The following is a 143,011-nucleotide window of genomic DNA, read 5'->3' on the forward strand; positions in this document are numbered from 1 at the left end:
AAAAATAATAGACTTCACAAGTCTTGATTTAGTTAATGATGTCGTCTCTTCTGACGGAGTTTGTGTTGATTAATATCTCGCTTGTAGATTGCAAGAACCCATGAAAATACTGATTTACAAGCAATTTTGGAAATAACCAAAAATTTGGTTCCCATTGCTCAAGAAGAGAGAATTCCTATGAAGGATCTTGAAGAACAACGAAAAACACCCTTCATGGAAGTGAAAAATGGAAAAGTTCTCTAACCATTAGAGAGAGATCTCCCGTGAATGAAAAGGGTAGTCATGTGACTCTATATGATGAAATTCAGTCCAAAGGAGAAGCTCTCTCCGTTATAAAACTCCTTATCAAGTGTCACTAGCTCAACAAGGAGCTTATGAGCCTAGTCAATGAACTTATGGAAAAGGCTGTGATAGGCATCAAAACTATGCTTTTGATGATAATTTTCCTTTTTTGAGTTATTACCTATTAGCAATGGAAATCTCTTTTGCAAAATTAAAGGTGTTTTAGTAATTTATTAAAAAATTAGTGAAATTATTAACATTAAGATTTTCACGAATCTCTCAGTCCAAGCTTCATTTTGGCATTAAACAAATCCTCAAACTTCATGTAATAGCCTAACTATACAATGAACAAAGCCTCAAAATTTTGTTTCTAATCTACAAAAAAAAAATCTGATTATTTGTGGAAAAACCTAGACACTTGAATGTCCAATTGGAGGACTACTGTTGAGCATTATCGTTTTTGTCACTTTTTCTACTCAAGTGTCATTAAGTTTATGATTAAAACATGAACACCCTGACTTATCCTCGCGACCCTATCAAATGGTTCCCTCCTCATGTATGCCAAAATACATATTGTTTTCCATACACAACTTGAGCACTCGTCAAGCCAAATTCTTGAGAAAATAATGGATGGACTTTCTGACTTCAATTCATGCCAAGGGGAGTAGCCTCTCTTCAAATTTCCACAATTTGCCCTATTAAGTTCTCATTGACTCTAGGAACAAAACAAGGCTCATATATCCTCAAATTGAGCACAAACTCGTCCATCTTTCGATGCAAATGGCTTTGAGTAGCCTGTCTTCAAATTTCCACAACTTGCCCTATTAAGTTTTCATTGCCTCTAGGGACAACAAGGCTCATATATTCTCAAATTGAGCACAAACTCATCTATCTTTCAATGCAAATGGCTTTGAGTTTTGTTGCAACACACAAACTGAAGTTCTCATTGCCTCTAGGAACAAAACAACACATATATTCTCAAATTGAGCACAAACTCATCTATCTATCAATGCAAATAGCTTTCAACAAGCAAGTAAATAAAACATGAACCCACTAAAAAATTGAAAAGATGAAATGGACACAACTTAATACCCTACATCAGTACACAACTTAATACTCCACATCAGTACACAAGAGGCTACATACTTTCTTCACCACCATCTTGCAAGGATGCATATGTATACTGATTTTTCCTTTGGCCCTTCATGAATTCCTTTAGTGTTGTGACTGTCTGATGAATATGGCTACTAACATATATACTAGTAAATACAAAAAAAAAAGCATATAACTCTGAATATGGAGGGTCACGAAGTAGTAAACTCTCAGCTATAAATTTGGAATATTTGTTGAACGTATCAGTTCACTCATTGACAACTAGGATCTCTTGCTAGCATCAGCAATGGAGGAATCTCTACCTTTCTCATTGTTGAGCTTGAACTCCAGAGAGGAAAGCTGCCACACACAAACGCAACACACTTTCAGAAAGTTGACTAAACCAAACATAACCAACCTTCTTGAAATTCGAATATACACATGCATGGCCATTGCAACGAGATTCGAGACCTTGGCAACAAAAAATGCATATGCTATCTCATTTTCAACTCTCTGTTGCACTATCCTTTATAACCCCAATTCTACACCACGACCAAGTCATGGCTCAGATGGCTAGGGAGAACATTGTTATGTTTGTAGCTAGGAATATTGGTCTCTTTGTTGGCAAGGTGCAACGCCCGGAAGGGAGGATTAGAGCCAACCTTCCACCCCCACCAAACCTTCATCAAAATAAAGGACCCTCCACAATTAAGAGGGCCCTTTTATGTGGTATTTACATGCCCATAAACCAGTGAATAAGGCAATGGTCTCACAATGCATAGTTATCGTAACTGATGCATGTGTGACCACATCCTAACTAGTAAACCCCTTTTTGACATGGTGACCCCCTATTAGAGGGTGGATGAAGCAATGAAGGAGCCCCCAGAACCTCACAGCCAGAAGTTTGTGTTGGACGGTGTTTAAAAATCTAGAGCTCCTATAAGCTTGCAATTGAACCTATGGAAAGCCCTCCCAAAACACCCTTAGAGCGCCTGAGCGCCTATCGGAGCAGGCAGAGAGAGAGAGAGAGAGAGAGAGAGAGAGAGAGAGAGAGAGAGAGAGAGAGAGAGAGAGAGAGAGAAAAGAAGAAGAAGAAGATTGTTTTAATATCATAGGAAACTATCCTTAAAGATCTATCCGACGAGGAGAGTTGAACTCAAGACCTGTTATTCAAGAAGAGAGAGAGAGAGAGAGAGAGAGAGAGAGAGAGAGAGAGAGAGAGAGAGAGAGAGAGAGAGAGAGAGAGAGAGAGAGAGAGAGAGAGAGAGAGAGAGAGATGAAACAAAATGATATATTAACGTCTTCAAAAGGCCAAATTGACCTATGAGACCAAAGTGGTGAATTTGATAGTGTCTAAGTACCGAAAAGAAAAGACTAAATGGTACGAAAAGAAAGGGTACTAAAAAAGATATTGTAACACCCTTAACTGTTGGAAGTGGTCCCCAAAGGTTGGTCTAACGGTAAGGCTTTGGCCTCTCAACCTACAAGTTGTGGGTTCAAATCCCCCGTTCGGTCACCTCTAGAGGGACACCTTGTGCTCACCTTGTGTTCACTTTGTTAGGGCTCTTGCCCTTGGACACTGGAGTGCATCCTCCTCCTCCTGGGGTGGGTCATCCGAGGAGGAGGTTCCCAACTGGTTGCTATGAGTTCTCTCTGTCGTTCCCAGCACGTGGTGCATCAATTAGGTGGCCATGGTGATGCCTGTGCGTGGCTCTTGCCCGATGATACGCGGCCTTGCCCGATTATGTAACATGGCTAATATTTGGAAGGGATAAGCACCTCCCCCTGTAGGCCCTCTGGTGTGTCGAAAAAAAAAAACAATTGGAAGTGAGATGCGTAGCTAACTAGAACTGTGTAGGGTACAAGTAATAGTTGATACAATGAGTGATACAATCTCAACAAAGGTGACACCATCGGTCGTTGGTAGATCTCATCAATATCCTCCATGGTCAAGACTATGACTAGGCATCTCGCATGCCGAGCTAGATTGGTCTCGATCCTCTGCTACAGCCTCTGTCGATGCTGTGAAGCTCCTCGCAGTCGTGGGTGTTTGGATTTCCTTAGCTCAATCGGTCAATCAATCAGCGTGCCTCTGGTGCTGGTGAGATCTGAGCTCTGCTGTGAGAGCTGCTCCTCAAGCTGCCCCATCTAAACAAATTTATAATCTACCTCTGAGACTGGCTCTCCTCTAATCTCCTCAACAGGCGCTCTCTGTGTCTGCGTAGCTCTGGTAAAAACAGTCCAAGGCATCTCTGGTCCTAGTATCTCATGACTAGAAAGTGGTCCAAAACTCTCTCTGAATAGGTACTGAAGTGGCCACATATCTCATAGTATACCGGGAAATTCCATCTGTAGTGCAGCTCTGTCTCTGGCTCCAAATGGCACAAATAACATATCTTGACCTTCGCTGGTACTCCTCCAAATCTACAAGTCTCAACCTGACGCTGATGTGAAAATGTGCATATCTGACCAAGAGCACACCGTATCCCATGAGACAAGTGTGTATCAATGTATCTGAGTCACGGGGACGTGGCAACTGTTAACTATGTCACGAGGACGTGGCAACTACTAACTTTAGTTGTTGGTTTCTTTCCAATGGGTTTTATTTTATTTTTGAGACCCTCTTCTTGAAGTAGCAAACGGTTGGACATTGCATGGCCAATGTGAATGGTGGTTTCACCCGCAGATGGGTAGTGGTCGACACTGGAATTCGTATGGTAAGAGAATGTCTAGGCTCAGAGCAAGATCATATAGGTTCCCGTTATGTGGGTTCATGCGCGATTGCCGAGGCAAGAGCCTCTTGCACAGGTACTGGATTAGCTAGCAGCTAATCCCCTGCAGGTACAGGTCAATTCGGAGAGGTTTCACATGAGAAATCTCGTCCGATTCAAAGGGCAAGTAGCCCTATAGGTGCGGGAGCTCGAGGTCTTGCTACAGATGTGACCGGCACGCGAAACAGAGCCCAAAACAGGGAATTACAGCCTGCTGTGTATTTTTGCAGGTTTAGGGTTTCGGCCCTAAACGGATCCTAATACCCCTAGGAGGTTCGGGGACGCGAGGGGACCGCTGTACAGGAGAATTGGCGCATTCGGGGCAGAAAACAGAGAATTCAACGTGCTGCAGATTCTCACCAGGTTTTGCAAAGTGTCCGTATGCATCGGGAAAGTCATCTATTGCGTGGGGATACTGACTGTGAAGCGTCCTAGTACAGTTATGCTGCCGAAATCGGGCTAGAATAGGCGTTTCTTAGCCTAGATCGTGCAGGGCAGCTCGTAGGAGATCACAGGTTTTATTCCCTCTGTTAAAGAATAAAGAAATACTGAAAGGGGCGCCAATTTTGGGGCCTACAGGTTGTCGGCGTCTGCTCACAGCATTCTAGCTTCCGAGCCGTGTGTGTACTTAGGTTCTAATCCCCGTTAACAGGTTACCTTTGCAAAGTACTCTGTGTGTGTGTGTGTGTGTGTCTAAAGTAAAGAATTTCAGGTGAAAGTCAACGCCTACCGCCCCACGGGCCGGTTTCATGGTTCCATTGCCGGAACATCAATCACTTTTTTCTTAAAGAGTGAGTCTGGATTGTTTTGGGTAAAGACACAGAGTGCAAGAACGCGGGATTACATTATGGCCGAGAAGGGGAAGGGCATTATGGAAGAGGGTTCCTCTTCAAAGGACAGGCAGGAGATCCCTATTTGTTTCGAGATTGGCGAGAGCTCACGGCCACGTCAGTCTGTACCTCCTGTCAATGTGAATGTCCCTCCAGTAATACAGGGCTTTATGACTGGGCAACTTGAGGATGATGCGTTCTAGACTCAGTTAGTTGCCGAGGTGAATGTCTTTTCGCAGCTGGTGCAGAATCCAAGGTTTATGGAGTTCTTGCAAGCGCCACCAGTGCAACAACAAAATAGGCAACCTACGCCGCGTACGGAGCTTGTTGAGGCTCAAGCCCAGGTACTTCATGCGGTTCAGGAGGATAGGGAACACTCACATGTTGTGGAGTCAGGGGCTCCAAAACAGGTTCCTCCCGTGCTTGAACACGTGGCTAGAACGCCTATTCCACAGGTTATGCCAGTTCAGCCCGCCACCTTTCAGAGCCAGCATGCTGTCTTGAATGGACAGGGAACTGGATACCAAGCAATGCACTCAGTTTTTCCACCACCCACGGTACATCTTGGGTATTTCGGGGGTGAATCAGTGTTCCAAAGTATGGCTGGTTATGCGCTTGGAAGTCAGCCGTACATACCAGGAACAGTGTTTGGGGGTATGCAAGGCATCATACCAAACCCCATGTATGGTAGTATCGGCATGCAGCAGGGTTTTCAGAGCAACGACGGCCAGTTTGGGGTGCCACGGGGTCATTTTGGCATGGCTGGTTTTTCTGGACAGCAGCCAGATATGCACCTCTGACGCAAAATGTGAATGGCCAAGATGTGCCGATCATGCCTACTACAATGCCCATGTTGCAGACCATTCCATATGACAACTTGGGGGCACTGGAAAAGCCGAAGGCTTACAAAGAAGGTGGTGCAGCTGTGAAGTTCAGTACTTTCAGTGGCTTCGAGGATAAGACAAAGGCTCTCACTTTCCTTCAGCAGTTTGGTACAGCTTATGCGGGAGGGAATTTTACAGAGGCCTCGAAGGTCAAGAAAGCTGCCACTTTCTTAAAGGACAATGCGCTTACATGGTGGACGACATTGTTAATGCAAGGACAGGCACCCGCCACTTGGGTTTACTTCAAGCAAATGTTTGCATCTGCTTGGCTGTCAAATGAATTTGAAGCCGACGTCATGACAGATTGGCACCAGCTTACTTCAGCTTCGTGCAAGAGCTTGCTGGAGTATAATAGGAGGTTTTGTAAAGCGTTACTCTCAGTGACCTCCTACAGATTTGTGCCATTGACAGAGCAGATAGAGAAGTACTATTGTGGGTTGCCTAAAGGGCTTCGCGATTACTGTACAAAGAACAGAGTGGCTATCCTCACTTAGCTTATGGAAGTTGTGAACACTGGTCTTGCCTTGTTGAAAGGAGAGGACAGTGGGTTTCCCAGTAATGAGAAAGGAGGGCAACAAAAGAAAAATTCAGCGAAGAAGCCCTTTGTGAAAACGGCTCCTAATGCATCACAGGGGTTAGAAAAGGCCACCAAAGACAAGGATTCAACCGGGACTTCTAGAGCGCAGGCAAAGAAACAAAAAAGGAAGCCTTTGATGCACAAGTCGCTCGAGGAAAAGAAGGTCCTAATGGCTGAGAACAAATGCTTTATATGCGAGCAGTCTGGTCACTTTGCTACTAATTGTCCACAAAGGAAAAGACCAGCTAATTTAGAGGATAAAGAAGACCAGAAAGGCAAGAAGCCTAAACCCACGGCAGGTTTAGTGCCAGACATGGTGGGTGACGGGCCCAACACAGATGCCAGCGAGTTATGTTAAGTCAGGGATCAGACGGCACTCATCTTCTTTGATCTAGGTGCCAAAAAAGTCAACTTTATCTCACCAGAGTTAGCTATAAAGCTGGGCATCAGAGTTGAAGAGATGGGGTACACAGCAGAGGCAGGGTCGGCATGTCTTGGCTACTCAGAGTGTGTTACTCTCATCATTGGAAAACTCCGTCTGCATATTCAGTCGTATGTGGACACAGAAGAGTTCTACATCATGCCGCTGGAAGGTTGTGACGCCTTGTTGGGGATCCTGTGGATGTTCCGAGTGCATGGAGTCTTGGATGCCTACAACAAAAAGATCATTGTACAGCATAGGGACAAAACTCACATCTTGGATGTAAAGCTTAAAGGAGAGTTAGTCCCTATTGTATCTGCTTCTGCTATCACTTCTATAATAAAGAATCATCTTTCTATGTACTTGATTTTTGCACGTGGTGTCTCAGATAGTGATTAGTCAAATTTATCTGTGTTAGATAAAGAAAGGTCAGCATTTTTGCAAATATTTAGTGACTGTTTTTCTGATTCATTACCGTCGCAATTGCCGCCAGAGAGACCTGAGGACCATCGGATAGATTTGGTGCCAGGGTGTAGCCCACCAAATAGACCTCCCTATTAGTGCAGCGCAACAGAAAGAGATTATGGGCCAGATTGAGGAGTTATTAGAGAAGGGGCTGATTCAACCTAGTTCTTCACCCTTTTGCTCCCCAATGCTCCTAGTGCAGAAGAAGGATGGCTCATGGCGCATGTGTATTGATTACCGTGCGTTGAATAAGAATACCATCAAGAATAGGTTTCCTATTCCTAGAATTGATGATATTCTCGATTGTTTAGAGGATGCTGCAATTTTCAGCAGGATAGACCTTAAGAGTGGGTACCATCAGATTCGTATAAGGCTAGAGGATGTGCACAAGAGAACGGCATTTGGTCTTTATGAGTTTCTAGTGATGCCGTTTGGGCTAACAAATGCTCCTGCCATGTTCAACCGAATGATGGACCGGATTTTCCGCTCGCATCAACAGTTTGTTGGGATGTTCTTCGATGAAATGATAGTGTATTCGAAGAATGAAGAGGAGCATAGGCGTCACTTGACCATTGTGTTCGAAGAGCTGCACAGCCATAGGTTACTTGTCAATCCTAAGAAAAGTGAATTCTTCCTCAAAGAGATCTGCTTTCTTGGCTACATAGTCTCAAAGGATGGTGTTAGAATGGATCTCGCAAAGGTCGAAGCTATCAAGACATGGCCAGACTTGCAGACTGTGCACGATGTCATTCCTACTATAGAAGGTTTATCAGAAATTTTGCAGAGATAGCATCACCTCTTCACGCATTGCAAAAGAAAGAGGTCAATTTCAGATGGACCCAAAAAGAGATTTCAGCTTTAAGTCTCTTGAAGGAAAAGTTGACTTCAGATCTAGTAATTGTTTTACCAGATCTCAGGAAGTCATTTGTGGTCCAGTGTGACGCGTGTGGCAGTAGCATCGGAGCAGTGCTAATGAAAGATGGACGGGTAGTAGCTTATGAAAGCCGAATTTTACAAGGGCCAGAGAGGACTATGCAAGTCTATGAGAAAGAGCTCTTGGCCGTGATTCATGCGCTTTCTAGCTGGAAGCACTACCTCTTAGGTGCTGATTTTGTTGTCCAAACAGATCATCAGACCTTGCGATACTTCTTGACACAGTCAAAGTTATCCGAAAAGCATATGCGATGGGCAAACATTCTTTCCATGTTCCACTTCCAGATTATGCATGTGGAAGGCAAGAAGAATGTTGTGGTTGATGCGTTATCAAGAAAGCCACAAATTTCAGCTATGTCAATACCTTATCATCATGAGCTAGATGACATGAAGGAACAGTATACTACTGATGAAGATTTTGCAAGGATCTTTGAACAATTACAAGAAGGGCAACATCACGAGCACTACCTCCTCAGAGATGGGTTTATGATGATGCATGGCAGACTTTGTGTCACTAGGCCACTGCGACATAAAGTCATGGAAGAGAGTCATGTCCCACCGTATGCAGGGCATCGTGGCATTGATGCAATAGTTAAAGCGGTAGAGACATTCTTCTATTGGCCTACCTTGAGGAGAGATGTGGATGCCTTTGTGCGAGAATGCATAGTTTGCCAAAAGGTCAAGTTTTACAGGCAAAAGGCACCAGGGTTGTTACAACCACTGCTGATTCTGGATAAGCCATGGGAAAGCATTGCTATGGACTTTATCTTTGATCTTCATAGAACGCCAACAGGGAATGATGGTATATGGACCATTATCTGTAGGTTCAGCAAGTAGGCCCATTTTATCCCTGTCAGGAAGAAGATAAAATCGATCAGATGGCACGCTTGTTCATGTACAATGTGTTTAAGTACCATGGTATGCCAAAATCGATTATCAGTGATCGTGATCCTCGCATGACCAGTTTATTCTGGAGAGGATTGTTTGAGAACATGGGCACTACGCTCAAGTTCTCATCTTCGTTTCATTCACAAACTGATGGACAGTCAAAAGTGGCTAATTCTACTGTCTTAGATCTGCTGAAATGCTATGTGTCAGATAATAAGGGCAAGTGGGAACAGTATTTGCCTATGCTTGAGTATGCGTAAAATAATACGGTGCATTCGTCTACTGGCAAAGCACCTTTTGAGATTGTTGAAGGCAGCAAAAAGGTTCCTCCCATTTTGCATACAAAGGACAAGATCTTTGAGGCAGATCGATATGTTGAGAACATGGATGAGATGTATAAGAAAATTAAAGTTGCCTTGGAGAAGACTCAGGCAAAGCAGAAAAAGACCGCTGATCGTCACCGTCGTGAATTGCTGTTATCACTTGGTGATTGGGTTCTGTTAAGGTTTGAAAAGGCAAGGTTAAAGAAGATGAAGGGCAAGGAACGAATGTTTCCTAAGCTCAGTATGCGTTACTATGGGCCTTTTCAAGTGCTTGACAAGATCAGCGATGTGGCTTACAGGCTGAAATTGCCTGATGCATGGAAGATTCATAATGCGTTTCACGTGAGTCTTCTAAGACCCTTCGTGGGTGATGTGCCAGAAGATAAGCCAGATGAGGATCAACCAGAAGTTGAGGAACTTGATGAGATTCTGGTACCTGAGCAAGTTTTGGCACATAAGGACAGAAAAGTTAAAGGACAAGTTGCAAGACGCTATTTGGTGAAGTTCAAGAACTATCCGCCTATGGATGCAAAGTGGATGGAAGAGCATGAACTGTCAGAGTCACCAAATGTATTGCAGCTTTACCTTGAAGCCTTTGGGTTACAGCCTACTTATGCCCCAACCCAACGTGTGCAAAGGAGGGGTAATGATAGAGCTAGTACATCAAATGTACATATGAATTCAGTGTAATAGATGGAAATGAAAAAAGTATGAAGGTCTCATTAAGTCATATATATCTATGTGTTATGACCTTTCTTGCGGATACATGCGATGATAAAAGAGTGTTGATAGCACAAGATCATCAGTGGCATGTATTTATGGTATGCAATCGAGGACATTTGCGATTTCAAGAGGGGGGTATGTCACGGGGACGTGGCAACTGTTAACTATGTCACAAGGACGTGGCAACTGCTAACTTTAGTTGTTGGTTTATTTCCAATGGGTTTTGTTTTATTTTTGAGACCCTCTTCTTGAAGTAGCAAACGGTCGGACATTGCATGGCCAATGTGAACGGTAGTTTCACCCGCAGATGGGTAGTGGTCGGCACTGGAATTCGTTTGGTAAGAGGATGTCTAGGCTCAGAGCAAGATCATATAGGTCCCCCTGTCGCACTTAGCAAGTTGGTGGATACTAGGAAGTGAACTCAATAAAGGCCTAAAGTTAAGGTGTGACTACATACAGAAAGTATCCGACAGTTGGGCCACATTGCACTTTTGGATGCGGTCCCAATGAGGATAGATGGTCAGACGACCACAGGGAGCCCAACAAAATCATTTCCTAAAATTTAGGAAACTGCTATTTTGGGCCACGAAATGTGTTCGCGTCATTACCTCCGGTATGACTAGGGGAACACTTTACAACTCTGCCGCGAAGTTAACTGGGCGACCAGTCGGGAGATTTTTAAGCGGCGAACCCGAAACGGGAAAATGCTTGTAAATGCACCAAGTGTCAATTTTTCATGCACTTTCCTCCTACAGAAAAAAGGGCACTGATTTTTAAGCTGGGAAGAGGCCTCATTTGCTCTCTGTCACACAGGTTAAGAGCTATGGAGTGCTTCCTTTCCCTCTTATGTATAGTGCGGTGCCAGGAGTGATGCCTGCACGCTACGCACTGCTCTCTCTCTCCCCTATGAGCAGTATGTTATGCCCCTCTAGTGGGCTTTTCATTTGACCGATGTACAGTTAACTATGTGGGTTCATGCGCGATTGCCGAGGCAAGAGCCTCTTGCACAGGTACTGGATTAGCTAGCGGCTAATCCCCCGCAGGAACAGGTGAATTCGGAGAGGTTTCACGTGAGAAATCTCGTCCGATTCAAAGGGCAAGTAGCCCTACAGGTGCGGGAGCTCGAGATCTTGCTACAGATGCGACCGGCACGCGAAACAGAGCCCAAAACAGGGAATTATAGCCTGTTGTGTATTTTTGCAGGTTTAGGGTTTCTGCCCTAAACGGACCCTAATACCCCCAGGAGGTTCGGGGACGCCAAGGGACCGCTATACAGGTGAACTAGAGCATTCGGGGCAGAAAACAGAGAATTCAGCGTGCTGCAGATTCTCGCCAGGTTTTGCAAAGTGTCCGTATGCGTTGGGAAAGTCATCTATTGCGTGGGGATACTGACTGTGAAACGTCCTAGTACAGTTATGCTGCCAAAATCGGGCCAGAACAGGTGTTTCTTAGCCTAGATTGTGCAGGGCAGCTTGTAGGAGATCACAGGTTTTATTCCCTCTGTTAAAGAATAAAGAAATATGAAAGGGGCGCCAATTTTGGGGCCTACAGGTTATCGGCGTCTGCTCGGAGCATTCTAGCTTCCAAGCCGTGTGTGTACTTAGGTTCTAATCCCCGTTACAGGTTACCTTTGCAAAGTACTCTGTGTGTGTGTCTAAAGTAAAGAATTTCGGGTGAAAGCCAACGCCTACTGCCCCACGGGCCGGTTTCAATCTGAGCCTAATCACAAAGCCATCCTCCGTGAGTTGGAGAAGATGCTCTCTATAGATATTAGAAAGCCATCTTCGTGCCCAACCCCCGTGTCGATTGGATCCATGTCCTCCTAATATCTAATTGAATCAAGTCTTGACGGGTCAGTCTAGTGATCTATGACACTATGAGAGTCAAAGTACTGGAAGGGGGCCAATCTGTCCATGCTGAAACCATGTAAATGAAACCATGATGTCATTTTTTTTCCATACCAGCAGGCTGGATCCCCCTGCTGCGCTAGCTGTCAAGAGGACTCAAGGGCTAGCCAAGCATATCTGTCTTTGGGGAAGTCCCATAAATTGTGTATAAAGGAGACTCATCTAGTAAGTGCCTCGACCATTAGGGGAGGTGCGGCCAACCCAGCTCGAATAATCTTATGTGGAACTGAAGCCTTGGCTCTAATCATCCGAGAGATGATAAAAACCAAAGGCCTCTCTATCCATTAGTGCTATCATATCTTCCATAATCAATTGAGGGTCCCCATATCTGAACTCCATACAATGTAGTTGAAGCCGTCAGAGTGTCAAAAAACCAGAGTTTTGTTCGAGGTTCCTGAAACTGCACCTGCAAATATATCCTCTCCAATGCCCCCAATGTTGCATAAGCTCTGGTCATTCTAGTCTCTGCTGCAAACATTGGCCCATTGAAGATTACCCCAAGGTAGGTGTATGTATCTGTATACTCCACTAGCTCATGACCATAGGTAAATGTGGAGGTTGACCTCGTGACCCACTGCGGTCTGGTGTTAAACACCATAATCTTGGTTTTGCCAAATTCAATAGACGATCCACTATCATGAGCAAAACGCATGTAAAACATCCAAGCGACGCTGCATCCCCTCGGGATTCAGAGATCAACATAATATCATCAGCATATAACAAGGATGGGATCCATGTCCCTCCCAATTGTGCTCCTCTATCACCATTCCTCTCAATGTGATCAGAAACCTCATCTGCATACATACCAAATAGCATAGGAGATAAGGGGTAGCCCTATTTCACTCTGATAATGGAGTGAACCAAAGCAGATATTCCCTCTAGAGTGCGTACATGCACTACTGACCTGTATAAAGCCATGATCCCCCAAATCAACTCTGCGGGTATCCCCATCTCTTGTAATTTGTGCATCAATCTGGCTTTGGGCACTGTGTCAAATGCTTTGTAGAAATCCACAAAGCTACACCAACAAGTCTAGGTCCAATTGTGAGGTCTTGAATACCGGAGATAAAGCTCGGCTGAGCCATAACATAATCCACTGTGTTGCCCCATTTCTGTGGGGAAAACAAGTGAAGCCAGTTGCTGCGGGAAATCTCTGTAAGCTATTAGGGATGGCAAGTCCATGTGCACTCCCCTTCTCCGTCAGGCACCTCCCATACTCTGTATACTCCTCATCGTGTGAACCTCTCTCAAGTCCCATATCACTGACATCCAACTCTCTCAGCATCTCCTCTGAGGTAGTATAGAAAACTGGCTGGTGATGACCTGTTTGGGCATTGAAATCCCCCAAAAAGATAATGTCACCATCCCTCGAAAACTCCCATACATCATCTAACAACACAGAGAATGGCAACCGCCCTCTGGGTGAAGCATAAACTGATGTGCTGGGAGAAAAATAACATATAGTAATGTAAAGGAATCTACTATTCTCAGTGTAACAGGACGGGCACCGAACTGAAAGAGATGTATGACACACGAGACAGGGAGTGGCGGAGTTCAACCCCAAGAGAGCACTGGCCCCAAACCTTGGCGCCCCTTTCGGTGTTTCTTTATATTGCTTGAATCCAGTACAACACCGGTACTTCATCCTCTACACCTTCTCCAAGAAGCATGCCAGAGAATGAGCCCTTGGCTCATATTTGAAGGCCCTTGGCCAATAAAAAGCAATTACATGAAGAGAATCAAACTCTAGAAGCAACTAGGCCAAAAGCTGCCAGCGCGTTTTACAGAAATCTGTACAGCTGCCACGTCGTCAGCGTAAAACGTGAAAACCCGTACAAGTGCCACGTCTGCATGTCAGCGCGTTTTGCACGTTGTCCGTACAGTAGTGACACGTCATCGTTTCTCTACGCAATACTTGTGTGTGTGTGTGGATCTTCCTTTATCTTTAGGTCACTTGGGCCCCATCGGACGGGTACCCATAAGTTGGTGGGAACTTCTTCTGCTTTACACATCAGCAGTTTGTGACATCCTCCTTCTTGAAAGAAAGTAATCGTCCGTGATTACAACATATCTACAAAAAAACTCAAGTTAGCTCAAAAATTTTCAAGAGTCATTCCAAGGGACATTCGGAGGGACAGTTAGTTTTCTCATTCCAAATTGGAGCTCTTGATATCCTTGATCGTTGGCTTCCCGAAAAAATCTCAAATAAGGAGTATATTCTCATTCCAAATCGGAGCTTTTGATATTCCGGCGTAGTAAAATTAGATATCACACCCAAACCGCGCTAATCTCCAACAGGTGTCTTGATACACTAAAATTACATACCCATGCAATCTCATCCAATTAGGAATATTTCAGTGGTTGGCACATCACAATGCAATATAAATGCTCCACATATGCATGTTAAAAGACATACAAACATAAAGAGGTCGATGAACATTCCCCCTGCAAATAACCATCTTGGTTCGGGCCATAAATAACAACAACAATACTCCCCCCGCAAATAACCACAAGGGTCCGGGCCATGAGTAAAAACAACACTTTTCAGACATTCAATACCCCCCCCGCAAATAACCACAAGGGTCCGAGCCATGAGTATGTGCAAGCATTCTAAAACATCAATTTTCTTCAGTACTCCTCCCGGGAGTAAATCACTAATCATTAAAACCAATATTCAAATCAGAGTCAAACAATTCAAATCAGCACCAAGACAGGTTTAAAACACATACCATCCATTTCAAACAAAGTCCAAACAGGACCACCAAACAAGTTCTCAAACAAAATTCATCAAACTGAAATCAGTCGAGCTCGAAAGTCGACAGGGCTTCCATCATGAAACCTACACCAAAATTAGGGTTATATTTCTTCCATAAGGGTGTAGCCGACCGCAGAATGGTCCATAAGCTTTTAAACAGATAATTTTCTTGTAGTGGTGATGGAGTCCCAAGACATAGCAATCACATTGGACCTCCAAGGTTATCAGCTCGGGAAGAGACACCTGTTGAAAGATATCCAAAGACTGCAAGTTGTAATCTGCAAGGGTTTCCGTGGCAAGAATTTCAAGATATCCCAATGTGCCAAAAGCTGCACTCCGAAGGAAGATGTCTGAAGGCATGTAACTTGTTACAAGCTTGGGTACCCCAAGTCTAGAATCTGTCGCGACACGAGAGAGAGGTTCACTAAAAACTCTTCAAAACTTTAAATCACAATTCAATTCAAGACGACACGGCTTAGCGTAGTTCCGTGCCCAGAGGTGTTGGCCCCAAAGACTGGCGCCCCTTTCGGTATTTCTTTTATAATAATGCTTGATCAAAGTACAACTCCCGCGGGTCCTCGGCTCTCAGACTCTGCGTCTAGATGCTCTGAAGAGTGAGGCCCTTAGGGCTCTTTTATTCTTACAAGGGATGCCAAAAGCAGAGCCCAAAAGCAGTTAAACTCAAAAGCAATTGGTTCTTAAAGCAATGATCCCAAAAGCAACTTGTTCCAAAAAGTAACTGTCCCAAAATCTGCCCAAAAAAAGCACTAGCGCAATTTGCAGAAATCTGTACATGCTACCTCGTCAGCACTGTCAGCGCAAAAGTCGGAAATCCGTACTATGGCATAGTTCATACTGAACATAGTGTTTCAATCATTTGTTCATCTCATCCGTCAAGAAGTCTTGATGCACCTAGATCCCTGTGTAGCCATCTCATCCCACAGGAACTCTTGGTGCGCTCACCGTAGTATCCAATCATCTCATTCTTATGGGAATCTTGATACACTAGAATCATTCAACATGCGTCCTCATTCTTTCATTGAAATTCATCGTTCTTATCTCGAATCGAAAGGATATCCGATTCATTCCTGAGCTGTCGTTGCTCTCGATCTCACCATCTCATCCTTGATTTCACCTGCAAAGCAGACAGGAGATAGCTCACCTTGTCGCAAAAGAGTGGATGTCCAGCTCCATGCTTCCCAATCCATACAGAAGCAAGTTCCTCGCTCCTATTTCAGGTTATCTGCCACAAACAACCAGATTGTTAGTACATTAGTATCTCTTTCAGTGTCCTTTCCAATATCTGGTTCATCTTCTGGTTAACAGTTCTCTTCCAACTCTTCTTGCAAGTAAAGCTTCCGCTTTTTTTGTACTCGCCTGTCCTTTCAGCTTTTATCCCGTCCTGAGAGGAGACTCAATGGCCTCATGCCATCTCGAGTGAAAGCCGCTTTCCATTCATCCATCTCCGTCCTCCATTCCTTCATATCTTTCTCGACGCTTGAGAGACGAATGTTTGTTTGTAATCATGAAGGTTGCTTTTTTAACCATAGATAAAGCCATCTCCTTCCTCTGGTGATGGTCTTCTCCTTCAAAGGCCTTCCATTACTCTGTGTGTGTGTGAGAGAGAGTGAATGTATATGTGCTCTACTGTGTGTTGTTATATGCAGAAGACTGAAATAGGTAAGGTGGAGCAATGCGTAGCACTAGCGAGCAGAGAGAGAGAGAGAGAGAGAGAGAGAGAGAGAGAGAGAGAGAGAGAGAGAGAGAGAGAGAGAGTAGTCTTCATTCCTTGCAGCTCATTGCTCAAAATATTTTTTTTCCAAAAACTTGGCAGGCATACATATGAAAAATTTTAGAGGTAAAGAAGGTTTTTACTCTAAATTTCTCTAAATGTTGTAGGTTTAGAGGCAAACCTCAAAATATATAGGTGGGATTACATTGAACCTATGTTTTTTCCGAGCACTGCATATATATATATATATATATATATATATATATATATATATATATATATATATATGTGTGTGTGTGTGTGTGTGTGTGTGTGTGTGTGTGTGTATAGAAAATTTAAAGTAAATGTTATAATTTGTAGGTCAGATTACATTGAACCTATGTTTTTTCCGAGCACTGCATATGTATATACATATGAGTGCCCTTCCTACTATATTGCGTGTCACGTTTGTGACTTAACTACATTACAATACTTACTCATTGATGAAGATACCGAAGTGCCATGCCAAGGAGGACCCCTGCGCTTGGATGGTCACACCCCTTTGCCCAAGAGACGTGCCTCTTCGCCAAAACACACACTCCTTCGACAACTGGTCATACCCCTTCGCTCTACGAGTGTGTCTCTTCACCCAATGGTTGCAGCTCTTTGCCGAAAGGATGTGTCTTTACATCTAAAGTCATGTCTCTTCACCAAGAGATGTGTCTTTTCATTTGTGTCTCTTCGTCTCCTATATAAGGAGCCCTTGTATCACACTTTCAATCAATCAAACACAGAGTCTTCCGAGTCTTTCTTTGAGTTCAGTTCAGTTTCTTAAGTCTTAATCATGAGTTTAAGTACTTAATAAAGGATTAGTATCTAGAATCATCACTGTGGTATCAGAGCAAAATTTTTCCCGGGACCCGAAGGTTGTGAATCACCCTCGCCGCTACCCTCTCCCCCCCTTCCCGGAGTTGCATGGAAGCACAGGAACGATGGCCAATGCACCAACCCTGCATGAGGTAACCTTCTCTTCTAATTAAATAAAGTCAAGTAGCAGATAGAAGACGGAGATGTGTGTTGCGGCATACCGGCTGCAATTCTGGAGCATGCCTCTCCATCAAGTGGTGCCTCTTCAAGTGGACGGGTTGCACCTTTTCGCATGAAGGGTCGCACCTCTAGGCAGTATCCGGCCTTGGCGTATGCACATCACGTGCCTCTTCACCCGGGACCCCTTGTGCTGCACCCCAACGCTGGCATCGCTTCAGCGAATTCTCTACGCACGGCAAGCAGCAGCGTAGCGTTTTTTTAAAACGTCACCCAACCAGCGTTTTTATTTCCAATGGCCACCCATTATCCAATCAATGTGCTCGTAGATAGTGGATGTTCCACAAATTTTGTCAGCACTTCTTTAGTCAGCAAGCTTCACCTACCAACCGAACAGAGATTGGAAGCTTTTCAAGTGGAACTTGCAGATGGTTCATTTTTGAACTACAACAGGAAACTTCAAAAGTTACAATTTCAAATTCAGGATTACCACGATCAGTTAAGCTTTGCAGTAATGCCCTTATCGCACTACGACATGATTCTTGGTCAATCTTGACAGTATCAGTACGATCCTGTCATCAGTTTCAGAGATCATTCCATTCGGCTTTATCATGATCATCGAGAAGTGGAACTTCGTGGTCTTTTTAATGCAAAGCCTATCACCTTGGTCTCAACTTTACAAGTTAAGCGTTTGGTTCGCAAGCGTGATTGTGCAATAACCTTGGTTATGTTGCGAGAAAAAGAAGCAGAAACAGAAGAAACATCAAAATCCTCAACATCATCCACTGCTTACTTGCAGCAGTCCTACTTTAAACCATTCATGGACTTATTTCCTGATGAGCTCCCAGCTACATTACCTCCTCGTCGTCTTGTGGATCATACGATCGATTTGATTCCCGGACAACCTCCTCCAGTTCGAGCTCCTTATCGCGTTTCATATTCAGAATCTCAAGAAATTCGGCGATAATTGGAAGATCTATTGGATAAAGGTCATATCCGTCCTAGCAAAAGTCCTTCTGGCGCTCCAGTCTTATGGTAAAAAAGAAGGATGGCTCCATGCGTCTTTGCATTGATTATCGTGCTCTCAATAAGCTGACGATAAAAAACAAATTTCCTTTACCTCGCATCGATGAACTCTTTGATCAACTATTGGGTTCAAGGATCTATTCCAAGATCGTTCTGAAGTCAGGTTATCACCAGATTCGCATTAGAATTGACGATGAATACAAAACAGCTTTTCGGACAAAGTACGGTCATTATGAATTTCTGGTCATTCCTTTTGGGTTAACTTATGCCCCAGCAACCTTCATGACCTTGATGAATGAAATTTTTGGCCCTTATTTGGATAAATTTGTGATCGTGTACCTCGACGACATCCTTGTCTTCAATAAAACCATGGCAAATCACAAAGAACACTTGCAGATTGTCTTCGAGACATTAAGTACAAATGTATTGTACATCAACAAGAAGAAAAGCGAGTTTTTCAAGGATCACGTGGAATACCTTCGACATGTGATTTCTGCGACAAGGATTGTTGTGGATCCAAAGAAGATTAAGGTCATTGTTGACTAGCCTTTACCTCTCACTATTACAGATGGTGCGATCTTTCTTGTGTCTTGCTAATTTTTATCACACCAAAGTCCATAAGTTCTCAGATATTGCTTCTCCCCTAACGGAATTGACAAAGAAGGATAAGCTACATTAGACTCCTGAAGCAGAAAAGTCTTTCAATGAACTCAAGCATGCTTTGACGACAACACCTGTCTTAGCAATTGCCGATCCTACTCAACCATTTGACGTGATGACCGATGCTTCTGATCAAGCATCAGGTGGTGTTCTCATGCAAAATGATCGTGTCATTGCTTGTGACAGTCGAAAATTTTCAGCAATACAAATGCGATACCCAGTATATGATAAGCAATTTTTGGCTATCGTACATGCTTATCGCACTTGGAAACATTACCTTCTTTGCGCAGATTCAGTGGTTAAAACAGATCATCAGTCTTTGACGTATATTTTTACTCAACCAGTGATGAATCCTCGTCAAGAAAGATGGGTTGAATTTTTGGCAAATTTTCACATGGTGATTCAGTATAGGCCTGGTCTACAAAATGTGGTAGCAGATGCTTTGAGCCGCATGCCTCAAGTAACCAATTTTGCCATAACAAATGTGCAGATGGAAATTCCTACGTGTTTCAAGAATGAATATTTGACAGATAAAGACTTTGGAAATGTTTTTCGAGCCCTCAAATCTCTAAGTCACACTCCTTCAGAGATGAATATGTTTGTAGCATATACTATTGTGGATGAGTTACTCTACTATAAGGATCGTATTTGTGTTCCACACAAAGGATTTTTGAGAAAGATTTTGATACAGGAACATCATGAAGTACCTTTTGCTACACATCCTGGAGTAAACAAAAAATATCGGCTTTTGTCAGCAACATATTTTTGGCCACAGATGTAAGCAAACGTTATCAAGTTTGTGAAAGCTTGTCACTCATGTCAGATCATGAAAGCTTCTTGACAGTTACCTCAAGGTTTACTTCAACCTTTACCCGTGCCTAACGAAAGATGGGAAAGTATCAGCATGGATTTTATTACCACTTTGCCTTGATCACCTAAAGGCAATGCTCAAATTCTGGTGGTAGTTGATCGATTTTTCAAAATGGCACATTTTATACCTTGCAAAAAAACAGTTTTTGCTCCAGGTGTTGCAACACTGTTCGTACAACATATTTTCAGATTGCATGGATCACCAAAATCCATCATATCCGATAGAGATCCGAAGTTTACAAGACATTTCTGGACCTCTCTATTCAAGTCTCTTGGCACCAATCTATTGTTCAGTTCAGCCTACCATCCTCAAACAGATGGTCAAATAGAAAGAGTGAACCAAATTTTAGAAGAGATACTTCGACATTACATTCAGACTCGATTAGCATCTTGGGAGGATTATTTGCCACTTGTGGAGTTTGCTTATGATAACTCTCCTCATTCAGTAACTCGAATGACACCATTTCAAGCAGCATATGGACATACTCCTCTTGTGCCTACGAACTTCTTCAACAGAAAGTAGCGTTAGTAGATCAATTGGTTCAAGAAATGCAAGATGTAAGGATTAGTACCTAGAATCATCACATTGCGAGCACCTCTTTATATTAGAAACAGGTAGTTACACTCTTGTTCACAGGAAGGCTTGTCCAGCCAAGCACCCACACACTATACCTTCCCCCTTAGGGGGAAAAAGATGGACATATTTTTACATTTTGGACTGAACTGACTAACAAGAAGACATCAACTCCAACACCGGAGTGACTTTACAAGGACTAGGGCCTGATTTGGAGGCTAGGTCTAAACAGACACAAGACTTAGGATCTCATCATGCTCAATAAGATGTAACAAAGTGGGTTGGCTAGGGCATGCACACCACGTCAAGGCATGGAAGACATCTCCATGTCAGTGAATGCACTAGGTTGATATCCCTATCCATACGACCGACGAGGAACGGTAAGAACATGACTCTATTTTTGCGACATCTAACCATCTACAAATGGGACATAGTGACTGTGGGCTGATGGTTTATTGAGCAAAGACAAGTACTAGCAAAAACCAGCTGAAAACATAGAACTGAAAAAGATTGAACCCTCAAATAGACTCCTAGTCCTAACATGAGACTGAAAACTGCTGCCTCACCGATCAATTGATGCTTTTTTAATTGGCGATACCAGCTAATTAGTGTTAGACATCAATCTCGACGCTTCTATGAACTAAGGAAGGTAGACTCGATAGTTGTTGTTGCTTAGAAGAGCTAGCAATGGGACTACAATGCACCTTTGTTTCCACATGGAAAAGAGATTTTTGGTAGCTTTACCACATGGAACTCGATCATCAGAAAAGGGGGGAGTTTGTTGCATGAGGTGAGGTAACGTGCAGCATCTTATTCTAGAATTTTAGATGCAAAGCAGTTAGCAAGAAGCACTATTGACTGCAATAGCACCTTCCACAAACATCTCTATCAGCATTGATCTCCTTGAACCATCTCGGAGGCTAGTCTCCTGATTGGACATGGACAAGTTTTGAACAAGGATGGCAATTTGACAGCTTGATGCACAAATGTTGTCACAAACTGCTGACGTATCAAGCCACTGAAGAACGGAGCCAACCTACAGATCTCGGCCGAGGAGCCTAAACCCTAAGAAGCAGGAGCAGCAGAAGTAGAAGCGGCACAAGAAGTTTTACCAACTTGCAAAGTCTCGTCGAATGGCCTTTAAAAAAAAAAGAAGAATTACCACCAAACGCAGGGGACCTAAAGGCATTAAAATAAAGTAGGACCATACACACACACTCACAATCGCTTGCGTGGAGATCTGATGACATGGCAACTATACGGACAGATTTCCGCAATTCACGCTGGCTGTGCTGACGTGACAGATAGTTGCGCCTGAGGAAGCACAAAAAACCAATGTCTAGACCATAACTCAAAATTCAGAGATTGGCAACACAAGCATACAGCCTCTAGTAGTGCAAAACCAAATAGGAAGCCGATGAAATAGAGACAAAAAACAACTACCTATCTAAATTTGCAAGCTCGATGGAATACGGGAGACTAGGTTATGGAGGAAGAGCAAGTCAAACGAGAGTAAATTAGGAGGCCAATACATGAGAAGGAATAGCTCAGAGGCTGCAGGGCTCAGCAAACGAGGTAACAAGTTGGTTACGAGTAACATTAGCCGGACTCATTTCCCCAAAGCCCTTGCCAGAAAGAGATCGCTTGGAGGAGGAAGCCCAAGTCGAAGGAGTCCTGCTTAAAATGCTACAGATTTTCTCCATATGAAAAAGGAAAATGCTACCCACTTTTTTCTACGCTAAGGCTAAGCATTGGTCCAGGAGTGTTAAAAAAAGGAGGCACAAAGACCTCATAAGTTAAGGGGGAATGAGATTTCTATAGAGTAAATTTAAATGAGTACTTACAATCACATGAATTTTTGTTGCGTTTTAATATAAAATTAGATTATTCACTATACATATATAATCACAGATGGTTTATATATTAGGAAAGGCTCCACTTAAATAATAAGGTGACAGGTGCACATTATCATCTGAAAAATAAATAAAATAATAAAATAAAATTATACATTATATATCCATTAATCATGAATGGTTTATATATTTAAAAAGGCTTAAATAATAAACTAAAAGGTGCACATTGCACATTATCATTTTATGGTATACCTAAATCATGAATAGTTTATATATTTAAAAAAAGCTCCACTTAAATAATAAAATAAAAGGTACACATTGCACATTATTATTTTATAGTGTACTTAAATCATGAATAGTTATATGTTAAATAAATAAAATAATAAAATAAAATTATTAATTATATTATTTATTATATATCCATTAATCATGAAAAAACTCCACTTAAATAATAAAATAAAATGTGCAAATTGCACATTATCATTTTATGGTATACCTAAATCATGAATAGTTTATATATTGAAATTAAATAATAAGGTGAAACGTGCACATTGCATATTATCATTTTATGGTATACCTAATGGTTTATATATTAAAAAAAACCCCACTTAAATAATGAAGTGAAAGGTGCACATTGCACATTATCATTTTATGGTATACCTAAATCATTAATAGTCTATATATTAGAAAAGGCTCCACTTAAATAATATTATATCGACAAAAAAAGTCTTTTGACTTTTCACTTCTATAAGTTTTTTCATTTCTTAAACTCACCCTTCACTTATGCACTTAAGATGTTTTGAAAGGTTTTTTCATTTTCTAAAATCGAGGAGACCTAATCATTTGAAAATAAAATGAAATGAAAAGAAAAGACAATAAAAACAATCAAATAAAAAGACACCTCGAAAAACTAAAACAAGAGAATATACTAATGCCTTCATAAAAAAAGATAGATTTAATAAGCATAGTGAATAATAAAACAATTTTAAAATGAATCTTTTGTGAAGTCCTTAAATAAGAGGACTCTATATAAATCCAAATAAAAATAAATAAATTATTAGACCAATACTTTACATCATGGATCAAACTTCTATGGATACAATCTTTACTCCTTTTTTCTCTGAAGCCTTTTTCAGCATGCAAAACAAATGAATGCATGTTTGGGAAACAGCATTTGAAAGAACATGACTTCTCTCTTTCAAGACTTTTGAGCATAGTCACAAGGGACGCATTCCAGGACGCGGAACAGGGTGACGGGGCTCAAATGGACTTTTAGTGTAAAAAAGAGGATGCGACGGCAAGTGGGGACGGGAAGCCCGAAAAAGGACGTCCCCTGTTACTATGCTTTTGAGGGACACATGTCAAACACTTAGAATCGGACGACCTTTATCCATATGGATACTAAGGCCTTTAGCAGACCAAAAACAATGACCAAACAACGTAGAAAACTAATGCAATCTAGCAAGCACTTGGGAAAGAAGGGAACATGAGTGCTGTTAGATCAAGCAAGGGGCACTTGGAGCTTTGATACAATTTCAGAGTGTGTACTGAAAGAGAAACACGACGCGCGCGCGCGCGAGAGAGAGAGAGAGAGAGAGAGAGAGAGAGAGAGAGAGAGAGAGAGAGAGAGAGAGACCTACGAACCTCACATGTGAACCTGTGAGTCTAAGCAACCTCACCTAGCCCATAGATCTCATGCCACCCTTGCCTTGGGTTGCGTGCTGCTGACTTGCACTCTGAGCCAACAAAGCACTGCTTGCGCGTTGCACAACCACCTCAGCCTTGCGCCTTTCACTGCCACCTGCCCACGCCCACAGCTCACGTTTTCCTCCTTTGCCGCCCACAGCCCACGTTGCCATACCCCTACGCCGCCTGTTTTGTTGCCCTTGTCCACCGTTGCTGCTCTATTTCATCACGCCAACAACCCTACCTAATCTACCTTTTTCGCCTTTTGTTCCCGCAACCCCCACTATAGTACACCACAAAGTGATGACGTGGCATGGCCTAGAGGATAGAGGCCAGACACAAGGGGACCTAAACCCTAGTGAAAGAGGCTGAAGAGTTTATCAACTTACAAAACCTAGCCAAGTGGCCAAGAAAGGGGATTAGACTTAAAAATCTAAGCCACAAGCCGAGGAACCTAAAACCCTTAAAAATTAAGCAAGAACCCAAATTGCATAGCAAGTTGATGATGTGGCAAGCTGTACGGACATCCACATTTTGCGTCGCGAATCGCGTTGATAGGTACTGACATGGCATGCCGTACAAACAACCCATGGGACGCTAGCATTTGGGGCACCAGATGCTTTTAAACTTATGCTTTTCATGTAACTGCTTTTGAGCAAGGCCAAGGGCCTTCAAGAGTGTACCAGAGTCTCTTCTCTATGCAGATTAGCCTGGAGCTTGCTAGAGAGAGGACATTCGGACATTGTACTTGTTGAAGCTTAATAATAAAGAAATATTAAGAAGGGCCGTCACTCTTTGTCGGGCCAGTGCTTCTGAGCGCGGAACTCCGTCGTGCCGTATCGTCTCTCTCTCTCTCTCTCTCTCTCTCTATTCTCAGTTTTGTTCAGTTGTTTCTCTAACATGTGTTGCTTCAGATCTTTGGCTTGGAGTGTAAGTCTATTGCAGTGGTATCAGAGCCCAAACGATTCTTCTTCTACGAAGGATCCGCTCCCTTTACTTGCAGCACACATAGACTCGGTCGACAAATCCCGGCAAGAAAAAACTGTCGCACTCAATCACTCGGGTGACGAGGAAACCAACGGGGGTTCCAACGGGAGCCGACCTCTTTTCAAGGAATTGCGAGAGGAGTATGGTCCGCTTCCACTCTCAACTTTTAAAAGAATGGAGATACAACGTCAAACAACACGTCGACAATTGTGCTCGACAAATGATACGGTACTCCAAGGATCCCAGTACGTGAAATTTTGGCGGAGCATCCACTTAACGAGATGCACTCTCGATGGCGTGCCGTCATGCACTCACCTCTCAAGTCGGATCTAAAGAAGAAACCTACACCTACGGCGGCATCTAGACAAAAAGTGTACTCAAAGGAAAAATTTGGCGAAGCTGTAGAGCAACGAGTCAACAGATTAATGAAGACCAAGAAGCAGTCGTGGAAAAAGAGTTGAGCAGCAAACTATCCCAACTACTTTGGTCGCAATACTACCTTTGAGGCCGCCAGTAAATCGAAGAAGCGTGCTCGCTTCGAGGATGATCCCAGTTCATCATCATCCTCTTCTGACAGTTCAGAGAGTTCCTCTTCTTTGACTCCAGTGACGGGAGGAGAAAAGACAAGAAGCGGAGAAACACTCAGAAAAGCAAGAAAGACAAGAAGAAGGAAAAGAAGAGCAGATCCTACAAGAAGTCTCAAGCATTTAGACAGTTTGGATGAGGACTCCGTATACTCTGAGAGTTCAGATTCCGATGAGTCGATGTGGAAGACGAAGAGAAAATATATATACCAAGCAAACCAGTACGACCATCTTGAAGATAGGGCACACAAGAATATGAACAAGACTTAATCACCGCTTGGAATCATCTGAGGATGACCAAGGATGACACATTGGATACCTATTGCCAGAGATTTTGGGATACTTTTTTACCTTTTCTTCCTTCAAAAACATAACCTTTGAGTAACAAGTTGGTCGATTTCGTTGTGGACTTCCCAAAGAGATACGCAGTATTGCCTACAGAAAAAGTATGAGTCCATGCAGTGACTCATGGGACATGCCAAAGAGGGTTTTGGTATGCATGTTGGCACACTCACCTACCCTACAGACATACTTGTGGCAGAATCGGATAAGACAAAAATAAGGGGAAGCAACAAAAAAGACACCATCGGGGAATTCTAACGGCACCAAGACGGGATGTTGCCATTACACTTGTCACAGGCAAATTTTGGTTGCATTGTTAAGGGTATATAGGGCACGAGGACTTCTACATCATGTCTTTAGAAGGGTGTAACGTTCTTTTGGGAATCCCCTTGTACCATTAGAACAGCGTTGTGGTCAACTACAGGGCTAGGAAGGCGACATTGAAGAATGAAAAGGGTAGAAATATTGTACTTGATGTAAAATTAAAGAGAGAGTTCATCCCACTTGTATCGGCTTCGGTCATTTCAAAATTGATAAAATCCAGTCTTTTTTGTTTACTCGATCTACTTGAAAGAGCTGAATGACAATAAAACATCAAATCTATATGGCCTTGAGAAAGAACGACAAGATTTTTTACAAGCTCAAGCTGATTGTTTCTCTGAGGGCTTACCAGGAGAGTTACCTCCTCATCCACCAAACCGGGGACCTTACCGAGTTAGCAAAGCCCAAAATGAGGAAATTATGAAGCAAGTAAAAGAGCTTCTTAAAAAGGGTCTAATTCAGCCTAGCACATTACCATAGTATTTGCCAGTGTTGTTATTGAAGAAAGATGGATCTTGGAGAATGTGTATTGACTACAGAGCTCTCAACAAAATCACCATCAAGAACACGTTTCCAATACCCAAGATCGATGATATACTGGACACGTTACAGGATTCTACATGTTTTAGTAGAATTGACCTGAAAAGTGGCTATCATTAGATCAGGATCGCTCCTAGAGATGTATACAAGACCGCGTTCAGAACGTCCTTTGAACTGTACGAGTATTTGGTGATGCCTTTCAGTCTCATGAATGCTTCTGCAACGTTCAATAAAATGATAGGCAGGATTTTTTGAGAGTGTCGACCATTTGTGGGCACTTCTTTCGACAACATTATCGTATTCTCCAAGAGTGGGGCAAAGCCCAAACATCATCTGTTACAGGTTCTCCAGGCGTTATGGAAACATAGATTGGTGGTTAATGGGAAAAGGAGCAAGTTTTTCTTGCCAGAGATACACTTTTTGGAACATATTGTCTCTTCAAAGGGTGTAAAAATGGACCCGGTCAAGGTTGAAACCATTAGACATAAGCTAGATTTGAAGAATGTACATGAAGTTCTCTTAGATTTACACCACTCTGCTGCTTCACTTAGGTCTAGGGCATACATGTACGGCTAGTATGTCTTTGGGCTGGCCACCCACTACACTGTCTAGCTGCCCACTTTTGGGCGACTGCCCACCTTGTCCGGACGCCCTCATATTTCCCTTTGTTTGCTGGGTCGTGGATCACTCTCTGGCATTGCTCAACCCCTCCTTGGGCACCTATATGTTGGGTTAAAGGCCCAAATGGCCCCCTTTAATGTATATTTTAAAGGTTACTAACCTTAGGCCAAGTTCACATTGAACTTGGCCACTAACTTCTAAATTGGTCCTATACAAAGGAATGTGAGTTTTAACAATTCACTCACTTATTCCCCTACAACATAGCGTGCTCTCTCGCTCTTCCTATCGTTCTGCTAGCGCTTCCTCTCCTGCTGGATTTCGCCACACCTCTCTGCACACACCCTGCACTTCTTCGCGTCCTCTTTCACTTGCACACACCGCCGCGCGCTCATCAACTGGTATCAGAGCCCAATTAGGGTTTGCTCCCAAACCTGCAAACGCTGAATTTCAGCCAAGAAGGTCAACTTTCATGCGAGATTTTGCAATTTCGTCTCGTCCCCGGACACTAGAGAGCTTCTGGCAACCCAAATTGACCTGAAATTAGGTCAAAAACAGCAAATTACAGGTTATGACAACAAAATACAGGTTTTGCAAATGATGTATTAAGGTGTGGGGAACACTTTTGCTACGTCCCCGCTACCCGAAAACACTGAAATTGCCAAAACACAAGCCCTAAAACAGGTGTTTTCAGCAAATTTCAGATTTACGCAGGTTTTCAAGTGTTTTTATGATGCAACTACATTGGAGAAAGTGCAAATTGATGCAATCTACGCACGTTTGACAAATTCTGGCTATGTATGACCATTTGGGGCTGAATTTCATGCAATTTTGATGCTACAAATTGGGGCTTTTGCTCTTACATGCTTCTAAAGGCTATGTATTAGCCTTATGTATGTTTTGTGAGACTGTCACATACATTAAAATGGCCATGACCGATGAGACAGTCATTGATGTGAAAGATCTCACAACTTGTAACAAACTGCTGACGTGTCGACCTACTGAAGAACGGAGCTATCGGTCGAGGGGCCTAAACCCTAAGAAGAACAAGCAACAGAAGAAGTGTCACAGAGTGATGACGTGGTTGCCCGAGAGCAAAAACCCTAACCCTAATTTCTGCCAAAAACCCTAACTGCTGAAACCCTAATTCTGGAAACCCTAACCCTAAAACCTGCAAACCCTAATTTCTGCCAAAAACCCTAACTACTGAAATCCTAATTCTGGAAACCCTAACCCTAAAACCTGCAAACCCTAATTTATGCCAAAAACCCTAACTGCTGAAACCCTAATTCTAGAAACCCTAACCCTAAAACCTGCAAACCCTAATTTCTGCTGCCAGAAACCCTAAAACTGCAGAAACCCTAACCCTAACCCTAAGGACAGATTTCTGCGTTTTGCGACGTGGCAGGCTACGGATTTCCATGATTTACGCTGGCAGCCTTTTGGCTTTGCTTTTGAACCAGAAGCTTTTGAGTTTTAAAGACTTTTTACTATAACTGCTTTTCAGGCCAAGGGCCTTTAAATATGAGGCTAGGGCTCATTCTTTGGCATGCTTCAGTACGAAGGTGCAGAGTCTGGAGTACCGGCTTGTACTGTGTTGATGCAATATAAAGAAATACCGAAAGGGGCGCCAAGGTTTGGGGCCAATACTCTCTGGGGTGGAATTCCGCCACTCCGTGTCGCGTGTCGTCTCTCTCTCTCCATTTCAGTTCAGTTGTTATTTGAAGTGCTTAAAGTTGTTCAGTCTGTTCTTTTCTATTGGCACGTGGTGCCCGCCTTGTGACAGTGGTATCAGAGCATCAAGCGTGTGCTTTTCTGAAAGCATACCGGTCCCACAAAAGAACAGACTGAACAACTTTAAGCACTTCAAATAACAACTGAACTGAAATGGAGAGAGAGAGACGACACGCGACACGGAGTGGCGGAATTCCACCCCAGAGAGTATTGGCCCCAAACCTTGGCGCCCCTTTCGGTATTTCTTTATATTGCATCAACACAGTACAAGCCGGTACTCCAGATTCTGCACCTTCGTACTGAAGCATGCCAAAGAATGAGCCCTAGCCTCATATTTAAAGGCCCTTCGCCTGAAAAGCAGTTATAGTAAAAAGCCTTTAAAACTCAAAAGCTTCTGGTTCAAAAGCAAAGCCAAAAAGCTGCCAGCGTAAATCATGGAAATCCGTAGCCTGCCACGTCGCAAAACGCAGAAATCTGTCCTTAGGGTTAGGGTTAGGGTTTCTACAGTTTTAGGGTTTCTGGTAGCAAAAATTAGGGTTTTCAGGTTTTAGGGTTAGGGTTTCAGCAGTTAGGGTTTCAGCAGTTAGGGTTTCTGGCATAAATTAGGGTTTGCAGGTTTTAGGGTTAGGGTTTCCAGAATTAGGGACTGTCACAAGGCAGGCACCACGTGCCAATAGAAAAGAACAGACTGAACAGACTTTTAGCACTTCAATAACAACTGTTCAATAACAACTGAACTGAGAGAGAGAGAGAGAGAGAGAGAGAGAGAGAGAGAGAGAGACGACACGCGACACGGAGTGGCGAAATTCCACCCCAGAGAGTATTGGCCCCAAACCTTGGCGCCCCTTTCGGTATTTCTTTATATTACTGCTGATTCGCAAAGTACAACAGCCGGGGAGCACCTCCTCTGCAATCTGCGCGCTGAAGAGTGCCAGAGAGGGCCCCCAAGGCTCATATTTAAAGGCCCAAAGCCTAAAAGCATCAAATATGAAAAGCTGACCCCAAAAAATCACTTTCCTAAAATTTTGGGATTTCCCTAAAAATCCGCCGTGAATTCCGGGACGTCCGTACAGGTGCCACATCATCATATTTTGATGTGCAAAGTCTTTTGAGTGTGTTCTGCTTTATTTTTAATGCCTTTATGCCACTTGGGACCCCATCGGACGGGATCCCCATAAGTTGGTAGGACTCTGTTGCTTGTTCTTCTTAGGGTTTCTAGAATTAGGGTTTGCAGGTTTTAGGGTTAGGGTTTCAACAGTTAGGGTTTCTGGCAGAAATTAGGGTTAGGGTTTCTGCTCTCATCTGTAAGTTGGCTCCATTCTTTAGGCTTTGACACGTCAGCAGTTTGTTACATCTCCCCTTCTTGAAAGAGTAATCGTCCGCGATTACACCATATCTGCAAAACAACTCAAGTTAGCTCAAAAAATTTCCGAGGGACATTCCGAGGGACAATCAGTTTGCTCTTTTAATAAGGAGTTAGCCTCTCCTTTCTGCTCTTTTGATCAAGGAGTTAGCTGCTCCTATCGGCTGTTTTGATCAAGGAGTTAGCTTCTCCTTTCGTCCAAATCGGAACTCTTGATATTCCGGCGTAGTAAAATTCGCCCTCACACCCAGACCGTATTGATCTTCCTCTGGTGTCTTGATGCACTAAAATTACATACCCAGGCAATCTCATCCAATTAGGAATATTCAGTGGTTGGCACATCACAATGCAACACAAATGCTCACATATGCATGTTACAAGACATAGAAATATAAAGACGCCGATGAACACTCCCCCCGCAAATAACCATCCAGGTCTGGGCCATGAGCTGTTCAACGACTCCCTCATCACTCCTCCCGCAAATAACCTAAAAAGGTCCGGGCCATGAGATATAGAGGCCTTTTACAACCAAACGCCCCCCAGACCGCAGCCTGCGTCGTTTGGAGGTGCTGAGAGTAACCACTGCTCAGACTTCTTAATACTCCTCCCGCATAACCATCCAGGTCCGGGCCATGAGTAACAACAACAATACTCCCCCCGTAAATAACCACAAGGGTCCGGGCCATGAGTAACAACAACACTTTTCAATCATTCAATACTCCCCCCGCAAATAACCACAAGGGTCCGGGCCATGAGTATGAACAAGCATTCTCAAACATAATTTCTCACTACTCCACTCGGGAGTAAAATCACCAATCATTGAAACCAGTATTAAAACCAGAGTCAAACAATTCAAATCGGCACCAAGACAGGTTCAAAACAGATACCATCCATTTCAAACAAATTTCAAACAGGATCACCAAACAAGTTCTCAAACAGATTTCAAACTTAAAAACGCAATCTCGACATCAGTCGAGCTCGAAAAGTCGACGGACTTTCCATCCTGGAACCTGCACCAAAAATTAGGGTTAGGTTCATTCCGTAAGGCCGTAGCCGAGCACAGCATGGTCCATCAGCTCTTGGACAGACAATGTTTCTTTGGCGGCGATGGTAGTCCCAAGATAGCAATTGCACCGAATCTCCAAGGTCATCTGCTTGTGAAGAGACATCTACTGAGAGATGTCGAGAAATTTCAAGTTATGATCTGCTAGAGGCTCCATGGCAAGCATTTCAGGATACCCCACTCTGCCAGAAGTTGCACTCCGAAGGAAGATGTCAGAAACCATATAACTTCGGGCAAAAATTTTCTTGAAAGCTTGCCAAGTACTTGGAGTATGCTGCTTGGTAGCTATAGACATCAACATCTGCGTGGCACTGCTTCTGAGAAAAACAGTAACTTGAAACAAATCTGGATCCTTCTCTTGCATGGCTTATGCCATGTAAGACATGAGCGGTGAAGACGGGAGCGCGCCCGATGCGCGATGAAGTAAGGGTGGGAGTGGCTGATACCTCAAATATAATTTAATTCCAATAGCTCTGTCTGCTCTTTTGTAGGACCGGTATGCTTTCAGAAAAGCACACGCCTGATGCTCTGATACCACTGTCATCGCCGCCAAAGAAACACTGTCTGTCCAAGAGCTAATGGACCATGCCGTGCTCGGCTACAATCTTATGGAAGAAACCTAACCCTGATTTTTGATGTAGGTTTCAGGATGGAAAGTCAGTCGACTTTTCGAGCTCAACTGATGTCGAGATTGCTTTTTAAGTTTGAGTTCTGTTTGAGCTTGTTTGGTGATCCTGTTTGGAATTTGTTTGAAATGGATGGTATCTGTTTTGAACCTGTCTTGGTGCCGATTGGTGATTTTACTCCCGGGTGGAGTAGTGAGAAATTATGTTTGAGAATGCTTGTTCATACTCATGGCCCGGACCCTTGTGGTTATTTGCGGGGGGAGTATTGAATGATTGAAAAAGTGTTGTTGTTACTCATGGCCCGGACCCTTGTGGTTATTTACGGGGGGAGTATTGTTGTTGTTACTCATGGCTCGGACCTGGATGGTTATGCGGGAGGAGTATTAAGAAGTCTGAGCAGTGGTTACTCTCAGCATCTCCAAACGACGCAGGCTGCGGTCTGGGGGGCGTTTGGTTGTAAAAGGCCTCTATATCTCATGGCCCGGACCTTTTTAGGTTATTTGCGGGAGGAGTGATGAGGGAGTCGTTGAACAGCTCATGGCCCGGACCTGGATGGTTATTTGCGGGGGGAGTGTTCATCGGCGGCTTTATGTTTCTGTCTTGTAACATGCATATGTGAGCATTTGTGTTGCATTGTGATGTGCCAACCACTGAATATTCCTAATTGGATGAGATTGCCTAGGTATGTAATTTTAGTGCATCAAGACACCCGAGGAAGATCAGTACAGTCTGGGTGTGATGGCTAATTTTACTATGCCGGAATATCAAGAGTTCCGATCTGGACGAAAGGAGAAGCTAACTCCTTGATCAAAACAGCCGATAGGAGCAGCTAACTCCTTGATCAAAAGAGCAGAAAGGAGAAGCTAACTCCTTAATAAAAAGAGCAAACTGATTGTCCCTCAGAATGACCCTCGGAATTTTTTGAACTAACTTGAGTTGTTTTGCAGATATGCTGTAATCGCGGACGATTACTCTCTTTCAAGAAGGGGAGATGTAACAAACTGCTGACGTGTCGACCAACTGAAGAACGGAGCTATCGGTCGAGGGGCCTAAACCCTAAGAAGAACAAGCAACAGAAGAAGTGTCACAGAGTGATGACGTGGTTGCCCGAGAGCAGAAACCCTAACCCTAATTTCTGCCAAAACCCTAACTGCTGAAACCCTAATTCTGGAAACCCTAACCCTAAAACCTGCAAACCCTAATTTCTGCCAAAAACCCTAACTGCTGAAACCCTAATTCTGGAAACCCTAACCCTAAAACCTGCAAACCCTAACTTATGCCAGAAACCCTAACTGCTGAAACCCTAATTCTGGAAACCCTAACCCTAAAACCTGCAAACCCTAATTTCTGCTGCCAGAAACCCTAAAACTGCAGAAACCCTAACCCTAACCCTAAGGATAGATTTCTGCGTTTTGCGACGTGGCAGGCTACGGATTTCCATGATTTACGCTGGCAGCTTTTTGGCTTTGCTTTTGAACCAGAAGCTTTTGAGTTTTAAAGGCTTTTTACTATAACTGCTTTTCAGGCCAAGGGCCTTTAAATATGAGGCTAGGGCTCATTCTTTGGCATGCTTCAGTACGAAGGTGCAGAGTCTGGAGTACCGGCTTGTACTGTGTTGATGCAATATAAAGATATACCGAAAGGGGCGCCAAGGTTTGGGGCCAATACTCTCTGGGGTGGAATTCCGCCACTCCGTGTCACGTGTCGTCTCTCTCTCTCCATTTCAGTTCAGTTGTTATTTGAAGTGCTTAAAGTTGTTCAGTCTGTTCTTTTCTATTGGCACGTGGTGCCCGCCTTGTGACACAACTGCTTTTGATGTGTGGGAGAAGTTGAAGGGAATGTATGAAAATACAACGCCTGTCAACCAGGTGCACTTGATGCGAAAACTTGTTGGCATGCAACTGGATGAGTCCAAGAGCGCTGCAGAGCACTTGTCGTTGTTCGCAGGTACTTTGTCGCAGTTACAGGATTCAGGTTTGCTCCCTTTTGATGATAAGCTAAAAGCTATCTTCTTGCTTATGACCTTACCTGAGTCATGGGAAACTTTGGTGGTTTCATTGTCCAATAACCCCAATTTGACCTTTGATGGTGTTAGGGGTTCTATCTTGAATGAAGAAATCAGGAGGAAAGCAAGTGGAGAGGGAGGCAGCTCTGCCAACATGGTTAGAGGCAGGACAAAAAAGAAGAATGCTTATGCACAAAGGAGTAAGAGTAAGAGTAAGGAAAGGGCAAAGGCAAGGGTGATGTGACTTGCTATCAGTGTGGCAGGAAAGGTCACAAGAAACCCGATTGCAGGTATTACAAAGCCGAGTTAGAACGGAAAAAGAATGGCGGAGAGAAAAAGAAAGAGAAGAAGGAAGTCAAGGCTGATGCATAGGATAGCTCAAAGGACAAAGAGAAGGCCAATGTGGCTTCTAGTGTTGTGATTGAGGAGCTGTCAGATGTAGAGGACATCTTGTGTGCCACTTTGTCAGATGATGATGCTTATGACTATGATGCCTCTCTTTATGTTCATTCATAGGACATGCAGATCACCAAGAGTGATCTTATTAATGCTTTGTTGACTGTCAATGATGCATTATCCCAGACTTGGATTGTTGATTCCGGTGCTTCATTTCATGTGACTCCTATTAAGGAGTGTTTCTCTACTTTTGATGCAGGCAAGCGTGGCCATGTATACCTTGGAAACAATCATGCATGTTCCATTGAGGGTATTGGCACTGTGCATCTCTCCATAGATGGCACAAATGAGCTTGTCTTGCATGATGTTAGATATGTGCCGGGAATCAAGAAGAGTCTGCTTTCTGTTGGTCAGATGGATATGCATGGTTACAACATCTTGTTTGAGGGAGGATCATGGAAAATGACTAAAGGCTCAAGGCTGATTGTGAAGGGCACAAAGAAAGGGACACTTTACTGCATGCATGGAAAGGCCGTGTTGGGCAAGTTTATTGCATTGGCTGAAATTAACTCTCACATGGAGTTGTGGCACAAGAGGCTTGTGCCATATGAGCCAAAAGGGCCTTTCTAAGCTTTGTACTTTGAACAAGCTTGATGCTAAAGGCACAAAGATTGACTTTTGTAATGAATGTCAATATGGCAAGCAAGTAAAGCATTCTTATTACTCTGGTGTCTCTCGTAAATCTTGTGCGCTTGATCTTGTACATTCTGATGTATGTAGCATGCCTACTAAGTCTATGGGTGGTGCATGTTATTTTGTCTCCTTTGTTGATGATCATTCTAGGAAAATTTGGGTTTATTTGCTTAAATCTAAGGATGAAGCCTTTGCTGCGTTTAAGAGATTTCATGCATTTGTGACCACCAAACAGGTAGAAAGCTATGCTTGCGTACAGACAATGGGAGGGAGTTCACAAGTGCTGAATTTAACAAGTTTTGTGAAAATTTGGGCATTAAGAGGGAGCTTACTGTGTTCCGGATAATGTGGATCATTGGGTGAGGCGATCTACTTGTCAAAGACGGCTTGTGAGCAGATATGATCCCTCTTTGCATTACATTATGTTGACAGATGAGGGAGAGCCTCTTACGTATAAAGAGGCAAAGACATGTGAGCACAACGACAAGTGGGAGCTTGCTATGCAGGAAGAGATTAAAGCTTTGCATGCTAATCATACTTGGGATTTGGTTGAATTGCCCAAAGGAAGGAAGGCTATTCCTAACAAATGGGTGTATAAAATCAAGACTGTTGATGCAAAACCCAGGTATAAGGCAAGGCTTGTGGCAAAGGGATATGTTCAAACCAAGGGCATAGACTTTCAAGGTGTTCTCTCCTGTTGTGAAGATGACCACTTTGCGTGTATTGTTTGCCAGAGTGGCTACTCTTTATTTGGAAATGGACCAAATGGATGTACATACTGCTTTCTTGCATGGTGATGTGGAAGAAGAGCTTTACATGAAGCAACCCGAGGGTTTTGTTATTCCTGGCAAGAAACATATGGTATCTATGCTCAATAGAAGCTTGTATGGGCTAAAACAATCATGTAGACAGTGGTACAAGAAGTTTGATCGCTTCATTCTTAAACATGGTTACAAAAGAAGCCATGCAGACCATTGTTTGTATACCAAACGTGATGAGGATAGCAGCCCTATCATTCTTGTGCTCTATGTTGATGATATGTTGATAGCTGCAAAGAAAAGAAGCACTGTTGATGCTCTTAAAGGGCAGCTGAAATCTGCATTTTCAATGAAAGACCTTGGGGCAGCTGAACATATACTTGGAGTGCGTGTTACAAGGCAAAGAGACAAGCGCCTATTGTATTTGTCGCAAGAAAAGTACATTGAAAAGGTGCTGGACAGATTTAACATGGCTGAAGCAAAGCCTCTTGGTGTGCCATTACAACCATATGTCAAGATCTCCAAGGATGATTGTCCTAAGTCAAAGGAAGAAGCCAATGACATGCAAAGTGTGCCTTATGCTTCAGCTTGTGGTTCACTTATGTATGCTATGGTTGCTACTAGGCCTAACATAGCCCATGCAGTGGGAGTTGTGAGCTGGTTTATGGCTAATCCTGGCAGGTTGCATTGGGATGCAGTGAAGTCCATTATGAGGTACTTGAAAGGGACTAAAAACAAATGCCTTTGCTATGGTAAAGGACCAATGGAGTTGAAGGGATTTTGTGACTCTGACATGGTTGGTGATGTGGATACACGGAAATCCACAAGTGGCTATGTATTTACTCTTGCGGGAGGTGCTGTTTCATGGTGTTCTAGATTGCAAAAGATTGTTGCATTGTTTACGACAGAGGCTGAATATATTTCAGCCACTGAGGCTTCCAAAGAAGCTATTTGGTTAGCACGCCTATGTAGTGAGTTTGGTTTGCCTGCCAAGGCACCTATGCTTGGTTGTGATAGCCAAAGTGGCAAAGAACACCATGTTTCATGCACGCACAAAGCATATTGATGTGCGGTATCACTTCATACGGTAAGTGCTTGAGGATGGCCTTATTACATTGGTTAAGGTCCATACATCACAAAATCCAGCAGATGCTCTCACTAAGTGCTTACCCAAAGCACAATATCATCTATGCATAGAGATGGTGGGAGTCACGTAGCTTAAAGGAGCCATTTATGCCTTTAAGTGGGAGGATGTTGGGTTAAAGGCCCAAATGGCCCCCTTTAATGTATATTTTAAAGGTTACTAACCTTTGGCCAAGTTCACATTGAACTTGGCCACTAACTTATAAATTGGTCCTATACAAATAATAAAGGGAATGTGAGTTTTAACAACTCACTCCCTTATTCCCCTGCAACATAGCGTGCTCTCTCGCTCTCCCTATCATTCTGCTAGCGCTTCCTCTCCTGCTGGCTTTCGCAACCCCTCTCTGCACACACAATGCACTTCTTCGCGTCCTCTTTCACTTGCACACACCGCCGCGCGCTCATCACTATATATGGGGGTGGGGGGGATACCCACATATCATCTGTACACAGCCATCCATTGGCGTTTTCAGTCAGTGGGGTGGCTGATCGCCCCCTCTTTCACATACCCAACGTTTTGTGTTTCTGTCTCTCTCTCTCTCTCTCTCTCTCTCTCTCACACACACACACACACACACACACACACACACACACACGCACACACACACACACACACACATTGCTCATATGCAGGAGGTAATGCCAGAGATTAGAACGGCAAGGGAAAAAGGTAAGATTGCTTTTTACCGAGATGGAAGAGTGGTGATATTGGAGCCACGCTCCACATGACGGTGTGAGACCTAGGGGACCACACTCAAAGTTTCTACCTGGAATTGTAATGGATCTATGCGTCTTGATGTGGGTGCTTTTGAGGAAAGTTTAGTGGGAGAGACATATCTTCTACTCTGAGTCACATCAGGCCCCTGGGCAGACTATGCCTCACATTAGTGGATACAGATGGGAGACCGCCTACAGACAAGAGACACGATCAGAGCACAGAGGGCGGGGCTCAGGAGGAGTGGCAGTGTTATTCAGGAAGGAGTTGCAACCATTGATACATATAGCTCGCAGGGATGAGCAAGCTAGGTACATGTGGGTGAGACTGAGAGCAGAGACAGACAGATATCTTTACATTGCTATTTGCTACTTTCCTCTGAGTACGTCAGTGTATGCACCACCCAGAGGACAGTCCCCATTTTCTATTTTCGATGATGACATCTGGGAGTTCTCTAGAGATGGTGACATCATCATTTTAGGGACTTCAATGCTAGGACTGCCCATCATCAGACAATTTTTTATGATACTTCAAAGGAGATGCTGACAGAGCTGGATGTTGCAGAGACGGGCCTATCCAGACTATCACAGGATGGGGAACATACTGAGTATGGATGACACTTGATAGACATGGGGACTGCACATGGATTGGTCATCTTGAATGGCCTACAGAGATTTCCCGATGCGGGGGGTTTTACATGCTTTTCACACAGACATGGAGCCAGCACAGTGGATTATGTCATGGCACAGCCGAGTCTCATCTCTAGTATCCAGGATCTCACGGTTGGACCTAGACCTGTTTGGTGTGGAAGTGGATCATGCTCTAGCCTCTTGTGTTGCTGACCATCTCTTTCCAGTTCAATGTAGCACACAGGCCACAGGCAGCAGCCCCTACTCGCTACACTTTCACGCGGGAGACAGACTGTGTATACATAGATGGGATCTACAAACGCCTGTGTACAGAAGAGCCAAGGCGACCTTTGGAGGAGCTTATTACTATACTGACACAGACATTACATGATGTAGCAATAGAGGCATACCTACACAGACAGCCTGAGCAGAGACGCCGTTCTGGGAGCATGCCCCAAAACAGTTGGTATGATGAGGAATGCCACGAGACTAGAGCTAGACTTCAAAGGGAGGTGCTTTTGGGGGACATCACTCACAGGTAGTCACAGATTGACTTCCGGTGCCTAGTGCGGCGGAAGAAGAGGGCATTTTTGGCTCGCCTAGAGCAAGACCTATACCAGCTATTCTTGAGTCAGGACTCACGTGAGGCATGGCGGCTCTTTCATGAGCACTCCCACCCCCCTGCCATTACCTCTACAGAGGCCTGGGGCCAGTACGCGTCATCTCTGTACATAGTTCCTGGACAACCGTCCCTTCCTGACCCCCCCGATCCATGTCCCCACACATGTGCTTTTTTCACTGCTGAGATGGTGAGGAAGGCCATTGACAAGATGAGGACTGGGAGAGCATACGATCATGATGGCTTAGTGGCTGAGCACTTCATGCATGCCAGAGATCTACTAGCAGAGCTTCTAGCAGTTATGTTTAACCGTGCCATGTGTGAGGGCTTGCCTGATACTTGGAGCCTATCTACTATTGTACCTATCTTCAAGTCAGAAGACCCTATGGAGCCTAGAAATTTCGCACTATCATGATCGGACACACATTGGCATGGTTGTACGCATTCATTCTTAAGCAGCAGCAGCTGAGCAAATGGGTGGAGAGAGAGAGAGGATACGCACAGCCGGGCAGGCAGGGTTCACGAGAGGTTTTTCTACTCTTGACCATATCTTGACACTTAGAGCCATCATTGAGGAGGGCAGATCACATCGAAGACGGATCTATTGTAGCTTTGTGGACTTCCGCAAAGCATTTGACACGGTACCCAAAGCTAGATTGATGCGCAGATTATAGGAGATGGGAGTACCCACAGAGCTCATTTGGGGGTCATGGCATTATATAGGTCAATAGTGGGGTATGTACGCACCTCAGAGGGCCTATCTACAGCGGTTCACTCCACTATTGGAGTGAAGCAGGGTTGCCCGCTCTCTCCTACTCTGTTTGGTATGTATGTGGATGAGGTTTTTGACTACATTGAGAGAGATGGTGATAGAGGTGCACATCTGGTAGGGACATGGATTCCACTATTGTTATATGCTGATGATATTGTGTTGGATCTCCGACCCTCCGGAGGGGATGCAACGTCACTTAGATGCTTTGCATAGGTTTGCCCATGAAAATGGTTTGTCTGTCAACCTTGGTAAAACCAAGGTCATTACCCCATAGTGGATCAAGAGGTCAGCGCCCGCATTCACATACGGCTAGGAGACAGTGGAGTATACAGATGCTTACAATTACCTTGGAGTGGTTTTCAGTGGACCAGCATTTTCAATGAGGAGAGCAGCAGAGACTAGACTGACCAGAGCCCATGTAGCATTGGGTAGATTGGAGAGGATGTGTTCACAAGTTCAGTTTCATGAGCCTCGGACGAAGCTCTCGCTCTTTGACACTTTGGTGGCTTCTGCATTGCTCTATGGAGCTGATATTTGGGGACCTTCATTGGACCATCACAGGAGGACAGGTCGCACTGATGGATTGGGGGGACATGGAGAAGCCACTAGTCTCTATGATCTCACGGCTCATTAGAGCCAAGGCTTCAGTACCACGTGCCATTATCCGGGTAGAGCTAGCTGCCCCCCCACTAGTGGTGGAGGCGCTCACGAGATCTGTCTCCTTCATACACCGCATGTGGGAACTTCCCAAAGACAGATATGCCCGCCTTGCACTTGAGTCCTCTCGACAGTTAGCCATGCAGGGAGATACATCATGCTGGTATGGGGAGATGACATCATGGTTTCAGGCGCATGGGTTCAGCATAGACAGATTGCCCCCCTTCCAGTACTCACTGGATGCACCCTCTCTGACTCTTACACACTCCGAGATCACCAGGCTCATCCGCCAGGACTTGACTCAGCTAGACACCAGGAGAACATGGATACAGCCAGCACAGGAGTTGGGCACGAAGATGGCTTTCTACAGAGAGCATCTTCTCCAGCTTACAGAGGACGGTTTTGTGACGAGGCCCAGATACATGGACACCCACTTTGTCTCATGGGATACAATGTGCTATTGGCCAGATACGCACATCTTCACACCAACTGCGGATCGAGACACTGGGAGATACAGTGGAGTACCGCCAGAGGCCAGGACATGTCTCCTGTGTGACATGGAGCCTGAGACAGAGTTGCACTACACATGCCACTGCCCCGTCTACTACAAGCTACGTGGCCGCTTCCACTGCTTGTTCAAAGAGGGCTTCAAACCGCTCTCCAGAGTCATGCGGTACGAGCATCATAGATGCTTGGGTCTATTTTTGCTCGAGCTGCGCAGACACAGAGAAAGCCTGATGAGGGGAGAGGCTAGCCAGTCTCAGAGACGGATCACAGACTTCTTTAGAGCAGACACTGGGCACCCGGAGGAGCTACTACCACAGGAGAGCTCGTCGCCTCACACCAAAGGCACATTGATCGACCGAGCGACCGAGCTAGGGAAATCCAGACGCCCACGACTGTGGAGGACTACAGGAGCATCAACGGAGGTTGCATCAGAAGATTCGGATCACTTTGGCCCGACATGCACGACGCCCGGTCAGGCTATTGAACATGGAGGAGATTGATGAGATCCGCCAGCGACCGATGCTAGATCTTTTGTGATTTAGCTATCCCACCTAGCTGCTTAGCTCACACCTAGCAATTTAGGATTCCATAGTATTTTATTTTGTCATTTTTGTTACTCTGACTTTGTATCAGATCCACCACATTGTAACTTTCTGGTCTCATAGGTCACTTTGGCCTTTTGAAGACGTTAATATAACATTTCATTTCATTTCATCTCTCTCTCTCTCTCTCTCTCTCTCTCTCTCTCTCTCTCTCTCTCTGGCCTCAGTACCACATGAGATTATCCGCGCAAAGCTGGCTGCCCCCCCGCTGGTGGTAGAGGCACTCACTAGATAAGTCTCCTTTTTACATAGCATCTGGGAGCTCCCCAGAGACAGGTATGCACGTTTAGCACTGGAGTCTTCTCGGCAGCTGGCTTCACAGGGAGATACGGCATGTTGGTATGCACAGATGACCTCTTGGTTCCAGATTCATGGTTTTAGCATAGACAGGCTACCACCCTTCCAGTATTCGCTGGATGCACCCTCTTTGTCCCTTACTGGGACAGAGGTTAGCAGACTCATCAGACAGGATGTGACTCAGCTAGATACCAGGAGGACTTGGATAGAGCCGACCCATGAGCTAGGCACGAAGATGTCTTTCTACAGGGAGCATCTTCTCCAGCTCACAGAGGACGGTTTTGTGACTAGACCTAGCTACATGGACACACACCTGTCATATGGTTTACGATGTGCCATTGGTCAGATACGCACATCTTCTCATCAGCTGGAGATAGAGGTGGGTAGGTTTAGCAGAGGCCAGGATATGTCAGTTATGCCATTTGGAGCCAGAGACAGAGCTGCACTATATATGCCATTGCCCAGTTTACTATGAGATACGAGGTCGTTTTCATTGCCTCTTTAGGGATGGTTTTGGGCCACTATCTCGATTTATGAGGTACCAGGATCAGAGATGCCTTGGGCTATTCTTGTAGAGCTGCGAAGACACAGAGAGAGCCTCTTGAGGAGATTAGATAGGGGGAGACAGTCCTAGAGGGAGATCACTGATTTCTTTCGTGTGGAGACGCGCCAGTGAGAGGAGCAGGATCCAGAGCAGCCTCCAGGACCTACCTGCACTAGAGGTATACTTATTGACAGGGCCATGGAGCTTGGGAGATCTAGACGCCCGCGATTGCGAGGATCATCACTGCATCGACGGAGGATTCATCAGAGGATCAGGATCATTCTAGCACGATATGGGAGACGCCCAGCCAGAGTGCTTACTATGGAGGACATTGATGAGATTCGCCAGCGGCCGATGCTGGACATCTTGGGACCCTGATATGTAGATGCTCCCTCACCCTCAGTTTCTTCATGTGCATGAGTTTTGTATCATTGGATTGTTGTACTGGCTAGAGAGTCTCTAGTCAATGTCCCTCCGTAGCTTGTCACTGCAGCTTTCAGTCTAGTTTTTTTTTTCTTTCATAGTTTTTTCATCTTTTCAGTTCTACAGACAGTGTATCAGATACATCATTTTGTAATCGTGATGGTCTCATAGGTCATTTTGGCCTTTTGTAGATGTAAATATATCATTTCATTCTCTCTCTCTCTCTCTCTCTCTCTCTCTCTCTCTCTCTCTCTCTCTCTCTCTCTCTCTGACTTTGTATCAGATACACCGCATTGTAACTTTCTGGTCTCATAGGTCACTTTGGCCTTTTGAAGACGTTAATATAACATTTCATTTCATTTCATTTCTCTCTCTCTCTCTCTCTCTCTCTCTCTCTCTCTCTCTCTCTCTCTCTCTCTCTCTCTCTCTCTCTCTCTCTCTCTCTCTCTCTCTCACGCTTCCACACACGCGCACTCACATGGTATCAGAGCATCAAGCTCTCCATGGTCCGGGCGCTTCTTCCGCATGAGGTCCTCCCTCCCAAGAAGAAGATCAGATCAGCCAGCGTTTTCTGTAGATATAGCGTTTTGCAAAAACCAGGCACGCGATGGAATCCGGCGTTTTTCTTTCGCAAAGGACACCACCTCCACTTGCGTTTTTGTCTTCACACTTGGCGTTTTTGCTTCTCGCTGCCAGCGCTACCCTTTTTGGGACTTTTCATCGCCGGAAAACCCCTCCGCTCCATCTGCGTTTTCAGCCAGATCTGCGTTTCTGGGATCTGCTGCGTTTTTGGACAGCAAGGCAGCATTTGCTGCACAGAGAGGGAGCGCTGGGCTTCCTACCCCCGATCTTGCCTTTTGACACACCGCGCCGGCTTGGCATCTAGTGCCTTGCCGGCCCATATCCTCTCCATTTCCGTCGGATTTCAGCCATTAACCCCTGCTGTTTTCTCTGTTTTCAGCCCACCTTGGGTTGTTACCTCGATTCCCCACCCTCCCCAAACCCCCTGCACTGCTCCGAACCATGCCGGGAGCGTATGAGCACGTTGGAAATCGCTGGACAGCAGCGTTTTCATCACCTCACACTTGAGTTTTTGGGTGGACAGCAGCCACATGGTTTGCGTTTTCCACAGAGGATGAAGTTATATCCTGCCAAGACACCATCCAATGGTGGTCCATGCGGTCTCTCAATGACTGCTGCAGTACACGGTATCTTCGACATCAGCTTGATCATCTACGGGCGTATGATCCTTGGAAGATCCATTCATTCCAGCCATCCTTCTTGGGTTGTTGATATGCTGGCTTGCTACTCCCCTCTGCTCTCTCTACCAAGATTCTACAGCACCCTTTCCACATGGTCGTTGTTATCAGAGCCTCCTTCATTGTATTCTTGGAGTACCTTACCAGCTCTGGTTTTCGGAGCCACCATCAACAAGTGAACTGATCTCTATATTGGCTGATAGCTCCTTGTCTGATCCCTATACTAGCTGACAACTCTTTGTCTGCTCAAGTGTAGCGCTTCGCTACTCTCCTTCTGGCCTCCTGTACTCTCTTGGTGATGTGAGGTATTTCTTCCCCGTCACCTTTTCCCATCGACTGCTCTTTCCCTTCTGCTTATCCATTGCCTTTTGCTATCAAAGGATACCAATCAGTGGGCATAAGCCAACTTGTGGCTTTTGGTGGTTCAGGGTTTTTGATATACAGTTGAGGAGTGTGCTTTTGGTGGAAGTGCCTAGCTTTAAAAGGTTGTTGTCATCCTCTCTCCACTTAGCTTGCCGGGGACTTTTTACTCTCTTCAGGAGAGGTTTTCCCCACTAGAACCTACAGCAAGCAGTGGGCTTAGGCTGTATTGAGCCTAAGAGTGGGTGCACTGTGTGGACAACAGCAGCAAGAAAATGTCAACAGCAGCAATGGCAGGTGGTCACGTGGGCAGTCAATAAGGCCAGGATGTAGAGTCTTTTTTTTTTAAATGCCAATTATGACATTGCCAGGTGAATGTAATGGGACGAATGTCAATATGCCAGCTCGAAAATTTACAGGAAATTAAAATAACTTTGTTGTTTCTTACTTGCTTCCTTTCTGTCAATGTTAAAATGCAACTGCCTAGAAAATGATAGGCTATAGCTAAATAAAAGAATTTGGATCCTCATCCACCTTTGCTTTCAGGTGCACTAGTCTGCTGTACTTTTAGGTTTTTGCCCCATCCCACTTTCTTACTTTGGTCCTGTTTTATTTCGGACTGTTGTATCAAGCCGTACGTGATTGTGTAAACTTTTGATCGCATCGGTCTTTCATGTTTTTGTGGGCGTTAACATTACATCTTCTCTCTCTCTACATTATCCTAAACGTTCTTGAAGTTTCAATCAACCTTCAAAATTATCTCATCTGGTCCCCAAAGAGGTGGTCTAACGGTAAGGCTTTGGCCTCTCAACCTACCGGTTGTGGGTTCAAATCCCCTGTTGGGTCACCTCTAGAGGGACACCTTGTGCTCACCTGGTATTCACGTTGCTAGAGCTCTTTCCCTTGGACACTCGAGTGCATCCTCCTCCTGGGGTGGGTCACCGGAGGAGGAGGTTCCTAGCTGGTTGCTGCGAGTTCTCTCCATCGTTCCCAGCATGTGGTGCATCAAGTAGGTGGCCATGGTGGTGCCTACGCGTGGCTCTTGCCCGGCCATGTTTCATGGCTAATATGTGGAAGGGATAAGCACCTCCCCCTGCCGGCCCTCCGGTGCGTTGAAGAAAAAGAAAAAGAAAAAGAAAAAAACCTCATCTGTCCATTTTGGCCTCAAAGAAAGCTTAACCTATCCCAAGTGCATGTTGCCAAGCCTAGGACCAGATACTTGGTATAAGCATTCGCATCGGGTGAAAAACAAGCCCTTATTTTCAAAGATAAAGTATGCAGAGATGCCGTAAAGAAGTCTTCACTGTCTCGGGAATACGCTCCATTGCTGTCACATGCATAGTTTAAGAATAAAAAGCATTGTTTTGTACCTCCTGAAGTAAGGAATCGTGGTCCCAAAGCAGATCAGCTTCAAACACCTACAATTAAAAGCATAAATTCTCATGTGTATGTGGAATGTCATCCCTAACGAAATTAAATTTCGTAGAGAAACATCACTATCAAACCTCTGAAGCAGACGAAAGGACAGAAGTCAATGGCCAAAGATCCACACACCCCTCCTAAATCAAATATTGAAGTAAAAAATAAATAGTCAGCACTATTGCTACAAGGCCTCACATTCTTACTTTCAAAGTCCCATTCACTGTGGTCTTTTAAGTATTGAGGGTCTGAGACTAATTTTACTATTACTTGGATAACATTGAACAGCTTACAAAAAGGTAAAGAAGATTGTGCCGATTCTCTCTCTCAAGCTCCTCAACTATTGGAAGCTTTTGTACGTCATTACTTCTCTGTGTTGTGGGAACCTGTATGGATAGAAATCAATCAAACATCCTTAATTTGTTCCACGCCATCAATTAAAAAACATGGCTGCAGTAAGGAAAATAACCTCATTGAGACACACAGGAAGACGACTCTCTGGCACAAGTATTCCCCTACATTCTACTGTGAAATCAATAAAGAATAGGATAAGGTCAGTTCTATAGATATATTTGTGAAGCTCTGAGATGCATGCACCAGCAGTGCTCTTTGAAAATGGCCATCTAAGTGAAATCTTCCCACATATTGAGCGTGGATATATCCCTCCTCCCGAGATCCATGAACCAAAGGCAACTACTGACTTTTAGAATTTTCCTTTTTTTTCAAACTTCTAACCTGTCTTGATAGGGCTGGCTGTCCTCGGCATTTGCTGTCCCAATCTGACAATTCTCAAGGATGTGCAAACAGTTTTGATAAAATAGTTTAATGCCCACTTCACTGTTGTCACCTCTTTCTTATCCACTGATAAAACTGCTCTGAAACTGGCTTAGTGAATTTAAAGACTTCAAATACCTGGCATCTCTCTTGTCACGTGAAATCAATGAGCCAAAAGATGCTGAGCGCAGCATGATTTCGTAACCTAGGAGCCATGAAATGAAAAGAGCCATCCAAATTGATAAATTGCACGCACAACAGCACCTTAAAACGGAATAAGTGCTGCTATACAATCAATTAAAGAGGGCACTGTACCAGGTCTTGAGCACAGAACTTGGCTAATCTTAGAAAATAAAAATGTGCAAATTGTACAGTATGCTGGCTAAGATCATTAATTGCAACACCTATCTAACAGATAATGACATGCTGCTAAACAGAAGACTATTTTGGGACAATTCAAGCTAGTTCAAGCCCTCCTTGTATGTCTGGCGATGATGGTCAACACAAAAAACATCAAGAAACAGATCCAAAAACATGGTTTATGGGGAGTATCAAGAAAATGCCCCGTTAGTCCCTCGATGAGCTGGAAAATATGATATTCCAAACTGGTGAGACATTTGGGGAGCTCATGACCAGCAAGGCTATCGTAGAAAAAGCGTCATGAAAGCCTGATGACTTTTTGATGTAGAAATAGATGGAGACGGCTCTTCCCAAGGCCTCACAACAAAAGCTGAGGGGGTCATTGAAACAAGACTTACTTTCGACAAACTCATTGATGTAGAAACCAGGATACAAGGGGCAAAAGAGTTCTTAAATGACATCTCTGGTGATCTTCCCCAATTTGTCTTTTCTGAAAATGCTTCTGATCCATTGGTAACATTGCGCAGAGAGTTGGAAGCACTCAAGTTGCAGAGAGCTCTTCAGGAAGAAAGGTCCACCATAGTCGTTGCGTCATGAAAGGCCTCTGAATGAATGGATCAGCTAGTGAAGGAGTTATGAGAGCTCTGGGCACGCCATGAACCAAGGACCCAAGTTTGGTGCAGCACTTCTCATACAATTACGCCCCCATCAAGATGCCCTCAGCATGCAGCATTGTCATTTTTGTTGTAAAGGCGTTCGTGAGGACAAGGATTGCTACTATCTCAAGGGGCTAAGACAGATACAACAAAGTCTTGGCATAGCTCTAACTATGCAGCCAATGTTACCATATACATGTGGTAGTGATGTGTGTGAACACACTAGGACCGCCGGGGCATTTTTTCCCTCTTTAGGAGGTTTTTTCCCCCGTGCATTGTATATACGCCCATCACTCTAGGGCTATCTATCTTTCCATTGCACACTAAGTAACACACTCTCTATTGTGTGCCTTGAGCTTCCTTCGTCTTCTCCAAGCTGTGTGTGTTTCTCTGCAACCCTAATTCCAACAATTGGTATCAGAGCAGGTCACGTTCTCCCGGGCTTAGTCGCCAGCTGCTCCAGCACACGCCTGCTCACTTTCTCCGATTTCAGTGAGCTTTGGCAAGCGTTCGCAGGTCGACAAATTTTTTGGGGGAACTCGAAGAGCTCGGTCTGCTCAGAATTTTGATTTGGGCTCATTTCGGCCTCCGTTTCCACTACGGGCAGTACTGCACAGGTTATTTCGTCATTTTGTGCATATTTTCTGTCAGTGCCGTTTTCTGCATAACAGGTGCCTTATAGTCTTCTACGGTTTGTGCTATATAGCACAAGTTGTTCCCGCTCCATTTCTCCTATTTTCGGGCAGTTTTCACATCAGGTGCAGCATTTACCATGGCTGACAACAACAACACAGATGTGTTCAAGATGTTTGCTGCTGAGGACAGGTTGGATGGGGACAACTACCCTATGTGGGCTTATATGATGCAACACGTTCTTGTGTCAAAAGGTGTCTGGAACATTGTGCAGGGCATTGATGTACGTCCTGGTTCTGAAGATGTAGGCGATATTGAGGATGTTGCAGGTCTTGCTGCAAGGATTGCAGCTGTTAGAGTTGTTTTGCCTACAGCAGAACAAGCTCGTTGGGATGTTAAGGATGCGCAGGCTCATGCATTGATTGCGTTGTCTGTGAAGCGCACCATTATTCCTCACATCCGTTCAGCAAAATCTGCAAAACAGGCTTGGGATATTCTAGCAGGTCTTTATGCAAGCCGCAATGAGGCTAAAATTGCTTTGCTGCGTAAAGAGCTAGAGTCGAAGATTATGCATGAGGAAGATGATATGGACACTTTCCTTGCTAGTGTCAAGGATATCAATGAGCAACTCATTTCTGCAGGTGAAGTCATTTCTGACAGTTCCCTTGTGCAGACTGTTCTTGATGCCTTACCAGATTCCTACCAGACTTTTGCTAGTACTTGGAGACTGATGACCCAAGGAAATCCTGAAGTTGTCAAGTTTGATGCATTATGCACATTGCTGTTGCAAGAGTCACTTTCTAGAAAAAACAGGACTAGGCAGCGTGCAGTTGAACAGGCTTTTATTGCTTCTCAAAGAAAGGGTGGTAACAGTAATGCAGCCACTTCTTATGGTTCTGCTGCGAGTGGCAAAATTTCTGTTCCTAATGCTTCTGCTGCCAGCACTTCGTCTGGCAATTCTGGTGATAAGGGCAAAAAGAAGATGCGTTGCCATTATTGTAAAGCCAATGATCACTTGATCAAGTCGTGTCCTAAGTTGAAGGCCAAAGAGGCTAAGAAGAAAGAGGGTGGTTCCACTGCAAATGCTGGTTCCACTACAAATGCAGCCATTGTTGAGTCTTCTGTGAAAGGAGATTGTGATGCTGATGTTGATGCAGAATGGGCTTTTAGCGCAGAGTGCACTTACAATCCTGTTGTCCATGATGCATGCTTGTCAGTTGCTGCAGATTCATATGTGTGGTATTTCGACAGTGGTGCTACAAAGCACATTACCTCACATCGTGAATTGTTTACCTCTCTCGAGTCTGTCCCTCATGGGAATTCAGTCACTTGTGCCAACAACGCCTCTTATCCAGTTCAGGGAGTTGGAAAGATTGTGCTCACTGCTGCTAATGGCAGTTCCTTCACACTTGTTGATGCACTTTATGTACCTGGGATCAAGAAGAATCTCTTGTCTGTATCCGCACTTGCTAGACTTGGACTTGTAGTCAAATTTGTGGATGACAGATGTACAGTTCATGATCTCAGTTTTGGTGATGAAATTGTTGCATCTGGGCTTTTGTGCCGTGGGCTGTATAAGCTCACTTTGTATGACAAGTGTGGACAAAATTTTGCAAATGCTGTTGCAGATTCAAGGGCTATTTCAGATGCAAAACTTTGGCATGCACGTTTTGGTCATCTGAATTTTGCCAGTTTGCTGCGTTTGCAGAAATCTGATATGGTTGCTTCTTTGCCGCCTCTTGAAGCACCTATCAAACATGTTTGTGAAGGCTGTATTCTGGGTAAAATGCAGCGTTCTAAGTTTCCAAAGGATGGTTCAGTTAGGGCCACATGCAGGTTGCAGCTTGTGCATAGTGACGTTTGTGGGCCCATGCAAACTCCGTCCTTGGGCAATTACCTGTACTTCGTGACTTTCATTGATGATTACTCCAGGCATGCGTGGGTATTTCCGCTTAAAGCGAAGTCCGAAGTTTTTATGTGCTTCAAACAATTTTTGGCTATGGCTGAAAATGTCTCAAAATGTACTATGGGCACCCTCCGTTCCGATCGAGGGGGGGAGTATATGTCTCATGAATTTAATGCATTTCTGGCTAGTCGTGGGATAAAACACCAATGTACAGTGCCTTATACACCTCAGCAAAATGGTGTTGCTGAGAGGAAAAACAGGTCACTAACGGAAATGGCACGATGTATGGTCAAAAGTCAAGCTTTGCCGCATTCTTTTTGGCTTGAGGCCATCATGTGTGCCACTTATGTACTTAACAGGTGTCCTACGAAAGCTTTGCAGTCTATTACTCCATATGAAGCATGGCATGATAGAAAACCTTCTATTGAGCACATGCGTGTTTTTGGCTGTTTGGCATATGCTTTGGTGCCACAAGTGCAGCGCAGAAAATTGGATGATAAGGCTGTCAAATGTATTTTTGTTGGTTATAGTGCTGAAAGCAAAGGTTACAGGTTGTATCATCCGCAAACAAAACGTATTTTGGTTTCACGGGATGTAGTGTTTGTGGAAGATTCTGTTCAACCCTTGCTGTCATGTACTAGAGACAGTAATGTAAGCTCACAGGACATTTATGACACTTTGTTGCCTCTTTTCAGTGGTGGAAATACGAATGTAAGTTCCAATGAGGCAAATGTACAGCCTATGGGGGTTTCTGAAAATGTTTTAGAACAGCCTATTACTGATGCAGATGTACATGATGTACTTGATGAGGAAAGGGCTGAAAATGAGCAGGCTAGAGGTATGCCAAAATGGCTGGTGCACACTTTGCGTGACAGTAAATTGGATGCACCTTTATCTAGTCGTACTCGTTCAGGCTCTCGCCATGCATCTTATGCATTAGATTGTTATGCTTTGGCTGTGTCTAGTTTACATGATGTTGAGGAGCCTCTGTCTTTTGATGAAGCACAGAATTCAGAAAATTGGATTGCTGCCATGAAATCAGAATATGATGCACTTATAGAGAATGACACATGGACTTTATGTGATTTGCCTCCTGGCAAAAAGGCCATTGGTACGAAGTGGGTTTACAAGTTGAAACGCAAGCCGGATGGTGAGATCGATCGCCATAAGGCTCGACTTGTTGCAAAGGGTTATGCACAACAAAAAGGCATAGATTATGAAGAGACTTTTGCTCCCACTTGTCGTATGACTACTGTGCGTTTTCTATGTGCATTGGCAGCTCATTTTGGTTGGGATGTACATCAATCAGACATTGTTACTGCTTTCTTGAATGGTGACATATTTGAGGAAGTTTATGTAACGCAGCCTCGCGGTTTTGTCATAAAAGGACAAGAGGACAAAGTGTGCAAATGTAAGAAGGCTTTGTATGGGTTGAAGCAATCTCCTCGTGCTTGGTATGAGAAAGCTGACACTCATTTGGTTAAACGAGGCTTTCGTAACAGTCCAACAGAAAGCACATTGTATGTAAAGCGTGAGGATGATGTATTTCTCATTGTGGTTCTTTATGTTGATGATTTGCTGATCACTGGACCAAATGAGAGACATATTGCTGAATTTAAGGCTGATTTGAATGCTACTTTCAAGATGAAAGATTTGGGGCTGTTGCATCATTACTTGGGTATACAGTTTAAGCAGTGTGATGGTGGTATTGCCTTGTGTCAGAAAAGTTACATAGAGACATTGCTATGTAAGTTTGGACTTGAGGATTGCAAATCTATTGCCACTCCCATGGAAACAGGTTTGAAGTTGAGTCTACATGATGCTGGCGATCCTGCTGATGTCACTCTTTACCAAACTGCTGTTGGCTGCCTCATTTATGTATGCAACACGAGGCCAGATATTCAGTTTGCAGTCTCGCAGGTCAGCAGATTTATGCATAGCCCAGGGTCTAAGCATTGGCAGGCTGTCAAGAGGATTTTCCGCTACCTTAGTGGCACTTTACATCTTGGCTTGTTTTATCCCAAGGGGGGATCATTGCCGCCAGACTTACATGCTTTTTCGGACTCAGATTGGGCTGGTTGTTTTGACACGCGAGTGTCCACAAGTGGTTTTTGTTTCATACTTGGCAGTTCATGTATATCATGGTTGAGCAAGAAGCAACCTACTGTGGCCACTTCGAGTTGTGAGGCTGAGTACAGGGCAGTCTTCACAGCTACGGTTGAGTGTGTATGGCTCAGACGCCTTATGGCTGACTTGGGTGTTGGACAGGACACTGCCAACACTATCTACACTGACAGTCAGAGCGCATTGGCAGTTGCGAGGAACCCAGTTTTTCATGCTCGCACAAAGCACATTGAGGTGCATTACCACTATGTCAGGGAGAGGCTCTCAGCAGGAGAGATCAGCTTGGCTTATGTGCCAACACAGGACAACCTTGCAGATCTTTTCACAAAGGCATTGTCTCGTGAGAAGCTTGAAGCTTTCCGCAAAGCTTTGGGCTTACTCCCCTTTGTGGACTGATCCTGTCCTCAGGGCATGGCACTTCCCTTTACTCATGTGCCAGCTCTCGTTCACCGCATCACTCCAGGGGGGATTTGTTACCATATACATGTGGTAGTGATGTGTGTGAACACACTAGGACCGCCGGGGCATTTTTTCCCTCTTTAGGAGGTTTTTTCCCCCGTGCATTGTATATACGCCCATCACTCTAGGGCTATCTATCTTTCCATTGCACACTAAGTAACACACTCTCTATTGTGTGCCTTGAGCTTCCTTCGTCTTCTCCAAGCTGTGTGTGTTTCTCTGCAACCCTAATTCCAACAGCCAACACTTTTATCGAGTAGCTCCCACCCTGCAACATTCTATCCAACCCTTTCAGTCAAGCATACCAGCAGCGCTCTTTTGGTCTCACCATATGTTCAGCCCAGCTACTTGCCCCCTCTTTTAGCAACACTTGTTTTCCCCCAGTCCCAAAGCCATTGACACAGGACAAGAAGTGCAACTTTAACTCTTATCACAATTATTTAATCCCACTCCTTGAAAAAGAAAACACAAAAGAAGAGAGAAAATTTAGACACCACATTGGGGACCAGAAGATGTATTGTCCCCCCCCCCCCGCCCCCATGTGTCCGTGGACAAGCTACAGCACGGCAAGGGTTCAGTCAGTCCAGTCAGTCTAGATTTAGAAGTGATCTGGCACTTTTGTGAGTCTGTTCGCAGACCGTACATGCCCAGACACTTAGTGTAGATGCATATCCTCTGGTTGCACACAGCATGATCATAAGCATTCCCATTAGAATCCATCAGAATCCTTCAGGGGAATTTTCCAGTGCATTTAGCCTATTTTCCCTATTTTTGACATTTTTCACTTATTATTTTTAAGTGACTTTTGTTGGAAAGTAAGTAGGGCAAATTGAGTAAGTTTGTATATAAGCAAACCTAGACTAGCACTAATTGGCAGAAGAGGCAACAGGAGCTCCATCGCTCAACAGGCAACTTCTCAGCAAGACTCCCTCTCATGGGCGATTTCCCTTCAGCAACTCCCTAGCGTTTTCTATCAGCATCGCCCTGCAGTCCCGCAGCTTGGCATTCCATCAGGTCATCACCACCGGCAATCACAAGCATTAGCGTTTTTCATCAAGGACACAATCGCCAGTAGATCCAGCCTGCTAGCGTTTTTACACCTGCATACTCAGCCTTTGTGCATGGCGTTTTCAGCATTAGCATCAACAGATTTCAGCAGATAAGCACCGACAGTTTTCAGCCATAAAGATCAGTAGATTTTCAGCGACAAAGACCAGCAAATTCAGCGTTTTCTCTTGCGTTTTCAGCCGCAGCAGAATTCAGCCTATCATCGTTTTTGGACAGTAGATAAAGAGTAGCGGATTTCAACCCTTAGATCGGTCTCGCCATCCCCATCGTCGTCATCGATCTAGCCTAGACTTGCATCGGTCACATGCATCAAATTTGTACCAGTTTGTGCAATCAATCGTAGACCACTCTTGCCAACGAGAATGGGGCCTTCGGAGGAGGTTTTTACAACGTCTTGGTGTCGTATTTCTCTTCTCTCTCTCTCTCAGTCTCATACACATGCACGCACAGTGTCCATTCACTTTATTTGTGATCATAGCACTCTCTGATTAAGAACGGAAAGCTCTCCCTTCCATAAGAACAAAAAGGAACCTTGAGCACAATATGGAACACTCATCTTGAGAAAGAACAACATTCATTCCGCTGCACCTTACATTGGTATCAGAGCTTTGGCAATGTTCTATATTACTCAAGGAAAGAACCACAAGAATCACAAGAATTTTTTTGCTTGTTGCGGTCGCACGAACCCAAGTTCGCTTGGGCATGTCGACTCCTAATCGTGTTTTTGAAGAGTGACAGGAATCCAAGGAAAGAAGGGCTTGTCCAGCCTCCCCTTGTGCCTCTTTTCACTCATTGAGAGCGGACCGTGCACTTAGCAGCCGGCCAATCGACATGAGGTGGGAAAAAGCAACCTTGGCGTGAGAGCAAGGCCACTAAGGGGTGTGCCCGCGGAAAAGAGTAGGACTCGGGTGAAGAGAAGATCCTTCTCAAACACAGATTGCAAGTGAAAGAAAACCCTCAAGAACCTCAAGACCCTCAAGAACCCAAGTTCTTTGTGAACTTAAGACCCAAAGATCATAGTGCATGGTCATCACCCGAAGCGGAATGGATACTTCGCATACAGGTGATGAGCATGAGAGAGGCGACGAAGAATTTTTCCCACAAAGAGGTTTTTCCGACCCTCCCCCTTAACCATCTACGCCACGAATTGTACCAAATCCTATGGAGGCGGTGGTCAAGACGATGATGGACATGATGGCCAAACAAGAAGCGACTCGCATTGCCTTGGAAAGCGAGCGCGACGAACGAAAAGAAAAAAAAAGCACAAAGAAAAGAGGAAGCTGAAGCAAAACGAGCGGCCTTGGAGGCCGAGCGTGAGGCTCAAAGAGACCTCCGCACTCAAGAATTGTTCGACAAGTACTTGCCTCGAAGTCCAAACCAGCCAAAGATCGTGGGAGTTCCTCAAGTGGCGCAAGCCACGATGCGGATTCCAACAACCCAGTCACAAAAAAGTTGACTTTCAGTAAGTATGATGGTAAGAAGGATGCTACGTTATTCATTCTTGGTTGCATCAATTTAATGCGTATTTTGCGACAACTAAGAAGACAGGAAATAGCAAAGTTTTGACGGCAGCCATGTACCTTGTCGGTGATGCCATCAATTGGTACCACGCATGGCAAGAGGCACAGTTAGCCGCGCACCTAGAGGAAGCCGACGAATTCATGTCCCTTTCCTTAAATTGGGCTGACTTCCAAGACAAGCTCAAGGTGCGGTTTATGCCACCTCAGTACCTCGAAAGATTGAAGGACGATTGGCATGCTCTCAAGAAAAATGGTATACCAGTTATGTCTTTTTCTAATCGTGTTTTGCAGCTAGGTACCCAATTACGCAAGTCGGATGATGAGCGCAAAGAGGCATTCCTTTATGGATTGGACGAGTATATCAAGTACGATGTCGAGGTGCTCGATTCAATCGATCTCAACAAGGCGGTATCCACGAGATGAAGCACAACAAGGGAAGCCTAAGGAGAACAAGACTTCGACAAGTACCTCTCAGACTTCTAAGAACCCTCAGAACGGTAAGAACGGTAACTCTTCTAACCAACCTTCCAATAGTCTCTCAGAAAAGAATTCTTCCAATGAACCTAAGGGTAAGGCTAACATAAATGCTAAACCTAAGCTTACTCCAGATGAAAAGGTAGCACAAGGAATTTTAGGAGGATACATCACGTCGGAAGAGCAAAGCACTTATTCTAAGGAAAGTCGTCGTTTTCATTGTCACATTGAGGGTCACATAAAAAGAACATATCCTAAGCTTGACTCTAATGAATCTAAAGAATCCACAGAACCCACTTCCTCTGTCAATGCAATTAATGATAACACAAGTGTGCCCCAAGTTTCTCCTGACCCTCCCATTGATGAGTCTCTCATAAAATGTTATGGTCATATGACAGGGCAGCGTTTTGCCATATTGTTTGACCTAGGTAGTATGCATGATGTGATCAGTCCCTCTCTTATTGGAAGAGCCCGTCTAGAGGTTAGTCAGAAATCTCCTCTCGAGGTCTCTGGCTTCGCTCCCCGTATGGACTCTCTTATCACGAAAGAGTGTCTTGGTGTGTTGTTGACAATTCAACAAGCTGCTTTCCGTAGAAGATTTTTTGTCTCTCCTCTCTCAGGATGTGATATGATTTTGGGCATTCGATGGTCTCGTGAGTGTAACCCGCTTATTGATTGGGTGGAAAATACATTCACTTTGAATGCCAAAAGTGACTCTCCCATTGTCATTCGTGGAGAGGAAGTTGTTCATTCTCCCTCTCTCATTGCAAATGTGCAGTCGAAGATTGAACGGATTCAGGAAAAGGAGACTCTCTCACTCTCTTCTTCTCCAAAACATGACACACATGATTTGCATGATGACGATTTGAATGATAATGATGAGCATGATGATTTGAGTAACAATGATTTGCAAGAAGAATTGCATGACAATGACAAGCATGATGATTTGCATGATCAAGATGTGATTTCTCACAAGCATGATGAGTTGCATGAAGATGCCGTGATTGTTCACAAGGATGATGAGTTAGTTAGTTGATGCTTTTTCTAGCGAAGCTAACCTCGTTGCAGATTCGATCAATCACGAAGGATCGATCTTGGCTCTTGAGCCTAGGTCCAAAGAACCCCCTCAGGAATGTGTTCGCATGATTAGTACGCACGCATTGATCGAGTGTTTCATTCGTGATCGTTTCCTATATTTTAGTCAGTGTCTTTATGTGATCCCTTTTACTAGGCATGACATATTGTATGTTGAGCACGTTTCACTCATGAATGAGCACGAATGTATGCGGATTGTTCATGAAAAGCTGAAAAGTATGCATTCAAGGAAGTCACATTCCATGTTTCTTCCTTGGCATGACACATTTGTAGAAAGAGCACATGAAAGTATGAGCACCAAACATGGGCATTTCCGTTGTGAATTGCCACAGTTGATTGCTTTAGATCATAAGAGAAAGATTCGATCTCATTGTTTGCGTGTGTGTGGTGAACGGTTTGGCACTCCGTCTAATTGTTCATCTACATTGCATGCACAGTCTTTGAGGAAGACAAGATTTTTTCCAGTCACTTTACATGGAATAGATATGTTCATGGTTTTGTGTTGGAAATGGTTTCAGGAATTTTGAGCCATGGAGATTCTTGAAGAAGAAAGAAGCATGACTAAGAAGCATCAAAGGAGCGCTCGCTGCTGCTGTTCCCCCCTCGCTGCGCCATCCCCCCCCCCCCCCCCCTACCTGCCCCCGCTGCCCTGCCTGCCCCCGCTGCCCTGCCTGCCTGCCCTCGCTGCCCTCGCTGCCCCCGCCCGCTGCTGCAGCCCCTGCCCGTTTGCTGCCGCCCGTGCCCACCACTGCCGCCCCTACCGCCCCCACCCGCTGCTACCAGCGCTCCCGCCTTAGCCGCCCCCGCCCGCCGCCCGCCCGCCCGTCCGCTTTCTTTCATCCCGACAGTTCCCTGCAAGTCGGCTCTTTCAGCACTGAGTCTCCTCTGGGGCAGTGCTCTGCGCGCCTATTTGCAGAGTCCTCCCGCCGCCCTCTTCTTACGTCACAGCAGTAGACACAGATGGAGGCTCCAGCTTCGCCACAGAGGGACTCGCCCGAAGCCCCCTCGCCCGACCCCGCTGAGCCCACCATTCGACTTGCTCTTTCACCGACAGAGCAAGCGAGCCTTGCCGCAGAGGTAGAGCGATTGCAGGCGACTTCGGTCATCTGCAAGATTCTCGGCACCCGACCTAGCAGAGGAGAGCTGCGTGACCTTCTCTAGGCCCGCCTTCTCGCAAAGGTGGACAAGATCTTGGATGTACAGATTCTCGGACGGGGTTACTATCAGATTGAGTTTGAGACCTCCGAGATGGCGTCCAAGGCCATAGCCATGACTCCACTGACCATCCGAGAAGCACGTGCCCACTTTCGATAGTGGAGACATGGTTTTGACCCGGCTTCGGATGTTCTAGTAGAGGAGGCAGACATCCCCATCTCGGTCTACTTTCCGGGTTTACGGAGGGAGTACTTACCGCTTCTATCCAGGATTGGCTCAGCCATTGGGACTGTCCTGTAGACACCTCGTACGGCAGCATCAGTAGCTGCCAAGGCGGCTGGCATTCCCTCAGTTCGAGTTTTGGTCAGAGACACCCACACGCTACCGAAGGTTATCCTTTTGCCTCGGGTGAGTGGGGTTTGGTTTAGACAGAGGTCGGAGTACTCCGGTCTCCCGAACCAATGCTTCATTTGTCGACAGATGGGCCATCTAGCGAAGGCCTGTCCATGGAGGAGGCCTCAACTTGCACCACAGCCTCAGTTCCAGCCTGCCAGGACTAGCCCGCAGCCACAGCCAGCGACACAACGCACACATGCAGAGCCACCCTCGAGCCTGGGGCTCCAGCGGAGGAGGGGTGGCAGCCGGCCTGTGGTAGACGACGACAGGGGCCACAGCCTCAGCCTGGCACTCAGAGTGGCCCTCATGCGCCTACTCAGCAGCAGTGGGTTCCCACAGGGAACGCTTTGGTCCTCTTGAGCAGGAGGAGGTCCCTGCTCCAGCCCCCACCCCAGCTTCACCCTCGACAGCCTCTCCCCCCCCCCCCAGTTTGGTTCCTATCTACCGTTGGTTTTAGAGAACTGCGAGAAGCTTGCCCTAGTACGAGAGGACTGGGTTAGGTCAACCTATGGTGTTCCGGTTGTTGTGCCAGTAACAGCGCCGGGTAGCTAAGTTGGTAGGGAAGAACCGCTGAAAGCATCTAAGCGGGAAATCCTTCTCTAGACAAGTTCTTCTACCGGGTGAAAGAACATCACTTTGATAGGCAAGAGGTAAAAGCGCCGCAAGGACAATGGGCTTCCTCGGAGATCCCCCCTCTTCCTCATCCTCCCCCCCGCCTTCTGCTCCCGTCGCCTCTCCACCTCGCCCCTCTACATCTGTCCCCCCCTCCCGCCCCTCTTCTCCACCACTTCCCCCAGCTCCTTCTCACCCCCCTCCTACTCCAGTTCCACAGTCGACCCAGGGGGCAGGGCCTTCTCCGGAGGCTAGGAGATCTCTTGGCAGCGCCTTTGCCACGAGTCGCCTAGCGAGAGAGGGTCAGCCTTTCTTACGGCCCCCTTTGCAGATACAGACATCTTCCCTTGCAGCTATCCCTCGTGGTCTGACGAGCATTGACATCTGGCGCACGCACGGCTCGCTTTGCTTGGGCTTTGGCTAGGCTTTGGCTAGGCTTTCACTGCAGTCACGCCTATCTAGAGGACGCTCGGATGCGGATTACTCCCCATCCAAGCCAGCCTCGAAGATAGCCCGTCTAGCTGCTGCGGCAGCATCTGTTCTCTCTCGCTCCCCATGAGGATCGTCTCATGGAACGTGCATGGAATAGGTGGGCCCCAATTTCAGCGTCAGCGGGGCCGATTGCGTTAGGAGCTTCAACGTTGCCTTGTGGGAGGAGAGATTGATCTCCTTATGCTTCAAGAGCACCATCTGTGTGAGAGCCGCATTTGACAATGTGGTCAGCTTTTGCGTGGACGATATGATACCTTTTGGTCAGCTGCTTTTGGACCTGGAGGCATCCAGGGTGGGGTATGTATGACTATTGCGGACTCATTGCAGACAGCAGGCCATTGTGGGCAGAGGGATTATTGTGCCAGGCAGGGCTTAGTGGATTACTATACAGGTTCAGGGTTGCCTTGTGGGTTTCCTGAACATCTATGCGCCCAATGTGGCGAGTGCTCGTGCAGAGTTTTGGTCACAGATTGTTGAGTCTCTGCCACCACAGGCAGATCACTGGTGCATAGGAGGGGACTTCAACACGTTGGAGGACCCTTCTGACAGGATTGGTGGCAGCCATGCTACTGTGCATGGAGTTGAGTTGGCAGCTTGGGAGAGGTTGTGTATGACTTTGAGGGTCTCGGATACATGGCAGCACTCCGGTTTTGTGAGGCCCCCAGACAGTCTTTCCTTCTCTAGATCGGACCGTAGAGTGGAAGGAGTGAATCTATCGCGGATAGATCGCTTCTACACTAGTGACCACTTCAGTGACTTGGGAGGATCAGTGGGCATCCTTACAGGGACCTCCTTCTCGGACCATGCACCAGTGATCCTCACAGTGGCAGACGGGTAGAGGAGTGGGAGCACGATGCTCCGCATCCCAGAGAGGGTCTTGTTGGACTTAGCACTTAGAGAGAGGGTAGAGGCTCTCTGGACAGAGGGCATGGACAGACAGGATTCTCCTGCTGACAGAGTGGCCTCAGGCCTAGCTCAAATTAGCCACTTTTTTCTTCAGGAGTCTCTGGCTCGCCGGGCTGCAGCGAGAGAGGCGGAGCAGCATCTCAGACGGGGCATTGCTTCATTACAGAGGATGCAGGAGCAGCATCCAGACAGTCCTTGGTTGGAGGAGCAGCTACAGCAGGCTCGACAGGAGCTTGCTAGCATAGAGGAGAGGTGACATGAGTTTACTTTCCACCGATAGGCATCTCAGTGGACTCAGAAGGGTGATAGAGTGACTGGTACTTTCTTTGAGACAGTGGGACCTCGGCACTCGCATGCCAAGGTCAGTCAGTTGAGGAGGCCCGATGGGTCAGTTGCTTGTGAGCCCGAGGATATGTGTGCAGTTGCTACTGACTTCTATCGTGAGTTACTGTCTACTGAGCCCCAATCAGAGCGGCAGGATGCATGCAGGGAGTAGGTTTGGGCACAGATGCCATGTCTTGTGACTGAGGAGATGCGTCAGAGGCCAGAGGTGCCACTTCAGCTTGAGGAGTTGCACACGGCTCTTAGGGCCCTCCCCCGTGGTAGCTGTCCAGGTGAGGATGGGTTGACTCCCAGCTTTTTCTTGGAGTACTGGGACTTGCTTGGCCCATATCTCTGTAGTGCTTTTCAGTACATTTTGCACACAGGAGTGATGCCTGACAGCATGAGTGAGGGCCTGATCTACCTCATTCCCAAGGAGGGTGGCTCCTTGGATGAGATTCGACAGTGGCGCCCCATCACCATCCTCAACTCAGCCTACAAAATTCTTGCCAAGGCTCTGAGTTTGAGGATTCAGCCACTTTTAGAGAGCCTTATACATGGGACTCAGACAGGTTTTGTCAAGGAACGCAGTATCCTTGACAACATCTTTACTTTCTGAGAGGCTTCTGGCACGGCTCCGTGGTGAGGACCTCGTGATTCTTCTTCTCGATTTTGACAAGGCATACGACAGAGTGCGGAGGCGATGCGCAGATTTTTGGTGTCATAGCAAGTTGGTCTACGGGGCTTAGCACTCCCTATTCGGGGAGATGAGCTACTGGACGCTGAGTTTGCCGATGACTCAACCTTGTACTTAGATGGCCAGGAGGCCAATCTTCACAGACGTGAGCAGGCTTTGGAGATCTTCTGCTGCGCATCGGGCGCACTGATCAACTAGAGAAAGACAGTGGCTTTCTCGGTTGGTAGTGCTCCTGTGCCAGATTGGATGCCAGGAGAGGGTTTCAGGTGAATTCCCCCAGGGACTGCAGTTCGGTACTTGGGTTGTCAGGTTGGTTTGGACTTGTCTCCCGAGCAACAGATTGCTCCCCTTCTCCTGTCTATCAGGAGAAAGTTGTTACATTGGAGCTCAGCACGACTTTCTCTTGCTGGCAGAGTAGTAGTTGCCAACCAGGTGTTGTTGGCGACTATGTGGTACATTACTTCCTGCTCGATCTTCTCGAGTTCTTGTATCTGCCAGGTAGAGAGGCTGATCAGGAACTTCCTTTGGTCAGGACGTCACACTCAGATAGCCCGAGCCAAGGTGGCTTGGCAGGTCATCACGCTTCCTTGTTCTCAGGGAGGGCTTGGGATCATTGATCCAGCACAGCAGAGCAGAGCCCTTCTTGGGAAGTTCATAGTCAGAGGACTTCTTCCAGGTGAGGAGCCCTGGAAGGAGTTCTTGCTGCAGAGGCTTCGTGCCAGGGTGCCTCAGTCAGGAGGCCCTTGGCAACCTTCGACCAGATGGATCTTTACAGAGATGAGCAGAGTTGGTTTGAGTAGGAGAATGGAGGACCGCTTCGCTGTGAGTTTGCTTCAATCTTGGGAGCTCTTACGGCGTGGCCTGGAGCAGAGACATCCGACGTGCACGGAGGAGCGCCTACGGCAGCCCCTCGTCTGAAACCCCATGGTTAGCACTCAGAGAGGCCACTTGGTTGGTAGTCGGCCTCATGTTTCTTGGGGTCCCATGGCAGCAGGTCCAGCACAGTCCCTAGGTGACTGGCTAGAGTTCACAGGTTTGTCAGAGGAGGTGCAGGGGTTCCAACTACAGGGCATGAGAGGGGTGCAGAGCATGTGTCAGGACATCTCAGAGTCAGTTCCAGCTGAGTGGCTCACACCTCTCGAGCCAATAACACCCCGGTGAATGGGAGCCTTCACACGACTGGAGGTTCTCATCTCAGTCAGGGCCTGCTCAGAGACTGTCCCAGCCCTGTTCTTCGAGCTTCAGGGTGGGGGACGACTACAGCCAGTTGCAGTAGAGGCCCCGCAGGTAGTAGAGTGTTGTTTTCAGAGGATCCGAGTAGTGGGCATCTGTGGGAGGACTTGCATCATAGACCCTGACCCAGCAACTCTTGAGACTGGACACTGAAGGCTATGGGCTTGGGAGTGTTGTCCACTGGCACGAGTACAATGGGATCCTCGTGAGTGGCTATGGAGGGACCCCTTCTCTTCTGCAGACCACCCAGGAGTCCCTTTCTTTCAGTACATTGTTCGGCTGGGACGTCATATACTAGTAGCACACAGAGAGGCCCGCCCCGCTGCAGCGCGTCATTGGCAGGAGGAGGGTCTCATAGTCGAGTTCTTGGCAGTCTTTTGGGAGAGGTTGTGGGACTCCATACAGCCGAGGCGTGTCACCTTGTTTCAGTGGCTGGTCGCACACAGAGCTACAACAGTAGGGAGCTGGCTAGTGCATAGTGGTCTCTCGGTCGCATGTGCAACCTGTGACCATTTGGTGGAGAGTCAGCGTCACTGTCTTTGGGACTGTCCCTTGGCCCAGCAGGTGTGGCTACGAGTTCTTCGGCTGATGCCTACTCTCTCCACGGCTCGATAGTACACTTGGGGGGCAGCGGCTTGGTCCACTCTCACGGGCCCGGCACTTCAGTTTGAGCTATCTTCCACCAGCAGGATGATAGTGATATAGGGGGGGCGACCTACACTCCAGCCTGCTACAGAGCTTACTCCACAGGAGTGGTGCAGTGAGAGAGAGGAGTGTTGGGAGCTCATCAATGGCCTCACACTTTGGTTCATTTGGCGGGCCTGCTGTTTCTGCATCTTTGAGGCTCGCCCTGTGCCACCAGCAGAGACTGTTCGTGACTTTTGGCTAGAGCTGATCCATACTCTCAGAGGACAGCATGAGGGACTACAGGGCAGCTCCGACCGCATGCGGGAGCGCCGCGAGGCTTTCCTTCGACTCTGGCGCCCTGGGCCTTTCTACACCATTGTCCAGGGTGTGCTCAGATGGCACTACCGTCCACCTGTGTGGCTCTTCCCTCCTCCCATCTCTTGATTTAGCCTCATTGTATATATGCTGTTTTTTACATTGGGAGAGTCTCCCCGTCATGTTTGTTGTAGCCCTCTCTTGCAGAGGTGGTTGTAGCCCTATGGGCAGTTTTCAGTAACTAATAGAAGGATCTTTTTCTTGGAAAAAAAAAAAGAAGCATCAAAGGAGCCACAGGAGACTTTGTGTCGCTTTCGGCGCAGCCCAAAGAAGCAAACGTTGCAGACCTTTATGAAGTTCAAGTACCGCACGACCCACACATCAGAGTTGGGCCAGCAAAGAGTCCCTTCCAGGATTCCGAATGCTATTGGCGATCTCCCTCGACGCCATACAGTTCGGTACCAGTACCTCACTTTGAAAAGGAAGGGATGTCGCGTGACACATCCAACCCTATGTGTCCATGGACAAGCTACAGCACGGCAAGGGTTCAGTCAGTCCAATCAGTCTAGATTTAGAAGTGATCTGGCACTTTTGTGAGTCTGTTCGCAGACCGTGCATGCCCAAACACTTAGTGTAGATGTATATCCTCGGGTTGCACACAGCATGATCATAAGCATTCCCATCAGAATCCTTCAGGGAAATTTTCCAGTGCATTTAGCCTATTTTCCTTGTTTATGACATTTTTCACTTATTATTTTTAAGTGACTTTTGTTGGAAAGTAAGTAGGGCAAATTGAGTAAGTTTGTATATAAGCAAACCTAGACTAGCACTAATTGGCAGAAGAGGCAGCAGGAGCTCCATCGCTCAATAGACAACTTCTCAGCAAGACTCCTCTCATGGGCAATTTCCCTTCAACAGCTCCCTAGCGTTTTCCATCAGCATCGCCCTGCAATCGCTCAGCTTGGCGTTTCCATCAGGTCATCACCGCCGGCAATCACAAGCGTTAGAGTTTTTCAGCAAGGACACAATCGCCAGTAGATCCAGCCTGCTAGCGTTTTTACACCTGCATACTCAGCCTTTGTGCATGGCGTTTTCAGCATTAGCAGCAGCAGATTTCAGCAGATAAGCACCGACAGTTTTCATCCATAAAGACCAGCAAATTTTCAGCGACAAAGACCAGCAAATTCAGCGTTTTCTCTTGCGTTTTCAGCCGCAGTAGAATTCAGCCTATCAGCGTTTTCGGGCAGCAGATAAAGAGTAGCAGATTTCAGCCCTTAGATTGGTCTCGCCATCCCCGTCGTCGTCATCGATCTAGCCTACACTTGCATCAGCCACATGCATAAAATTTGTACCAGTTTGTGCAATCAATCGTAGATGCATAGGGTTGGATGTGTCACGTGACATTGTTATTGTGCTTTGAGTTGTTGTTCATCACTGTGTGATGTTTTTTTTCTGTTGGAGTGAGGTTTCACGCATATTGCACTGAGGAGCACCCACTGTAGAGAGCACGACACACTTGCCTTGCTAAAGGTGCTCTCATTTTTGGCACGCCGGGTGGGACCCGAACCCACAATCCCTTGATTAGAAGTCAAATGCCTTTGGACTTGGTGACCTATAAAGAATCATAGAAGGGGAAAGAAATCTCCTTTACAGGAATTCACCCACACCTCAACCTAAGCTTCACCTGTGTCTGACTCTCCGACCAAGCCAAAGCTCTCCTCTATGTCTGGTGAATTACCCCTCGCCAAGCTTCCGCAAGGAGGGTTACAAGAAAAATATGTTGATTTCAATATTGATGAGAACCCAGCTCATGATGTCTCTCTGCTCCTAGAAGCAACAACCTCTTCACCTACAGCGAAATCTTCAGCAGTACCATCTCCAGACCCAGTAAAGGAAGACACTTCGGTGGCTCCATCGATGATCACCTGGCGCTGCTAGAGCAAATGCAGAGCAAACAGTCATATCTAATAAAATTGGCCACTTCCAAATTGAGAGAAGAGTCATGCACTGAGGAGTTTCTCGGAAATTGCTTTGCAAAACTTCTAGTAAGCCTAGTGATAGTACAGCTCGCAACTCCTCCCGTCTTGAGGGCATGTTTCTTTTTTATCCTAGAACAGGTTCTCTTCAGCTTCATCCACCACCACTACCCAACCCCCTACCCTACTCTCTTCACACTGCCTACCCACACCCACCCCCTAACTCCCTCGCCCCTATCCACCCCCTCCCTTTCTCTCGCCCCCACCAACTCCCTAGCCCTCTCCCCCTCGCGCCTAGCCCTCTCCCCCCCCCCCCCCAAAAAAAAAAAAAAAAAAAAACCCCTTCTCTCTCTCTCTCTCTCTCTCTCTCTCTCTCTCTCTCTCTCTCTCTCTCTCTCTCTCTCTCTCTCTCTACCCACCCCCTAGCCCTCTCCCCCTCGCCTCTACCCATCCCCACCCCCTCCCTCTCTCTTGCACCTACCCACCCCCTCTCGCCCCTACCCACCATCTCTCCATCTCTAGCCCCTACCCACCTACTAGCCCACCTCCCCTCGCCCCTACCCACCCCCTCTCACCCTAGCCCATACCCTACCCCCACATCCTCGCCAAGTTCCCGGAGATGTTCCAACTGTGTCTCCCTCGCCGGTTCCTCGTGGATAGCTCCCGGTCTTCCAGTTGCAAGCTTGCATTCAGCATCTACAATTATTTCCATGTATTGGATCACTCCACCTTTCAGCTTGCTTAGTACATGCAGTTTTCTTTCACAGTTTTCAGTTTTTAGTGTTTTCTCTCACCGAGACGGTGAGAGGTCTTGTTCTAGCACGGCTACAGTGTCACTGGCACAGAATGGGCAGTTAGTTACAGTTGGTCGGGAGTTCACACTGAACGGACTCTCGTTGGCAGTGACACGTGGCAAGTGATACGGGTGGTGGTCTGGTGGACACCGTGGCCAGATCACCACCACCACAGTTTGGAAATAGACTTAGCTCGACTGAGATATTTTGCTAGCCGTTGGTGGCTCTTTATGATTGTGTATATATGTGGTTGATGCCAATCGTCAGATACCATCATCGTGGTCTAGTGTCTTGCGTCCAGCACTGCACATATGCACCCTCCCTGCACATTGGAGCCTCAACACCCCAATTGTACCTGTGAGTCCTGGGTTGCCAGCCAGAGTCTGTATGGTTCTATGAGTTTGTTGAGGTCCAATGAGTTTTGAGTCTGTTGTTGTGCTTTGAGTTGTTGTTCATTGTTGTGTGATGTTTTCATTCTAGGTTTCACGCATAAAGCACCCACTATAGAGAGCACGACACACTTTCCCTGCTCTAGACAAAAACACAACCACAAGACTTGTTGTTTGAAAAGCAACAGCACAATCAGCCCCTTCACGCGCTTTTGATCGCAAGGCTGGTGTCATTCAAGTCGAAGTGTAGTAGAGGGTTGGTTACACAGGATCACGGTGCGGAGAAATGAAATGATGTATTAACGTCTTCAAAAGGCCAAAATGACCTATGAGACCAATCCGTTACAAATTGGTGAATCTGATACCATGTCTAGGTACAAAAAAGATGAATCTAGGAGTGTTACTAACTGGAACTCTGTGGGGTATGTGTGACCATTGAAACAAAGGGTGCCCAATACAAGAGGTGATATAATTAGTGATAAATCCATCCTCATTTGTACTCTAGACGTCGAGATAATTTGGCTCGAATCCTTTGTTGTAGTCTTCATCGATCCTGTGAAGCTCCTATCCTCAATCGTGGGCGTCTCGATCTCCCTAGCTCCAATGCTCAGTCAATGAGAGTACTTGGGTGTGAGTATCAGCCGAGCTTTGCAATGGTGGCTGCTCCTCTACCTATCCAGTGTCTGGTGTGAAGAAATCAGTAATTTGTCTCTGGGATTGTCTCTTGTAATACACTGTGCACTGACATATATAATGCATCTCGGTCTCTAGCTTTGTATGGCATAGGCGGCATATCATGCTAGTTGTTGGTATCCCTCTAAATCTACCAGTCTCAATCTCAAGCTGGTGTGAAGATGTTTGTATCTGACCAATGGCACACCGTAACCCATGAGAGATGTGTATCCATATAGTTGGGTCGAATCACGAACCCATCCCCTTGATTCGACCCCATCCCCTATGAGTTGGAGAAGCTGCTCTCTATAGAAAGCCATCTTCGTGCCCCACTCCTGTGTCGGCTGTATCCATGTCCAACTGGGTAAGGTCCTCGTGAATGAGTAGTAATCTCCATCCGTATAAGGGACATCAAGGGAGTACTGGAAGGGAGGCAAGTTGTCCATGTTAAAGCGATGTATCTCGAACCATGATGACATCTATGCTAATGAGGTGTACAATGGAGAAACTACACTCTACAAAACTCTGCAACACTTTATCACTCCAAAACAGCTTGAATAAGAGAGAGAGAGAGAGAGAGAGAGAGAGAGAGAGTCACTCCCAGACGGCACTGGACCCAAAGGCTAGCGCCCCTTTCGGTATTTCTTTATTATCGCTTCAACAAGGTACAACTCTGGGACTCTGCTCTGTTTCTCCACGCGGTAGCATGCCAGAGAGAGAGCCCAAAATACATATTTAAAGTCCCTTGGCCTACCAAAGCATCTTACATGAAAAGCATCAAGATCTGGTCCAAAAGCAATGGCCCAAAGGGCTAGTCGATACGTGCTTCCACGTGATCAGAACCTTCTGCTTACTGTGTGCTCGTCCACACAGCATGCCACATCATGCTCTACACGATTGTTGTTGTTATGAGTGTGTGTGGGTCCTACTTTATTTCTAGGGTTTTAGGCCCCTCGACAAAGATTCTTCAAGTTCTTGAGATTAGGATTTTTTATCCTAACCTATTTTTTATTTAGGTCCCTCGAGCATCTTCAATAAGTTGGTAAGGGTTTTGTTTTCTTCTTCTTCTGCTAGGGTTTGGCCCCCTTGACCAGGATCTGCAAAACTCAATCAAGTTAGTTCAAAACCCCGAGGGTCATTCCTAGATAAAGAGAAGAGAAAAGTTATGTGTGGCATAGAGGATTCTAGCTCTGACAAAGAGATTGGCATGGATCACCTTTCTAGAGAGAGAGTCTGTGACTGGCCAAACAAATGCAGTGATCAGATGTGTGTATGACCTTGACGCAAAAACTCACATACCGCCTTCTAAAGCAAAGCAATCATCCTCAATTGCAGGGTATAGCAGAGAAAGAAAGTAATAAAAGAATGTCTACACTTTCAAGATTTACACGAGTGATTATTCAGTCATGCATACTTGTGCAATGATGGCCGTGCGCATAAAAAGAGAAGCTAGCTGCAAATACCCGACCTTCAAGGCCGCAACTCTAGGTGGGGCCGAACTCATGTAGGAGTTCAACTTTGAGATACGCTATCACGAGGGCACTACCAGTGCGATGGTAGATAGCAACGACATGAAAAGCGTGAGTCTTAAAGGCATCTGGTGCCCAAAAGCAAGTGCCCCATGGACTGAGCGTAAACCGCGGAAATCTGTACGGCCTACCACATTAACAGTACGAATCGCGGAACGTCCATACAGTCTGCCACATCAGCACTTCTACGCAATTTGGGGGTCCCAGATTTATTATTAAAGGGTTTAGGCTCCCTCGGCCGGGTTCCATAAGTTGGGATAGGTTAGGTGTTTAAACCTAACCCCTAATGGGCCACTCGGCCATAATCTGTAGGTTGATAAAACTTCTTCTGCCTGTTTCATTGGCCCTTTGTGTCCCATGGGCTCAGTGTCCTTTAGGCCATGCCACGCCATCACTTTGTGACATATATAGGAGTCTACATACTCCACTATCTCCTGTCCCATACGGTGCTGATCTCTTGACCCACTGTGTTGTACCATCACCTTGGTTTTGCCAAGGTTGATGGAGGTCCCACTATTATGCACAGGATCCCACTATTGTGTGCATAAACATTTAATGTATCTAGATGTCTTTGTGTACCCTATGAAATGTCTGAAAAAAGCACACTATATCATCTACATAAAACAATGAAGGTCTCCATTTACCTAACAATTGTGCTCCTCTATCCCGTGCACTCTCAATATAGTCGAAAATTATATCAATATACAATTCAACCAAATCGAAGAAAATAGGCATCCCTACTTCACCATAATAGTAGAGTCAACAGGCTCTAAAAGACCCTCTATTGTTCGTACTCTCCCTATAACTATCTCATAAAGTGCAATGATACCCCATACAAGCTCCTATGGGACTCCCAAGTCATGTAGTCTCCGTATCTCAGGACTGTTTCAAAGGCTTTGTGGCGATCCACAAGCTACAATAAATCCTCCTACCATGTGCTCTACCCTCCTCAATGCGTGGAGATATAGAGAATTCCCTTTTGAATTCAGCATGCCCTGAAGCTCGTACACCCTCCCTCTCTCTGCCCATCTGGTCAACTCATGCTCAAATATAGATGCATATAGCTTGGCCAATGAGTCGCCAATCATGATAGTGCGATAGTTGGTTGGCAAGGTTGGCTCTCCACTCTATTAGTGTTAGACATACTCCAAGTCTCAGGAAACCCCTCACACATGGCAATATTGAACATGAAGGCCAGCAAACCAGCAAACCATCAATATGATCCTTAACATGTAAAAAATGCTTTGCCACTATACCATCATGATCCCTGTGCCCTCTCTGTGTGCAATCTATCAATGGCTCGTCTAACCATCTCTACTGTGAAGAAAGTAGAAGTGGCACTGGCTTCCACCAGGTCTGGCAATGGTAACTGCTCTGCTATTGTGTATAGAGAAGAGCATATTGTATTCATGTCTCTGTAGAAGTAATGGCTAGAGAGGGTGAGTTCTCTCTAAAGAATCGCCAAGCCTCCCTAGAGTCCTAGCTCAAGAGCGTCTCATAAATCTCTCTCTCAAGCTGAGCTAGAAAATCTCTCTTATTTTGTCATATAAGTTGTCAGAAGAGTACATCTGCCAATGTGTGATGTCTCCCAAAGCCACCTCTCTCTATAGTTGGGCTCTCGTCTCTTGACACTCATCATCATACGAACTATTCCGAGGCATGTTCCCACACCGTGGTCTTCCAGTAAGCTGAGAGTGGGGCTACCGCTGTGTGTACTTCTCTGTCAAAATTTGGGAGAACTCTGACAAGGTTCTACACTCTACGGGGGTTCTCCCTTGCTATAAGACTATACAGCTATGTTGTATACACTCCATCTATCTCTTTGCAAAAGTGGTATCTCGGATGGCAATGTGTTGTATGATGAAAGTCACCAATAGACTTCACAGTAACATGAAAACCCGTTTCCTTCCCTCGAAAGAACGAAATGAAACTCAAAACACCTGAAACATTTCTAAACAAACACGAAACAAAGGTGACAAAACAACTATTTCAGGTTTTAAAGAAAATCTTAGGTCTAGTTTTAGAATGTCATAATTGGCCATGTTTCTAGCAAAAAGAGAATGTTTCTTCTCCATTCGCACATGAGAGCTACAACACAAAGACATCAAGCCTCATGAAGACTCCCTCTCCCTATATCTATATATATAGATATAGATATATAAATAAATAAATAGATATATATGTGTGTGTGTGTGTGTGTGTGTGTGTGTGTGTGTGTGTGTGTGTGTGTCGAACCTACACGCTTGCTGTCTACGCCATCTAGCGCACCCATCTGTGTACCCTGCCTACGCGAACTTGCGCATGTGTCTGCACCTTTGCTTGCAGCTCCTCCTGCGCATGCCTGCATCCTTGAGGCACTTCGACTTGTTTGCGCTCTGCCTACGTGACAGAGCCTACACCAATCAGTAGATCCTCTCCCTGCAGCTCGTCGTTGGACAGCGTGCAGGTTTTGAAACCCTGCGGGGGTGTGGGCTACAAGTGTGTCACGCTTAGAAGTGTGAAAAGGGCAGAACAAGCTTTGGTAATCGCCTGCACTGGGTCACGCTCAGAAGTATGGAAAGGGAAGTGCTGAGTTGATGTAATACTGTTGTGGTTTTGGGTGCAATATTCTGTAATTTCTATACTGAGCTTTGGTTGGTTTCTCTCAGGGTTTTCTAGACGTTTGCTTTTGTCTAGCGTGGTTTTGTTGATTTATGTTGAACACTCTGTGTGTATTTAAGCATCAAAAAGCAATGGAACCGACCTCGAAGGCCGCTTTGAAGATCAAGGCTTGTTGTATGAGGACTTTGAGGAGGCTCGACAAGCCTGGATTGGTCAGGCGCCTACTCTTGAAGTGCGCATTCCCGTGTAGGACATCATGGACCCAGTCGCGCAGTATGCTATGAATGCAATTATCTTGTTTTTCCCGGAAAAAATGCCTATTGCGCAAGATGTCAGGCAATGGGTCGATTTTCTCCTTAAACAACAAGTTGTCCGTGGCGTTTACTTCGATGTGGGTGGATTTTATGAAGCTTTGCTCGCAGATACGGAAGCCAGAAATCTTTTGCTTGATATGTCTCCCCTCTTTTTTAATACGCAAATGACGCATGTTCTACCGTGGGCACTCACTAAGATTACCAGAGTCTTATTCGTCACAAATGCCCAATGTGGGTGGAAATTGTTGATTTCCCTCGCATGTGGAGACATTTCCTGCCATTGTTGGCTGCACAGCTTCATAAGGTGATTTGTCCCCCGAAATTAGACACGTTTCCTGCATTGACTCAAAGGATGGGTTCTCGTATGGATGTAGTGGATGGAGACGTGTCTATGGGCACCTCTACTTGATTCCTATGTTTGTTGCCTCTTGTAGATATGATTCCTAATGCAAAGTCACATTAAATACAATGTGCGTGGGTTATGTAACCTTAATAAATGTCGACTAACTAGGGCAGACAGTTGTTTTACAAGAGCATAATCAACACGAGTTTGCTAGTCAATGTTCTTAATTTGCCGGTTATTGAATTGCGTACACTGGCTTGTAAGATTTCTCGGGTTTATCGATGCTAGTTCGTCATATACTTAAGCTTGTTCTGTTACATAACGATCCGCATGGCCAGTGGATGGTTGTGCAATGCTTGTTGAATGGTCAAGTATATGAATTTGGAGGTACTTATGCATATATAGTCTCTGGACAAAGAGCTGCTTTATAGCGAGATATCTCTTCTCGCCCTTGGACCTCCTGTGCACTAGTCTATGGAGATTTTAATAATACTCCTGATACGAATGATAGTACTACAAGTAATTCGCATATGTTACTTGCGGAAAGGTAAGAATGGGATCATCTCTTTGCCTCTGCTCAAATGACTGATCTATGGCATTGTTTGCATCCAAATGCTTCTGGATTTACCTTTCAGCATGCTGCTCATTCTTCTTATCAAGCACGGTTGGATCGTTGGTACTTGCTTAATGGACAATAGTATGAAGACTTTGTAAGCGATATAAGGATAGATTATACTCTGCAGCTATCGAACCATTATCCTCTTTTGTTGTTGTTGTACTTTGGGCAGTCTCTTCGTAATCGGCCTCTTCCTAGAAAATGTTTGCTGCATATTAACAATGCCTATCTTACTCATGAGGTTTTTCCAGACATGATTGCCGACATAAGCAAGAACTTGCTGATGTTATGGTTTCACAATATCGACAGGTGTTTGCTGCTCCTTCTCAGCCATCTTCGGCTGTTTGCCAAGAGCGTCAATTGTTGCTTTCTTATGTTCATCCAATCCTGTCTTCGCAAGATGCACAATGCCTTGAGGATCCTTTCACTGATTCTGAATTGCATAGTGCGCTGCTTGCATTGGGCCATTTGCGACCTCCTGGTTGGGATGGACTTACTGTGAAATTTTTCCTCTCCTTTTGGGATGCTCTCCAACTGCCCTTGCTTTTCATGTTAAATGCGGCATGAGAAAAATAGGATTGCCAATATCATGGAAAGAGGGTTTACTTAAATTGTCGCCTAAGCAAGCGCTTTGCGAGCAATTCTCTCATTGGCGGCCTATTACTTTGATACCGGTGGTTTACAAGATATTGGTTGAAATGTTGGTGCATCGCATTAAGGACCATCTATTTACAGGACTTCATCAGGCTCAATATGGTTTCATTCCGGATCGCCAAATGATGGACAATTTGGCTAATGTTATGATTGGCATGGAGTATGCTAAGTACACACAGCAAGATGTGTTGGTCATGCAAGTGGATATTGAAAAGGCCTTTAACACTATGCAGTGGGACTTCGTTGCTGCCACGCCCCTGCCATGATGAGGTGTCTAGGGTTTGGTCCTAAATTGACTAATGTGGTTTATTTCTTGTATGCTTGTAGTACTTCTTCAGGGATCTTAGAAGGTGAATTGACAGAATGGTGGCCACTTGGTTGTTCGGTTAGGCAAGGTTGCCCCCTTAGCGCTTTGCTATATGCTATTGCAACTCATCCCTTGTTGATGGATCTTGATCACTTGACCTCTGCGGAGAGTCTTTATGGTTTGCAGTTACCCTCGGGTCATACCTTTATTGGGCAGGCTTATGCGGATGACTCGTTGTTTATGCCTCGCAACTAGCATAGTGATATCCAAGTGATTATGGAAGCTTTGGAATTGTTTGCGATTGCAGCTGGTCTTAAAGTCAACTTTCGTAAATCGAAGATTTTGCCACTTCGTTCTTGCGATTGGCATAGTATATTGTGGCTAGGTAAAATTATTCCTCCAAATGTGATCACCAGGTATTTGGGATATCCAATTGGATGGAATGTCACTCACACTCAAAAAGTGGATTGGGTTATGCAACGCTTGAATGTCAAACTGGATTACTGGAAGCTATCTACTTGGCCACTGCATGTTCGCCTGCAAATCGTTCAGAGTATCCGGAGGGCATATGTTCAATTCTTTTTGCCATCGTTGCATTGACCTCACCACAGTCTTGATTCTCTTATGTCAACCATTTTGTCTCATTTGTGGTGAACTCATGCACACAAAAAAGGCCTGCGTTTGATGTAGATGGAGAAGCTTGGCACACCCAAGCTTCTCCACCCAAACGCTTCGGTGGTCTAAATATCTTGGACCTGCGTAGGCATGTTCTTGCTAGGAAAGTTATGCTATTGCCTACACTTGCGCAACAATCTCAGCCTTGGACTCTTATGTTTGCATACCTGAGTCAACATGTTGTTACATTCTCGTTTGGCCACTGGCAATCATCTATTTGCGAGATTGGTAAGATGGACAGGCATATTCCTCGATGTCCGCTTGCTTCCACTTTGCTCTCTGCTTGGAGAGAGGTTATGATTCATCATCATGGAATGCTCGGCGGGAAGGAAATTCGCTTCGTCTGGAGAGTCTTCATTGGAGCCGGGCTTTCTCTCTTACTTTGGTTGACCGCTCGCCTCGCCAGGCATACTTCTTCTCCTGTCGTGGCATTCGGGTGGTTGACGATGTGGTGGATGCAGCCGGATTCATTTTTGAGTTTCCCTTCGCCGCCGTTTTGATTGGGCGTGCATTACCGCCAATTCTGGAGAGAATTGCAACAAATGCTGGTTGACATTTTACCCATTTCGCCTTTGCCCGATGGTGATCGCATGTCTGACTGGAATCTTCGAGAAATGCCGTTTTAGGATAATTCTGTCGGTCGAGTTTATGCTCTTCTTCTACCTCAACCTTGGCTTGTTGATCATTGTAATGCTCTTTGGCATATGCATAGATCTGATAACTGGTGAAGGAAGCTTCTATCTGCTTTGTGGAAAAGCCATTTGCCTTTGAAGGAGAGGTTGCTTCTTTGCCGTTGTTTGCTTGGTGTGCTCCCGGTGGGTACTTTTCCTAGGACGTGCCATATCCGCCCTTCATCTTGTGTCCATTGCTCGATTGCGGAAGAGGATGTTTGTCACTTGTTGTGGGATTGTTGCATTACTCGAGATTTTCTTGGGGCGTATCGGCGTGCATGCGGCTCCATTTTCCCACGACGGTCTTCCATAAACGGTTTTGGGCATTTGATATTTTCTCATCGGCGTTGCTGCGCTTCGCGGTCTTCTTCATGTGGGTCAGATTTTAGGCTTGCTGGAGCCTATGGCGATAGCGTAATGGCCATATGTTCCATCGCATTCATGCAGATTCCTTCCTGTTTTTCAAGCTTTCTCTTAGTCAGTCTTTACGGTTCGCCTTGGAAGTTGGTGATATCACTGCAGAGATACATCAACTTTCCTATGAATGCTTTTAGCCATTTTGTACAGCCGAACACTTCTGTGTTCCTTCCCTTGTACATGATCTTTTTGGTGGGTTTTCCTTGCTTTAAGGTTTCCCACAAGTAAATTAATCAAATTGATTTACAACACAAAAAAAAGCATGTGTGTGTGCACGCGCACACACAATGTATATATATAGTATGTATATATGTATACACACACATAAAATTTGTGATTCTACACATGCATGCACAATTAAGGTTGGTCATGTTACCACTTCTTTCATTGCACATAAACCGCATGTTACACATGGCTTACTATTGACCTTTATGGTGCAAATTTGAGCGTTTTATAATACAATGGCCTCAAATACAAATGTATATGTAGCTACTACCAAAAGTGCTCTAGGTAATATGTATCCTAGAGTCCCATGAAACCAATTGGTTTCTTCTTGCCATCTTCAAAACGAGATCGAAACAATGACATGAAAAAACACATGCAACGTTTTTTTTGTTGATATGCTTCTAGTGTAAGTAAAATCTACTGCAAAAGATATGTGAGCATGATCTATAGTAACTCCAACACTTCTGGCCCTACCCATGTTGTGCACATCCTGCAAGCTATTGACACATTGGTCGTCTCCCTTAATTTTCAAACTCCATTGGCGTGAATTTTGTAACTTCCAGGCAGGACGAGACTGTACTCACAAGCTCCTAATTGGCAGCCTGCTTGCTGCCCTTCTCTTATCATCCACTTCCTTTCTACTTATCTACTTACTCTAAGCGTTTCGACAGTAGGTATATAATAAGAGATAAATGAAACTCGGTTGGGTTGCGTTGCCACACGGCATCAATAGGGAATAGGCTGCCATCATCGTATTGAGAGAGAGAGAGAGAGAGAGAGAGAGAGAGAGAGAGGCTCCGCGTGTGACATTTGCGAGCGAGAGAGAGAGAGAGAGAGAGAGAGAGAGAGAGAAGTAGGCTAGTACCTCTTTGAGCGTTATCAGTAACCGCTGTCGTTTAGACTTCGGAGAGACGGCTTAAAGTTTAGACTATTTCCACGTTACCACTGTGTTTTTTAAAAGGGAAAATTACCAAAATACCCTTGGAAAAGCTACAAATTTTTTTAGTGGAATAAGAAAAGAAAACTATGATAACCTTTGAATGTTGCAGATTGGTTATTGCATTTCCCTCTTAAATACTAGGTCTTAAGTCCAAGATGTCAGATAGAGCTTTGAGGTCTCTTGATGTGTTCATGTGACATTCAAAATTCTCTCTCTCTCTCTCTCTCTCTCTCTCTCTCTCTCTCTCTCACACACACACACACACACACACACACACACATGCATTCAAGCCCCTCAGTTACTCTCTATGTCTTCCTCTATCAATCTTTATCTCCCTATGGGAAAATGCAGGCGCATAAGGAGCTGCCATAATTTATATGTGTGTGTGTGTGTGTCGCTAAAATCACTCCAAGGAAGATAAAAATTCTCTCTCTCTCTCTCTCTCTCTCTCTCTCTCTCTCTCTCTCTCTCCATCGCGCGATGCATGGAAGCATTGAGAGCTCGGACTTTATGAAGCTCTTAAAGGTAAAGTATCAAAGTAGAGCCACCCATCAACGTTGAGGGTTGGAGTTTCTTTATGACCTTTAGAAGGAAAAATAGAGTCATCCTTTAAATGGCATGTGGATCTCTCTCTCTCTCTCTCTCTCTCTCTCTCTCTCTCTCTCTCTCTCCTTCCTTCTCCTTCCTCCCACACAAGGGTGTAACATATTTCCCACCTCTCTCTCTCTCTCTCTCTCTCTCTCTCTCTCTCTCTCTCTCTCTCTCACACACACACACACACACACACACGTGCGCGCGAGGGTGTGGGATATTTTTTATTGGTACATCCCTCCTCTCTTAACATAGCATGTCCATGGGGTAGCGAGACAGTGATCATGGATGTATTGAGCATCCAACTTTTCTACTTCTATAATGTCCTTCCATTTTGGGGTTATCTGAGAGTCCTAGTGTTCACAAAAACCCAAGGTTTAGTGTATTTTTACCACTAAAATTGCAAATCCCGGCTAGATTTCAAGCTTATCTTAAAAGAAATTGACAAAATTTTACAAGTTTTAGTCATTCTTAAAAATTTAATCTAAAATCCTACAAAGTTTATATTATGTCCTTATTTACTTTTAAATTACTTTGATTAGGAAGAATGTCTTTGGCAAGCCTTATTTGAGACCTCTCTCTCCTCTCTCTCTCTCTCTCACACACACACACACACTCACACACACACACACATCACGCGCTTTTGTTGTCCCACATTAGGTGTAGGCAGTGCCAATCTGACTCTGAGACCATCTGACTTTGCCTCTTTGTGCAATGCCACAACATGCAATGTGTGCATCCTCAGGGATATAAGGACAATAATGTATGGAGGTGCCAAATGTGAGATTTTAGTCCAATATTATTACATATGTGGAAGTTTCAAAAGTTCAGCATTTTCTAAAGTTGAAGTATCAAATTAAGTCACCCTTTAAATTTGAAGGTTAGGAGTGTTTTTGTGTAGAAAGAAAAGTGGAGTTCTTTTTTACCTTCAAAATGCAAAGTAGAGCCACCTTTCAAATGGCCTTTTATATATATATATATATATATATATATATATAAATCCTTCAAATTTGAGAATTGGAGTTTCTTTATACCTTCCAATGGAAAACTAGATTGCTAAGTTTGACTTTACATTGTCAAAAGGTCTTTCACTTCCTAGAAACTTAAGCATTATAAATCTTACTCTTCACTTTTATAGTTTAGATTAGATGCTTTGTAAGGTTTTGTTTGCATTGAACTAATGAGTGACACGAGAAGGTTCTCTCCTTCCTTGAAAATTTTAAGCTCCATTATATATAGTAAGTATACTCTTTACTTTTATAGTTTAGATTAGGTGTTTTGTAAGGTTTTGTTTGCATTAAACCAATGAGTGACACGTGGAGGTCCTCTCCTTCCTTGAAAATTTTAAGCTCCATTATATATAGAGCATATATAGATTGGGGAAACATAGATCCTTGGTTTAATTGGAGTAAATTATTCTTAATTGGGTACGAAAGACATCCTTCATTGGGTGTGCAATGTGCATTGTATATACTCGTATGTGACCCACGCGTTGTTGCGACCAAAGAAACATCGCTTCTATTCTTGTAGGGATACCTTCTATTCCAAGTGAAACACTATCAATACTCTATTCCTACATGTATATTCTATTGCATTTCTAAAAGTAATGCATTATGCAACCTGTTGAAGATTCTAACAAACATTAATATATGTAAGATTCTACAAAGCATTCTTTGATACCAAGCTTAGGAGCTTCTCATAGACATAGTTTTTCATAAGGTGCTAACTCTTGTTCAAAAACTTAGAAGTGCTCTACTTCTATTGTGGTAGAGAAGGAAGAGAGAGAGAGAGAGAGAGAGAGAGAGAGAGAGAGAGTCTCCTCCTTCTGGTGTATCTTGGTTTAGCAATGCTACCAATGTTGATTATACAGATTAGGTAAGTTAGCATGGTGTGAAGAGATGAAAGCCGTCTCAAATCAAAGTAACAATAACGCTTTTTTTTGAAAATGGAGTGGGTTCTAGAATTGGTTTCAACAATAGGAACACAATTGAATTGAATGTCTCTACTCCACTCTCTTACTTACTTCTATCCTTGCGTCTTTCTTATGAACAAGACATGGTAGCGGTGTACATCATAACTTCTTATATGGCAAGAAGACCATCTTTCCCTTGGTCTACCCAGAGTTGACAAAAGTGATACCAAGTCGAGAAGTACAAACTGGGTAAGCCAACAAGTTTTCAAAGATGAAGGCCCATAATTGCTACAATATGTAATTATAAAACTTTTCATGTCTAAGAGTAGAGTTGTGAAAATGTAAGGGCTCATAGTTTCCAATGTACCAGAAAAGCTTCAAGTTTCAAAGAGATGAGATGACGTTCTTTTACTATTAAGAATGTGATTACATCTATGATGCTCTCTAGATGCTTTTCTTTTATCTCTATCTATGTTCACAAGCATGGTAATGGTTTACGTCATCACCTAATCACAACAATACATAAGCAGCTTAGTAAGGTGCACACTATTTGTTCATGTACACTTTCACATCATTTGCATCTTAAAATGTGATAGAAATGAAAGCAAAGTAAGGTTGCTCAAATGTTTATTTTTGTAGAAGTTTTGGCCATGGACGTAAAATTGAGGCTGTGACTAAAATCATGCATGCCATTGAACTCTATCTATCTTTATCCTCTAGTTACGAAACCATATCCTCTTTGAGAGAGCAGATTGTATTCAACCAGCTTGAGCCTATTTCCTTGCGCACAATCTGTCCTATACCAACCATTTGGCTTAACTGTTGCTTTGTTAAATGTGCGAGTGGACATTGAGGCAATGTAGGACAATCTCTTTTTGTGTAAACAGTAAGGTCCTTGAAAATTTGATAATATGAGTATCATACCCTACTTGAGTACACACACACACACACACACACACACACACACACACATATATATATACACACTACATGTATGTATAAAGATATGTACGTACATATATATACATGGGTATGTGTGTGTGTATACACACACACCCATACATGTATATATGTGTATTTGTGTGCGTGTGTGTGTATACATAAATGTATATATGTATGTATGTGTGTGTGTGTGTGTGTGTGTGTGTGTGTGTGTGTATATATATATATATATATATATATATATGTATATATATATATATATATATATATATATATATATGTATGTATGTATGTGTGTGTGTGTGTGTTCTTATATCGAAGATTTGTCACATAGGTCTTGAAGCCTCTTGTTGTTGTTGTAGTACAATTACTATGACATTCATAACTTTTATGCTCCCTTCGTGCCCCCCCGCCAAACCCTCTCTCTCTCTCTCTCTCTCTCTCTCTCTCTCTCTCATACACACACACACACACACATATTAGATGGATGGCAGTTTGCATGGAGCTCATGTGTGCATACACATATGACTTTGTTGGGGTATAGGCGCTTGTGCCTTGCCCGGCCGCCTAGAGTCTGGGCGGCCACTGACTTGTATACCTTATACATAGCATAAGTGTATAGGGGGCTACTCACTCTTTGAGTCTCCCCACCCATATCTGTGTGTCGTTTGTCTCCTTCTCTCTCTCACTCTCCGTCTGTGGTGCTCTCCGATCCCTGTCAATTGGTATAAGAGCGACATGTGTGAGAGCGTAGATGGACGGCTTCGCGATGAACTCGTCGGCTATGGCGGAGAGGTCACATATCTGAGCAAAGAAATAGAGGAGGCTTGTGGACATCCATACAGAGGCTTGTAGGAGAGCTCTCAGGAGCTTCCTAGTGCTCACAGATTAGTCCACAGTTTCTCTACAAATCAGCCCACTGTGTACAACATTTTCCCTCTTCTCGGCAAGCTTTGCAATGGCTACATCGGCGACAGATTGGAACTTGGAGCTTCCATAGACATGGAAGCATTGTGAGATTGATGCATTCAGCTCATGCATCGAGGTGGAAAGTGAGTTTGAGCCTTTCTATGAGCTCAAAGAAGCACAGAAGAAAGTCGTTCAGTTTTTAACAGTTTGACAGCAGTCCATTGTTTTGCTCATAACTTGAGCTACACTACTCTGATTCCAAAACTTTTTGGTTCAAAACGGAGCTGGCTTCAAGCTCTACGACTTTGTAGAAGGAATCATTTTCTGATTCGGAGTTCAGGTGGGTCTGAAATTAAAAACAGAGAGACTGTTTTTCAGGACAGTTTTGGGCTCTGTTGTTTTCTTTGCTGCAGACAGCTTACCCGTGCACACTGCAAGTAGCAGGCACATATGAGGTGGATTGGTTTGATTTTCTCGATTGTGAGCATTTGCAGGTGTTACAAGATCGGGTTTGACTCCCAGGTACACGTTGAGTCTAGTACTCCCACAGGTGTTGCCAGTTGCAGTTGAGTGATTCTTCTGCAGTGTTGTGGCTTGCATACATGGTCTTTGAGCGGGTAATGCTCTATGTATGCTTATGTGGTGAGCAGCAGATCTTGTGAGCAAGTGCAGAGGTTGGTTGTGGATGACATGCATGGTCACCTGTGGTACTCTTTGTGAGCATTTGTTGGACACAAGTTTGCCGAGCTTATGCATGTATGTTGAGTGTAGTTTGATGTGCATTGATTGCTCATTGTATTGAGCTTGCAGGACAATGGTTATTTTGTGTTGATAGCCATTGTGCGTCGAAACTCTGACGAAATTTTCCCATGAGTTTTATGCGCATCATTTATGCTATCTAGGTAGAGATTTCGGGTTGCACTCATCATTTGCGTGCGGTGTTCTCTGCAGATGGGAGATTTGTGCGTGTGTATGCATCGATACCGCACAGTGTGGGCTTGGTGATTAGCTCACAGATTGCAGTGTGATACTAGAGCAGGCGAGGCTTGTATTGACATTGCGGGAGCTCTATTTTGGAGTGTGTCTCACAGGTTTTACATTGTGTTTGTAGCCATATTTGTAGACAGTTTCCAGGTGTTGTTGGTGAGGTGGTTTTGCTATCTAGCTTGCTACTTGTGCTCATGGCAGAGACAGGTGATCGATCAGATTGTGACCTCTCACAGATGCGCGTGTTTGATGGGTCAGACTTTGCGGCATGGAGAGATTGTATGCTTGATGCATTGACACAGCGAGGGTTGCATCGACCATTGAGTGGTGATGCAGGTAGACCTTCAAACATGTCTGACGATCAGTGGGGGAGCTAGAGGAGATGGCACTATCTACTCTCTCTTTGCACCTTACGGAATCTGTATATGCTCGTGTTATGTATGAGACTACTTCGAGAGCACTTTGGCGCAGATTACATGATATGTATGATAGATCTGAGTCATCAAGGACTCATGTGAGACATGTACATTCACGAGTACGCCGACAGGTTACATGTTGGTACTGTGGTCATTCTGGACACGTTAGACGGTGCTGTTTTCGTCGTATGCGACATCATAGGAAACATGGCAGTCTCAGAGATGTATGTAGTGATGCCATGGACTCAGTTGCTTTGACAATTGAGGCAGATGTAGTGTCGGAGTATACTAGTGACGGGGATGTCACTTTTACCTCGAGCTATGCACGAGATGCTATACATGTGGAAAGTGCACTCCCTTCGTAGTGGTTGCTAGACGCAGATGCTATGTTTCATGTCACGCCGCATCGTGAATGGTTTTGTAGCTATTCTAGCGGGATGCTTAGCATTGTACGTTTGAACAATGGATAGGTGCATGTGATAGCAGGTGCAGGAGATGTGAGACTATCATTACCGAGTGGTGCATCTTACTTGTTACGACATGTGCGCTATGCACCAAATTTGACGATGAGTTTGATCTCCGTTGGTCAGCTTAGGGATAGTGGATGTCTTTTGTGTTGCATTTGGGTTCTCTAGTGATTGCGAGAGGTGCTAGAGTTGGCACATGGTACCCACTGCACGTAGTACTGGTGCGAGATGGTCGAGTCTCAATCTTGTTACAACCATACAGAGAGCGAGAGACCCGGACAGTCTCTTTTGCTCATGGGTTGCAGGGTGCTTTTCATGGAGTGCAGAGTAGTGAGCTCGTTGTGCACACAGTTGGGCAGTCACACAGAGAGGTGACAGAGTTAGACATGCATGCTTTGCTAGTGACTGAGTAAAGTAGAGAGTCAGTTGTGCGAGATACTTCTATGCAGGATAGACAGGTAGAGCGGTCTTGCTCTAGTGAGTCATGACAGGAGGATGTTGTGCAAGAGTCTATGCATAAGGAGTTAGAGCATGAGAGCTCTAGTGAGTCACAGCAGATTGAGTGGTCATGTTTGCAGTGGATGATTGCAGAGGAGGCTGAGATGTCAGCGATTATGCAGTCATTTCTTTCTATGCTCGACAGTGAGCATGGGGATATAGTTGTGCAAGATATGTCTTCCAGCAGACACCTAGAGCAGCTGGTTTGCTCTGAGGTTGCACGAGAGGTTGATGCATCTTTTGCGGACAACCAGGAGATGCATGTGGCTGACACGCCTTGTCAATCAGAGATGCCTATTGCCAGGGATATATATGTTGATGCATGCTCCATAGAGCTAGCAGGGCCCGCTAGCATTGCATCGGCATTCGGTGGTCTCATGTATGAAATGTTGATCTTGAGACCGGATATCCCAACTGCAATGGGAGCATTTGCAATTGGGGTTGTCAGTCATTTGTTGACTGATGATGGTATAGTGCACGAGGGAGATATGCAGGTATGCGTACATACTTGCAGTACGTGTACGGTACATCTGGTGGTGTATGGACTTACACGGGAGCAGGACAGCCGGATGCACATGATCACAGCCAACCAGTGGGCATCAGTTGAGAGCGATTTTCTCTTGCCTTTTGTAGTATTTAGACTAGGTTCCCTTGCTTAAAGGCACAGTCGCCTTTAGGTGGGAGGTTGTTGGGGTATAGGCGCCTGTGCCTTGCCCGGCCGCCCAGAGTCTGGGTGCCCACTGACTTGTATACCTTATACATAGCATAAGTGTATAGGGGGCTGCTCACTCATTGAGTCTCCCCACCCATATCTGTGTGTCGTTTGTCTCCTTCTCTCTCTCACTCTCCGTCTGTGGTGCTCTCCGATCCCCTTCAGACTTGTCATCGTGGTATAGTAGTTGAAAAATTGGCACTGCGGTTGAAGTGTCATGACCTCAAGTCAATACATGAAAAGGATGAGCAAAGTCCTTTTTCTCAATCTCTGTAAAGAAAAGTATAGATGGCTATGACGTCTCTCCCTCTCTCTCTAAGGTCTTGAACTTGAGACCATTGAATAGATCTTTGAGATCTCATTGGATCGCTCTTACAACATTTTAAATTCTTCTTTTTTCACGATGTGTGTGTGTGTGTGTGTGTGTGTGAGAGAGAGAGAGAGAGAGAGAGAGAGAGAGAAGATGAAACAAAAATAACTTTATTCTCACCCAAGTTGCTATATATATCTTTTGGGATTGTTCCTATGGGATTAAAATTATTATTATTATTCTTATTCTTCTTCTTCTTCTTCTTCTTCTTCTTCTTCTCTCTCTCTCTCTCTCTCTCTCTCTCTCTCTCTCTCTCTCTCTCTTGTTGTGTAACTTTAACGTCTTTTTAGATTGTTCTTACACCCTTAAACATTTTATTCTCTCTTTCTCCTCTTCTCCCTACTGCTTGCTGCGTCATTTGTTGGATGCTAAAACATTTTCCTCTATGTGTGTTGTGTGTGTGTGTGGGGTTGATTTGTGATAGGTACCTTTGCCTATCAAAATTTAGAGAAATTATTGATTTTTAAGAATTTCCCACGGATTAACTCTTTAAAAAAAAAAGGAAAAAATATCCAAGAACTGGTAAAAGGTACGTTAACTGGGCAATCTCTCTCCCTATTTAGGGTGTCAATGTGAGGGTTGATATTTGTCGAGCATTTTATTTATTTGCTATGGGTGAAAAATGTTAGCTACCCTTTTGAAAATATACTATTACTCTAAGAAAACCATACTATCTTGGAAATTTGACGGTGTGTCACTAAATATAAATTTTTTATATCAGGTGCGTATAAAAATTATTTTTAAATTCTTTATCTTTGAATTTTTAAGAAATAATTTAGTGTATTAAAAAAAATCCAATTACATTTTATGTTATCTTTTTGTATGTGAAAATGTGAGAAAAAAATTAATAACCCCTTTTGTTGTACTCACGTGATAGTCCCATAAATATTAAGTGACCCCCCCAAGAGATTTGAGGGCTTGAAGGGTGTCCTTGGTGAGACGGAGCCCTATGAGCTCGAAAGAAAATATATCTCTCTCTCTCTCTCTCTCTCTCTCTCTCTCTCTCTCTCTCTCTCATGGTCAATAACATGGATAACTACTCCTTCATTCGCAAGTATTATCTCAAAGTGAAACTACCCCAAGTCGACACCACACGAGCTGTTGTTTTTTTCAATCTCTTTAAAGAAATAAAGACTTCAATAAAAAATATATCAATATTGGTTTGAAAAAAACCTCTTGAAAAGAAAAACCCAAATATATCTTTAAAAGTTAAATTCTCATTAAATAATAAAATCTCCACTTAATTTATCTCCTTTTTGTTTTGTGCATTTAAACCAATACATTTATTCTATGTAGAGGAGAAAGTCTTTAACTTTCTATGACTAATTAGTGAATTTTTTACAAATAATTTGGCCTATTAAAAAATAAATCCAATTACATTTTACGGTACCTTTGTGAAAATGTGAGAAAAACAATTAATAACCCCTTATGTTGTACTCACGTGATAGTCACATAAATATTAAGTGACTCCCCCGAGAGATTTGATTGGTTTGAAGGGTGTCCTTGGTGTGACGGAGCCCTATGAGCTCAAAAGGAAAATCTCTCTCTCTCTCTCTCTCTCTCTCTCTCTCTCTCTCTCTCTCTCATGGTCAATAACATGGATAACTACTCCTTCATTCGCATGTATTTTCTCAAAGTGAAACTACCCCAAGTCGACACCACACGAGCTATTTTTTTTTCAATCTCTTTAAGAAATAAAATGTCTTCAAAAATTAAATTCTCATTAAATAATAAAATCTTCATTAAATTTATCTCCTTTTTGCTATGTGTATTTAAACCAATACATTTATTCTATGTAGAGGAGAAAGTCTTTGACTTCTATGACTAAAGCACTCTCTACTACTAAAGAAAAATAAATTCTTTTGATTTTACATTCTGACAAAAGCTGAAAAGCTGCTCATTGTTTCTTACAATCTTACTCTCCCTTTTGCATTTTAGAGAGGTTTTCTCTTAAGTGAAGAAGCGAGTGACACATGGAGTGTCTCTCCTTCCTTGAAAAATTGAAGCTGCATTATAAAGAGTATAGACTAGTAGGTGACCCCCACGTTGCCACGGCAGCTAAGAGAAAACCTACCTTGGTATCCACGTAGAGTATCCACTTTTTTAATATCGACATTGAGTATCACCATTTTGAGTCCACGTCTTATCTCCTAAAGCTTTAGGTCTCTTTGGATTGCTCTTTTGACATTAAAATTTTTCCCTCTTCTTCTTTTTTCTCTTAATTGTTGTATGGAATCTCTCTCTCTCTCTCTCTCTCTCTCTCTCTCTCTCTCTCTCCACTTACCCATACACGCTTGAACATATACCCTTATTTGTAATCCACATAATGGATAATACACTAATCCAAGCAATACAATCGCAATTTGACATATGTGTGGCCAATAATGCAACAACTATTGAGAGATTACGCAAGGTAGGCAACAATATTTTAAATACACAACAAATCAGTCCGCAACAAGCAGTTTATATAGCACTATCATTACCACTCCATAGTGCAACTTGTGACTTCATCTATATAAATACTAACTCCTCTGATAAATGTGCATTGGTCCTAAAAAGAAAATCCTACTTGACCCATCAAGCAAAGACATATTCTTTCAAACTATTTTCGATAAATACGTTGAAAGACCAGAAAGCCTCCACTATCTATGCTTGGCTAAATATGCATCAACAATTAAGCAAGATGGAAGAACATACAAAACACAACGAAAGGGTAAGATCATACGATTTGTGAAATATAACATTCTCAAAAGCCGAGAAGACTACTACAGGGAACAATGCTTGCTATACCTCCCTTGGACTACAAATGAGAACCAGCATCTAAAAGAATCCTCTTCATGGAGAGATACATATGACGAACATTCACAAATCATAAAATCAAATGAAAAAAAGTTCAATAAAGACAACACCCCAATAGAAAAATTAACAAAACAACCTCTCTCCGACCAGAACTAGCACAACAAACAATGATCCACAAGAATTACATCAATCAGATATTCTCAATGACTTAAACATGCCACAACACTCTAAGACACAATCCTATGTACATAAATTCAAGTATCTCATAATGACAATTAATGACTACTACACTGGCATCGAGAAACTTAACCCCCAACAACGACACATACTCGACGATGTAATGCTCAAAAAATGAATACATCCTAACAAAGCAATACATCTGTTCCTCACACGAGGAGCAGGAACATGCAAAACTTTTACCTTGCTATTGATAGTAGAAGCATTGCGAAGATTCTATAACCATAAAATACCACCAGATCCAAATTTTCTAACGGCACTACTAATGGCTTATACAGGAAAGGTAGCTTTCAATATCGGTGGCACAACTATCCACTCTCCTCTCCACTTGCCTTTAGTTCCATCTTCGCAAACAAGTTTAAGAGCCAAAAAATTGGATGCACTTTCTCTCCTCTACAAAGATTTACAAATTATAGTTATTGATGAGGTCTCTTTAATTGGCTCTATGGTGTTCTCAATGGCTGACTCACTCTTACGTGCAATCAAACAAGTCCACAACAAACCATTTGGTGGATTGGATGTCATTCTATGTGGCAATTTGTGTCAAGCAAGTCCTGTAAAAGACACATTGTAACGACAATGTACAGAAAAAGGTCCCCCTCCCCTGCCTCTACTTCTCTACAAACTCCTCCACTCCATTGAAAACTTCTCTCCACCTCGGCACCCTACGGGCCTATACCAAGAGCGCTTCACCTAACATGCACCCAATCACCTACAAGTTGATGCACCCATCTAGCCTTGCAATTTCTTGCCATCAATCACTCGGCCTTCTGGAAGCTCTTGATGCGGCCTGTACTCATCTCCCCACCCTATGAGAGTGCTCCTCAACAAGTTTCTGATATCTTGCAATCTTCAAGTTCAGCAAGGAGAAGCCTTTGAGACTTGTAGAAACCTTGCACAAGCTCAAAACTGTCGCTCTCAGTAAGACTAGGATTCTCTCTCTCTCTCTCTCTTCTCGCTCTCTCTCTCTCTCTCTCTCTCTCTCTATGTGCAAGGTCACAAGGTTTACACACTTGGTTCTACTCTCCCTTTGTGGTAATACGAGTTGAACAATGGAAGGTAGCTTTTGATGATCTCAACAAGGGAATATGTTATAGGAAGGCTCAAGTGGATTTAGGCCATCAATGGCACCATAGGACTAATCATGTGGCAAAATAGGATTGAGGGCATCCAAATCGGTAGTCTATAGCAAATAGAGCCCCAAGAAAGGATTATGGATGATGTTGTTGCCGTGGTAGCAAGTGGTAAGCTCGAGGCGTGCAAGCTCGCAACCGTGTAACAAATTTTGGTCATTGTCATCACCATTAGGGGTAGAAATTTGCGAGGGGGTGTGGTGCTTTGGTAGCAATGTGGGCCTCAACTTGTAGGCGGGCAAGACAAGTTGTTCCCTAAGGAAGGTGACTTGACACAATTGGTAGGAAATGAGGATGTTGGGCTATGAAGGCAGCCCAATGGTGGTCCCAAAGGTGTGAGTTTGGTGGGAAATATCGATGTGCAAGAGCAGATAATGAGAGTAAGAAGAAGGCAAGCAAATATGATAGTTGAAAGCTATATTGCTGGTGAGTTGGATTGTACTTATGATGTTTAAACTTCTTTTCTACTTCTCTCTCTTAGCAGGACATTATTACTCTGAACTACTCACTTTAAACTATGTGCACAAGAGGGACCTAACTGCCACCCTCCTTTGCACTTCTACTCTTCCTTGTGTGTGTAGTGGGATGATGACTATGTTTGTACCTACAAAAATAGTGACTGCATTTCTCTGACCCTTTTGTCTTGCAAGTAACCTAAATGACCATACCAAAATCATGAACTGCTGGGGAAAGTGTAAGCACAAGCGCAACCCAAGGGGTCACGGACTTAGGCCAAGGGCCTAGACAGCCTAGATGTGGAATGGGGATCCAATTAGGCTAGGGCTAAGAGCCACATAGTCTATTTATAGGGTGGTAGGGAGGTGAATCTCCTAAGCTAGTCCCCTGGGTTCTTAGAGTGGTATCAAGAGCATAGGCTATTTTTGGGGGAAAGGATGTGGTCACACTTGTCACTTTTTTGCATGCTCATGTGATAGGGAAAGAAGACAACGGCCGTGTGCAGGAACCCTTAGGTGAGGAGGGAGCTGAAGCTTGACCTCCAACAAATCGCGTGCAGGTGGGCTCGTTGGGAGCGCAAGCCAGTGGGGAAGAAAACTCTTAAAGGGTGTGTGGCCGACGGAGCAAATAATCTCTCTCTCTCTCTCTCTCTCTCTCTCTCTCTCTCTCTCTCTCTCTCTCTCTCTCTCTCTCTCTCTCTCTCTCTCTCTCTCTCTCTCTCTCTCTCTCTCTCTCAAACAGTCCTCGACGGCCCTGCAGCACAATACCATCACCATACAAGAAGGTTTCTTTAAAGCTCTTTTCTTATGAGTGGCTGCCCAAAGCCAAAGGGTGACCACTCTTGGGTTATTTAGTGGTGCACACCCCACCCACATAGTCGACATCTTCCCTCCTACATAGTCGGTAGAGACTATGGTGGAAAACGAGCGCTATCCAAGAAAGCAACCATCATCAAATTGCTGTTGATAATCACATTGGATTTTTGAATAGTCTAAAATTCCATCAAATATTGGTTTTCTTCCGGAAAGTTAGGAAGAACATAAAGGTGAAATTACTTCTCGATTTGCTTCGGAACCTTCAAAAGAGGGATAAGCAAACTGTTCAAGGCCGTATGTCTCTTTCGACAAGTTACAACAATTTGGCAAGTTTTCAAGGCTTTCTCCACAAGTATTAGGATCCCCTTGGCACGCTATTCGCCAACTAACGTAGCAATTCATCAGGTAGTTATTAGAATAAGGTATTCTTCTTTCTCTTGCTAGCACAATGCATACCTCCATGGATTCGGACATTACCATGAATCATGCATTTGATTTTGAGCACTCTATGCCGAATCCACCTGATGTTGCCGACGGTCATATATTCTCATGGAGGGTACCCGCGTGGCACCAGGGTCGGATGATAGCTATGAGCTGCTTGATATACAAGAGTTTTGTGCACTACAAACACATATGTCTGTGATAGAGGATAATTTTGCACGTTTGAATGAAAGTATTACTAAATTATCAAATTTCGCAGTAGAATATATGCAGCAGCAGACCAAGGGCTCTAATGGCACACACATGCAGGAGCAAGGCTCCAATCAAGGACAAAACCACCAATTTTTAGGGGGGGAGAAATAGAACATACTAAAGATACAATGAATATATTCCTTAGTAAATGGGATGCGATTCATGATTTGCGACCTACTTTGGATGCAGTCAAGGCACTGCAAACAAGTCTTGACATTAGAAGGCAAGGCCTACAAATAGTGGATGTCTCTCAAGGAGAAGGGAATCATACCACAAGCCTAGGCAGCCTTTGAGGTTGTATTTAGAAAGGAATTTTTTCTAACAAATGAAGTGGACAACAATTGGTCTACTTGGGATAAGTGCTCCATGCGATAACATATAACTCTATTGGAATATATCTTGCACTACCGTGATGTCATTCTCAAGCTAGAGGGGTTAAATACCTTTTAGCATGTGTGTGGGTTTATCCGTAATCTGACAACAGAGCTTAAGACGCATGTCAAGACTCAGGATCCCAAGATGCTCAAGGAGGCTATAGTGCAAGTTCATATTCACGACAATCCCGTAGAGAGACCAGTGCATAATAATCACGTGCTTGTCACTACACATGCAAATACACGCACACAGGATGAGCATAGTAAAAGAAAGTTTATAGTAGCTGCATCGGAGGCCTAAAAAAAACCCAAGAAGTTTAGGGGTCCTCTCTCCACTGAAGATTTTGAGAGGGATAAAATAGGCAAAAACTTTTTTTTCCAAGTTTAGAGAGTGGGCATGACAAAAAGGATTGTCCCAAGGGGAAATCTATTGGCCAAGGAAAAGAGAGATCAATGCACATGGTGCAATTGTTGCCTCTTGAGTCCTCCTCTCGTTTCTCCAATGTGGAGGTAACACACACTAAGGTGGTGCATGCATGTTGTATCACGGCTTCCATGTGGTTGCCGACCCTTAGTTCACATGAGCTGGTGCATATGCATGGGTCCATCCAAGGGCACAAGGTGCAGATCTTGATGGATGATGGTGCTTCACACAATTTCATTAACTATAAGTTAGTGAAACGGCTCAAGTTGCCTCAGACTCCAAGTTCCCACCATTACAAGGTGGGGATGATGAATGGACATGATGTCAAGGTGTCGAACACTCAAGTAAAAGATGTGCCAGTGGAAATTCAAGGGTATCACACGTCCTTGAACTTCCACCTGATGAATATGGAGTGGACAGTTGTGGTATTGGGTAGAGAGTGGCTACATAGTCTTGGATCATCACTTAAGTGTAGCTATGAGCACAACAGCTTCATGTTTGAATCCAATGGCGTGCACATACTATTATTGGGAGAGAAGGATCTGCCTTCTTCACCACTCATTTGTATAGTAGAGCTTGTGAAGCTCACTTCTCATAATGAAATAGAAGAAGTTTTTCTCTGTTACTTCATGTGTCATTTTCTTTCAAATGTTGATCATGTTTTACTTGACAATTCCTCTATGCTGCGTGCTTCTCTCTCTTCTATTTCATCTATGGATACTTCTCTCTCTCCTGAACAAGAAAATGTTGCTCAAGCCTACGAAATTATCAATAGAATATAAAGATGTATTTCCAGATGATTGACCACCAGGATTATCGTCGACACGGGCTATGCAGCATGGCATAGACGTGTTGCAGACAGTAAACCAATAAGTAAATCACCTTACAGAATGCACCATTCTAAGTCTTCTGAGGTGGAACGTCAGCTTGATGACTATCTCAGTAGAGGTTTTATACAACCCAGTTCCTCACCATGGGCTTCTTTCATCTTATTGGTGAAGAAAAAAGACAATAGCATGCACACATGAGTAGACTATCGGGGATTGAATGCGGTTAATGTTAAGAACAAGTACCCTTTACCAAGAGTGGATGAGCTCTTTGATAAGCTTACCCATGCTCGCATCTTTACAAAGATAGACTTACGGGCATGGTATCATCAAGTACGCATACAAATTTTAGATATACCCAAGAATGCATTCCAAACACGGTTTGGACATAATGAGTTTTTGGTTATTCCCTTCAAGTTGACCAATGTGCCAACTACTTTCATGACACTTATGGATAGTGTCTTGAAACCATATCTAGGCACATTTTTTATCATTTTTCTCTATGATATTCTCATATACATTTCTTATGAAGAAGAGCATTTACAACATCTAAAGCATATGTTTGACTTGCTACAAGAATAAATTATATGCCAAAGGATCAAAGTGTGATTTTCTCAAGGAGGAGTTTCGCTATTTAGGGCATGCTATTTCCTCTGACGGGTTACATATGGATCGATCCAAAGTGGATTCCATTTGGAGGTGGTCCTCTCCTAGAAATCTTGAAGAGCTTTATATTTTCTTGGGATCTGTAGGTTTTTTTTATTGAAGGTTCATTAAGAACTACGCTCACATTGCAGCTTTGATGATAGATCAATTGAAGCCCAAGGGAAGAACTTTTTAGTGAGGTCCATCTCAATAGAAAACTTCTGATGCTCTCAAGGACGCACTAGCTACAACTCCTATTTTAGCTATTATGGATCCTTTGAAGACATTTGTTTTAGAAACGGATGCCAGTAACCGTGTTATTAGAGAAGTCCTTCTACAAGAGGGAAGGACTAGTGCATTTGAAAGCAAGAAGCTTGATCCAACCTACCAGAATTTATTTTGCTTATGAAAGCGAACTCTATGCCATAGTGTCAGCTTTGAAAACTTGGCGGCATTATTTGTATGAAGCACAATTTGAGATTGTGTTTGACCATGAAAGCATAAAACGTTTTACACACAACAATCTGACTAGAAGGGTCAAAAGTCTTGGTAGGGGGGACTGAGATTTTTGAGGAGCATGATGCTAAGATCTGGTATCATAAAGGACGATATAAGGTGGTAGCTGATGCTCTAGTCCAATGCCTGAGATCAACTCCCTTCTCTTTACCGAGATACAAAGCACTTCTGTCTAGGATAGATTGCCATAGGGTACTATGGGGCTTCAAATGGTTCGTTTCAATATTTGTACCAATACTTAGTCTCGATCCTCCATCAAGCATAGATTCACTTTCAATTTATGATTCAAACTCTAAATCATCCGGGCTATAATCTTTTGAGACACTACTAGTTTCAGTGTCAATCAAGCCTTCATCCTGTATGCCATCAAAAGCTATAGGCATTGCTCATATCATGTTTACATGTACAAGTTGTGGTACTTAGTTCCCTTTGGTGTTACCTAAGTTGTCTAGTTCCCTAGGTGTCTATGGTTGTCACTAGGTGGACCCATTCCACATTTTTTGACTCAACCATTCCAAGTAGGACATTCATATAAGGGGAATCTTCCGCAATATTAGTGTCCTTTTTACATGTGTAACAATACTACAATGGGGCTGAGTGAATTGTGGTGTTAGATTGATGGTCAATTATCAATTTGTTTCTTAGAGGATGCACTCAACCGTTTACAAGATCAACTCAAATGACAGAGTCTTGGAATTGTAGGTAGATGTGGTTTTTAGACCAATCATGCACCATTTTTTCTTCCCTCATGAAAGGACGTCCTAAGATCATCTCATATGACATAGGATACCCATAACAATGAAGGTATGCCTTACTTGTGTCCAAGGACCTTGATCTTGAGATCTTTTAGCATTCCAATAGGTTTAGCGATAGTCCCATCCGCCATCTTTACCACTATGTTTGTGACCCCAAGGTGAGGTCTTCTCATAAATTCCAACAATTTTTAGTTACAATGTTGACTTTAGCACCACCATCAAGAATTCCCTTCATAGTTACTCCTTTAGTAGTTATTGGTAGGCTGCATTGGGTTCATCACCTTCAAAGTATTGTCCCAACTTGTTAACGGGAATTTTAAAAACAAAGTTCTCGTGAGTTCTCATTTAGGTTGGGTATTGGATCTAAGTGTTCCTCCTCAACTAGCACTTCTTTAGCCCTATCCATATGCAAAAATTGTGGTAACCAGACTTTCAGTTCTCCATTGAGGAATGTTCAAAGAGCTAGAAATAGCTTGGGATCTCTACATAGTTTAGGCATGATGGTGGTTTTGACTACTTCAGAAGCCATGAAATCCATTGATTTGACAATATTTAACAACACTTTTTGGGCTTTTCTTCATTGACATGGGAAGATGGAATCTCCATTTCTACAATAGGGTAAGGGAATCCCTCCTTGAACATTCTCTCTAACAAGAAAGGAGTATGCCCATTTTGGATGTCTTAAAGTCACTTTCTTCTTGTATGATACTAGGTATGGCTATCGATCTGTGGTCCTTGTGAGATCAAGTTTTCCTAGGAGACACTATGTCCAAAACCAAGACAAAATTTAATAGAGAAATGAAGAAGCACATGATAAGGCACCAAGGTCTTGATGATCCAGCCCTTTTCGATCAAAGGATTCCAACATTTTCTCCACACTCAAGGGGTATTTGGTAGGTTCAGGTGCACATTCATGGCGCTTGACCATAATCCATCCAGCCTCCCTGTTGGAATCTCCACCTTGGGCCCTCCCATTTGATGTTCAAAATCCATCACTATGTGTCTCATCTTTAGAGAGAGAGAGAGAGAGAGAGAGAGAGAGAGAGAGAGAGAGAGAGAGAGAGAGAGAGAGAGCTTACATCTACTATCACATCCCGGGCTACCAAAGCAATGATATCGACACATGACACCACGCCTGCACATGCAAGCTCCACAATCCTCTTGATGCCTATGATGACACCCAAGCCTAGCACATTAGTATATCAAAATATCTCTCGAACAAAACCAAAGAATGGTGAAAAGGGTACTTATTGTTGACCATCAAGCGGGTGCTAAGAAAGTCTTAATGTGTGGGACAAAAGAAATAGTGTTGGGGACTATTCTTCAATCCAATTGTACAAGACAAAAAATTGATGAGCAAAAAATATGCATCGTGGCAAAGGAGATGGGTCCCTTGGTGCAAAACAATTGGTGACATTCCATTTTCATATAGTATAGTAGTTTTTTTTTCAAAATGTAATTTATGTTATGTAGAAGTAATATTTTTGTAATGCTCCCTTCATTGAATATATCCATTAAGATTTGACAATATGTTTCTTTGATGTGAAGTGCACTGGCCAAAGAATCATTTGGCATCAACGCACTTCTCAAGTTGAAACAAAATTGCACTTATGACTTCTTCCAAGGTAGCTGATTTTTGGGACAGGTTAAGGAAGGGAAAAAGTGCTTTGTATTCAAAATGTCCATCATGGTGGGTCCATCATCATGTGTCGACGTAGTGAATCGCATGAGGTGAAATAGAGCAGGAGATTTGTGCAACGCTTGGGTGTAATTTGATCACCCTAGATGAGTCAAATTTGGTAATGACAGTGCGCCATGTGTATAATCCAAGGTATGTTTTTTTTTCACATGTTACATATTGCGTTGTTTTGCAAGAATTTGATTTTCATTCCTTATTTGGCGCACCCACAAAGGCAGCAAAGTAACACATAGTGGAACACCTAACGGGGAAGAAGATATGGCAGGTTCATTACAAGCTCCATTGTGGGAGTTTTGGCTCCGTCTTTTGAAGGATATCACAAGGGGAATGGTCCGTCAATGGTTTTGGTTTTATCATGAGCATGTTTTACATTTTCATATTTTAAATAGCAATATCGACACACAACCTGGGGTAGTACCCACTATTTAGCTAGTCCAAATTGACACAAATATTTCTCTGAAGGAAGTGCAAAAATTGTATGAAGATGGATACCAAGTGGAGCATGTTGTAGAGGGAAGTGTGCTCCATATATTTTGGGAATGATGAGTGCCAATGAGAATGTGATGGGGTCATCCAAAAGTCCAATGCAGAGTGGTCCTTCCAACACTCGAGATGGAGTGCAAACAAAGTACCGCACCACAATCTCGTTGGAGGCAAGTCAAAAAATTGCTTCGGCTCTAAATTTGAAGGCAAAGGTTGTAGAGGAAATTTGTAGGGCGACAAGAGTGAAGAAAGTTTTCAAAGTCGAACCACATGGAGAACATAATTGTGTGTACGAGGTTCAAATTTGCAAAGATCCGACTGGTACATACTTGGATTTTCAACATCGTATAGGATGCAAGTGGCCATATCCTGTATGTAAGTACATTTACTTCATTTTTTGCGTGTGTAGGCTTAAGCTAGGATGAGAATGTGTTTATTCATCCAATTATTGGGGAGGTCCAAGTCTTGGATGCAATCGACAAGAGAGCGCACCTATCCTACCATAGACATATAGTTGTTTTTTGATCCAATTTTCCCTACAACATTTCTTGTTATCTCTCCTCATTGTCTTAGCCATCTTAGAATTCCATCACTAAAGGTTCTTTAAATATATGTTTTTTATTTGTGTTAAGTATGGAGCCTGATTTACCCCTTGTAATTTTTTGTATTAAAAATGCACATTTGTAAGGCCTTTGTTATGAGGAGAAGCCATCGTGCATGAAGAAGATCACATGATGCAAACCAAAATTTTCACGGCCAGTATTCCTTTTTGTCAGAATATTATGGCTAGACGACGGTCGAAAAGTGGTCGGACGGCCGATCGTTTGGCCGATGGCTGGTGGCGGATGGTCGAAAGTCAATGGCCGATGGTCAAAAGTCAATGACCGGTGGCCGAAGTCAACGGCCGATGGCCAATTTCAAAGGCGGACTTGTCTTCTCAAGGGCGGACACACATGGATGGATTAAAGGGTCCAATTTGGACTTGTCAACACAAGGGCGGCTACACACGGCTACCTCTCATGAGAGATGGCAACCCTTTTGGCCTATAAAAGGAGGGCTCCTCTACACACAAAAATGGATTGTGAAGCATTGTGGTGCATTGTGAAGTTGATGTGAGGTGGTGAGAGTGAAGCTAGGAGAGAGCTCCAAAAGGGTATAATCCCTTTGTAATCTACTTCTTGTTTTGATGTACTAAAGCCATTGAGTGGTTCTTTCCCATGGATGTAGCTCACATTGGGTGAACCACGTATATCATGTGTTCTCTCTCTCTCTCTCTCTCTCTCTCTCTCTCTCTACTCTATAACCTCTCACATGTGAAAATTATCTCTCTCCATTAAGTAAACTACTCAATTATCTACTTAGCGACGTCCTATTTCCTAACAACTGGTATGAGAGCAAGGTTTGCTCGTAGCTAAAGTATCTCAAGGGAAGAATCCCTTGAATTGAGTGGGAGTAATGACGGAGGAAGGGAAGCTCAAGATTGAGAAGTTCAACGGCAAGAATTACCAACACTGGAAGATGCAAATTGAAGACTATCTCTACCAGAAGGACCTTTATTTGCCACTAGGCAGTCTTGCAAAGAAGTCCGCAACGATGGCAGATGAAGCATGGATTGTCCTTGACCAAAAGGCACTGGGAACAATCCGGTTAAGCTTGGTGTTAACGGTGGCCTTCAATGTTTCGTAGATGAAGACCACAGAGGACTTGATAAAGTAACTTGATGGACTCTACGAGAAACCATCGGCATCCAATAAGGTATTTCTCATGAAGCACTTGTTCAATCTAAAGATGGCGGAGAATGGTTTATTTGCAGAACACCTAAATGAACTTAACACCCACATAAGTCAACTTCAATCGGTGAAAATCAATTTTGATGATGAAGCACAAGCTCTCCTTATACTATCGTCTCTACTGGATAGTTGGGACAACCTTGTGATGGCTGTAAGTAATTCTATCTCTGGCACAAATACTCTTAAGTTTGATGATGTTGTGGGTGTTATCCTAAGCAAAGAAATGCAAAGGAGAAGCACATGTGAATCATCAAGTACTGCACTATGAGTGGAAACAAGAGGAAGGCCTAACGAGAGGTTCAAAAACCAAAAGGGTCGTGATCACTCAAGGTGGAGTAAGTCATGCACAAAGTCAGTTCTTGAATGTTGGAACTGTGGCACAAAGGTCCATGTCAAGAAGGATTGGTGGTCCAAGAAGGAGAAGAAGGAGTCAGAGTCTCAAGACAACAAGCCAATATCGAAGGCCAATGTGGCAGGTAAAGTAGAGCAAGATGCTCTAATTCTCTCATTAGACAATGTGTATAATTCCTAGATAGTAGATTCCGGGGCTTCATTCCATGTGACACCACACAAGCAACATTTCCAAGATTACAGCAAAGGTAATTTTGGGTATGGATACTTGGGAGATGATGAAGCTTAAAATGTTAGGCATGTTCTTTCTCTTCGCAAGAATTTGATATCTACAGGACAATTGGACAATGAAGGTCACAACATTACATTTGGAAACAAACGGTGGAAGATCTCAAAGGGATCTTTGGTAGTTTCCAAAGGAGAAAAGGTTGGTACACTTTACTTGTGTACTATCAACTTGCAATCGTTAGCTTGTGCAACAACTATAGAAGTCGACAATGCGGTGTGGCACTATCGGATGGGCATATTGTTGGCGGGTGAAGAACTGCTAGGAAGGGTCATGAAAAGAGCTTGCTATTGTGGCAGGATTAGTACCTATCAAATGCAATTTTTGCAATTTAATAAGGATCCTACTACTTTCAAGGGAATGCAAATAAATTGTTTTGACTTATTTTGTGATATGATGGAAATTTAATGGCTTCGTTCTCTCTCTACATGATCAACTAGCAACTGGCTGAATGAAAGGCTATCAGGCCATGCAACCATGCAACCAAGCTCTTTCAAACTTGAGGCTGCATGTAGGGAAAGACTTAAGATTCCATGTTTTTCTAATTGCATGTAAATGGCTATAACAAAGAGTGATTATGGTGTGCATTAAGGACTGAGAGAGAGGGGCAGCAAAGTCTTGACTTGTGGTCACATTTGTGCATTAAGAGCTCTTGCAATGAGCACAATCAACCGGCCAAATTGATTTGTGCAAGTGCTCGTGCTGATGTGGTGACACCTTTTAGCAGCTGGAGCAAGTCTAACTGGCCAGTGTAGCTCAAGGATCACCTTTCCCAATAGGCTCAATGGCCACTCGCTTATGCTTTTCTTTTTCTTCCTGCCTACTTCTCTCCTAGTTGGCATCTTCTCCAACATCGATCCTCCAACTGACAGCCTTGATGTGCTCGAGAGTGTTGATGATAGCATCATGCCATTTTCTCACCCTCCTTACTGGCAGGCTAGCTAGTTGTGCCCCTTATTGTGCTAGATCTCTCTCTCTCTCTCTCTCTCTCTCTCTCTCTCTCTCTCTCTCTCTCTCTCTCTCTCTCTCTCTCTCTCTCTCTCTCTCTCTCTCTCTCTCTCTCTCTATCACTCTCTCCACACTGACACACACCCTTGCAATACCTGCTTGAGGAAAATGCTGCAAAAATTAGGGGCTCACCACCAGTTAGCTACTGGATTTGGGAAAAAAATCTGCAGGAGAAGGCTGCACTATGGGGGAGCTAAGGGAACTAGTGAGAAGGGAGAGAGGAGTAAGAGATTTTAGGGGAAGGGAGAGAGGAGTAAGAGATTTTAGGGGCATCCCTCATGTGGGCGAGTGTGCATTTCTAGGATTTGTAGGGTGTCTCCTCCTCTCACAAGGATATAAGTTCTTCTTGAGAACAATGTGTGGGCTTTGCGCCGCTCGCCTTTTTCTTATTGAGATATGTCTGTTCATCATGTTATCTCTCTTTTGTTCTGCCTTCCATTAAGGGCTTGCTAAGTTTACCGCATTTTGATTTGTTATCTCTCTCTCTCTCTCTCTCTCTCATATCTTTCCCATTTGCACACATACACACATTACCGCTTGCCCTTTCAAGTCTATCATTTCATATTGTACTCACAGAGTTTTCCATTCCCCTTGTCATTTCAAATTCACATACACGAAAACGTGCACCCTCTCTCTCTCTCTCTCTCTCTCTCTCTCTCTCTCTCCCCCCCCCCCCCCCACACACACACACACACACACACATCTCGCGCCCTCCCATTCTTCCCTACATACATTTTCCTACATTGCCCTCTTGGGAGCAATGGAGGGTAAGAGATGCATACACACAAATTCTAGGGAAAGAGACACATACTCTCTCTCTCTCTCTCTCTCTCTCACACACACACACACACACACACACACACACACACACACACACACACACACACACACACACACACATGGATTAGGCACCCATATAGGCTATTGCATTGCACACATATAGACATAGTGCACAAGTCTCTCACCCACTTCTCTCTCTATTCTTCTTTCTCTGACTTGTTTCTACGTTGCTATTTTCTATAGATACTCTCTCAAGGCTACCCAAAAGTATAGCACTGCTTTCAAATGACAAAGAAGAAGCAAAGATGGGCACATGCCTCTTGAGGAAGCTTCAACCTAGAAGGTCTATTCACTCAATGGACCTCTCTATATTCATCCCTCTTTGCATTGTGGTATCGTTGGCGGTTGCCTCCCCCATAGAATCACACTTCTCTAGTCTCCATTTTTCGCACGCACTTGAAGATCATCGATGCCAACTGTAGCTGATTCTATTCCTTGGCTGGCACCTACTAACTCACACTCACGTTTGAGCAAGTAGACCTGCTTGATTTTGACAATGGCAGACTGCGTGTTGCTTACATAGCTTTGCAAGCATGGAAAAAAGTTATTTTCTCTGACCCTTCCAATGTGACTGCTAGTTGGATCGGCCCAGGTGTATGTATGTATGAGGGGGTGTATTGCACTCTTGCCTAGATAATCCATGCAATGAAACAATAGAAAGCATAGATCTCACTCATAAACATTTGGTTGGCTATTTGTCTGAGGAGCTTGGCTTGCTGAAAGACCATGCTCTTGTTCATCTCAATTCAAATAGCCCATTGGCTTGTGTGCAGCCCTCAGTGAAGACCTATTTGGACTCCTTGTAGCTCTAGGCTTTGAGAACTTCCCTTATCTTGATTCCCTCATCTGATCCCACAATCTCCCCCACAACTCAAGGTCTGTCTGCACCCGTTTTTCAAGCTTGCATAGACCTTGTCCTGCCAGGTGGCATTACAAGAGTGATAGCTGGAGATGTCACAAGGACACTAGGTTGGCAAGGAAGAGTTATGTGCAGCCAGGTTGGCATAGAAGAGACACACACAGCTTGAGGTGAGTGCCATGTAGACAGCCTTGGCGGTGACATATAGGCAGCAAGGATATCTTCAAGATCTTGAAAACTCACTAAAGAAATCTTCTCATTGCTTTTTCTTGAAAACCAATCCCATCCAACCAATGAAATAAAAGACTACCAACTTCATGCACCAATAAAAAAGTAATCAATTAAAAAAAAAACTTATTTTTAAAATAACCTCTCCTTTTCATTACAAACGTTAACTTTTGTGATATTTCTCACTAGAAGGGTAAAATGAACTTGTACCCTTCCATAGGGAAGGGTACTATTTTCCAGTACTCATCTTTTGAAAGAATAGGAAGCCCTTCAAATCCTAACATTGCTGATAGGAATAGGTGTTGCAAGAGACTATCGCAATAGAGGAGGAAGTCATTGTGTGGGGGAAAGGCCTTAACTATATATCACATGGGCATGGGAGATGGGATCAAAGGCCCCCATCAATGGAGAGCCCCAATTTACTTCTCTCATTGCGATGTGTTTGCACATCAAAACTCAAGGAAAACATTTACATTCCACGAATAATGTGTGCAGGTGATATGGTTAGGACACATGGCTCTCATACCCTAGGTTGTGGGTTAAATCCTCAGGGGGGGGGGGGGGGGGGGGGGGGGGGGGGCAAAGTAAACTCGGGTACAAAGTAAACCCAAGCACCCGTGTTTACTTTTTTTGTAAGATTACTTTGCGCACAATCTAGTACAATGCTCAATCATCCCATTGTAAATCCCACCTTCTCCCATGTCCGTGTGAGATATATCTTAGGGGGTGGGGGGGAGTAAGGCTATGGTCATACAAGGCATCCTTATCAGTTTTTTAGAATTATGTCCAACTATTCATTGACACGAGCTACTATGCCTTCATACTGGTCACACATGTTGCATTCAACTCAAACATCGGTACTTGTAGGTTGGTTGAACCACCACTTGGAGGGAGGTCAATATAGGCAAAGGGTAGAGTGCATGCAATGGGGCCGCTTTTTCATGCACAAGAGAAAGATATTAGATGCATGCAATTGCAATGCATCTTTTTATAGAATTTGAAGTATTTATTATACTCATACACAAGAATTAAAGGCGTTTCAGCTTGCTACTATTGTAATTATGTTGAAATCGGCATAGTTACAAAAGTGAATGCGCAGTTCTACAAAGCCTTGAACCACTCCATGCGTGACCAAACAATAATTAGCAAAAATAATTGATAGCTATGCCTCGCATGACCATTTCCTAAAAAGGGCACATGGGTAGGAATTTTCTATGGATTGATTTCTTTAAAGATAGAGTAAGTAGTAGGTGTAACCATGTAGGTAGGAACATTGTGAAGAGACACAACGTATCTATAGCTCACAAGGATCTTTCTAAACCCACGACTCCTATGTTGTGCACATGAGCCCCGTTTGGTGGAAAACCACAATCTAGCCCAGTTACCCCACCTACCCTTGTTCTTGAAACAGCTCAGCCAATGGCCACATCATTATGGACCCCTCCCCCCCCCCCCCCCCCCCAGCATTAAGGTGTTTCCTCCATCGTGATGTGGGAAGATCACAGAGAGGATTGTAGCCTACAAAAGCTGCAACGAAGATGACTTGGAGCCTATTTCTTCTCTGCTTGCTATGCACATAGGATGTCATGATGATGTCATCCTATTATCTATGTCAATGATAGTGAATGACCATCTCCAATTGTGCACAAAGAGGCAGTTGGTGAGACAGTTGTTTGTGGTGCCAATGAATGTTGGATGAACATATCATGTCCATGTGAGAGAAAGGTAGCAAGTCTCTCCCTACAATTCTAGCTTGGTGTTTTCATTTCATATGACACAAAAGGTAGGGAAGAGTGGAGAGAGGACTACAACCTACAAAAGCTGCAGGGAAGAGATTCTCTAGAGTGCAAAAACAGACATAACGAAGTGCAATCCAACACAATAATGGGCTTGAGAAGACAAGTCACAAACATGTAAGGTTTCCACCTTTTTGGAAGTAGTAAAATGAACCCTAAGCTTTATTTGAGAGCATTAGAAATCCCTTATCCCGAACATAGTTGAAATTGGTATTTTTGGATTCTTAAGCATAACTTTACTTCAGTCAGAATTTTTTTGGATATAATTAAAAAAAAAACTGACCCATCCTTGCCAAAAGTTTTCACAATCACTTTAATTAAATAAAAGAATTGGAAACCTTTATAAATATTAAATTGCATGTGCTTTTCACATGGCCTAGTAGATATTTTAAGCACATGGACTAGATAATTCAAGTTTAAGCAAAAAATTGAATTAAAGATAGCATATTTAAAAACTTAAGATAGATAAATGATGAGATAACGTTCAGCAATAGATTATAATGTAAGAAACTTGTGATAAAAATCTCATAATTAGTTAATTGGTTTTGCTAAGTACTATTTCCTAAATTCTCTTTTTTGCTAAAAAATTAAGTAAGATAAATAGTAAATCAGTTTAAAAAGCTATCGAGATAACTTTTAAAGATAGATTATGTATTAAGAACTCATGATAATCATCTCATAATTAGTTAATTAGTTTTGCTAATTATTATTGCTTAAACTATCTATATTTAGCAAAACATAAAGTAAGATAATTAGTAAATAAGCTTAGAAGTTAATAAGATAATCTCCAAAAGTGGATTTTAATGCTAAAAACCCATGATATTTATCTCAAACTTAATTAATTACTGTTGTTTATTACTTTTGCTTGAATTCTCTTTTTTTAGTAGAAAATTAAGTGAGATAATTAATAAACCAACTTAAAAATCAATGAGATAAATTTTATAACTATATTAGAGTGTTAGAAACCCGTGATAAATATATCTTAATTAGTTTTACTGATTACTATGTCTAAAATCCTCTTTTTTTAAAAACATTAAAGAGAATAATTAGTAAATCCACTTAGAAACTTCTAAGATAATTTTCAGATCTATAATACACTATTATAAAAGCTAGGATAAAAATATATTGATCATATCTATACTTAAAATAGTTATTAGATAAAAAATGAACTATTTCTTACTATATTTAAAAGGGGGAAATTAAAAAATTAACTCAAAAAATTATAAGATAACTACTAGAGCCTAAGCACACCAAGAGGAAGTTAGGATAAAATAATCTTGCTCATATAGGTAGTTAAGAATCTACAATGTCAAAAACGTTACTTCTTTTTTACTATAGATCAAAGGGAAAAATTAGCAAATTAATTTTTAGAGATTAGGCGTGGATTCATATAGCTAAATCAAGATATCAAGAACCCACAATAATGATATCACACAAAAATAAACTATTTTTAATAATACAATCCAATAAACAAGCTTAGATTCTAGAAAATTTGAGATTAAAGTAATTGATAAAAATGCATCGTGAAAATTCTTATGATAAGTTTTGAGTTTTGTCTAACGGATAAACATCCTTTTATAAGGATAAAGATTATGGTCCCCAAAATAATTTGTGCAAATCAACAATCAAAGGATGATATCAATACAAAGACGGTTAGGGCCACACGACCATGAGGCTGGTCCTAGTAGAATTTCGATTGACGAGAGTGTTCATGCCCCCGAGCCACAGCAAATCCTAGACCAATCCCAAGTGGGTCCTTGGTTTTGAATTAAGTTTATAAGTAGCATAAATCCTTTTAAAGTTATAACATTGCATTTGAGAGGGAATAGTTAGGTACTTAGAAAATATTACATTGGCTAAAGACGGAAGGGTACCTTACAAGAAACATCGTGCATTTGTTTGATAAACTAGGAAAGAAATGTTTTGGTTAGTATGGTTGAACTAGGAAAGATCTGATTGATCATTCTTAAGACAACTTGTCTCAAGGCACCTCCGATTTCTTGGTATATTTTGACAAAAAAGGATGGCTATAAGGCCACTTCTAAGTCGGCCACCCTAAGAACGATGAGTTTGTCATAATAAATAATATCTAATTCTCCTAAATGGTTTTCTCATGTTAAACTGATCATTTAATATGGGGAAGTGCCAGGGGAGAAAAAGCTAGAATATTGGTTAAGCTGGAAGATTGGCCACAATAGGGATCCAAAGAAGGGAAAGTAGGGATCCAAAGGGGGGCCCATCTACAAAAGAGAAAGGTGCAATAATGGGCTAAAAAGACCCTAAGGTACAGCCCATTAAGACTTCCAAAATGCTTAGGTTCCAAAATTCAAAGGTTGTGTCCAAAGGCCAAACACTAAGGAAATTGGATGCCTTGTGTGTGTCCCAAAAAGTCTTCATAATCCCTACATAGGAGGGGGCGAGCCTTGCAAGTAGGGGATGAGATAGAAACACACACACACACACACACACACACACACACACACACACACACACACACACACACACACACACACACACACACACACAAGCTCCCTTTACACAAAGGGAATGAGGGACACATGTCAGCTCCCTAGCCCACATGCCCACAAGGTGTACTCAAATCCTATTGGATGGCCATGGAGGTGGACCAATGAGAATTAGGCTAGAGTAAATCTAGTTTAAAAAATTTTAAAACACTTAATAAAAGAACCAATAAGAATTAAGCTCTCTAGAAGACTATTGGACAGTCTCCCAAGGGGTCCAATGAGCATTCAACAGCCCAATGGCTTGCCTGATTCCTATTGGTCAGGACACAAAGGGGTCCAATGAGATTTTAGTTGCATTAATAAATTACCTAAATCTCTCACAAAAGGGGAAAGGGGGACACATGTCAGAAGGCTATCACTTATGCTCCTGAAATCCTATTGGCTAAGCCTGGGGAGGTCCAGTGGAGTGTCTGCATGAGCAAATAGCAAGAGGGGTCGACCAAGAGAGAGAGAGGGGCCTGATTTTCTCAAGGCATTATGGAATTACACATTCACACTAGTCTATGTGTGGAGTAAGAAGACTCTCTCTCTCTTCTCAAGCTTTAATAGAAAGCTTATCACCTACTCCAAGCTTGTGAGAAGGGAGGCTTACACCAACAACTCTTCGCTTTGTGATGCAAATCCAACCAAGAGCCAAACTTCAATGCATGCTTATCTCCTCTATCATGCTAATTACTAAGCTAAGCTATGATAATATGAGTGATTATGTGAGGAGATGTACATCTTTGTCGTAAGACTACTCTTTCTTCCTCTCAATCTACTCTCATACCCCGCTAGCTCTCACCATCTTCGAAGGTGTGTGAGGTCCTTGGTCTAAGACCGTGAGGGAATTGATGTTGTGTTTGATAAGTGTTTTGCTTAGTGCTTGAAGTTTCCATCTTCATTGCACTAGCTAGTATTGAAGGAAAATAAAGAATTGTATTGTAAACTGCCTCTCTTGATGGGAGAAACCATAATACAAAGCCTTTTTGAGGGGGGACCGGCTCGATGCAAATCCAGTCCTCAAATGTTGTCAATTGCTTGATTTCTCTCTCTTTTGAAGTATTGTTCATGCTATCTAACTAGGTGTTATATTTTTTGTTGCTCTCTCCACCCAAGCACTCTTGTTATTCTGATTAGGAATCTATTCTAATGAAATTCTCACTATGGTCATGCTATTTCCGCTACACACTAGTTACTAGACCATTAAATGTGACAAGTTTCTACTCTGTTCATGTCTTGATGTTTCTACAAAAGTTAGGATACCATTTTCTTATCCTAGGGGAGCTATCTGATTGTATGGGAAATTGGTTTGGCGTATGGGCATCTTGAACTTTTTGGTAATATTTTTCACCCCAGATTATGAATAAGAAATGGGTGCCATTTTTCACCATTAGGTGATCTTGAGACAAGAACATTATTGATCATGGTTATTATGGTCAATGTTTTGGTTGATAGTACCTTGTCTTAAGTTTAAAGATGTTGTTTGATAAAAAAATATTTTCAATGTTGTTTTCAATACTTGTTTTTAAGGAATCACCATTACTAGAAATTAAAAGGAAGCATTATTTTAAGATATCAAAGAATGTGATATAATAATTAGAAACAAAAGAAGCATGTGTGAGTGCGGGGTGGGAGATCGGCTAAGGTTGTCGATCATAGATGGATGTACTTAATTAGTTAGGTAATTAACCATCCCCACTTATTAACGCTTTGAAATTTTCTTCAGTGGAAGAGGAGTCCACCAACAGATGTGCCCTCACTCACATAGAGGGAAAAAGCATTGGAAGAGGGTTCCTTAGCCCATTCGTAGAGGTTATATGACCGAAAAAAGTTTAGATCTTTTAGATTTTGTCCCATTTCCACTTGTGAGACAGGACTAGGTCTTTTTCTAGAGCTATAATCCCAAGCCATTGAAAATGGTAAGGGCATGTTCTCTGGAGTTATCTTACATAGAGACTCTAGTTTTTTATTAGGCCTAGAGACCTGTCAAGGACCCCATCACGACTTGAGAGTCAGTGGGTTGGGAACCTCTCACTTAATATCAAAGCACGTGTTAATCGAGATCCTGAACCTAGGAGAAGTTGAGGTATAGAGTTAAAATAAGTTGTTTTTGAAAATATATGCTTATGGTTTGGCCATTGTCTTCATTTAATGTATAATTTGTTTAAAGTATGAGCTAAGTGTTGGAATTAGGGTTGCAGAGAAACACACACAGCTTGGAGAAGACGAAGGAAGCTCAAGGCACACAATAGAGAGTGTGTTCCTTAGTGTGCAATGGAAAGATAGATAGCCCTAGAGTGATGGGCGTATATACAATGCACGGGGGAAAAAACCTCCTAAAGAGGGAAAAAATGCCCCGGCGGTCCTAGTGTGTTCACACACATCACTACCACATGTATATGGTAACAAATCCCCCCTGGAGTGATGCGGTGAACGAGAGCTGGCACATGAGTAAAGGGAAGTGCCATGCCCTGAGGACAGGATCAGTCCACAAAGGGGAGTAAGCCCAAAGCTTTGCGGAAAGCTTCAAGCTTCTCACGAGACAATGCCTTTGTGAAAAGATCTGCAAGGTTGTCCTGTGTTGGCACATAAGCCAAGCTGATCTCTCCTGCTGAGAGCCTCTCCCTGACATAGTGGTAATGCACCTCAATGTGCTTTGTGCGAGCATGAAAAACTGGGTTCCTCGCAACTGCCAATGCGCTCTGACTGTCAGTGTAGATAGTGTTGGCAGTGTCCTGTCCAACACCCAAGTCAGCCATAAGGCGTCTGAGCCATACACACTCAACCGTAGCTGTGAAGACTGCCCTTTACCCAGCCTCACAACTCGAAGTGGCCACAGTAGGTTGCTTCTTGCTCAACCATGATATACATGAACTGCCAAGCATGAAACAAAAACCACTTGTGGACACTCGCGTGTCAAAACAACCAGCCCAATCTGAGTCCGAAAAAGCATGTAAGTCTGGCGGCAATGATCCCCCCTTGGGATAAAACAAGCCAAGATGTAAAGTGCCACTAAGGTAGCGGAAAATCCTCTTGACAGCCTGCCAATGCTTAGACCCTGGGCTATGCATAAATCTGCTGACCTGCGAGACTGCAAACTGAATATCTGGCCTCGTGTTGCATACATAAATGAGGCAGCCAACAGCAGTTTGGTAAAGAGTGACATCAGCAGGATCGCCAGCATCATGTAGACTCAACTTCAAACCTGTTTCCATGGGAGTGGCAATAGGTTTGCAATCCTCAAGTCCAAACTTACATAGCAATGTCTCTATGTAACTTTTCTGACACAAGGCAATACCACCATCACACTGCTTAAACTGTATACCCAAGTAATGATGCAACAGCCCCAAATCTTTCATCTTGAAAGTAGCATTCAAATCAGCCTTAAATTCAGCAATATGTCTCTCATTTGGTCCAGTGATCAGCAAATCATCAACATAAAGAACCACAATGAGAAATACATCATCCTCACGCTTTACATACAATGTGCTTTCTGTTGGACTGTTACGAAAGCCTCGTTTAACCAAATGAGTGTCAGCTTTCTCATACCAAGCACGAGGAGATTGCTTCAACCCATACAAAGCCTTCTTACATTTGCACACTTTGTCCTCTTGTCCTTTTATGACAAAACCGCGAGGTTGCGTTACATAAACTTCCTCAAATATGTCACCATTCAAGAAAGCAGTAACAATGTCTGATTGATGTACATCCCAACCAAAATGAGCTGCCAATGCACATAGAAAACGCACAGTAGTCATACGACAAGTGGGAGCAAAAGTCTCTTCATAATCTATGCCTTTTTGTTGTGCATAACCCTTTGCAACAAGTCGAGCCTTATGGCGATCGATCTCACCATCCGGCTTGCGTTTCAACTTGTAAACCCACTTCGTACCAATGGCCTTTTTGCCAGGAGGCAAATCACATAAAGTCCATGTGTCATTCTCTATAAGTGCATCATATTCTGATTTCATGGCAGCAATCCAATTTTCTGAATTCTGTGCTTCATCAAAAGACAGAGGCTCCTCAACATCATGTAAACTAGACACAGCCAAAGCATAACAATCTGATGCATAAGATGCATGGCGAGAGCCTGAACGAGTACGACTAGATAAAGGTGCATCCAATTTACTGTCACGCAAAGTGTGCACCAGCCATTTTGGCATACTTCTAGCCTGCTCATTTTCAGCCCTTTCCTCATCAAGTACATCATGTACATCTGCATCAGTAATAGGCTGTTCTAAAACATTTTCAGAAACCCCCATAGGCTGTACATTTGCCTCATTGGAACTTACATTCGTATTTCCACCAGTGAAAAGAGGCAACAAAGTGTCATAAATGTCCTGTGAGCTTACATTACTGTCTCTAGTACATGACAGCAAGGGTTGAACAGAATCTTCCACAAACACTACATCCCGTGAAACCAAAATACGTTTTGTTTGCGGATGATACAACCTGTAACCTTTGCTTTCAGCACTATAACCAACAAAAATACATTTGACAGCCTTATCATCCAATTTTCTGCGCTGCACTTGTGGCACCAAAGCATATGCCAAACAGCCAAAAACACGCATGTGCTCAATAGAAGGTTTTCTATCATGCCATGCTTCATATGGAGTAATAGACTGCAAAGCTTTCGTAGGACACCTGTTAAGTACATAGGTGGCACACATGATGGCCTCAAGCCAAAAAGAATGCGGCAAAGCTTGACTTTTGACCATACATCGTGCCATTTCCGTTAGTGACCTGTTTCTCCTCTCAGCAACACCATTTTGCTGAGGTGTATAAGGCACTGTACATTGGTGTTTTATCCCACGACTAGCCAGAAATGCATTAAATTCATGAGACATATACTCCCCCCCTCGATCGGAACGGAGGGTGCCCATAGTACATTTTGAGACATTTTCAGCCATAGCCAAAAATTGTTTGAAGCACATAAAAACTTCGGACTTCGCTTTAAGCGGAAATACCCACGCATGCCTGGAGTAATCATCAATGAAAGTCACGAAGTACAGGTAATTGCCCAAGGACGGAGTTTGCATGGGCCCACAAACGTCACTATGCACAAGCTGCAACCTGCATGTGGCCCTAACTGAACCATCCTTTGGAAACTTAGAACGCTGCATTTTACCCAGAATACAGCCTTCACAAACATGTTTGATAGGTGCTTCAAGAGGCGGCAAAGAAGCAACCATATCAGATTTCTGCAAACGCAGCAAACTGGCAAAATTCAGATGACCAAAACGTGCATGCCAAAGTTTTGCATCTGAAATAGCCCTTGAATCTGCAACAGCATTTGCAAAATTTTGTCCACACTTGTCATACAAAGTGAGCTTATACAGCCCACGGCACAAAAGCCCAGATGCAACAATTTCATCACCAAAACTGAGATCATGAACTGTACATCTGTCATCCACAAATTTGACTACAAGTCCAAGTCTAGCAAGTGCGGATACAGACAATAGATTCTTCTTGATCCCAGGTACATAAAGTGCATCAACAAGTGTGAAGGAACTGCCATTAGCAGCAGTGAGCACAATCTTTCCAACTCCCTGAACTGGATAAGAGGCGTTGTTGGCACAAGTGACTGAATTCCCATGAGGGACAGACTCGAGAGAGGTAAACAATTCACGATGTGAGGTAATGTGCTTTGTAGCACCACTGTCGAAATACCACACATGTGAATCTGCAGCAACTGACAAGCATGCATCATGGACAGCAGGATTGTAAGTGCAATCTGCGCTAAAAGCCCATTCTGCATCAACATCAGCATCACAATCTCCTTTCACAGAAGACTCAACAATGGTTGCATTTGTAGTGGAACCAGCATTTGCAGTGGAACCACCCTCTTTCTTCTTAGCCTCTTTGGCCTTTAACTTAGGACACGACTTGATCAAGTGATCATTGGCTTTACAATAATGGCAACGCATCTTCTTTTTGCCCTTATCACCAGAATTTCCAGACGAAGTGCTGCCAGCAGAAGCATTAGGAACAGAATTTTTGCCACTCGCAGCAGAACCATAAGAAGTGGCTGCATTACTGTTACCACCCTTTCTTTGAGAAGCAATAAAAGCCTGTTCAACTGCACGCTGCCTAGTCTTGTTTTTTCTAGAAAGTGACTCTTGCAACAGCAATGTGCATAATGCATCAAACTTGACAACTTCAGGATTTCCTTGGGTCATGAGTCTCCAAGTACTAGCAAAAGTCTGGTAGGAATCTGGTAAGGCATCAAGAACGGTCTGCACAAGGGAACTGTCAGAAATGACTTCACCTGCAGAAATGAGTTGCTCATTGATATCCTTGACACTAGCAAGGAAAGTGTCCATATCATCCTCCTCATGCATAATCTTCGACTCTAGCTCTTTACGCAGCAAAGCAATTTTAGCCTCATTGCGGCTTGCATAAAGACCTGCTAGAATATCCCAAGCCTGTTTTGCAGATTTTGCTGAACGGATGTGAGGAATAATGGTGCGCTTCACAGACAACGCAATCAATGCATGAGCCTGCGCATCCTTAACATCCCAACGAGCTTGTTCTGCTGTAGGCAAAACAACTCTAACAGCTGCAATCCTTGCAGCAAGACCTGCAACATCCTCAATATCGCCTACATCTTCAGAACCAGGACGTACATCAATGCCCTGCACAATGTTCCAGACACCTTTTGACACAAGAACGTGTTGCATCATATAAGCCCACATAGGGTAGTTGTCCCCATCCAACCTGTCCTCAGTAGCAAACATCTTGAACACATCTGTGTTGTTGTTGTCAGCCATGGTAAATGCTGCACCTGATGTGAAAACTGCCCGAAAATAGGAGAAATGGAGCGGGAACAACTTGTGCTATATAGCACAAACCGTAGAAGACTATAAGGCACCTGTTATGCAGAAAACGGCACTGACAGAAAATCTGCACAAAATGACGAAATAGCTTGTGCAGTACTGCCCGTAGTGGAAACGGAGGCCGAAATGAGCCCAAATCAAAATTCTGAGCAGACCGAGCTCTTCGAGCTCACCCAAAATATTTGTCGACCTGCGAACGCTCGCCAAAGCTCACTGAAATCGGAGAAAGTGAGCAGGCGTGTGCTGGAGCAGCTGGCGACTAAGCCCGGGAGGACGTGACCTGCTCTGATACCAATTGTTGGAATTAGGGTTGCAGAGAAACACACACAGCTTGGAGAAGACGAAGGAAGCTCAAGGCACACAATAGAGAGTGTGTTCCTTAGTGTGCAATGGAAAGATAGATAGCCCTAGAGTGATGGGCGTATATACAATGCACGGGGGAAAAAACCTCCTAAAGAGGGAAAAAATGCCCCGGCGGTCCTAGTGTGTTCACACACATCACTACCACATGTATATGGTAACACTAAGTTTGAAATTATAAACAAGGTAGATCTTCATTTAGTGCTAAATTTCACTATTCAATCCCAAGGTAATACTCGCAAGAATATCCTTTACACAGTTATGCAAGAGAAGAAACTATTAATATGATTACTTCTTGGCAGCTAGAGAACCAAGCGATTCTAGGTATGTTCCACCTCAATGAAGATGCTAAACTCTAGTGAAAACAACATTATAGAGAAAATCCCACTAGTAGCCCATCTTGGGAGAAGATAAAGCAGGTAGTTAAAGAACACTACCTCCCTCTTGTACATCAGGCTATTAAGATGAATGAGTCTTTTGGTCTATGCCAACTAGGATTTCACTAGAGGAGTACTACACGGAGTATGTGTCTTTACAATGCTATGCTCCTTCGATGACAATGGAGCAACATATTTCTCATTGTTTTCAAGGTCCTAACAAACCATTGAGCACGCACCTTGAAGCTATGAGGCCTACATCAATTCAAGAAGCACTTCTTAGAGTCAAATCTCTTGCAGCAGAAGGAATAATCCCTACCAAGAACTATGATAGTTTTAACAACTTCAGGGGAAGAGCGAGGGGAACCTTCAACCAAGGGTATCAACAATGTGGAGTAGCTGCTACAAAAAACTAAGAGCAGACCTTCCCAAATGTCAGGTGCTATGGATGCAATCAAATGGAGCACTATATAAATAATTGTCCAGATTTACCGTATGAACCATTCCTCAACCTTGGATAAATCAAGGGGACAATCTAAGAGGACGTAGAAATGGAGGACAAGGTAGAGGAAGAGGAAGAAGAAGAGGAGCAAGATCTTACACAACCGTGGGAGAACTAACACCTTAATGAACGAGGAAGATGAAAGAGTCACTCGTTCGGGAGATGAGGAAATCTCACATTCTTAAGTTGGGGTTATTGTAAGGTTTCCACTGTTCTCGAAGTAGAAAAATGAACCCTAAGATTTATTTGAGATTATTGGACATCCAAACAAGTAAACCCTTATCTCAAACATAGTCAAAATTGATATTTTTGGATTCTTAAGCACATCTTTACTTCAATCAATTTTTCTCTAAATTGAACAAAAGCTGACCTCCGAATCCTTGCCAAAAGTTTTCACGGTCATTTTCAATAAATAAAAAAATTGGAAACCTTTATAATTATTAAATCGCATGGGCTTTTCACATGGCTTAGTAAATTTTTAAAGCACATGGGCTAGATAACTCAAGTAAAAGCACATGGCCTAGATGTTGGACGGGGAGCGACTCACACACCCATGAAGTGCATGCAAACGCTACCTAGATCAACATAATGTCAATCGAGGACACAGATGACACGATAGGCACATGGAGGAAATCTCTCTAGCTTGTCAGGCTGAGACCATCCTACACATACAACACTCTGGAAGGCCAACTATACCACAATCAAGAACCTCACTGCCCTCAACTACACCACCTAGCCACATACACACATACGGAAGGTAACTCACCTAATCATGCCAGATTCGTACGAAACTTAAGGAACACCATCCCCTCACTAGGATATACCTGTCCCTAAGCTTCTACACTCAAAACCCTCACTCAAAACCCATTTGCAGAAAACGCATAGGATGACAGAGCAGAATTTTGAAAGTGCTCGAAACTAAAATTTATGAGTACCTATGTGTAGCTTATGTCGCCACGATTCTATAGACTACTAGCACGCAAAAAACAGACATCGTTTGATACACTTACGGCCACAAATAGCTCGTAGATGCGTCGGCGTGTGCGCTTCGTCTCGCGTGGAATGCTTGGCGTCGTCGCGTAGCTCTCCTCCAGCCTACAACAATGGTGCATTCAGATCTCCAATGTGTTGAGCGAGCCGGGCGTAGCAAGAGGATGAAGCTCATGCTCACTCTCTTTCTCTCTCACACACAATAGACGGTAGCGCTAAGTTTTGATTATGATTAAAAGTATTCTTACAAAATGACCTAGGTACCTTACATACCAAGGCTACCTTAGGTTTAACCAAAAATGGGGTTGAAAAGGTCAAATGGCTTTGTATTTACAATTTGGAAGTGCCATTGCACCCGGGCTTCTAAAACTAAAATAACTACTCATTAGAAATGACGTTTATAGCCATAATCCGCAGCATTTCATAACTCGCAAAAGATAAGACTTTGGTACGAAACTTGAGTTATGTTGTGTTGTTGACCCAGCGGTCAACATTCCCCCCTTCCGCGTTCATGTCATCCCCGACAGGACTTGATTTTCGATGGCGATGTGGTCGTTGCTGTCGTTTTGTTGTTGGAAAGAAAGTATAGACTATAGCCTTTGCAGTAGCTTGTCTTGTTCGTCCAATCCAATGTACATAGTCTTCACATGATTCAGGAAAATCATAATTAATGACGAACTTTATGTCTTTCACATCCACGCTCCGAGCTACAGCATCTGTTTCTGTCATTATAGGTCTACTGCCAGATCTAAATTCAAAAAGAACCCAATGTCGTTTAACTTGACTCTTATCATCATGGATAGAGAAAGCTCCATCCATCATTTGCTCCAGCAAATCTGTGAATTCGGAGTATTTGTGATTCTCAGAAACAACTTCTACAATCTGTAGAATTGAGTGATTGGCTTTCTGATCTTGTGAGCCAATGACAACTTGTAAGGAGTTATGTTGTGTTGTTGACCCAGCGGTCAACACTTTGCTGTTGTTTTGGCTTCATCTGTTGCACTGCTTGTATCTTTGTCGAACCACAACAAGAACTATGATCCATTAGAGCGGACATCTATCATCATAACCATTCATCTTTTGAGATCCTCTGATTACTTTTATGGCTGCTCTTCTTCATTGGGGACTTCTTTGTTCCTGTGCAATCATGTTGTTAGTGTTGTCTGTAGCTTTGTCATTGTAGGCCATTCTTCGACTCGCCATTGAGGAGAAGTATGGTATGATCTGAAATTGGTGCTCCAATTCATTTGTCAATTGATTTGAGTAGCATTTCCTTATTAATGATGTAGAAGGAATATGTACAAGAGGATGGTGATGGGTGTCTTTAGATTAGGGTCTAAAACCTGGATGACCAAAGGGAAAAAACCCGGTGGGAAAAAAATGCCTTTGGTATACGCTCTTATTGGAGTTGAGCAGTTGAACGTGAAGTACATGTTCATGAAAGGTGAGTGCTTGGGTGAAACACGGAAAGAGTGCCTGATGCAAGTGCCAATTATGGGACACTCTATATGCATATGAGAAATTTGTCAACAAAAGCATGCCATGTGAATGAAGGAAATGATGGGTGTTTCGAGGAATAAATGTAGCACATGTGACATCAAAAGATGTCTCAATAGCTTCCACCTTTCCAAGAAGGGTTTTCGATGTAGAAGTTTCTCCACTCGTATCTCACTGTGCTCAGTACGTGAGTGTCTTTTGGACCTTCTCCTTCACTTCACCAGACTTAAGTACTTAGACTTCGACTCTTTTGCTCACCTATACCAGCATGAGCGACACAACGTAAATATGCTCAACTCTTCCAGCTTGAGCAGTACCTAGAATAGCCAAGACGCTTAGACCACATAGAATATTACTTGAAGCTTTGGGACTAACACCTCACTCATTTTGTGGCTTAGCTACTCGACTCGGACTTTTATGACTTGTCGGTTGCTGATGACACGGCTTTGTGACAAGTTCTTCGACTATTGTAGTGGCTACTGAGACATACTTTGTGAAGTTTCATCGTTTTCCTGTACCTTCTTCTCTTTGTAGTGCTCAGGCCTCTCGTCAATCTTTTCTTCATGTGAATTATGGATTTTTTTATTTTTTCTTAATAATAAACAAAGAAAATCTTAAAAAAAAACTTAACAAAAGAAAAATCATTCAAATAGAAATCTAAATGCTATGTACACTATACACATGTCCCTAGGGGCTCATATATGGATTTTGTCCCCATACTCCTCTGTAACACTACTATGAGGGCATATACTCTAAATTTTGTCAAAAAATTATCACAATAAAACGAAAAAATTCAATGCATCTCACAAAACATTACCCTCTAATAGTCATAATGTTAGGTCCGCATTCAGAATGCATCCCCCCTTCCTATTTGGAGTCATCCTTTACGACAGGGTATCGCAAAGGGTATGTGTTGTGCTTGGGCAATTAAAAGTTGTGCCTATGCAAGCCTTGTAATGTAGCCCTATTATGCATACATAGTCAATGCATAGAAAAGATTTATGTTGTGTAAGATTTGGGTATAAGCAATTTGCTTATTGGCATTTGTTGGCGAGGCATCCTATTCTAAGCAATGTAATGGTCTTTGAAGCTCGTGTATCGTTGCTTGATTGAAGCGACTTGCGCTCTTCTAACTGTACTGTAATCGTAGGAAGAATTGTAAGAATTCAAGCGTCGATGCACTGACAGCAGTTTTGTTGTTCTTTTTTGGGACCCATTTCTTTGCGATTATTGGCTGTTTTGTTGCTGACTCTCATTTGGGAACCCATACTTGCCCGTGCTTTGTTTGTGTTTGAAGAGACTTCTTTGGGATCCACCTTTTTGTTGTGTGAGTTTACAGTGGTCTTTGCTTCAGCCCTTGTATGCTTGGTTGGGGACGGGATTTAGGCTTTGAAAGTTGATACTGTGGTTGTTTTGGAATCCAAATGAATTCCTGATTTTTTTGTGCTTGAATCAACTTCTTTGGAGCCCAAACCTGAGTTGTGAAAGCTTGCAACTTTGTGATATTCTTACCCGTTCGTGCACGCTTTCCTTGTTTTTGTTTTGGTGTTGGATCTTGTGATTTGTCATTAGAGATCTTTGTCTTCTTGATCCATATCTGTTTTTGGCCGATCTGGCTTTTTGGTATCCAGATTTGACGAGCTTTTTGGCTTTGACTTGTTGTCCTTTTCTTTTGACCTGTCATGGTTGTTGCTGAAGGGGTTGGTGATAGTGATGGCCTGAGTTGATGATAGGGGATGTCGTAAGATTCATCACTATCGCTACTATCCTCAGCAAGGTTGACTTCTTGTACTTTCCCTTGATTTTTTGGCTGGTAGTGGAAAGTTACTGTTTGTTTGCTCGTGGGTGGTATTTTCTTGGAGGACTTTTCTAGCCCATTGATAAGAGCATTGTTAGCTCGTTGCTCTGGTCGTATTCCTCCTAGCTGAGTCTTTGCATCCTTATTAGGAGCCATGGATGAGCATGCTTGTGGTGGCTGTGTCTTCGCCGAGGACTTTGGAATCCACTTTTGATGCACTTTATTCGTGTAGCAATGCCACTGATTTCCGGGTCGTTGATCTTCTTGAAGCTCAAAGTGTTCTACAAAGTCATAGAACTCGTCGTCTTCTTCATCTTTTGATTCTCCACATTTCTTTGTTTGCTCCTTATTTCGAGAGCTTGTTGATCTCTGGATCTCTTCGTTTTCTTGGATTACACTCACTGCAAAATAAGGAACGACATCATAGCCATTTTCATCACGAAACTTTGTTGTGGGAGCATCCTCCACGGCGCACACGTCCAGAGTAGCCAAGATGTGTTCCCATCCAAAAGGCTCTAACTCTTCTTCAAGAAATGGTTATGGGATATAGTCCTTATCCTCTATAACCCGCTCTAGGATACATTCCTCACGTTTCAAGCTACCACATTGTAAAGCTCCACACATCCACAGGTCTTTAGGCTTACCTAACCAAGCTGGAAGTTCTGCTCCTGCTACTGTGGCGGAATCAAACTCCTCAACCGGTGTTCTCGTCACATCCCTATAGATATGGTCCCTCAAGTTTATCTTTGTTATGGTTTCCATATGTCTCAGGTATATATGGTCATAACCCCAATCTTGGACCATTTTCAATTGTCGCATGAATGGTCTTCCCAGAATGATGTCATAGTTGTTCTTCTTGCCAAAGTCAACAACAGCAAAAGTGTGTTCATATTCAATGCCACAAGAAGTAACAAGTACTTTTTCTAGCAGTCCTAGGGGCTTTTCCTTGTGTCCGTCTGCAAGCTGCAGGGTCATTCGTGTGGATATCATGGCACGTTTTCCCCATTTTTTCCAAACCTCTTTGGTTGCAATGGCCACACTAGCTCCACTGTCAAGGATTGCCATGGTTTTTACATTATTGAATTCCACGGGAAGGGTGGTGTTTCCATCTTCTCCCTCGTAATACTCGCCTACCTTGTTTAATGGCACTGGCCTAGTATTTGGTTGAGGCATTTTAAGCTCTTTGATGCCTTCCTCGATTTGCGTCATTGGGGTTTTTACACCAAATTTCTCTAGACATTACCCACATTAGCCCACATGTTTGGTCTTATTCTGAGCAACTCAGCTAACATTATTGTATAGGTGACTGGGGTAGATAGAATATCTACTAGCCCCTTTGAATCGATGGCTTTGTTGGGAGACAGTCTCTGTGATGGGATTGCAACCACATCTGACTTGGTCTCGTACTCTCCCATGTAGGACGGCAGTGTTCTTAGCAAATGGGGTTGACTATCCATAGATTGTACAGATCCTTTCTCGCCCCAATACAATCGCACGTGTAGATTCATTTGAGATCCAATCTCGAATTCCTCTATTGGTGGTAGAAACACTCCTCGTTCATCACCAGTCTTGTCTACTCGTCTTCTTAGGTCATCGGCTTCATTGGCCTCTCTGACTTGTTTTCACAATTCGTCAAGACCATCTATCTCTTTGCAATCCTCAGGTATAGCTTGGTGAAATCCCTCGGAAGAGTTATCTGTGGTATTCAGTACTATCCTTGGTTCTACTGCTGGGTCTTTGAGGTTTGGTTTGTGCTCATGACTAGAATCTGGCTCTTTTAGTTCCTAGTTTGGTGGGATTACTTGTGTAGGCATGACACAGATCACATCCTCAGGTTTTGCAACTGGTGGTTCTAGTAAAGCTTGGGCTGTTTGAATCATTTTTTGGCACATTTCAAACCTTTGCTTTTCTAGTTCCGCATCGGGATATGTCATCCACCTGTGTTCTTGGGTTCGGTTGTTTTTGAGCCTCACATCATAGGCTTTCAAGAGGGTATCTAATGTCTCATTAACCTTCTCTGCCAACACAGATCCCCCTGAACTAGCACTTCTCGGTTTCTCATCCGTGGATGGTTCTTCTAGAGGTTTAACCATCTGTGTAAGAGAAGGTGCCTCCTTTTCCTCATGTTGTTTTATCTTCTCCTCAGCTTCGGTAAGCTTCTCAGCTAGGGATTTGTGCTCTCGTTCCCTACGTGCTTTCATCCTAGTCTTTCTAGCTTTCCAACTATTTCGTTTGCTCTTGATTTTCTGACTAGGTGCGTCTGTCTTTGGTCCATCATCTTTCTTTGGACTCATGTCACTTTCCGTGTTCTTTGTCTCTGGATTCTCATCAGCTTTCTTTTGAGCTTGTGCTCTCGTAACTACTTGAACTGGTATGACGTTTTCATTTTCGGAGCTACTAGGTAGCTGAACAATCCTTGATACATTTGTCGTGCTTTTCCTGATTTGGTTTGGTTGTTTTGGGCAATCAGGGATCAAGTGAGTGATGCCACACTCAAGACAATAGGCATTTACTTCCATGATCTCCGAATGAGGACATTGTTTGACCAAGTGGTTGTCACAACTTTTGTGACAATCTGTCTCTGGTTGAGGAAATTCTTATAGCATTTCCTCTTGGCTATAAACAAGCTTTGACCTAGATAAGCCGCTATTTGCAATGAATCGCAATGTCCTTTCGTCTATTTCATACCTTCTTTCTTTCTACTGAAACCCAAGAGGTGGAGGTTGTACCGGCCTCACCACTCCATGCGTTTCTCTCACATTTTGTTGCTCCGAAGGGTAGTACCCACTTTGGTTGCTATACCACATTGTAGCTGGTACTGGCGTTGGTTTATTTGATGCTTCCCTCATTGGCATGTATCTCATGTCTACCTGCATTCTAGCACCTGGCAGTGGAGGTTGTTGTCCTAAGACAAGCTGTGGCCTTAAAACTCCTACTGGTCCTGGCGCATTCCCCGTAATGTATCTAGGTGGAGAAGGTGCTTCTGGAAGAAGTTGTACATACCTCTCCCTAGCATTTTCCATGCTATAATAGCACTCTTCCCCCATATGGTTCGTCCATTTTCTCTCAATTTCACACCACTTCGGCTCTCCCGAATCAGACCTTACAAGAGGAATCAACCCCTTGACCGAGTCGTCGATAAGCTTTTCTTGATCAATAGGTGCCGTTGGCTTGGCAATGGACTCACTTATGTGTGAAACACTGTGCTGAGAGAATGTGTCATCTCCTTGACTCTTTAAGTCCTTTTCTTTGTATGCCTCACAGTTATCCACTAGATAAAGAGCTTCTTTGATCAACTTGTTTAGCGTCATCCTCTTTATCATATGCAGATCCTTCTGAAGGCCCTCATCTCTCATTCCCTGGATAAAGATTCGCATCAGTCGTGCTTGCGTACGTAATTCCGCCTTCAGACAGAGCTTAACATATCTCTTGAGCCGTAATGATGCTTTGCGTACTGATTCATCCTCTTTCTGTTTGAATCTATGGATTTGCGAGACCGTGTTGTGAGTAATGCCTTTTGGCGAGAATTCTTCAATAAACTCCTCAAACAGCTCATCTAGGGTCTCAAAATCCCATTTTTCCACCGAGTTGAACCATGTAGCTGCATCATCTTCTAGAGTCAATCCAAATCCCGCAAACTTTGTCGCAAAATATGAAACTTCCTCTGCTCTAATCACTCTTCTAAAAGCCTCTACGTGATCTCTCGGATCTTTATCTCCGGAGTATTTTCTGTTTACCCATTTCTGGACTTGGGATGGTCTAACTCGTCGACTGTCTACAAGTCTAACCAGAGACTCTCCCAGTCCTTCTCTCATTATCTCTCTTGAAGGGAATCCCGGTGGCTCTCTTCTTGGAATTCCTATAGGAATTCTCGTGTTTGGTGGAGGTATTTGTGGTCCTTCATTGACCAAATATCCACCTCTTTCTAGTACAGTCTGTGATTTGTGTTTTCTACAACTCTGTATTCTCGTCCATACTTGTCGACAACTATAGATCTCCATTGACAGTCGACTCCGTATGTGTAGACATATAAGAGCTTGTAATCTGTTATCTCTTCTAGGTATGGATCTGAGCACCTATAAAGATTGACCTCATTCTCGTCAATGTATCTATATAGTCCTTCACTCTCATGACCAATCATCCAAACTCTCTCAACAAGATGTATCTTTATCAATTGCAAGTTTGGAAGATCCATTGTGGGAGGATATTCCTCTATCGTCGGGATCTCCAAGCTTGTGTAAGCTACGTTTGAATCTAGGGTAGACATGATTTTTGGGCTTAAGAGCTTTTTCTTGGTTCAAGTAGACTTAGTCCACTGTGTTCAAGTGCTTTGGTTAGGGAAAAGTCGAAACTATGTCCAAAACCGCAACCGTTTCGTCACAATTCTCGCAAATTGTCGCTTTTAGACACCCCTAACTTGCGGATGAATTTTGAGGCCTCAAACGATGTTTTTTTCAAAGTTGACCTGAATGGTTGTCGTTGGCATGCATTTAGTTCAAGTTTTGCTCCAAGATCTGTAGAGCCGCTCTCAGGCTACGTTTTGATATAAAAACTTTTCCGATCCGATACCGTTTGTGAAAGTTATGGCCAAAACAGTGAAATGCAGTTTAGACTGGTCAAAATGAGTCCAAATTTGATTTTGAAAAAAGATTTGGGATCTTTGTGACACTGTGAACACTTTTGTATGGTCAAAATTACAGTTGGACCCTAAAACTGGCCTAGAGACATCCTACGCGTAGGATGTCTATATGCTCAGAATTTAACAAAATTTGGTCCAGAGACTCCCCTTGAGTCCAGCAACACAATGGTATGCTCATAATTTCATTTGGATTTAAAAATGTCCTTAAGACATCCTATGCGTAGGATGTCTTTTTGCTCAGAATGACTTGACATTTTTCACCCCATCTTCTCCTTGATGTGCTGATCACAGTGGTGTGCTCATAGGTTGGTTTGGAGCCCTAAATCAAGCTGGAGACATCCTACGCGTAGGATGTCTTTTTGCTATGTTTCAGCTCAAACTTGCACTGTAGCTTCCCCTTGATGTGCTAAACTCATAGCTAGTTTTACTTTTTGATTTTGACACCTATAGGTTGGTCAAATGATCAAGAATCTGTTCCAAAAGCCTGATTTCTGTTCTGATGAATTTCCAAGTCAAATCAACTCCAAATTGGACCAAATTTGACTAGGAGGCTTGCCTAAGGCTATACAACATCCTGCTATGTCCACAGTTTGAATTTGGCCTCTAAATCATGCCTTAGACATCCTACGCGTAGGATGTCTAACTGCTCAAAATTTCCCCAAATTTGAACCACAGACTCTCCTTAAGGTGTTGATCATTGTGGTATGCTCAGAATTGTGTTTAGAGTCCAAAATCACACAGAAGACATCCTACCCGTAGGATGTCTTTTTGGCCTGTTTGACCCCAGACTTGTCCCACAGCTTCCCCTTGATGTCAGCAACCCAATGCTATGCTTAGATTTTAATTTGGATGTCAAAAGACCCCAAAACTAGCTGTTCTTGCCTTTTTCAGTCAAAAATACTAAAGTCTGCTTAAAACCCAATTTTCTCACCCAAATGAGCTGAAAACTCTCACATGCACTCAAAACATCATGTATAACATGCACATGAAGTGACCCTATGGTTTGGTCTCAAAAATTATGCCTTGGGCACAATTTGGGTACGATGTCTAGCACTTCTCATCTTTTGGTCTTGATCTATCAAAATTTGGTCAAATTTCCACTTTCTAGGTGAAAATAGGGTAAAACCTATCTTCTGAACACATTGGTCAACTCAGAATTTCAAAATTTCCACCAGATCACCCTGTAGACATCCTACGCGTAGGATGTCTACTGCTGATTTTTTGAGACTGAAGTGTCCCTGATGCGTCCTTATGCTCTCAGCAACTGCAAGTATGCTTCACAATTGCAAAAACATGCAAATATCACTCAATTTAAGCCTTTTCTGAAATTTTACGTTTTTTGACTCCACCTTTTGGCTTTTGGTCAACAAAAATAGGAAAAAACACCCAAGTCAATATGTTACTAGGGTAAAACCTACCCTCTGAACCCACTGGTGCAATCAGAATTTTCAAATTTGGTCTCCAAAACCCCCTTGAGACATCCTAAGCGTAGGATGTCTATGTTTACAGAATTGCAGGTTTTCTTCACAAAACCCTAGCAAATGCTCTTTTATATGCACAACATCAGTCAGTCATACAAAAATATCCACAAAAGCTTGTTTAATGCATTTTTACACTCAAAAGCACACTTTTCCGTGATTTCAAATGCAATCAAGAACTTTAGCAAATAATTCAGTTTTGAATAGCTCTAGATCAGAATTGGATCACTTACCTAAAGCTACTCCTACAAATCATATGGGGTTTTGCATCTATGAGTAGAAAAACGCTTCACTGCCACACACGGACTAGTAAACGCTTTTATCACCTCGCAAATCACTCGACCACCAACAACTACTCTAATCCATAGATCCTAACTAAACCTATCTAGTCGCAGACCCTCGGCAAGACACACGCTTCCTTGCTATCCACTTGATCGCGGAATATCCTCTTCCAGATCCACTTAAGAAAAACGCTTTCTTTAGCCGAAACTAAATCAAGCAACCATCGCACGAGTGTTAGTAGGAAACCTACTTAGGTCCTTGTGTCCCCGGCAGCGGCGCCAATGTTGGACGGGGAGCGACTCACACACCCATGAAGTGCATGCAAACACTACCTAGATCAACATAATGTCAATCGAGGACACAGATGACACGATAGGCACATGGAGGAAATCTCTCTAGCTTGTCAGACTGAGACCATCCTACACATACAACACTCTGGAAGGCCAACTATACCACAATCAAGAACCTCACTACCCTCAACTACACCACCTAGCCACATACACACATACGGAAGGTAACTCACCTAATCATGCCAGATTCGTACGAAACTTAAGGAACACCATCCCCTCACTAGGATACACCTGTCCCTAAGCTTCTACACTCAAAACCCTCACTCAGAACGTAGGATGACAGAGCAGAATTTTGAAAGTGCCCGAAACTGAAATTTATGAGTACCTATGCGTAGCTTATGTCGCCACAATTCTATAGACTACTAGCACGCAGAAAACAGACATCGTTTGATACACTTACGGCCATAAATAGCTCGTAGATGCGTCAGTGTGTGCGCTTCGTCTCGCGTGGAATGCTTGGCGTCGTCGCGTAGCTCTCCTCGAGTCTACAACAATGGTGCAGTCAGATCTCCAATGTGTTGAGCGAGCTGGGCGTAGCAAGAGGATGAAGCTCACGCTCACTCTCTTTCTCTCTCACACACAGTAGACGGCAGCGCTAAGTTTTGATTATGATTAAAAGTCTTCTTACAAAATGACCTAGGTACCTTATATACTAAGGCTACCTTAGGTTTAACCAAAAATGGGGTTGAAAAGGTCAAATGGCTTTGTATTTACAATATGGAAGTGCCATTGCACCCCGGCTTCTAAAACTAGAATAACTACTCATTAGAAATGACGTTTATAGCCATAATCTGCATCATTTCATAACTCGCAAAAGATAAGACTTTGGTAAACTTGAGTTATGTTGTGTTGTTGACCCAGCGGTCAACACTAGATAATTCCAGTTAAAGCAAAAAATTGAATTAAAGATAACAGATTTGGAAACTTAAGATAGGCAGGTGAGGGGAAATTTTGGATCTACAAAAGTCAGATTTAGCAACAAGGGTGCTAGGGACAGTTGCAGGTCTGCTTGGGAAGTAAGAAACTGCCAAATGCAAGTCCTAGGTGCCAAAAAACCTATAAATAGGGCCCCTACTCTTTACAATTGAGACAGACTCGGAGACCCTGACAATTTCTTTTTAGCATAGAGAGAGTCTATCCAAAAATAACTAGAAAGAAAAAATTTAAGTAATTAATTAAGATAATTAACCCTAAACCTATTAGATTAGTAAAAGGCATGTTAATTTAAGTTTATTTACATAATTATATGATTAATTAAGAAATATTAAGGTTCTCTCTATTAATTACTTGCTTATATGTAATCAAACTATGGGAATACTAAATCTTTGATTATTAGCAGTAATCTAATCAACTATTAACCTATATTAGCATTGAAATTGCTTAATTTTGGCCTCAATTAAGAAAAATAACACCATATCAATTTAGATAACTATGAAGTAATTTACAAAGCTTCTACACACTGTTAGAAATTTGTGAAAATTATATCAAGGTTTTTAATCTAATTTTAATATTTAATAAAGTAAAAATTATCTATTTTTAGCCTAAAGTTGAAGAGAAATTTAGAAATATAGCTTAATAAATCATGAGATTACAATGTTAGAAATCCATGATAAAAATATTAAAATTAGTTAGATAGTTGTGCTAATTACTATTACTTAAATTTTCTATTTTTAGCAAAAAATTAAGTAAGATAATTAGAAAATTAGCTTAGAAGTTATTGAGATAACTTTTAGAGGTAGATTATAGTATTAAGAACCCCTGATTGTTATCTCATAATTAGTTAATTAGTTTTGCTAATTACTATTGTCCAAAACCTTTATTTTTAGCAAAAAATAAGGTAAGATAATTAGCAAATCAAATTAAAAGTTACTGGATAATAATTGCAACTTATGATAATTATCTCATACTTAGTTAATTAATTTTGATAATTATTATTTCTTTACTTCTTGTTTTTAGCAGCAAATGCACTTAAAAACTTCTAAGCTAATTTTGAGAGATATAATATACTATTAGAAAGATAGGATAAATATATATTCATCATATATATACTTTAATAATTATTGGGTAAAAAATAAACTATTTTTGACTATATCTATAAGAGAGAAATTAGAAAATTAACTCAAAATATTTTAAGATAATTACTAGAGTCTGAGCACACCACATAGAAGCTAGGATAAAAACATCTTACTCATATAGCTAGTTGGAAAATTACCATGTCAAAAAATTACTATTTTTTATTATAGATTCAAAAGAAAAATTAGCAGATTAATTTTTGGAGATTATGCATAGATTTATATATTAAATCAAGGTATCAAGAACCCACAATAATGATATCACACAAAAAAAAACTATTTATAATACTACAATCCATTAGATAGGCTTAGACTCTGGAAAAATTAGAATTAAAGTAATTCTTAAAAATGCGTCGTGGAAATTCTTATGGTTAGTTTTGGGTTTTGCCAAATGGATAAGCATCCTTTTAAGGATAAATATTATGGTCCCCAAAAGAACTCATGCAAATTAGCAATCAAAGGATGATATCACTACAAAGAGGGCCAAGGTCACTCACGACCATGAGGCCGGTCCGAGTAGTATTTTGAAGGACAAGAATGTTCGTTCCCTTGAGCCACAACAGATGCTGGACCACTCCCAGGTGGGTCCTTGGTTAGAAATTAAGTTTATAAGTAGCATAAATCCTTTTAAAGTTATAGCAGTGCATTTGTGAAGGAATAGTTAGGTACTTAGGTGCATTTGTTTGATAAACTAGGAAAGAAATGTTTTTGTTAGTCTGGTTGAACTAGAAAAGATCTGATTGATCGTTCTTAAGACAACTTGTTTCAAGACACCTCCGATTCCTTGGTATATTTTGATGAATAAGGATGGCTATAAGGCCACTTTTAAGTCGGCCACCCAATTAACAATGAGTTTCTTTTCCGTTCATGTATTGATGTTTCTACATAAGTTAGGATATTGTTTTTTTATCCTAGGGAAGCCACCCATTTGTATGGGAAACATGTTTGGTGTATGGGTGCCCTGACCATTTTGGTGATATTTTTCACCCCAAATTATGAATAAGGAATGGGTGCCATTTTTCACCCTTAGGTGATCTTGAGACAAGAAGAATACTGGTTATGGTTATTATGGTCAATGTTTTGGTTGAAAGTACCTTATCTTAAGTTTAAAGATGTTGTTTGATAAAAAATGTTTTCAATGTTGTTTTTGATACTTGCTTTTAAAGAATCACTATTACTAGAAATTAAAAGGTGCCATTATATTAAGTGCTCAAAGAGTATGATAGTAATTAGGAAATAAAGTAGCATGTGTTTGTGCGGGGTGGTAAGTGGGGATTGACTAAGGTTGTCGATCATGGATGGGTGGACTTGATTAGTCAGGTAATTATCCATCCCCCCATATTAACGTTTAGAAAACTTCTTTGATGGAAGAGGAGTCCACCAATGGCTATGTCCTCACTCATGTAGAGGAAAAAAAACATTGGAAGAGGATTCTTTAGCCCATTTGTAGAGGTTATAGGAACAAAACAAGTTTAGATCTTTTAGATTTTGTTCCATTTTTGCTTGTGAAATAGGACTAGGTCTTTTTCTAGGGCTATAATCCCAAACCATTGCCAATGGTAAGGGCATGTTCTTTGGATTTTTCTTACTTAGAACTATAGTTTTTTATAAGGCCTAGAGACATGTCAAGGACCCCATAATGACTTTAGAGTTGGCAGGTTGGGACGTCTTACACTAGCCCCACTTGGTGGAAAAACACAGCCTGGCCTGCCATACCTCAACCGCACTTTCTCACGTTGGGGTGAACATTTCCTCATTCATGAGCCAGGAAGAGTGCAAAGAGAATTGCATTCATGAGGTAGGAAGAGTGCATAGAGGATTGCATCTCTACTCGGTCTGCACATAGGGCTCACGATGATGTCGAATTGCATTCATGAGGTAGGAAGAGCGCATAGAGGATTGCATCTCTACTCGGTCTGCACGTAGGGCTCATGATGATGTCATCTTGTTATTTGTATCAATGATCGCAGTCAGCATCATGATGTACAAAATGTTGAAGGGAGAGAGAAAGGGATATGGATAATGAGATCATCCATATCTCCTTCATCCACAAATCACATAGAAATGCAAAAGTATCTTCAAGAACCAGCTCTTGATTATCATCAAGAACTCGCAAAATACTTGCATCATTGTCGATCAAAATCATCTCCGCAACCTCATAAACACCATTCACAACATTGACATTAGGATCTTGACCACATAAGGAATACAAATCTTCAAGAATATCAGTATGAAACCAAACTTCCTTGGAAAAAGATGGACTTCCAATTTCCTTGACTGAATTTGTAAAAGCACCAACATCATAGAGATCATTCTTGACAACATCATCATTCAAGAAACCTTCCATAATGTCAAGGTTTGAAGAAGACTCCATATTCATTTGTCATATTACGAGGGACTTGCCGTGCACCATGTGTGAGCCGCTAAGGCTATAAACACACAACTTGTGGTGCAGAGAAGCTCACGGACATAGATGGTGTGTCACTCACCTCTGTGAGCTGTTGATGCAGGAATCTTGCACCACCATGAAGAGGGAGCTCTCCACCACTGCTCAACCGCCTCACCGCTGCTGTATCATCACTCGCTTCCCTCGCCTTGCACACGCATGCGTGCACACGTGCGCGCACACACACACACACACACACACACACACACACACACACACACACACACACACACACACACACACACACACTCACTCACACACACAACAAGAGTACGTGAGAGAGAAGAAGAGCAAGCAGACTATACATTCAAGAATGAGAGAAAAGTTAGGGTTACATGCCCTTATGTGAGTCATCCCAACCACACTTGGGTGCCCACACTTGGCCAGTAGTTAGTATGCTCTCTCTCTCTCTCTCTCTCTCTCTCTCTCTACTAAATGTGGTTTGCACATATCATTGGTGATCACCCATGAATACATGTGTGGAAACAACAAGCCCGGCCCATGGCTCAATAGTAATAACAAGGATGATCAAAGTTAACATGCCCCTCTTCTTGATGTAAATTCCGACCTTGGAATTTAGGAAGGTGTGTTCAAAAAGTAGGAACTTGGTGGGTCCACTCAGATGGGTCTCGAAGTAGCTAAACATCTTGATGAGAGTAGTGGCCCATGGACGTGCTCTCAATCAAGAAGTTTAATACTACAAGAGGCTACACTGGTCCTCTGCAAGAGCTTGACTATTTAGCTTCACTCAAACATTACAAAATTAACCAAAAATGGCATAGTAACTGCATTCTTAAAACTTATAAGAGCATACATAATTAAAAAGCCCCACACTGGGAACCTCTAGGGCTCTAGTATCATAGGCAACATATGTGAGTGAAGTACCAAATCAAACTGGGATTTCTCTTCCAGCTTAAGATTTTACATTGTTGGCACTTTTGCATTTTGTTTTTCTTTAATTGCATTTCCATTTTGTAACTTTGGGGGGGGGGGGGGGGGGGGGGGGGGGGGGGGGGTCATTTTGACATTCTTACCCTTCCCAGGCTCATCACAATAGTCAAACTCCCATTATAGTACTTAAGCTAAAGGTCAAGAGAAATTAAGCCCACTAGAAAGCACTGAAACACTGCACATCATGCTTCATAATATCGGATCAAGATCATAAGGTAAGAATTGAAAATTAGGAAGGAATATTCTATGGTATTAAGAGAAGATCTCTAATACCCTACCTTGGTTAAACTAGCTTAGCTAGACTTCTTGATTAATAAACCTAGACAAGGGACTTTGACATAAAATGATATTGAATCCAATGTCTAATACTAAGCAAATGTGTTGAACATTATGCTACCAATCACAATTAAAGTAGACAAACATGGATGTTAGAAAATACAACAAGAAACAATAATGGACAAAAAACACATGTTTGTACTAGCCATCATGCTCGATTGATGAGTGGAATGAAAAAAGATTACATGATGTTCAAAAGCCCAACTACTGTAATGCGTTCCTGTACACACTAGGAAATACTTCTAGGGGCACATCAGTGGGAAGAGGTACCAACCCTTATTGAACAAAATAAAAACAACATCAAGAGCCCTAACCTATCTATAGGGTCAAGGGAATATGATATTGTATCAATGGGCTAACGGTGCTGAGTCTAAACCTCTATCCTCATCATCGTCAAGATAAATAAAGTCATCCTCAGTAAAATCATGTTTCCCATCCGTGAAATCATGTAAATCTTTCTCATCATCAGATGCACAAAGGTTCACTAAGAATGTCACTAGTAGGTGTGGATATTAAGCTTTCTCAAAAGGATAGGCTTGTGCAATAGGAGCAACGTTCTCTACTGAGTAGGGATCACTCATGGTCAAGAGACGTATCAACCATTATAATTACGCAAAATCTTTCTCACTTGCTAGTGTATCTACCAAATCTCATTCAGGAGTAAGCACAGGGTAGACCATGTGAAACACTTGAGAAACGTAAAGAGGATACCTCACACCCAAGGTAGGAGTGTATGACTCTAGTCTCCTAGCCGTATCTGTACATACATATAGATTTTGGTTAGTTTGCAAATATCATAAGGGGTGTGTCATTGTGCATGAAGTGTCATTAATAGTTTTTGTTTATGGACAAGATTTTTTTGGTTCCAAACTCTTTGTTTGGTAGCTCTTGCTCTTTTACTTTTTTCCCTTTTTTTTTTTGGTTTTAGTATAGGACTATATATATACATTCTGTAACATATAATGGTCTAGTAACTTGTGTGTAGCGGAAAATAACTTAGACATAGTGAGCATTTCATTAGAATAGATTCCGAATGAGCATAGCAAGAGTGCTTGGATGGAGAGAGCAACAAAATCATAATACCTAGTTAGATAGGCATGAACAATACTTCAAAAAGAGAGAGAAATTAAGCTATTGACAATAGTTGAGGACCGGATTTACATGGAGCCGGTCCCCCCTCCAAAAGGCCTTGTATTATAGGTTTCCCCCATCAAGGGAGACATTTTACAATACAATACTTTGTGTTCCTTCAATAACTTGCTGGTGCAATGAAGATGGAAGCTTCAAGCACCAAGCTCACACTTGTAAAACACAACATCAATTCCCTCATGGTCTCAGACCCAAGACCTCACACACCTTCAAAGATGGTGAGAGCTAGTGGGGTATGAGAGTAGATCAAGAGGAAGAAGGAGTATTCTTATGAGAAAGAAGTATGTCTCCTCACATAATCACTCATAATAGCTTAGCAAAGCTTAGTAATTAGCATGGTAGAGGAAATGAGCATGCATTGGAGCCTGGCTCTTGGTTGGATTTTCATCACAAAGCCAAGAGTTGTTGGTGTAGGCCTCCCTTCTCACAAGCTTGGAGTAGATGATGAGCTTTCCATTAAAGCTTGAGAAGGAGATAGTCTTCTTTACTTCAAACATGAGCTTGTGTGAGTGTGTAAGTGATAATGCCTTGCAAAAATCAGCCCCCTCCCACTCTTGGTTGACCCATCTTGCTTTTTACTCATGCTGGCATCCTATTGGCCCCTGTAAAGCTTAGCCAATGACAATTAAGAAGCATAAGTGATAGCCTTGCAACATGTGTCCACTATGCCCTTTGTGTAAAGGAGCTTGCAAGTGTGTGTGCATGTGTGTGTTTCTCTCTCATCCCCTACTAAAAAGGCTCGCCCCCTCAAGGATAGGGACGCAGTAAGACTTTTGAGTCTTCCCACAAGAATCCAATTTACCTACAGTTTGACCATTGAGAATTTTATTTAATTCTGGAACCTTAGCATTTTGGAAGTCTTAATGGGTGGAACCTTAGGGTCTTTTAAGCCCATTATTTCACATTTTTCTTTTGCAGATGGCCCCCCTTTGGATCCCTATTTTCCCTCCTTTGGATCCCTACTGTGACCGTTCTGCCAGCCTAACCAATATTCTAGCTTTTTCTCCCCTGGTACTTCCCCATATTAAATGATCAGTTTAACATGAGAAAATCATTTAGGAGAATTAGATATTAGTTATTATGACACATTCCCTAAGATTAGGAGGTTAAGAAGTTAGGGAGGAAGGTTAAGAGAGAAGTAAGCAAATGATGGATTTCACTAAACACTCCCCTCCCCCCTTCCTTGGGTAGATCATACTTTTAGAAAGATGTCGTCACCCTTTGAAACCAGTTGTTCCAAGTTGTAATGAGTGAAGACTTTGACCAATAGTTTTTTGCCACCCTAGGCGCTTCATTAAGTTGCTTTAGGTGGTGAACTTACAAGGGAAGGTGCTAATTCTTTCTTGTTTTTCTGGATATTTACAATGCTAGGTGGAGGTTGTGTAGAAGCTTATATTTTTGTGGATGAACTACATGAAGGTTCATTTGACTTGCCTATTCCTAAGCTAAGTGATACAAATCATTTTCACTTTGGTACCCAAACCAGCTCTAAAATAGGTGTGTAGTATTCTGTGCTCTTTACCTTCTTGTGGTCTTCAATTGGCTTCATAGTTACAAGATTCAACTCACATGGGTCTATAGGTGACAAGGAAGGACACAATTTACATTTAGGCACCCAAATTTGATCATTTCCATCATAGTATCCTTGGGCTTCCTTTACATTTCTTGGGGCGAGTGGGGCGTCTCTTATGAGGCTTCTATTTTGGACTAGATTGAGCATCAAAAGTGGTTGTTAGTGAAGCTTTAGGGGCTCATTTGTATGTTGCCCTTGAAAAATCACGCTGAGTCTTGGATGCTTCATTCTTTGTTTCAACCTCTTGGATATGCAATGTTGTCTTTTGTGCTCCCTCAGGAGGCGATAACTCAAGGACTGTCGCTTGAGTGGCAAGGCTAAGAGTTTGTTTCTATGTCGTGATACTCCTCATTCCACAATTGATAGTACACTTGGTTGCTAACATCCACTTACGTCCCAGGTTTATGTTGCCCTCCATAGCACCCACAGGCATGACCAAAAAGCTTTGAGCCACGGCCCCATTATCATAATTGATAGAAGTGTGCAAGATTCCAAAGACAATAGTTTTCTTCTTGTTAATACCCTTGACTTGGATGATACTCTTGGATAAATACGGCTTTCCTAGCTGACACCACACTCCCATAGGATAACAGATTATGTTTAGCTCATGTGTCCAAGCAAGCATTATATAGCACTTTTTTATAGGTGTTATTTAACTCGATGGGGTGTCATAGAGGTGGGTCAAAATCTACCGAATCATCATTTGATTCAACTTGAAATGCATGTGTAACTCAAAGTTTGGCCTCTCGTTGGTGCCTAATACGTTGTTGCTGCTCTTGAACCTTGGCTTGAGCTTGTATCTTTTTCAATTCTGCTTGTGCCTTGGCTACCTTCTTCTGATGAATGACACATAGTTCATCTTGGCCTAAAGGATCATAGTATCTTTTAAATTTACTCCCATTGAGGAATCCAATGGTTTCCACTCCATCAAGAGTTTCCACACAAATGATACCTTGTGGGGTGATTTGCGGCATACTCTATATGGTCCTTTTCTTTGCATATTTCAACTTTTTCTTCTCATTATGCACTCCACACATAAGAACTTTATCCCTAACCTTGATATCCTTGTTCTTAAAATGACAATCAAACCATTTATTTCTCTTATATTTCTCCACAAGTGCATTTTGCATAGCCAATTTCCTCTCTTCATCTAACCTCTCAAGGATATATAAACACTCAACTAAAGGGTTACCATCCCAACCTTCTTGTGAAGCTCCTCAAAGACTAGGAGCACAAAGTCTAAGAATATCGTCCTTCCCTAGCTTGTAGAGAGTTCCTACAATTAGAGAATAAGGTTCACATTCCTTTAGTAGCTTTTGAGCTATATCCTTATGAAGCTCCTTGGGTGTAAAACCATTAACTAAAAATTTTACAATCTTCTTGTTCCATTCATCCATGGTCTCAACTAGGAATAGGGAAGTATCGGGCCATTCATTATCAATTCTAGTAGGGGCTTCACCATTGGTATGCAAGACAAATGATCAGCCATGACATGCCTTTTATCGGGTCTCACCACATGATCAAAATCAAACTCAAGAAGAATTAATAACCATCGTGTAATTCTTCCCGTGGAACATGGTCTTTTTACTGGATACAACAACGCTTGATGATCCACATAAAAAAAAACTTGTTGGCAAGAAGATAATAGCAAAATTTCTTTATTGCATATATCATAGCTAAACCTTCTCACTCTGTAGTGGTGTAGTTCCTCACAGCATCATTCAGTTGGGCAACTTGCAAAGCTAATGGGGTAGTCCAATTTATGTTCTCTGACTGAGCTAAAACACACCCAATAGCAAAGTTTGATGCATCGATATGCACATGCAATATTACATTCCAATTAGGCACTCGTACGATTGGGGCACTTATCAAGGCCCTTTTAAATAACTCATAAGCATGGTCACACTCCACGGTCCAGTGAAACTCAATAAGAATCTTGTATAATGGGAGGGCTATCTCGACAAAGTGTAAATAAAACCATTGATAATAACCAACATGGCCCATGAACCTTTGAAAATTTATTTATAGTTTGTAGGTGGTGGCAAATTGGAAATGGTTTTAATGTTTCTCCCATCTATGGAGATCCCATTCTTGGACACTATATGTCCTAAAATGACTCAATTTCTAACCCAAAATTGGCATTTGAAAGGGTTTAATGAATGCGATAGAATCTGCACCTTTCAAACACTTTTTGTAAACATGATAGATGTTCTTTCCACGAAGAATAAACACAAAGAATAAACACATGATAGATGTTCTTTCCACGAAGAATAAACACAAAGGTCATCTAAAAAAGCTTCACAAGACTCCATTAAATATTCCATAAAAGTAGTGTTTACTAATCTTTGGAATGTAGCAGGGACATTGTTAAGTCAAGAGCCATAACACAAAATGCGAACACTCTAAATTTAGTTATAAAAGCGGTTTTAACTTGGTCCTCTAGTGCAATTGTGATTTGATTGTAACCAGAGCATCCATCTTAAAAGCTATAAGCTTCCTTTTCTGAAACTCTTTCAAGAACATGTTCTGAATATGGCAAGGGGTAATGGTCTCTCCTAGTGGCAACATTAACCTTCTTGAGATCCATGCACACTCTAAGTTTCCCATTGTTATTTGGCACAATTACTATTGGAGACACCCATTCTGAGTGCTCAATAGGGTATATGAATCCACATCATTTGGTAAGCTTTTTGAGTTCTTCTTGAATAATCTTTGCATATGCATTGGGTAGGGTCTTTGTTAAACTTGTTTACCAGTGCTAATCATTGGAATTGTATGTTACACTACAAAAGGTAGAACGCCCTTCATGTCGTGATATGTCCAAGAAAATATGTCCTTGAATTCCTTGAGGAGATTCTTAAGTACATAATCCTCAGTCTCTGTTGGGTCTTGGGCAATGAAAATAGGTTTGGACTCCTCACCTGGGTCGGCTAACTCTATTTCTTTAACTATCACCGGACCATCATAGACTCCATTACTTCCATTAGTAGGTGTTCTTTGGGCCTTTGTATACCACAACCTTACGCTCCTCCATTGTGTAGGATTTGAAATGATTAGATGCAGGGTGTAAGTCCGTGGGATCTTGTTGTGTTGTGGACTGTGATATTGCTTCCGCTTCCCTTACTTGTCGAGCTAACTCTCGTTTTGGCATCTCCTTACAGTATGGCTCAACTTTAGCTTCTCTGCAACCTCTAGCTATGCAATGTCAATGGGTTGTGGGATGTACCACATTAGGCTTTGAAGGTATTCACCCCAATTATCTAGCAACTTCTGATGAGCATCACATACCCCTATATAACCGAGCCATTTTGTGGTAGATTTCTTTTCATTTATCCCACCACGTACATTCGCTCGATATTGTTGCCTCTTATATCACTTACTCCTCTTGTCTAATTTTTTATTATGGCCAATCTCTAGTGCAAATTTTCTAGATGAATCGCTACTCATGTCTTCTCCTCTCCATGATAGATTGTTATCTAGGGTACCACTGGGCCTTGAATGGTTCGTCCCCACATTTGCACCAATATTCAACTCAAATTATTTGTCCTCAGAGTCAATTTCACCTAATGATTCTGACTCCGAATGGTGTGGGCTATATTCTTTTGGAACACTATTGGTTCCAATGTCAGTGAAGCCTTCATCTTGTAGGTCATCAAGAGCTATATGCATTGCTCCTATCATATTTAAAGGTACGAGTTGTGGCACTTCGTCCCCCTCAGGTGTTACCCAAGTTGTCCCTCTATTCCCCAAGTGTCTATGATTGCCGCTAGTTGGACCCAGTCCACGTTGTCAGACTCAGCCATTCCAGGTAGAACATCCATAAATATAAGGAGAATCTTACCCAACATTAGTGTCCTTTTTACACGTATAACAATACTGCAATGGGGCCAAGTGAATTGTGGTGTCATTTTGACGATCAATTATAAATCTGTATCCTAGAGGATGTGCTCGATCAGTCACAAGATCAACTCGAATAATAGAGTCTTGGAACTATAAGTAGATATAGTTTTTGGACCAGTCATGCACCAGTTTTGCTTCCCTCATGAAAGGAACTCCTAATACCATCTCATATGACATAGTGTGATTGAAAAAATCCATGACAATGAAGGTGTGCCTTACCTTGTGTCCAAGAACCTCGATCTTGAGATCTTCTAGCATCCCAATAGGTTTAACGATGGTCCATTGGCCATATTTACCACTATGGTTGTAGTCCCAAGGTGAGGTCTTCCCATAGATTCCCAACCATTTTTAGTTACAATGCTAACCCTAGCACCACCAAGAAGGATTCCCTTCATAATTAATCCTTTGTTAGTGATTGGTAGGGTCGCATTGGATTCATCGCCTTCAAAGTATGGTCCCAACTTAATTACAGGTATTTCAACAACAGATTCCTCATCCAGGTTGGGTTGTAGATCTAAGGGTTCCTCCTCTACTGTCACATCATTAGACCTATCTATTGGTGCAAATTGTGGTAACCTAACTTTCAATTCTCTATTGAGAAAATCTTGAAGAGCTAGGAATAGCTCGAGGTCTCCATATAGTTTTTACATGATGGTGGTTCTAACTTCTGAAGCCATGAAATCCATCAATTTGGCAATATTTAACAAAAAGTTTTGGGCTTCAGTTCCTTGACATGGGGAAGATGGAATCTCCATTTCTTCAATAGGGTCAGGTAATCCCTCTATAAACATTCTCTCCAATAAGAAGGGAGTACCCCCACTTTTCAATGACTTAAAGTCACTTTCTTCTTGGATGACACTAGGTATGGCTAGTGTTCTATGGTCCTTGTGAGGTTGATTTTGTCTAGGAAACATTGTGTCTATAATTTGGATCTTCCTAGGTGTTGGTTCTAGCTCTCTTTGGGTCTCATCCACCAAACTCCTCAATTGCTTGACTCGCTAGATCTCCTCTTTAGGGTTTGGGTAAGTTTCGATCTTCTTCCTATATTGCTTGGGTTGTGTCCATTGTGGCTCATCATGATCCTCCTTATTTTTTTCTTTTCTAATGGCCATTTTATAAAGTCTCCATGGTCTCATTTGAATCAAAATCATTTCAGCATCGTTTATATACACGGGGTCGTCACCAGCCCCTATGTTAGTCTTTGAACTAGGGTTTGACTTTTCTACCTTTTGTGATCTTGTCCTTCGTGTTTTCTTCTTCTTCTTGGATTGGGTGATTAATGCCATGTCTCTTTCTTCAAGAATATAATTTTGGTTTTGAACCATCAATCACATGAGTACATTTACTGGTACCACCAGTGTACTTTGTGATGGCACCTCAATAATCTCATTTAAGTTCAATGATGTGATCCTTGGTGCATTTGGATTATTAGGAAATTGGGCAATCAAATGATCTATGCCACATCAAATACAGATGAGTATCGGCATTGTAGATGTGCTCCCTTGATTGGTATGTGTGTGGCATTCTTTTGTAGTCTAATAGGACACTCAACTACACGATGTGGATCCCCACACTCATAGCATTGAAGAGGGGGTCTCTTGGTGGTGAGATTGGTATTTTGGCCTCTTGCTGCTGCAAGAGCAGCTACTTGATAAAAAAGTTTGACTTGTCCCTAATAGTCCTCCATGTAGTATTGTGGACACTCTTCAAGTGCATCCATCCCATAGGCAATATTAGGGTCTATACCTTCCTCACAGCCATCCAAACAAGCACTAGATGGCTCCCAACCCATATGATTCACAGGGGTGACTCTTGGATTCGGCGGCTACGTTCCTAGCATTGAAGGTGGTAAAGGTGTATCTTGAACAATATTTTGGGCTCTAGGAACCATGTGTTGCAATAGTTTCTCAACAGGTGGGGCCAACATTAATGCAAGAACACGAGGTTAATCCATCCAGGCCAAAGATGGTCTATTCACCATCAAACACTTCAACATTATGCAATCCTTAGGTTAATGACCTTACCTACCATATGCATTGCAATTCCGGCTGAATTTTACTCTAAATGTAGGGCATTCACTAGTGCTATGTGGACCAAAGAAAATTGAGCACCATTGTTCTTCCCTTCTTGGATACATATGATTGTTTTGTGGAGCATGATTATCTCTAAGACTTTCTTGAATGGCCTTGGTGAGATCTGCCAAAGTCATCTCAAATATATTTGGCTCTTTAACAATATTAGGCTTTATGGTCATTGGCTCATGCCCCAATGCTTGCGAGGTACTAGACTTTGGCTCAGAGGATACTCTTTCACCTGCAATCATTAAATTGTCTTATAATTGGATTGCATTGGTAGTGACCGTCTCCTAGGTAGTAGTACCTCTAATGGCTAGGCCATTATAGATATTTTCATGTTGCAATCCTCAGAGGAATCTACACGAGCAATCAGTTATTGTTGAAACGCTCATTTACAGGACAATGAGAGTTAAGTGCTTTAGATAGCTAATAAACTCTCTCACTGACTCACCTTCCTCACGTTCGGCCTTTTGTAGCTTAGATGCTACACCCCAAATCACACCTTCTTGTATATACTCCTTTAGGAACAATCTCCAAAGAGTAGGGTAAATTGTTTTCTCTTCCATCCTTAAGGTCCTATACCAATCCCCAGCCCTCCCACTCAAAGTCAAGCTTAAAGCATTGCACTTATGTAGTTCATTGTGTCTCCTATGGAATCACATACTTGTTCAAATATTTGGATGTGCTTTCGAGCATATTTGTCTCCACTGAATTTTTGCGAGTAAGCTTTACAATCTGTACCGCTTTACTCCTAGGTTCTCTCTCAGGTGCATGATGCATATTCTCCACAATAGATTGACCTATCGTTTGAGCAAATGCTGCCAAATCACCTATGTGAGGAGGTATGGCTGGTGGAGGCACTCCTAGAATCATATGTGGGATGGGGGTGGTTATTGGGCCTGGCATATATGTAGTTGATGTAGGATAATATGACTTGGCAAAGGTCCACTTGGATAAGGGCTCGAGAATGGTACTTGTGGAGCATAATATGTTGGTACAATCGGAGGTGTAGGAGCCATGTGTGTATAAGTGGCTACATGCACATATGATCGAGGCCCAGTGGTAGGTACCACGCCACTAGGTAGTAGTAATGCACTAGCCCTAGGGGTCATAGGTGCATTCTCTGTCAGGTCCATCACTGGAGTAGGCGCCATAGTTTCTCTGAGAGGAAGTTGAGCCAAACTAGGAAAACTAAAGTTGTTGTTCATGGTCTTGGACTGCATCGGGACTCCAAGCAAAGCGACATATGAGGGGTCCATGGGACTCATCATAGGAGTCTCCATTTGTGATAGAGTAGGCTGTTTGGCCTTGCTCGTATCCAAAAATCTCATGGGGCTAGTTGAGGGTACGCTTACGCCTTGATTTTGTGTCTCCAAGTGGATGATGCCATGGATGACATTACAGATCATTATTTGTTGCTCCTCAATATTAATAATGCTAAATGCGGATTGTAAAATCTCTATCCAACCTACATGGCCAGAGTATAGATCCGTCAACATCTTAGTGTGGAGGTCATATCTCCAATTTTCATTAAGGAATAACCCTTCCGGACTTGACATGTTGGAGGTCCCTTGTGAGGTGGAAGCAATGTTTCTCCCTATGGTTTTGCCTTTTGTGGTCAATACTTTAGACATTTTTTGTATTCCGCGTATCTATCATCAGTGTTTGCATGACTACACTCATATTTACTCACATATATGCTATATAAAAATACAACTTGGTAATTCACCTTAATACTAACACCCACAAAGCATCAAACATATCCAAACAAACATGTTTTCATATGATAATTCTATACATAACTACAAAGCCCAAAAACTCCGCGAACAGAAAAAATTGGCTTCCACATTGTGGCCATCCCAATCTCTTTGAAAAATATGTACTTATAGTCAAATTGGTATTGTATGCTTAGGTTTGGACTAAGGTAACAATTGACCATATTCATTGAAGTAATTGAGCAATGTTGGACTTAATACATTTCTAACTGATTTTTGTAGGATGGAGTTTTTTTATAAACTTTATGTTGTTAAGTATTGGGGGTATTACATGCCCCAAAACTCAAGAAATATTAGTCTATACGCACAATAACACTTGTCTATCTATTTCATATACATTGCCAAAACATTGCTCAAAGTGTAAAATTCATCCATAAATCTACACGGCACGATTTTTATAAATAGGCCATAACTTCAAAGACACAGCGTACCATGCATTATAAGCATTTGGAAACCTTTACAATGATGAAGGCTACATATGTAGCATCTTAGAACTCACCAAGAGACATTTTAGGGTGCTCTATGACCAATTTTAAGAAAAATGTGCAAAAACAACACATTGTTTTTTGACTCAGTTTAGGTTGGAAAGTGCTTATGAAAAACAATTTTAAAGGTAATCCCTACTCCAAAAAAATTGCAAGTTTTTTTTAGCTTATAAGATATCTTTGTGGATATCAAACACTCTAAGACCTCAATGACATCCCTTGTAATAATTCTAGGAAATTGCTTGGTTAAGAGGACATAAAAATGTCATGTTACTGATCTAGTGCTAGTGCTAAGTAAGACATGCCAGTGAAATTGACATTTTTTTGACGCAAACACTAAGGCTTGGTAGTGTAGGCCAACAAGTGAAGGCTTGTGTGGGCATTTCAAACTAGATTAAGAGTGTGGTCATGTGCTATGCAGTTAACTACTTTTGATGACTGGTAGGTGGAGGTTAAAATCAATGATTGCACATCAATAGCCAGTAGGCTTTGTGTGTGTGTGTGTGTGTGTGTGTGTGTGTGTGTGTGAGAGAGAGAGAGAGAGAGAGAGAGAGAGAGAGAGAGATGAAAGGAATGTCGTGGAAAACCAATTTTGAAGATGAAAACTTTTTTCTTAGT

At 43.1% G+C, this 143,011-nt stretch overlaps 1 protein-coding gene across 3 annotated transcripts; it reads right to left on the reverse strand.

Moving 5' to 3' along the window:
* Window positions 1–1,349: 1,349 nt before the first annotated feature.
* Window positions 1,350–77,198, reverse strand: LOC147461969 (uncharacterized). Of its 3 annotated transcripts, XM_086502223.1 has the most exons (8): window positions 77,123–77,198; window positions 47,164–47,230; window positions 46,987–47,030; window positions 46,721–46,776; window positions 46,545–46,637; window positions 46,338–46,391; window positions 46,203–46,250; window positions 1,350–1,734 (listed from the first exon to the last, which is right to left on the reverse strand). In XM_086502223.1, exons 2-8 carry the CDS (start codon window positions 47,217–47,219, stop codon window positions 1,657–1,659), a joined length of 429 nt encoding a protein of 142 aa, XP_086358349.1. In that variant the 5' UTR covers window positions 47,220–47,230; window positions 77,123–77,198; the 3' UTR covers window positions 1,350–1,656. The 3 variants fall into 3 exon arrangements, with proteins under 3 accessions (XP_086358349.1, XP_086358344.1, XP_086358357.1); XM_086502218.1 differs by lacking the exon at window positions 77,123–77,198 and having other exon boundaries at window positions 46,987–47,039; XM_086502231.1 differs by lacking the exons at window positions 46,987–47,030; window positions 77,123–77,198.
* Between the last annotated feature and the right edge of the window lie 65,813 nt (window positions 77,199–143,011).

Source organism: Adiantum capillus-veneris, chromosome 3 (genome assembly GCF_014529385.1).
Source record: "Adiantum capillus-veneris isolate H3 chromosome 3, ASM1452938v2, whole genome shotgun sequence".
NCBI lineage: Eukaryota > Viridiplantae > Streptophyta > Polypodiopsida > Polypodiales > Pteridaceae > Adiantum > Adiantum capillus-veneris.

Excerpts from the sequence above, each read along its gene's own strand:
- LOC147461969 (XM_086502218.1), bottom strand. The coding sequence starts at position 47,219 with ATGCTGCGCTCAGCATCTTTTGGCTCATTGATTTCACGTGACAAGAGA. Across the intron at positions 46,777-46,986 it reads AGCCAGCCCTATCAAGACAG|TAGAATGTAGGGGAATACTT; the intron begins GTTAGAAGTTTG and ends TTGATTTCACAG. Across the intron at positions 46,251-46,337 it reads TCCTTTCGTCTGCTTCAGAG|GTGTTTGAAGCTGATCTGCT; the intron begins GTTTGATAGTGA and ends TTTTAATTGTAG.